Below are 144,179 nucleotides of genomic sequence, written 5' to 3'. Positions count from 1 at the left end.
CATCTTCTGGGTTTCTCATGCATGTTTTCGATGTAGGAAGATGCCCTTGAACCTGGAGATTTGGGACCCATGGGATGGGAACCACGCAGTATTACTTTAAAGGGTCTGCGTTTCCTCACCCAACCTCACCAAACCTCTCAGCCCCAAGAGTGTCCACCCCTATGTCTCCATCAGCTGTGGGTCTAGATATGGTCAATTCAGGTGGCATCACAGCCCCTGAACGAATTTTGTAAGAATTTCTCTCTCTTTCACTGTGTTTGTTTCACGGGTTTTTAAAAGTAATTGATTTTTATAATGGGGTTTAGCTGCTTTTCACTGCTGTGTTTCTGCCGCTTTACACCCACTTGACTCACTTACAGAGAGATATCAAAACATAGGTTTTAACCTTCTTACTAGTCAGTTATATTCTTGGGCGGTGAATAGGGGGTGTTGAGTCCAATTCACTGATCAAGGAGTAGGTCTTGGCTATTACGTATTGGGTTTATGGAACGGTATCTGACCTAATTTGAAACCCTTGTTTTATGCATCACCCCACCTCACCTTTCCAGTTAAGCAGCCATAGTGTGTTTTCTAAACGTGGGACTCTGTTCCGTTTTGTAATTCAGTTCAAGGGTAGTGGTTTTTACATTCCCTCTATAAGTGATATCTTATGATAAGTGTCTTTTTCTGTTTGACTTATTTCACTTAGAATCGTCGTACCTAAATCCACTCATCATGCTGCTACTAGCCTTATGACGTTGATTTCATGGCTGAGTGATATTCCATTGTACATAAGGACCACAACTTCTTTATCCATTTTTCTCTTTCCTGGGATATTTAAGGTGTAACGAAGTGGAGGTTCTTGTCAACAGAGCAGCCCTAAACTTTGGGGTGCCTGTGTCTTGCTGATTTTTAGTTTTCCCAATTTATACGCCCATGAGTGGAAGTGCCCTGTGCTCTCTAAGCTGAGTTTTTTAGATGTTTCAGGACACACCGTACACTTCTCCAGAGTGGCTGTTGGCAATTTACATCCCTCCCATCAGCGTAGCCAGGCTCCTGTTTCTCCATGGCCTGTCCTGCATTTCTGGTTTTGACACTTTATTCAGCATGGCCCTTTTGACCGATGGGAAGCGAGACTTCTTTGTAGCGCTGATTTGCCTTTCCAGGTTGCTTGGTTGGCCAAAAAGGGCGTATGCGTTTTTTCCTGAATATATTCAGGAAAAAACGCATACGCCCTTTTTGGCCAAGGGCATCATTGTCGAGGTTTTGCCGCTTTTCCTGTGCTTTAAAGGCGATTCGAATCTCCCTCCTGAAATCTGTTTCCTGCAATTCTGCCTTGCTTTCCAATCCTCTTCGTTGCCTTCCCTCAATATATTTGTGGACGAGAGTTATCATTTATAAGTCTGCAGGTTTGTGAATTGCAGTGCCCCTGAGCTCCATTTTTCAACTCGCTTTCTTGGGAGCTGGCCGCAAAAGCGCAGGATTGTTTCAAGCCCTATTCTGGTCCCGGGCGGCAGGCTGAGCCTGTGGTTAATTCTTCTTCCTGATGGGGAAGTAGAGTGACCTGTGCCTGTCCCAACACCTAGAGCTAGTCTCTCATTGGTTCCCACTCTTCCCGTTCATCCTCAGGACAAATTGCAACCTGTACGGAACAGGAGGTTAAAGGTGCTGATTCTCCAAGGAGGGAGATTGCTACTAAAGCGGCTGGAATGGCGAACCCGAGCACAAGGAGATGAGAAATGAGGTGCGTTTTGGAAACCTTTTCCGATCACACGGTGTACCATCTTCTGGGTTTCTCATGCATGTTTTCGATGTACGAAGATGCCCTTGAACCTGGAGATTTGGGACCCATGGGGTGGATATCACGCAGTATTACTTTAAAGGGTCTGCGTTTCCTCACCCAACCTCACCAAACCTCTCAGGCCCAAGAGTGTCCACCCTTATGTCTCCATCAGCTGTGGGTCTAGATATGGTCAATCCAGGTGGCATCACAGCCCCTGAACGAATTTTGTAAGAATTTCTCTCTCTTTCACTGTCTTTGTTTCACGGGTTTTAAAAAGTAATTGATTTTTATAATGGGGTTTAGCTGCTTTTCACTGCTGTGTTTCTGCCGCTTTACACCCACTTGACTCACTTACAGAGAGATATCAAAACATAGGTTTTAAGATTCTTACTAGTCAGATATATTCTTGGGCGGTGAATAGGGGGTGTTGAGTCCAATTCACTGATCAAGGAGTAGGTCTTGTCTATTACATATTGGGTTTATGGAACAGTATCTGACCTAATTTGAAACCCTTGTTTTATGCATCACCCCACCTCACCTTTCCCGTTAAGCAGCCATAGTGTGTTTTCTAAACGTGGGACTCTGTTCTGTTTTGTAATTCAGTTCAAGGGTAGCGGTTTTTACATTCCTTCTATAAGTGATATCTTATGATAAGTGTCTTTTTCTGTGTGACTTATTTCACTTAGAATCGTCGTACCTAAATCCACTCATCATGCTGCTACTAGCCTTATGACGTTGATTTCATGGCTGAGTGATATTCCATTGTACATAAGGACCACAACTTCTTTATCCATTTTTCTCTTTCCTGGGATATTTAAGGTGTAACGAAGTGGAGGTTCTTGTCAACAGAGCAGCCCTAAACTTTGGGGTGCCTGTGTCTTGCTGATTTTTAGTTTTCCCAATTATTACGCCCATGAGTGGAAGTGCCCTGTGCTCTCTAAGCTGAGTTTTTTAGATGTTTCAGGACACACCGTACACTTCTCCAGAGTGGCTGTTGGCAATTTACATCCCTCCCATCAGCGTAGCCAGGCTCCCGTTTCTCCATGGCCTGTCCTGCATTTCTGGTTTTGACACTTTATTCGGCATGGCCCTTTTGACCGATGGGAAGCGAGACTTCTTTGTAGCGCTGATTTGCTTTTCCAGGTTGCTTGGTTGGCCAAAAAGGGCGTATGCGTTTTTTCCTGAATATATTCAGGAAAAAACGCATACGCCCTTTTTGGCCAAGGGCATCATTGTCGAGGTTTTGCCGCTTTTCCTGTGCTTTAAAGGCGATTCGAATCTCCCTCCTGAAATCTGTTTCCTGCAATTCTGCCTTGCTTTCCAATCCTCTTCGTTGCCTTCCCTCAATATATTTGTGGACGAGAGATATCATTTATAAGTCTGCAGGTTTGTGAATTGCAGTGCCCCTGAGCTCCATTTTTCAACTCGCTTTCTTGGGAGCTGGCCGCAAAAGCGCAGGATTGCTTCAGGCCCTATTCTGGTCCCGGGCGGCAGGCTGAGCCTCTGGTTAATTCTTCTTCCTGATGGGGAAGTAGAGTGACCTGTGCCTGTCCCAACACCTAGAGCTAGTCTCTCATTGGTTCCCACTCTTCCCGTTTATCCTCAGGACAAATTGCAACCTGTACGGAACAGGAGGTTAAAGGTGCTGATTCTCCAAGGAGGGAGATTGCTACTAAAGCGGCTGGAATGGCGAACCCGAGCACAAGGAGATGAGAAATGAGGTGCGTTTTGGAAACCTTTTCCGATCACACGGTGTACCATCTTCTGGGTTTCTCATGCATGTTTTCGATGTAGGAAGATGCCCTTGAACCTGGAGATTTGGGACCCATGGGATGGATATCACGCAGTATTACTTTAAAGGGTCTGCGTTTCCTCACCCAACCTCACCAAACCTCTCAGGCCCAAGAGTGTCCACCCTTATGTCTCCATCAGCTGTGGGTCTAGATATGGTCAATCCAGGTGGCATCACAGCCCCTGAACGAATTTTGTAAGAATTTCTCTCTCTTTCACTGTCTTTGTTTCACGGGTTTTTAAAAGTAATTGATTTTTATAATGGGGTTTAGCTGCTTTTCACTGCTGTGTTTCTGCCGCTTTACACCCACTTGACTCACTTACAGAGAGATATCAAAACATAGGTTTTAAGATTCTTACTAGTCAGATATATTCTTGGGCGGTGAATAGGGGGTGTTGAGTCCAATTCACTGATCAAGGAGTAGGTCTTGTCTATTACATATTGGGTTTATGGAACAGTATCTGACCTAATTTGAAACCCTTGTTTTATGCATCACCCCACCTCACCTTTCCCGTTAAGCAGCCATAGTGTGTTTTCTAAACGTGGGACTCTGTTCTGTTTTGTAATTCAGTTCAAGGGTAGCGGTTTTTACATTCCTTCTATAAGTGATATCTTATGATAAGTGTCTTTTTCTGTGTGACTTATTTCACTTAGAATCGTCGTACCTAAATCCACTCATCATGCTGCTACTAGCCTTATGACGTTGATTTCATGGCTGAGTGATATTCCATTGTACATAAGGACCACAACTTCTTTATCCATTTTTCTCTTTCCTGGGATATTTAAGGTGTAACGAAGTGGAGGTTCTTGTCAACAGAGCAGCCCTAAACTTTGGGGTGCCTGTGTCTTGCTGATTTTTAGTTTTCCCAATTATTACGCCCATGAGTGGAAGTGCCCTGTGCTCTCTAAGCTGAGTTTTTTAGATGTTTCAGGACACACCGTACACTTCTCCAGAGTGGCTGTTGGCAATTTACATCCCTCCCATCAGCGTAGCCAGGCTCCCGTTTCTCCATGGCCTGTCCTGCATTTCTGGTTTTGACACTTTATTCGGCATGGCCCTTTTGACCGATGGGAAGCGAGACTTCTTTGTAGCGCTGATTTGCTTTTCCAGGTTGCTTGGTTGGCCAAAAAGGGCGTATGCGTTTTTTCCTGAATATATTCAGGAAAAAACGCATACGCCCTTTTTGGCCAAGGGCATCATTGTCGAGGTTTTGCCGCTTTTCCTGTGCTTTAAAGGCGATTCGAATCTCCCTCCTGAAATCTGTTTCCTGCAATTCTGCCTTGCTTTCCAATCCTCTTCGTTGCCTTCCCTCAATATATTTGTGGACGAGAGATATCATTTATAAGTCTGCAGGTTTGTGAATTGCAGTGCCCCTGAGCTCCATTTTTCAACTCGCTTTCTTGGGAGCTGGCCGCAAAAGCGCAGGATTGCTTCAGGCCCTATTCTGGTCCCGGGCGGCAGGCTGAGCCTCTGGTTAATTCTTCTTCCTGATGGGGAAGTAGAGTGACCTGTGCCTGTCCCAACACCTAGAGCTAGTCTCTCATTGGTTCCCACTCTTCCCGTTTATCCTCAGGACAAATTGCAACCTGTACGGAACAGGAGGTTAAAGGTGCTGATTCTCCAAGGAGGGAGATTGCTACTAAAGCGGCTGGAATGGCGAACCCGAGCACAAGGAGATGAGAAATGAGGTGCGTTTTGGAAACCTTTTCCGATCACACGGTGTACCATCTTCTGGGTTTCTCATGCATGTTTTCGATGTACGAAGATGCCCTTGAACCTGGAGATTTGGGACCCATGGGATGGATATCACGCAGTATTACTTTAAAGGGTCTGCGTTTCCTCACCCAACCTCACCAAACCTCTCAGGCCCAAGAGTGTCCACCCTTATGTCTCCATCAGCTGTGGGTCTAGATATGGTCAATCCAGGTGGCATCACAGCCCCTGAACGAATTTTGTAAGAATTTCTCTCTCTTTCACTGTCTTTGTTTCACGGGTTTTTAAAAGTAATTGATTTTTATAATGGGGTTTAGCTGCTTTTCACTGCTGTGTTTCTGCCGCTTTACACCCACTTGACTCACTTACAGAGAGATATCAAAACATAGGTTTTAAGATTCTTACTAGTCAGATATATTCTTGGGCGGTGAATAGGGGGTGTTGAGTCCAATTCACTGATCAAGGAGTAGGTCTTGTCTATTACATATTGGGTTTATGGAACAGTATCTGACCTAATTTGAAACCCTTGTTTTATGCATCACCCCACCTCACCTTTCCCGTTAAGCAGCCATAGTGTGTTTTCTAAACGTGGGACTCTGTTCTGTTTTGTAATTCAGTTCAAGGGTAGCGGTTTTTACATTCCTTCTATAAGTGATATCTTATGATAAGTGTCTTTTTCTGTGTGACTTATTTCACTTAGAATCGTCGTACCTAAATCCACTCATCATGCTGCTACTAGCCTTATGACGTTGATTTCATGGCTGAGTGATATTCCATTGTACATAAGGACCACAACTTCTTTATCCATTTTTCTCTTTCCTGGGATATTTAAGGTGTAACGAAGTGGAGGTTCTTGTCAACAGAGCAGCCCTAAACTTTGGGGTGCCTGTGTCTTGCTGATTTTTAGTTTTCCCAATTATTACGCCCATGAGTGGAAGTGCCCTGTGCTCTCTAAGCTGAGTTTTTTAGATGTTTCAGGACACACCGTACACTTCTCCAGAGTGGCTGTTGGCAATTTACATCCCTCCCATCAGCGTAGCCAGGCTCCCGTTTCTCCATGGCCTGTCCTGCATTTCTGGTTTTGACACTTTATTCGGCATGGCCCTTTTGACCGATGGGAAGCGAGACTTCTTTGTAGCGCTGATTTGCTTTTCCAGGTTGCTTGGTTGGCCAAAAAGGGCGTATGCGTTTTTTCCTGAATATATTCAGGAAAAAACGCATACGCCCTTTTTGGCCAAGGGCATCATTGTCGAGGTTTTGCCGCTTTTCCTGTGCTTTAAAGGCGATTCGAATCTCCCTCCTGAAATCTGTTTCCTGCAATTCTGCCTTGCTTTCCAATCCTCTTCGTTGCCTTCCCTCAATATATTTGTGGACGAGAGATATCATTTATAAGTCTGCAGGTTTGTGAATTGCAGTGCCCCTGAGCTCCATTTTTCAACTCGCTTTCTTGGGAGCTGGCCGCAAAAGCGCAGGATTGCTTCAGGCCCTATTCTGGTCCCGGGCGGCAGGCTGAGCCTCTGGTTAATTCTTCTTCCTGATGGGGAAGTAGAGTGACCTGTGCCTGTCCCAACACCTAGAGCTAGTCTCTCATTGGTTCCCACTCTTCCCGTTTATCCTCAGGACAAATTGCAACCTGTACGGAACAGGAGGTTAAAGGTGCTGATTCTCCAAGGAGGGAGATTGCTACTAAAGCGGCTGGAATGGCGAACCCGAGCACAAGGAGATGAGAAATGAGGTGCGTTTTGGAAACCTTTTCCGATCACACGGTGTACCATCTTCTGGGTTTCTCATGCATGTTTTCGATGTACGAAGATGCCCTTGAACCTGGAGATTTGGGACCCATGGGATGGATATCACGCAGTATTACTTTAAAGGGTCTGCGTTTCCTCACCCAACCTCACCAAACCTCTCAGGCCCAAGAGTGTCCACCCTTATGTCTCCATCAGCTGTGGGTCTAGATATGGTCAATCCAGGTGGCATCACAGCCCCTGAACGAATTTTGTAAGAATTTCTCTCTCTTTCACTGTCTTTGTTTCACGGGTTTTTAAAAGTAATTGATTTTTATAATGGGGTTTAGCTGCTTTTCACTGCTGTGTTTCTGCCGCTTTACACCCACTTGACTCACTTACAGAGAGATATCAAAACATAGGTTTTAAGATTCTTACTAGTCAGATATATTCTTGGGCGGTGAATAGGGGGTGTTGAGTCCAATTCACTGATCAAGGAGTAGGTCTTGTCTATTACATATTGGGTTTATGGAACAGTATCTGACCTAATTTGAAACCCTTGTTTTATGCATCACCCCACCTCACCTTTCCCGTTAAGCAGCCATAGTGTGTTTTCTAAACGTGGGACTCTGTTCTGTTTTGTAATTCAGTTCAAGGGTAGCGGTTTTTACATTCCTTCTATAAGTGATATCTTATGATAAGTGTCTTTTTCTGTGTGACTTATTTCACTTAGAATCGTCGTACCTAAATCCACTCATCATGCTGCTACTAGCCTTATGACGTTGATTTCATGGCTGAGTGATATTCCATTGTACATAAGGACCACAACTTCTTTATCCATTTTTCTCTTTCCTGGGATATTTAAGGTGTAACGAAGTGGAGGTTCTTGTCAACAGAGCAGCCCTAAACTTTGGGGTGCCTGTGTCTTGCTGATTTTTAGTTTTCCCAATTATTACGCCCATGAGTGGAAGTGCCCTGTGCTCTCTAAGCTGAGTTTTTTAGATGTTTCAGGACACACCGTACACTTCTCCAGAGTGGCTGTTGGCAATTTACATCCCTCCCATCAGCGTAGCCAGGCTCCCGTTTCTCCATGGCCTGTCCTGCATTTCTGGTTTTGACACTTTATTCGGCATGGCCCTTTTGACCGATGGGAAGCGAGACTTCTTTGTAGCGCTGATTTGCTTTTCCAGGTTGCTTGGTTGGCCAAAAAGGGCGTATGCGTTTTTTCCTGAATATATTCAGGAAAAAACGCATACGCCCTTTTTGGCCAAGGGCATCATTGTCGAGGTTTTGCCGCTTTTCCTGTGCTTTAAAGGCGATTCGAATCTCCCTCCTGAAATCTGTTTCCTGCAATTCTGCCTTGCTTTCCAATCCTCTTCGTTGCCTTCCCTCAATATATTTGTGGACGAGAGATATCATTTATAAGTCTGCAGGTTTGTGAATTGCAGTGCCCCTGAGCTCCATTTTTCAACTCGCTTTCTTGGGAGCTGGCCGCAAAAGCGCAGGATTGCTTCAGGCCCTATTCTGGTCCCGGGCGGCAGGCTGAGCCTCTGGTTAATTCTTCTTCCTGATGGGGAAGTAGAGTGACCTGTGCCTGTCCCAACACCTAGAGCTAGTCTCTCATTGGTTCCCACTCTTCCCGTTTATCCTCAGGACAAATTGCAACCTGTACGGAACAGGAGGTTAAAGGTGCTGATTCTCCAAGGAGGGAGATTGCTACTAAAGCGGCTGGAATGGCGAACCCGAGCACAAGGAGATGAGAAATGAGGTGCGTTTTGGAAACCTTTTCCGATCACACGGTGTACCATCTTCTGGGTTTCTCATGCATGTTTTCGATGTACGAAGATGCCCTTGAACCTGGAGATTTGGGACCCATGGGATGGATATCACGCAGTATTACTTTAAAGGGTCTGCGTTTCCTCACCCAACCTCACCAAACCTCTCAGGCCCAAGAGTGTCCACCCTTATGTCTCCATCAGCTGTGGGTCTAGATATGGTCAATCCAGGTGGCATCACAGCCCCTGAACGAATTTTGTAAGAATTTCTCTCTCTTTCACTGTCTTTGTTTCACGGGTTTTTAAAAGTAATTGATTTTTATAATGGGGTTTAGCTGCTTTTCACTGCTGTGTTTCTGCCGCTTTACACCCACTTGACTCACTTACAGAGAGATATCAAAACATAGGTTTTAAGATTCTTACTAGTCAGATATATTCTTGGGCGGTGAATAGGGGGTGTTGAGTCCAATTCACTGATCAAGGAGTAGGTCTTGTCTATTACATATTGGGTTTATGGAACAGTATCTGACCTAATTTGAAACCCTTGTTTTATGCATCACCCCACCTCACCTTTCCCGTTAAGCAGCCATAGTGTGTTTTCTAAACGTGGGACTCTGTTCTGTTTTGTAATTCAGTTCAAGGGTAGCGGTTTTTACATTCCTTCTATAAGTGATATCTTATGATAAGTGTCTTTTTCTGTGTGACTTATTTCACTTAGAATCGTCGTACCTAAATCCACTCATCATGCTGCTACTAGCCTTATGACGTTGATTTCATGGCTGAGTGATATTCCATTGTACATAAGGACCACAACTTCTTTATCCATTTTTCTCTTTCCTGGGATATTTAAGGTGTAACGAAGTGGAGGTTCTTGTCAACAGAGCAGCCCTAAACTTTGGGGTGCCTGTGTCTTGCTGATTTTTAGTTTTCCCAATTATTACGCCCATGAGTGGAAGTGCCCTGTGCTCTCTAAGCTGAGTTTTTTAGATGTTTCAGGACACACCGTACACTTCTCCAGAGTGGCTGTTGGCAATTTACATCCCTCCCATCAGCGTAGCCAGGCTCCCGTTTCTCCATGGCCTGTCCTGCATTTCTGGTTTTGACACTTTATTCGGCATGGCCCTTTTGACCGATGGGAAGCGAGACTTCTTTGTAGCGCTGATTTGCTTTTCCAGGTTGCTTGGTTGGCCAAAAAGGGCGTATGCGTTTTTTCCTGAATATATTCAGGAAAAAACGCATACGCCCTTTTTGGCCAAGGGCATCATTGTCGAGGTTTTGCCGCTTTTCCTGTGCTTTAAAGGCGATTCGAATCTCCCTCCTGAAATCTGTTTCCTGCAATTCTGCCTTGCTTTCCAATCCTCTTCGTTGCCTTCCCTCAATATATTTGTGGACGAGAGATATCATTTATAAGTCTGCAGGTTTGTGAATTGCAGTGCCCCTGAGCTCCATTTTTCAACTCGCTTTCTTGGGAGCTGGCCGCAAAAGCGCAGGATTGCTTCAGGCCCTATTCTGGTCCCGGGCGGCAGGCTGAGCCTCTGGTTAATTCTTCTTCCTGATGGGGAAGTAGAGTGACCTGTGCCTGTCCCAACACCTAGAGCTAGTCTCTCATTGGTTCCCACTCTTCCCGTTTATCCTCAGGACAAATTGCAACCTGTACGGAACAGGAGGTTAAAGGTGCTGATTCTCCAAGGAGGGAGATTGCTACTAAAGCGGCTGGAATGGCGAACCCGAGCACAAGGAGATGAGAAATGAGGTGCGTTTTGGAAACCTTTTCCGATCACACGGTGTACCATCTTCTGGGTTTCTCATGCATGTTTTCGATGTACGAAGATGCCCTTGAACCTGGAGATTTGGGACCCATGGGATGGATATCACGCAGTATTACTTTAAAGGGTCTGCGTTTCCTCACCCAACCTCACCAAACCTCTCAGGCCCAAGAGTGTCCACCCTTATGTCTCCATCAGCTGTGGGTCTAGATATGGTCAATCCAGGTGGCATCACAGCCCCTGAACGAATTTTGTAAGAATTTCTCTCTCTTTCACTGTCTTTGTTTCACGGGTTTTTAAAAGTAATTGATTTTTATAATGGGGTTTAGCTGCTTTTCACTGCTGTGTTTCTGCCGCTTTACACCCACTTGACTCACTTACAGAGAGATATCAAAACATAGGTTTTAAGATTCTTACTAGTCAGATATATTCTTGGGCGGTGAATAGGGGGTGTTGAGTCCAATTCACTGATCAAGGAGTAGGTCTTGTCTATTACATATTGGGTTTATGGAACAGTATCTGACCTAATTTGAAACCCTTGTTTTATGCATCACCCCACCTCACCTTTCCCGTTAAGCAGCCATAGTGTGTTTTCTAAACGTGGGACTCTGTTCTGTTTTGTAATTCAGTTCAAGGGTAGCGGTTTTTACATTCCTTCTATAAGTGATATCTTATGATAAGTGTCTTTTTCTGTGTGACTTATTTCACTTAGAATCGTCGTACCTAAATCCACTCATCATGCTGCTACTAGCCTTATGACGTTGATTTCATGGCTGAGTGATATTCCATTGTACATAAGGACCACAACTTCTTTATCCATTTTTCTCTTTCCTGGGATATTTAAGGTGTAACGAAGTGGAGGTTCTTGTCAACAGAGCAGCCCTAAACTTTGGGGTGCCTGTGTCTTGCTGATTTTTAGTTTTCCCAATTATTACGCCCATGAGTGGAAGTGCCCTGTGCTCTCTAAGCTGAGTTTTTTAGATGTTTCAGGACACACCGTACACTTCTCCAGAGTGGCTGTTGGCAATTTACATCCCTCCCATCAGCGTAGCCAGGCTCCCGTTTCTCCATGGCCTGTCCTGCATTTCTGGTTTTGACACTTTATTCGGCATGGCCCTTTTGACCGATGGGAAGCGAGACTTCTTTGTAGCGCTGATTTGCTTTTCCAGGTTGCTTGGTTGGCCAAAAAGGGCGTATGCGTTTTTTCCTGAATATATTCAGGAAAAAACGCATACGCCCTTTTTGGCCAAGGGCATCATTGTCGAGGTTTTGCCGCTTTTCCTGTGCTTTAAAGGCGATTCGAATCTCCCTCCTGAAATCTGTTTCCTGCAATTCTGCCTTGCTTTCCAATCCTCTTCGTTGCCTTCCCTCAATATATTTGTGGACGAGAGATATCATTTATAAGTCTGCAGGTTTGTGAATTGCAGTGCCCCTGAGCTCCATTTTTCAACTCGCTTTCTTGGGAGCTGGCCGCAAAAGCGCAGGATTGCTTCAGGCCCTATTCTGGTCCCGGGCGGCAGGCTGAGCCTGTGGTTAATTCTTCTTCCTGATGGGGAAGTAGAGTGACCTGTGCCTGTCCCAACACCTAGAGCTAGTCTCTCATTGGTTCCCACTCTTCCCGTTCATCCTCAGGACAAATTGCAACCTGTACGGAACAGGAGGTTAAAGGTGCTGATTCTCCAAGGAGGGAGATTGCTACTAAAGCGGCTGGAATGGCGAACCCGAGCATAAGGAGATGAGAAATGAGGTGCGTTTTGGAAACCTTTCCCGATCACACGGTGTACCATCTTCTGGGTTTCTCATGCATGTTTTCGATGTAGGAAGATGCCCTTGAACCTGGAGATTTGGGACCCATGGGATGGGAACCACGCAGTATTACTTTAAAGGGTCTGCGTTTCCTCACCCAACCTCACCAAACCTCTCAGGCCCAAGAGTGTCCACCCTTATGTCTCCATCAGCTGTGGGTCTAGATGTGGTCAATCCAGGTGGCATCACAGCCCGTGAACGAATTTTGTAAGAATTTCTCTCTCTTTCACTGTCTTTGTTTCACGGGATTTTAAAAGTAATTGATTTTTATAATGGGGTTTAGCTGCTTTTCACTGCTGTGTTTCTGCCGCTTTACACCCACTTGACTCACTTCCAGAGAGATATCAAAACATAGGTTTTAAGCTTCTTACTAGTCAGATATATTCTTGGGCGGTGAATAGGGGGTGTTGAGTCCAATTCACTGATCAAGGAGTAGGTCTTGGCTATTACATATTGGGTTTATGGAACGGTATCTGACCTAATTTGAAACCCTTGTTTTATGCATCACCACACCTCACCTTTCCCGTTAAGCAGCCATAGTGTGTTTTCTAAACGTGGGACTCTGTTCTGTTTTGTAATTCAGTTCAAGGGTAGCGGTTTTTACATTCCCTCTATAAGTGATATCTTATGATAAGTGTCTTTTTCTGTGTGACTTATTTCACTTAGAATCGTCGTACCTAAATCCACTCATCATGCTGCTACTAGCCTTATGACGTTGATTTCATGGCTGAGTGATATTCCATTGTACATAAGGACCACAACTTCTTTATCCATTTTCCTCTTTCCTGGGATATTTAAGGTGTAACGAAGTGGAGGTTCTTGTCAACAGAGCAGCCCTAAACTTTGGGGTGCCTGTGTCTTGCTGATTTTTAGTTTTCCCAATTTATACGCCCATGAGTGGAAGTGCCCTGTGCTCTCTAAGCTGAGTTTTTTAGATGTTTCAGGACACACCGTACACTTCTCCAGAGTGGCTGTTGGCAATTTACATCCCTCCCATCAGCGTAGCCAGGCTCCCGTTTCTCCATGGCCTGTCCTGCATTTCTGGTTTTGACACTTTATTCAGCATGGCCCTTTTGACCGATGGGAAGCGAGACTTCTTTGTAGCGCTGATTTGCCTTTCCAGGTTGCTTGGTTGGCCAAAAAGGGCGTATGCGTTTTTTCCTGAATATATTCAGGAAAAAACGCATACGCCCTTTTTGGCCAAGGGCATCATTGTCGAGGTTTTGCCGCTTTTCCTGTGCTTTAAAGGCGATTCGAATCTCCCTCCTGAAATCTGTTTCCTGCAATTCTGCCTTGCTTTCCAATCCTCTTCGTTGCCTTCCCTCAATATATTTGTGGACGAGAGTTATCATTTATAAGTCTGCAGGTTTGTGAATTGCAGTGCCCCTGAGCTCCATTTTTCAACTCGCTTTCTTGGGAGCTGGCCGCAAAAGGGCAGGATTGCTTCAGGCCCTATTCTGGTCCCGGGCGGCAGGCTGAGCCTGTGGTTAATTCTTCTTCCTGATGGGGAAGTAGAGTGACCTGTGCCTGTCCCAACACCTAGAGCTAGTCTCTCATTGGTTCCCACTCTTCCCGTTCATCCTCAGGACAAATTGCAACCTGTACGGAACAGGAGGTTAAAAGTGCTGATTCTCCAAGGAGGGAGATTGCTACTAAAGCGGCTGGAATGGCGAACCCGAGCATAAGGAGATGAGAAATGAGGTGCGTTTTGGAAACCTTTCCCGATCACACGGTGTACCATCTTCTGGGTTTCTCATGCATGTTTTCGATGTAGGAAGATGCCCTTGAACCTGGAGATTTGGGACCCTTGGGATGGGAACCACGCAGTATTACTTTAAAGGGTCTGCGTTTCCTCACCCAACCTCACCAAACCTCTCAGGCCCAAGAGTGTCCACCCTTATGTCTCCATCAGCTGTGGGTCTAGATATGGTCAATCCAGGTGGCATCACAGCCCCTGAACGAATTTTGTAAGAATTTCTCTCTCTTTCACTGTCTTTGTTTCACGGGTTTTTAAAAGTAATTGATTTTTATAATGGGGTTTAGCTGCTTTTCACTGCTGTGTTTCTGCCGCTTTACACCCACTTGACTCACTTCCAGAGAGATATCAAAACATAGGTTTTAAGCTTCTTACTAGTCAGATATATTCTTGGGCGGTGAATAGGGGGTGTTGAGTCCAATTCACTGATCAAGGAGTAGGTCTTGGCTATTACATATTGGGTTTATGGAACGGTATCTGACCTAATTTGAAACCCTTGTTTTATGCATCACCACACCTCACCTTTCCCGTTAAGCAGCCATAGTGTGTTTTCTAAACGTGGGACTCTGTTCTGTTTTGTAATTCAGTTCAAGGGTAGCGGTTTTTACATTCCCTCTATAAGTGATATCTTATGATAAGTGTCTTTTTCTGTGTGACTTATTTCACTTAGAATCGTCGTACCTAAATCCACTCATCATGCTGCTACTAGCCTTATGACGTTGATTTCATGGCTGAGTGATATTCCATTGTACATAAGGACCACAACTTCTTTATCCATTTTCCTCTTTCCTGGGATATTTAAGGTGTAACGAAGTGGAGGTTCTTGTCAACAGAGCAGCCCTAAACTTTGGGGTGCCTGTGTCTTGCTGATTTTTAGTTTTCCCAATTTATACGCCCATGAGTGGAAGTGCCCTGTGCTCTCTAAGCTGAGTTTTTTAGATGTTTCAGGACACACCGTACACTTCTCCAGAGTGGCTGTTGGCAATTTACATCCCTCCCATCAGCGTAGCCAGGCTCCCGTTTCTCCATGGCCTGTCCTGCATTTCTGGTTTTGACACTTTATTCAGCATGGCCCTTTTGACCGATGGGAAGCGAGACTTCTTTGTAGCGCTGATTTGCCTTTCCAGGTTGCTTGGTTGGCCAAAAAGGGCGTATGCGTTTTTTCCTGAATATATTCAGGAAAAAACGCATACGCCCTTTTTGGCCAAGGGCATCATTGTCGAGGTTTTGCCGCTTTTCCTGTGCTTTAAAGGCGATTCGAATCTCCCTCCTGAAATCTGTTTCCTGCAATTCTGCCTTGCTTTCCAATCCTCTTCGTTGCCTTCCCTCAATATATTTGTGGACGAGAGTTATCATTTATAAGTCTGCAGGTTTGTGAATTGCAGTGCCCCTGAGCTCCATTTTTCAACTCGCTTTCTTGGGAGCTGGCCGCAAAAGGGCAGGATTGCTTCAGGCCCTATTCTGGTCCCGGGCGGCAGGCTGAGCCTGTGGTTAATTCTTCTTCCTGATGGGGAAGTAGAGTGACCTGTGCCTGTCCCAACACCTAGAGCTAGTCTCTCATTGGTTCCCACTCTTCCCGTTCATCCTCAGGACAAATTGCAACCTGTACGGAACAGGAGGTTAAAAGTGCTGATTCTCCAAGGAGGGAGATTGCTACTAAAGCGGCTGGAATGGCGAACCCGAGCATAAGGAGATGAGAAATGAGGTGCGTTTTGGAAACCTTTCCCGATCACACGGTGTACCATCTTCTGGGTTTCTCATGCATGTTTTCGATGTAGGAAGATGCCCTTGAACCTGGAGATTTGGGACCCTTGGGATGGGAACCACGCAGTATTACTTTAAAGGGTCTGCGTTTCCTCACCCAACCTCACCAAACCTCTCAGGCCCAAGAGTGTCCACCCTTATGTCTCCATCAGCTGTGGGTCTAGATATGGTCAATCCAGGTGGCATCACAGCCCCTGAACGAATTTTGTAAGAATTTCTCTCTCTTTCACTGTCTTTGTTTCACGGGTTTTTAAAAGTAATTGATTTTTATAATGGGGTTTAGCTGCTTTTCACTGCTGTGTTTCTGCCGCTTTACACCCACTTGACTCACTTCCAGAGAGATATCAAAACATAGGTTTTAAGCTTCTTACTAGTCAGATATATTCTTGGGCGGTGAATAGGGGGTGTTGAGTCCAATTCACTGATCAAGGAGTAGGTCTTGGCTATTACATATTGGGTTTATGGAACGGTATCTGACCTAATTTGAAACCCTTGTTTTATGCATCACCACACCTCACCTTTCCCGTTAAGCAGCCATAGTGTGTTTTCTAAACGTGGGACTCTGTTCTGTTTTGTAATTCAGTTCAAGGGTAGCGGTTTTTACATTCCCTCTATAAGTGATATCTTATGATAAGTGTCTTTTTCTGTGTGACTTATTTCACTTAGAATCGTCGTACCTAAATCCACTCATCATGCTGCTACTAGCCTTATGACGTTGATTTCATGGCTGAGTGATATTCCATTGTACATAAGGACCACAACTTCTTTATCCATTTTCCTCTTTCCTGGGATATTTAAGGTGTAACGAAGTGGAGGTTCTTGTCAACAGAGCAGCCCTAAACTTTGGGGTGCCTGTGTCTTGCTGATTTTTAGTTTTCCCAATTTATACGCCCATGAGTGGAAGTGCCCTGTGCTCTCTAAGCTGAGTTTTTTAGATGTTTCAGGACACACCGTACACTTCTCCAGAGTGGCTGTTGGCAATTTACATCCCTCCCATCAGCGTAGCCAGGCTCCCGTTTCTCCATGGCCTGTCCTGCATTTCTGGTTTTGACACTTTATTCAGCATGGCCCTTTTGACCGATGGGAAGCGAGACTTCTTTGTAGCGCTGATTTGCCTTTCCAGGTTGCTTGGTTGGCCAAAAAGGGCGTATGCGTTTTTTCCTGAATATATTCAGGAAAAAACGCATACGCCCTTTTTGGCCAAGGGCATCATTGTCGAGGTTTTGCCGCTTTTCCTGTGCTTTAAAGGCGATTCGAATCTCCCTCCTGAAATCTGTTTCCTGCAATTCTGCCTTGCTTTCCAATCCTCTTCGTTGCCTTCCCTCAATATATTTGTGGACGAGAGTTATCATTTATAAGTCTGCAGGTTTGTGAATTGCAGTGCCCCTGAGCTCCATTTTTCAACTCGCTTTCTTGGGAGCTGGCCGCAAAAGCGCAGGATTGCTTAATTCCCTATTCTGGTCCCGGGCGGCAGGCTGAGCCTGTGGTTAATTCTTCTTCCTGATGGGGAAGTAGAGTGACCTGTGCCTGTCCCAACCCCTAGAGCTAGTCTCTCATTGGTTCCCACTCTTCCCGTTCATCCTCAGGACAAATTGCAACCTGTACGGAACAGGAGGTTAAAGGTGCTGATTCTCCAAGGAGGGAGATTGCTACTAAAGCGGCTGGAATGGCGAACCCGAGCATAAGGAGATGAGAAATGAGGTGCGTTTTGGAAACCTTTCCCGATCACACGGTGTACCATCTTCTGGGTTTCTCATGCATGTTTTCGATGTAGGAAGATGCCCTTGAACCTGGAGATTTGGGACCCATGGGATGGGAACCACGCAGTATTACTTTAAAGGGTCTTCGTTTCCTCACCCAACCTCACCAAACCTCTCAGCCCCAAGAGTGTCCACCCTTATGTCTCCATCAGCTGTGGGTCTAGATATGGTCAATCCAGGTGGCATCACAGCCCCTGAACGAATTTTGTAAGAATTTCTCTCTCTTTCACTGTCTTTGTTTCACGGGTTTTTAAAAGTAATTGATTTTTATAATGGGGTTTAGCTGCTTTTCACTGCTGTGTTTCTGCCGCTTTACACCCACTTGACTCACTTCCAGAGAGATATCAAAACATAGGTTTTAAGATTCTTACTAGTCAGATATATTCTTGGGAGGTGAATAAAGGGTGTTGAGTCCAATTCACTGATCAAGGAGTAGGTCTTGTCTATTACATATTGGGTTTATGGAACGGTATCTGACCTAATTTGAAACCCTTGTTTTATGCATCACCCCACCTCACCTTTCCCGTTAAGCAGCCATAGTGTGTTTTCTAAACGTGGGACTCTGGTCTGTTTTGTAATTCAGTTCAAGGGTAGCGGTTTATACATTCCCTCTATAAGTGATATCTTATGATAAGTGTCTTTTTCTGTGTGACTTATTTCACTTAGAATCGTCGTACCTAAATCCACTCATCATGCTGCTACTAGCCTTATGACGTTGATTTCATGGCTGAGTGATATTCCATTGTACATAAGGACCACAACTTCTTTATCCATTTTTCTCTTTCCTGGGATATTTAAGGTGTAACGAAGTGGAGGTTCTTGTCAACAGAGCAGCCCTAAACTTTGGGGTGCCTGTGTCTTGCTGATTTTTAGTTTTCCCAATTTATACGCCCATGAGTGGAAGTGCCCTGTGCTCTCTAAGCTGAGTTTTTTAGATGTTTCAGGACACACCGTACACTTCTCCAGAGTGGCTGTTGGCAATTTACATCCCTCCCATCAGCGTAGCCAGGCTCCCGTTTCTCCATGGCCTGTCCTGCATTTCTGGTTTTGACACTTTATTCAGCATGGCCCTTTTGACCGATGGGAAGCGAGAGTTCTTTGTAGCGCTGATTTGCCTTTCCAGGTTGCTTGGTTGGCCAAAAAGGGCGTATGCGTTTTTTCCTGAATATATTCAGGAAAAAACGCATACGCCCTTTTTGGCCAAGGGCATCATTGTCGAGGTTTTGCCGCTTTTCCTGTGCTTTAAAGGCGATTCGAATCTCCCTCCTGAAATCTGTTTCCTGCAATTCTGCCTTGCTTTCCAATCCTCTTCGTTGCCTTCCCTCAATATATTTGTGGACGAGAGTTATCATTTATAAGTCTGCAGGTTTGTGAATTGCAGTGCCCCTGAGCTCCATTTTTCAACTCGCTTTCTTGGGAGCTGGCCGCAAAAGGGCAGGATTGCTTCAGGCCCTATTCTGGTCCCGGGCGGCAGGCTGAGCCTGTGGTTAATTCTTCTTCCTGATGGGGAAGTAGAGTGACCTGTGCCTGTCCCAACACCTAGAGCTAGTCTCTCATTGGTTCCCACTCTTCCCGTTCATCCTCAGGACAAATTGCAACCTGTACGGAACAGGAGGTTAAAAGTGCTGATTCTCCAAGGAGGGAGATTGCTACTAAAGCGGCTGGAATGGCGAACCCGAGCATAAGGAGATGAGAAATGAGGTGCGTTTTGGAAACCTTTCCCGATCACACGGTGTACCATCTTCTGGGTTTCTCATGCATGTTTTCGATGTAGGAAGATGCCCTTGAACCTGGAGATTTGGGACCCTTGGGATGGGAACCACGCAGTATTACTTTAAAGGGTCTGCGTTTCCTCACCCAACCTCACCAAACCTCTCAGGCCCAAGAGTGTCCACCCTTATGTCTCCATCAGCTGTGGGTCTAGATATGGTCAATCCAGGTGGCATCACAGCCCCTGAACGAATTTTGTAAGAATTTCTCTCTCTTTCACTGTCTTTGTTTCACGGGTTTTTAAAAGTAATTGATTTTTATAATGGGGTTTAGCTGCTTTTCACTGCTGTGTTTCTGCCGCTTTACACCCACTTGACTCACTTCCAGAGAGATATCAAAACATAGGTTTTAAGCTTCTTACTAGTCAGATATATTCTTGGGCGGTGAATAGGGGGTGTTGAGTCCAATTCACTGATCAAGGAGTAGGTCTTGGCTATTACATATTGGGTTTATGGAACGGTATCTGACCTAATTTGAAACCCTTGTTTTATGCATCACCACACCTCACCTTTCCCGTTAAGCAGCCATAGTGTGTTTTCTAAACGTGGGACTCTGTTCTGTTTTGTAATTCAGTTCAAGGGTAGCGGTTTTTACATTCCCTCTATAAGTGATATCTTATGATAAGTGTCTTTTTCTGTGTGACTTATTTCACTTAGAATCGTCGTACCTAAATCCACTCATCATGCTGCTACTAGCCTTATGACGTTGATTTCATGGCTGAGTGATATTCCATTGTACATAAGGACCACAACTTCTTTATCCATTTTCCTCTTTCCTGGGATATTTAAGGTGTAACGAAGTGGAGGTTCTTGTCAACAGAGCAGCCCGAAACTTTGGGGTGCCTGTGTCTTGCTGATTTTTAGTTTTCCCAATTTATACGCCCATGAGTGGAAGTGCCCTGTGCTCTCTAAGCTGAGTTTTTTAGATGTTTCAGGACACACCGTACACTTCTCCAGAGTGGCTGTTGGCAATTTACATCCCTCCCATCAGCGTAGCCAGGCTCCCGTTTCTCCATGGCCTGTCCTGCATTTCTGGTTTTGACACTTTATTCAGCATGGCCCTTTTGACCGATGGGAAGCGAGACTTCTTTGTAGCGCTGATTTGCCTTTCCAGGTTGCTTGGTTGGCCAAAAAGGGCGTATGCGTTTTTTCCTGAATATATTCAGGAAAAAACGCATACGCCCTTTTTGGCCAAGGGCATCATTGTCGAGGTTTTGCCGCTTTTCCTGTGCTTTAAAGGCGATTCGAATCTCCCTCCTGAAATCTGTTTCCTGCAATTCTGCCTTGCTTTCCAATCCTCTTCGTTGCCTTCCCTCAATATATTTGTGGACGAGAGTTATCATTTATAAGTCTGCAGGTTTGTGAATTGCAGTGCCCCTGAGCTCCATTTTTCAACTCGCTTTCTTGGGAGCTGGCCGCAAAAGGGCAGGATTGCTTCAGGCCCTATTCTGGTCCCGGGCGGCAGGCTGAGCCTGTGGTTAATTCTTCTTCCTGATGGGGAAGTAGAGTGACCTGTGCCTGTCCCAACACCTAGAGCTAGTCTCTCATTGGTTCCCACTCTTCCCGTTCATCCTCAGGACAAATTGCAACCTGTACGGAACAGGAGGTTAAAAGTGCTGATTCTCCAAGGAGGGAGATTGCTACTAAAGCGGCTGGAATGGCGAACCCGAGCATAAGGAGATGAGAAATGAGGTGCGTTTTGGAAACCTTTCCCGATCACACGGTGTACCATCTTCTGGGTTTCTCATGCATGTTTTCGATGTAGGAAGATGCCCTTGAACCTGGAGATTTGGGACCCTTGGGATGGGAACCACGCAGTATTACTTTAAAGGGTCTGCGTTTCCTCACCCAACCTCACCAAACCTCTCAGGCCCAAGAGTGTCCACCCTTATGTCTCCATCAGCTGTGGGTCTAGATATGGTCAATCCAGGTGGCATCACAGCCCCTGAACGAATTTTGTAAGAATTTCTCTCTCTTTCACTGTCTTTGTTTCACGGGTTTTTAAAAGTAATTGATTTTTATAATGGGGTTTAGCTGCTTTTCACTGCTGTGTTTCTGCCGCTTTACACCCACTTGACTCACTTACAGAGAGATATCAAAACATAGGTTTTAAGCTTCTTACTAGTCAGATATATTCTTGGGCGGTGAATAGGGGGTGTTGAGTCCAATTCACTGATCAAGGAGTAGGTCTTGGCTATTACATATTGGGTTTATGGAACGGTATCTGACCTAATTTGAAACCCTTGTTTTATGCATCACCACACCTCACCTTTCCCGTTAAGCAGCCATAGTGTGTTTTCTAAACGTGGGACTCTGTTCTGTTTTGTAATTCAGTTCAAGGGTAGCGGTTTTTACATTCCCTCTATAAGTGATATCTTATGATAAGTGTCTTTTTCTGTGTGACTTATTTCACTTAGAATCGTCGTACCTAAATCCACTCATCATGCTGCTACTAGCCTTATGACGTTGATTTCATGGCTGAGTGATATTCCATTGTACATAAGGACCACAACTTCTTTATCCATTTTCCTCTTTCCTGGGATATTTAAGGTGTAACGAAGTGGAGGTTCTTGTCAACAGAGCAGCCCGAAACTTTGGGGTGCCTGTGTCTTGCTGATTTTTAGTTTTCCCAATTTATACGCCCATGAGTGGAAGTGCCCTGTGCTCTCTAAGCTGAGTTTTTTAGATGTTTCAGGACACACCGTACACTTCTCCAGAGTGGCTGTTGGCAATTTACATCCCTCCCATCAGCGTAGCCAGGCTCCCGTTTCTCCATGGCCTGTCCTGCATTTCTGGTTTTGACACTTTATTCAGCATGGCCCTTTTGACCGATGGGAAGCGAGACTTCTTTGTAGCGCTGATTTGCCTTTCCAGGTTGCTTGGTTGGCCAAAAAGGGCGTATGCGTTTTTTCCTGAATATATTCAGGAAAAAACGCATACGCCCTTTTTGGCCAAGGGCATCATTGTCGAGGTTTTGCCGCTTTTCCTGTGCTTTAAAGGCGATTCGAATCTCCCTCCTGAAATCTGTTTCCTGCAATTCTGCCTTGCTTTCCAATCCTCTTCGTTGCCTTCCCTCAATATATTTGTGGACGAGAGTTATCATTTATAAGTCTGCAGGTTTGTGAATTGCAGTGCCCCTGAGCTCCATTTTTCAACTCGCTTTCTTGGGAGCTGGCCGCAAAAGGGCAGGATTGCTTCAGGCCCTATTCTGGTCCCGGGCGGCAGGCTGAGCCTGTGGTTAATTCTTCTTCCTGATGGGGAAGTAGAGTGACCTGTGCCTGTCCCAACACCTAGAGCTAGTCTCTCATTGGTTCCCACTCTTCCCGTTCATCCTCAGGACAAATTGCAACCTGTACGGAACAGGAGGTTAAAAGTGCTGATTCTCCAAGGAGGGAGATTGCTACTAAAGCGGCTGGAATGGCGAACCCGAGCATAAGGAGATGAGAAATGAGGTGCGTTTTGGAAACCTTTCCCGATCACACGGTGTACCATCTTCTGGGTTTCTCATGCATGTTTTCGATGTAGGAAGATGCCCTTGAACCTGGAGATTTGGGACCCTTGGGATGGGAACCACGCAGTATTACTTTAAAGGGTCTGCGTTTCCTCACCCAACCTCACCAAACCTCTCAGCCCCAAGAGTGTCCACCCTTATGTCTCCATCAGCTGTGGGTCTAGATATGGTCAATCCAGGTGGCATCACAGCCCCTGAACGAATTTTGTAAGAATTTCTCTCTCTTTCACTGTCTTTGTTTCACGGGTTTTTAAAAGTAATTGATTTTTATAATGGGGTTTAGCTGCTTTTCACTGCTGTGTTTCTGCCGCTTTACACCCACTTGACTCACTTACAGAGAGATATCAAAACATAGGTTTTAAGCTTCTTACTAGTCAGATATATTCTTGGGCGGTGAATAGGGGGTGTTGAGTCCAATTCACTGATCAAGGAGTAGGTCTTGGCTATTACATATTGGGTTTATGGAACGGTATCTGACCTAATTTGAAACCCTTGTTTTATGCATCACCCCACCTCACCTTTCCCGTTAAGCAGCCATAGTGTGTTTTCTAAACGTGGGACTCTGTTCTGTTTTGTAATTCAGTTCAAGGGTAGCGGTTTTTACATTCCCTCTATAAGTGATATCTTATGATAAGTGTCTTTTTCTGTGTGACTTATTTCACTTAGAATCGTCGTACCTAAATCCACTCATCATGCTGCTACTAGCCTTATGACGTTGATTTCATGGCTGAGTGATATTCCATTGTACATAAGGACCACAACTTCTTTATCCATTTTTCTCTTTCCTGGGATATTTAAGGTGTAACGAAGTGGAGGTTCTTGTCAACAGAGCAGCCCTAAACTTTGGGGTGCCTGTGTCTTGCTGATTTTTAGTTTTCCCAATTTATACGCCCATGAGTGGAAGTGCCCTGTGCTCTCTAAGCTGAGTTTTTTAGATGTTTCAGGACACACCGTACACTTCTCCAGAGTGGCTGTTGGCAATTTACATCCCTCCCATCAGCGTAGCCAGGCTCCCGTTTCTCCATGGCCTGTCCTGCATTTCTGGTTTTGACACTTTATTCAGCATGGCCCTTTTGACCGATGGGAAGCGAGACTTCTTTGTAGCGCTGATTTGCCTTTCCAGGTTGCTTGGTTGGCCAAAAAGGGCGTATGCGTTTTTTCCTGAATATATTCAGGAAAAAACGCATACGCCCTTTTTGGCCAAGGGCATCATTGTCGAGGTTTTGCCGCTTTTCCTGTGCTTTAAAGGCGATTCGAATCTCCCTCCTGAAATCTGTTTCCTGCAATTCTGCCTTGCTTTCCAATCCTCTTCGTTGCCTTCCCTCAATATATTTGTGGACGAGAGTTATCATTTATAAGTCTGCAGGTTTGTGAATTGCAGTGCCCCTGAGCTCCATTTTTCAACTCGCTTTCTTGGGAGCTGGCCGCAAAAGCGCAGGATTGCTTCAGGCCCTATTCTGTTCCCGGGCGGCAGGCTGAGCCTGTGGTTAATTCTTCTTCCTGATGGGGAAGTAGAGTGACCTGTGCCTGTCCCAACACCTAGAGCTAGTCTCTCATTGGTTCCCACTCTTCCCGTTCATCCTCAGGACAAATTGCAACCTGTACGGAACAGGAGGTTAAAAGTGCTGATTCTCCAAGGAGGGAGATTGCTACTAAAGCGGCTGGAATGGCGAACCCGAGCATAAGGAGATGAGAAATGAGGTGCGTTTTGGAAACCTTTCCCGATCACACGGTGTACCATCTTCTGGGTTTCTCATGCATGTTTTCGATGTAGGAAGATGCCCTTGAACCTGGAGATTTGGGACCCTTGGGATGGGAACCACGCAGTATTACTTTAAAGGGTCTGCGTTTCCTCACCCAACCTCACCAAACCTCTCAGGCCCAAGAGTGTCCACCCTTATGTCTCCATCAGCTGTGGGTCTAGATATGGTCAATCCAGGTGGCATCACAGCCCCTGAACGAATTTTGTAAGAATTTCTCTCTCTTTCACTGTCTTTGTTTCACGGGTTTTTAAAAGTAATTGATTTTTATAATGGGGTTTAGCTGCTTTTCACTGCTGTGTTTCTGCCGCTTTACACCCACTTGACTCACTTACAGAGAGATATCAAAACATAGGTTTTAAGCTTCTTACTAGTCAGATATATTCTTGGGCGGTGAATAGGGGGTGTTGAGTCCAATTCACTGATCAAGGAGTAGGTCTTGGCTATTACATATTGGGTTTATGGAACGGTATCTGACCTAATTTGAAACCCTTGTTTTATGCATCACCCCACCTCACCTTTCCCGTTAAGCAGCCATAGTGTGTTTTCTAAACGTGGGACTCTGTTCTGTTTTGTAATTCAGTTCAAGGGTAGCGGTTTTTACATTCCCTCTATAAGTGATATCTTATGATAAGTGTCTTTTTCTGTGTGACTTATTTCACTTAGAATCGTCGTACCTAAATCCACTCATCATGCTGCTACTAGCCTTATGACGTTGATTTCATGGCTGAGTGATATTCCATTGTACATAAGGACCACAACTTCTTTATCCATTTTTCTCTTTCCTGGGATATTTAAGGTGTAACGAAGTGGAGGTTCTTGTCAACAGAGCAGCCCTAAACTTTGGGGTGCCTGTGTCTTGCTGATTTTTAGTTTTCCCAATTTATACGCCCATGAGTGGAAGTGCCCTGTGCTCTCTAAGCTGAGTTTTTTAGATGTTTCAGGACACACCGTACACTTCTCCAGAGTGGCTGTTGGCAATTTACATCCCTCCCATCAGCGTAGCCAGGCTCCCGTTTCTCCATGGCCTGTCCTGCATTTCTGGTTTTGACACTTTATTCAGCATGGCCCTTTTGACCGATGGGAAGCGAGACTTCTTTGTAGCGCTGATTTGCCTTTCCAGGTTGCTTGGTTGGCCAAAAAGGGCGTATGCGTTTTTTCCTGAATATATTCAGGAAAAAACGCATACGCCCTTTTTGGCCAAGGGCATCATTGTCGAGGTTTTGCCGCTTTTCCTGTGCTTTAAAGGCGATTCGAATCTCCCTCCTGAAATCTGTTTCCTGCAATTCTGCCTTGCTTTCCAATCCTCTTCGTTGCCTTCCCTCAATATATTTGTGGACGAGAGTTATCATTTATAAGTCTGCAGGTTTGTGAATTGCAGTGCCCCTGAGCTCCATTTTTCAACTCGCTTTCTTGGGAGCTGGCCGCAAAAGCGCAGGATTGCTTCAGGCCCTATTCTGGTCCCGGGCGGCAGGCTGAGCCTGTGGTTAATTCTTCTTCCTGATGGGGAAGTAGAGTGACCTGTGCCTGTCCCAACACCTAGAGCTAGTCTCTCATTGGTTCCCTCTCTTCCCGTTCATCCTCAGGACAAATTGCAACCTGTACGGAACAGGAGGTTAAAAGTGCTGATTCTCCAAGGAGGGAGATTGCTACTAAAGCGGCTGGAATGGCGAACCCGAGCATAAGGAGATGAGAAATGAGGTGCGTTTTGGAAACCGTTCCCGATCACACGGTGTACCATCTTCTGGGTTTCTCATGCATGTTTTCGATGTAGGAAGATGCCCTTGAACCTGGAGATTTGGGACCCTTGGGATGGGAACCACGCAGTATTACTTTAAAGGGTCTGCGTTTCCTCACCCAACCTCACCAAACCTCTCAGCCCCAAGAGTGTCCACCCTTATGTCTCCATCAGCTGTGGGTCTAGATATGGTCAATCCAGGTGGCATCACAGCCCCTGAACGAATTTTGTAAGAATTTCTCTCTCTTTCACTGTCTTTGTTTCACGGGTTTTTAAAAGTAATTGATTTTTATAATGGGGTTTAGCTGCTTTTCACTGCTGTGTTTCTGCCGCTTTACACCCACTTGACTCACTTACAGAGAGATATCAAAACATAGGTTTTAAGCTTCTTACTAGTCAGATATATTCTTGGGCGGTGAATAGGGGGTGTTGAGTCCAATTCACTGATCAAGGAGTAGGTCTTGGCTATTACATATTGGGTTTATGGAACGGTATCTGACCTAATTTGAAACCCTTGTTTTATGCATCACCCCACCTCACCTTTCCCGTTAAGCAGCCATAGTGTGTTTTCTAAACGTGGGACTCTGTTCTGTTTTGTAATTCAGTTCAAGGGTAGCGGTTTTTACATTCCCTCTATAAGTGATATCTTATGATAAGTGTCTTTTTCTGTGTGACTTATTTCACTTAGAATCGTCGTACCTAAATCCACTCATCATGCTGCTACTAGCCTTATGACGTTGATTTCATGGCTGAGTGATATTCCATTGTACATAAGGACCACAACTTCTTTATCCATTTTCCTCTTTCCTGGGATATTTAAGGTGTAACGAAGTGGAGGTTCTTGTCAACAGAGCAGCCCTAAACTTTGGGGTGCCTGTGTCTTGCTGATTTTTAGTTTTCCCAATTTATACGCCCATGAGTGGAAGTGCCCTGTGCTCTCTAAGCTGAGTTTTTTAGATGTTTCAGGACACACCGTACACTTCTCCAGAGTGGCTGTTGGCAATTTACATCCCTCCCATCAGCGTAGCCAGGCTCCCGTTTCTCCATGGCCTGTCCTGCATTTCTGGTTTTGACACTTTATTCAGCATGGCCCTTTTGACCGATGGGAAGCAAGACTTCTTTGTAGCGCTGATTTGCCTTTCCAGGTTGCTTGGTTGGCCAAAAAGGGCGTATGCGTTTTTTCCTGAATATATTCAGGAAAAAACGCATACGCCCTTTTTGGCCAAGGGCATCATTGTCGAGGTTTTGCCGCTTTTCCTGTGCTTTAAAGGCGATTCGAATCTCCCTCCTGAAATCTGTTTCCTGCAAATCTGCCTTGCTTTCCAATCCTCTTCGTTGCCTTCCCTCAATATATTTGTGGACGAGAGTTATCATTTATAAGTCTGCAGGTTTGTGAATTGCAGTGCCCCTGAGCTCCATTTTTCAACTCGCTTTCTTGGGAGCTGGCCGCAAAAGCGCAGGATTGCTTCAGGCCCTATTCTGGTCCCGGGCGGCAGGCTGAGCCTGTGGTTAATTCTTCTTCCTGATGGGGAAGTAGAGTGACCTGTGCCTGTCCCAACACCTAGAGCTAGTCTCTCATTGGTTCCCTCTCTTCCCGTTCATCCTCAGGACAAATTGCAACCTGTACGGAACAGGAGGTTAAAAGTGCTGATTCTCCAAGGAGGGAGATTGCTACTAAAGCGGCTGGAATGGCGAACCCGAGCATAAGGAGATGAGAAATGAGGTGCGTTTTGGAAACCGTTCCCGATCACACGGTGTACCATCTTCTGGGTTTCTCATGCATGTTTTCGATGTAGGAAGATGCCCTTGAACCTGGAGATTTGGGACCCATGGGATGGGAACCACGCAGTATTACTTTAAAGGGTCTGCGTTTCCTCACCCAACCTCACCAAACCTCTCAGCCCCAAGAGTGTCCACCCTTATGTCTCCATCAGCTGTGGGTCTAGATATGGTCAATCCAGGTGGCATCACAGCCCCTGAACGAATTTTGTAAGAATTTCTCTCTCTTTCACTGTCTTTGTTTCACGGGTTTTTAAAAGTAATTGATTTTTATAATGGGGTTTAGCTGCTTTTCACTGCTGTGTTTCTGCCGCTTTACACCCACTTGACTCACTTACAGAGAGATATCAAAACATAGGTTTTAAGCTTCTTACTAGTCAGATATATTCTTGGGCGGTGAATAGGGGGTGTTGAGTCCAATTCACTGATCAAGGAGTAGGTCTTGGCTATTACATATTGGGTTTATGGAACGGTATCTGACCTAATTTGAAACCCTTGTTTTATGCATCACCCCACCTCACCTTTCCCGTTAAGCAGCCATAGTGTGTTTTCTAAACGTGGGACTCTGTTCTGTTTTGTAATTCAGTTCAAGGGTAGCGGTTTTTACATTCCCTCTATAAGTGATATCTTATGATAAGTGTCTTTTTCTGTGTGACTTATTTCACTTAGAATCGTCGTACCTAAATCCACTCATCATGCTGCTACTAGCCTTATGACGTTGATTTCATGGCTGAGTGATATTCCATTGTACATAAGGACCACAACTTCTTTATCCATTTTTCTCTTTCCTGGGATATTTAAGGTGTAACGAAGTGGAGGTTCTTGTCAACAGAGCAGCCCTAAACTTTGGGGTGCCTGTGTCTTGCTGATTTTTAGTTTTCCCAATTTATACGCCCATGAGTGGAAGTGCCCTGTGCTCTCTAAGCTGAGTTTTTTAGATGTTTCAGGACACACCGTACACTTCTCCAGAGTGGCTGTTGGCAATTTACATCCCTCCCATCAGCGTAGCCAGGCTCCCGTTTCTCCATGGCCTGTCCTGCATTTCTGGTTTTGACACTTTATTCAGCATGGCCCTTTTGACCGATGGGAAGCGAGACTTCTTTGTAGCGCTGATTTGCCTTTCCAGGTTGCTTGGTTGGCCAAAAAGGGCGTATGCGTTTTTTCCTGAATATATTCAGGAAAAAACGCATACGCCCTTTTTGGCCAAGGGCATCATTGTCGAGGTTTTGCCGCTTTTCCTGTGCTTTAAAGGCGATTCGAATCTCCCTCCTGAAATCTGTTTCCTGCAAATCTGCCTTGCTTTCCAATCCTCTTCGTTGCCTTCCCTCAATATATTTGTGGACGAGAGTTATCATTTATAAGTCTGCAGGTTTGTGAATTGCAGTGCCCCTGAGCTCCATTTTTCAACTCGCTTTCTTGGGAGCTGGCCGCAAAAGGGCAGGATTGCTTCAGGCCCTATTCTGGTCCCGGGCGGCAGGCTGAGCCTGTGGTTAATTCTTCTTCCTGATGGGGAAGTAGAGTGACCTGTGCCTGTCCCAACACCTAGAGCTAGTCTCTCATTGGTTCCCACTCTTCCCGTTCATCCTCAGGACAAATTGCAACCTGTACGGAACAGGAGGTTAAAGGTGCTGATTCTCCAAGGAGGGAGATTGCTACTAAAGCGGCTGGAATGGCGAACCCGAGCATAAGGAGATGAGAAATGAGGTGCGTTTTGGAAACCTTTCCCGATCACACGGTGTACCATCTTCTGGGTTTCTCATGCATGTTTTCGATGTAGGAAGATGCCCTTGAACCTGGAGATTTGGGACCCATGGGATGGGAACCACGCAGTATTACTTTAAAGGGTCTGCGTTTCCTCACCCAACCTCACCAAACCTCTCAGCCCCAAGAGTGTCCACCCTTATGTCTCCATCAGCTGTGGGTCTAGATATGGTCAATCCAGGTGGCATCACAGCCCCTGAACGAATTTTGTAAGAATTTCTCTCTCTTTCACTGTCTTTGTTTCACGGGTTTTTAAAAGTAATTGATTTTTATAATGGGGTTTAGCTGCTTTTCACTGCTGTGTTTCTGCCGCTTTACACCCACTTGACTCACTTACAGAGAGATATCAAAACATAGGTTTTAAGCTTCTTACTAGTCAGATATATTCTTGGGCGGTGAATAGGGGGTGTTGAGTCCAATTCACTGATCAAGGAGTAGGTCTTGGCTATTACATATTGGGTTTATGGAACGGTATCTGACCTAATTTGAAACCCTTGTTTTATGCATCACCCCACCTCACCTTTCCCGTTAAGCAGCCATAGTGTGTTTTCTAAACGTGGGACTCTGTTCTGTTTTGTAATTCAGTTCAAGGGTAGCGGTTTTTACATTCCCTCTATAAGTGATATCTTATGATAAGTGTCTTTTTCTGTGTGACTTATTTCACTTAGAATCGTCGTACCTAAATCCACTCATCATGCTGCTACTAGCCTTATGACGTTGATTTCATGGCTGAGTGATATTCCATTGTACATAAGGACCACAACTTCTTTATCCATTTTTCTCTTTCCTGGGATATTTAAGGTGTAACGAAGTGGAGGTTCTTGTCAACAGAGCAGCCCTAAACTTTGGGGTGCCTGTGTCTTGCTGATTTTTAGTTTTCCCAATTTATACGCCCATGAGTGGAAGTGCCCTGTGCTCTCTAAGCTGAGTTTTTTAGATGTTTCAGGACACACCGTACACTTCTCCAGAGTGGCTGTTGGCAATTTACATCCCTCCCATCAGCGTAGCCAGGCTCCCGTTTCTCCATGGCCTGTCCTGCATTTCTGGTTTTGACACTTTATTCAGCATGGCCCTTTTGACCGATGGGAAGCGAGACTTCTTTGTAGCGCTGATTTGCCTTTCCAGGTTGCTTGGTTGGCCAAAAAGGGCGTATGCGTTTTTTCCTGAATATATTCAGGAAAAAACGCATACGCCCTTTTTGGCCAAGGGCATCATTGTCGAGGTTTTGCCGCTTTTCCTGTGCTTTAAAGGCGATTCGAATCTCCCTCCTGAAATCTGTTTCCTGCAATTCTGCCTTGCTTTCCAATCCTCTTCGTTGCCTTCCCTCAATATATTTGTGGACGAGAGTTATCATTTATAAGTCTGCAGGTTTGTGAATTGCAGTGCCCCTGAGCTCCATTTTTCAACTCGCTTTCTTGGGAGCTGGCCGCAAAAGCGCAGGATTGCTTCAGGCCCTATTCTGGTCCCGGGCGGCAGGCTGAGCCTGTGGTTAATTCTTCTTCCTGATGGGGAAGTAGAGTGACCTGTGCCTGTCCCAACACCTAGAGCTAGTCTCTCATTGGTTCCCACTCTTCCCGTTCATCCTCAGGACAAATTGCAACCTGTACGGAACAGGAGGTTAAAAGTGCTGATTCTCCAAGGAGGGAGATTGCTACTAAAGCGGCTGGAATGGCGAACCCGAGCATAAGGAGATGAGAAAAGAGGTGCGTTTTGGAAACCGTTCCCGATCACACGGTGTACCATCTTCTGGGTTTCTCATGCATGTTTTCGATGTAGGAAGATGCCCTTGAACCTGGAGATTTGGGACCCTTGGGATGGGAACCACGCAGTATTACTTTAAAGGGTCTGCGTTTCCTCACCCAACCTCACCAAACCTCTCAGCCCCAAGAGTGTCCACCCTTATGTCTCCATCAGCTGTGGGTCTAGATATGGTCAATCCAGGTGGCATCACAGCCCCTGAACGAATTTTGTAAGAATTTCTCTCTCTTTCACTGTCTTTGTTTCACGGGTTTTTAAAAGTAATTGATTTTTATAATGGGGTTTAGCTGCTTTTCACTGCTGTGTTTCTGCCGCTTTACACCCACTTGACTCACTTACAGAGAGATATCAAAACATAGGTTTTAAGCTTCTTACTAGTCAGATATATTCTTGGGCGGTGAATAGGGGGTGTTGAGTCCAATTCACTGATCAAGGAGTAGGTCTTGGCTATTACATATTGGGTTTATGGAACGGTATCTGACCTAATTTGAAACCCTTGTTTTATGCATCACCCCACCTCACCTTTCCCGTTAAGCAGCCATAGTGTGTTTTCTAAACGTGGGACTCTGTTCTGTTTTGTAATTCAGTTCAAGGGTAGCGGTTTTTACATTCCCTCTATAAGTGATATCTTATGATAAGTGTCTTTTTCTGTGTGACTTATTTCACTTAGAATCGTCGTACCTAAATCCACTCATCATGCTGCTACTAGCCTTATGACGTTGATTTCATGGCTGAGTGATATTCCATTGTACATAAGGACCACAACTTCTTTATCCATTTTCCTCTTTCCTGGGATATTTAAGGTGTAACGAAGTGGAGGTTCTTGTCAACAGAGCAGCCCTAAACTTTGGGATGCCTGTGTCTTGCTGATTTTTAGTTTTCCCAATTTATACGCCCATGAGTGGAAGTGCCCTGTGCTCTCTAAGCTGAGTTTTTTAGATGTTTCAGGACACACCGTACACTTCTCCAGAGTGGCTGTTGGCAATTTACATCCCTCCCATCAGCGTAGCCAGGCTCCCGTTTCTCCATGGCCTGTCCTGCATTTCTGGTTTTGACACTTTATTCAGCATGGCCCTTTTGACCGATGGGAAGCGAGACTTCTTTGTAGCGCTGATTTGCCTTTCCAGGTTGCTTGGTTGGCCAAAAAGGGCGTATGCGTTTTTTCCTGAATATATTCAGGAAAAAACGCATACGCCCTTTTTGGCCAAGGGCATCATTGTCGAGGTTTTGCCGCTTTTCCTGTGCTTTAAAGGCGATTCGAATCTCCCTCCTGAAATCTGTTTCCTGCAAATCTGCCTTGCTTTCCAATCCTCTTCGTTGCCTTCCCTCAATATATTTGTGGACGAGAGTTATCATTTATAAGTCTGCAGGTTTGTGAATTGCAGTGCCCCTGAGCTCCATTTTTCAACTCGCTTTCTTGGGAGCTGGCCGCAAAAGCGCAGGATTGCTTCAGGCCCTATTCTGGTCCCGGGCGGCAGGCTGAGCCTGTGGTTAATTCTTCTTCCTGATGGGGAAGTAGAGTGACCTGTGCCTGTCCCAACACCTAGAGCTAGTCTCTCATTGGTTCCCTCTCTTCCCGTTCATCCTCAGGACAAATTGCAACCTGTACGGAACAGGAGGTTAAAAGTGCTGATTCTCCAAGGAGGGAGATTGCTACTAAAGCGGCTGGAATGGCGAACCCGAGCATAAGGAGATGAGAAATGAGGTGCGTTTTGGAAACCGTTCCCGATCACACGGTGTACCATCTTCTGGGTTTCTCATGCATGTTTTCGATGTAGGAAGATGCCCTTGAACCTGGAGATTTGGGACCCATGGGATGGGAACCACGCAGTATTACTTTAAAGGGTCTGCGTTTCCTCACCCAACCTCACCAAACCTCTCAGCCCCAAGAGTGTCCACCCTTATGTCTCCATCAGCTGTGGGTCTAGATATGGTCAATCCAGGTGGCATCACAGCCCCTGAACGAATTTTGTAAGAATTTCTCTCTCTTTCACTGTCTTTGTTTCACGGGTTTTTAAAAGTAATTGATTTTTATAATGGGGTTTAGCTGCTTTTCACTGCTGTGTTTCTGCCGCTTTACACCCACTTGACTCACTTACAGAGAGATATCAAAACATAGGTTTTAAGCTTCTTACTAGTCAGATATATTCTTGGGCGGTGAATAGGGGGTGTTGAGTCCAGTTCACTGATCAAGGAGTAGGTCTTGGCTATTACATATTGGGTTTATGGAACGGTATCTGACCTAATTTGAAACCCTTGTTTTATGCATCACCCCACCTCACCTTTCCCGTTAAGCAGCCATAGTGTGTTTTCTAAACGTGGGACTCTGTTCTGTTTTGTAATTCAGTTCAAGGGTAGCGGTTTTTACATTCCCTCTATAAGTGATATCTTATGATAAGTGTCTTTTTCTGTGTGACTTATTTCACTTAGAATCGTCGTACCTAAATCCACTCATCATGCTGCTACTAGCCTTATGACGTTGATTTCATGGCTGAGTGATATTCCATTGTACATAAGGACCACAACTTCTTTATCCATTTTTCTCTTTCCTGGGATATTTAAGGTGTAACGAAGTGGAGGTTCTTGTCAACAGAGCAGCCCTAAACTTTGGGGTGCCTGTGTCTTGCTGATTTTTAGTTTTCCCAATTTATACGCCCATGAGTGGAAGTGCCCTGTGCTCTCTAAGCTGAGTTTTTTAGATGTTTCAGGACACACCGTACACTTCTCCAGAGTGGCTGTTGGCAATTTACATCCCTCCCATCAGCGTAGCCAGGCTCCCGTTTCTCCATGGCCTGTCCTGCATTTCTGGTTTTGACACTTTATTCAGCATGGCCCTTTTGACCGATGGGAAGCGAGACTTCTTTGTAGCGCTGATTTGCCTTTCCAGGTTGCTTGGTTGGCCAAAAAGGGCGTATGCGTTTTTTCCTGAATATATTCAGGAAAAAACGCATACGCCCTTTTTGGCCAAGGGCATCATTGTCGAGGTTTTGCCGCTTTTCCTGTGCTTTAAAGGCGATTCGAATCTCCCTCCTGAAATCTGTTTCCTGCAATTCTGCCTTGCTTTCCAATCCTCTTCGTTGCCTTCCCTCAATATATTTGTGGACGAGAGTTATCATTTATAAGTCTGCAGGTTTGTGAATTGCAGTGCCCCTGAGCTCCATTTTTCAACTCGCTTTCTTGGGAGCTGGCCGCAAAAGCGCAGGATTGCTTCAGGCCCTATTCTGGTCCCGGGCGGCAGGCTGAGCCTGTGGTTAATTCTTCTTCCTGATGGGGAAGTAGAGTGACCTGTGCCTGTCCCAACACCTAGAGCTAGTCTCTCATTGGTTCCCACTCTTCCCGTTCATCCTCAGGACAAATTGCAACCTGTACGGAACAGGAGGTTAAAAGTGCTGATTCTCCAAGGAGGGAGATTGCTACTAAAGCGGCTGGAATGGCGAACCCGAGCATAAGGAGATGAGAAAAGAGGTGCGTTTTGGAAACCGTTCCCGATCACACGGTGTACCATCTTCTGGGTTTCTCATGCATGTTTTCGATGTAGGAAGATGCCCTTGAACCTGGAGATTTGGGACCCTTGGGATGGGAACCACGCAGTATTACTTTAAAGGGTCTGCGTTTCCTCACCCAACCTCACCAAACCTCTCAGCCCCAAGAGTGTCCACCCTTATGTCTCCATCAGCTGTGGGTCTAGATATGGTCAATCCAGGTGGCATCACAGCCCCTGAACGAATTTTGTAAGAATTTCTCTCTCTTTCACTGTCTTTGTTTCACGGGTTTTTAAAAGTAATTGATTTTTATAATGGGGTTTAGCTGCTTTTCACTGCTGTGTTTCTGCCGCTTTACACCCACTTGACTCACTTACAGAGAGATATCAAAACATAGGTTTTAAGCTTCTTACTAGTCAGATATATTCTTGGGCGGTGAATAGGGGGTGTTGAGTCCAATTCACTGATCAAGGAGTAGGTCTTGGCTATTACATATTGGGTTTATGGAACGGTATCTGACCTAATTTGAAACCCTTGTTTTATGCATCACCCCACCTCACCTTTCCCGTTAAGCAGCCATAGTGTGTTTTCTAAACGTGGGACTCTGTTCTGTTTTGTAATTCAGTTCAAGGGTAGCGGTTTTTACATTCCCTCTATAAGTGATATCTTATGATAAGTGTCTTTTTCTGTGTGACTTATTTCACTTAGAATCGTCGTACCTAAATCCACTCATCATGCTGCTACTAGCCTTATGACGTTGATTTCATGGCTGAGTGATATTCCATTGTACATAAGGACCACAACTTCTTTATCCATTTTCCTCTTTCCTGGGATATTTAAGGTGTAACGAAGTGGAGGTTCTTGTCAACAGAGCAGCCCTAAACTTTGGGATGCCTGTGTCTTGCTGATTTTTAGTTTTCCCAATTTATACGCCCATGAGTGGAAGTGCCCTGTGCTCTCTAAGCTGAGTTTTTTAGATGTTTCAGGACACACCGTACACTTCTCCAGAGTGGCTGTTGGCAATTTACATCCCTCCCATCAGCGTAGCCAGGCTCCCGTTTCTCCATGGCCTGTCCTGCATTTCTGGTTTTGACACTTTATTCAGCATGGCTCTTTTGACCGATGGGAAGCGAGACTTCTTTGTAGCGCTGATTTGCCTTTCCAGGTTGCTTGGTTGGCCAAAAAGGGCGTATGCGTTTTTTCCTGAATATATTCAGGAAAAAACGCATACGCCCTTTTTGGCCAAGGGCATCATTGTCGAGGTTTTGCCGCTTTTCCTGTGCTTTAAAGGCGATTCGAATCTCCCTCCTGAAATCTGTTTCCTGCAATTCTGCCTTGCTTTCCAATCCTCTTCGTTGCCTTCCCTCAATATATTTGTGGACGAGAGTTATCATTTATAAGTCTGCAGGTTTGTGAATTGCAGTGCCCCTGAGCTCCATTTTTCAACTCGCTTTCTTGGGAGCTGGCCGCAAAAGCGCAGGATTGCTTCAGGCCCTATTCTGGTCCCGGGCGGCAGGCTGAGCCTGTGGTTAATTCTTCTTCCTGATGGGGAAGTAGAGTGACCTGTGCCTGTCCCAACACCTAGAGCTAGTCTCTCATTGGTTCCCACTCTTCCCGTTCATCCTCAGGACAAATTGCAACCTGTACGGAACAGGAGGTTAAAGGTGCTGATTCTCCAAGGAGGGAGATTGCTACTAAAGCGGCTGGAATGGCGAACCCGAGCATAAGGAGATGAGAAATGAGGTGCGTTTTGGAAACCGTTCCCGATCACACGGTGTACCATCTTCTGGGTTTCTCATGCATGTTTTCGATGTAGGAAGATGCCCTTGAACCTGGAGATTTGGGACCCTTGGGATGGGAACCACGCAGTATTACTTTAAAGGGTCTGCGTTTCCTCACCCAACCTCACCAAACCTCTCAGCCCCAAGAGTGTCCACCCTTATGTCTCCATCAGCTGTGGGTCTAGATATGGTCAATCCAGGTGGCATCACAGCCCCTGAACGAATTTTGTAAGAATTTCTCTCTCTTTCACTGTCTTTGTTTCACGGGTTTTTAAAAGTAATTGATTTTTATAATGGGGTTTAGCTGCTTTTCACTGCTGTGTTTCTGCCGCTTTACACCCACTTGACTCACTTACAGAGAGATATCAAAACATAGGTTTTAAGCTTCTTACTAGTCAGATATATTCTTGGGCGGTGAATAGGGGGTGTTGAGTCCAATTCACTGATCAAGGAGTAGGTCTTGGCTATTACATATTGGGTTTATGGAACGGTATCTGACCTAATTTGAAACCCTTGTTTTATGCATCACCCCACCTCACCTTTCCCGTTAAGCAGCCATAGTGTGTTTTCTAAACGTGGGACTCTGTTCTGTTCTGTAATTCAGTTCAAGGGTAGCGGTTTTTACATTCCCTCTATAAGTGATATCTTATGATAAGTGTCTTTTTCTGTGTGACCTATTTCACTTAGAATCGTCGTACCTAAATCCACTCATCATGCTTCTACTAGCCTTATGACGTTGATTTCATGGCTGAGTGATATTCCATTGTACATAAGGACCACAACTTCTTTATCCATTTTCCTCTTTCCTGGGATATTTAAGGTGTAACAAAGTGGAGGTTCTTGTCAACAGAGCAGCCCTAAACTTTGGGGTGCCTGTGTCTTGCTGATTTTTAGTTTTCCCAATTTATACGCCCATGAGTGGAAGTGCCCTGTGCTCTCTAAGCTGAGTTTTTTAGATGTTTCAGGACACACCGTACACTTCTCCAGAGTGGCTGTTGGCAATTTACATCCCTCCCATCAGCGTAGCCAGGCTCCCGTTTCTCCATGGCCTGTCCTGCATTTCTGGTTTTGACACTTTATTCAGCATGGCCCTTTTGACCGATGGGAAGCGAGACTTCTTTGTAGCGCTGATTTGCCTTTCCAGGTTGCTTGGTTGGCCAAAAAGGGCGTATGCGTTTTTTCCTGAATATATTCAGGAAAAAACGCATACGCCCTTTTTGGCCAAGGGCATCATTGTCGAGGTTTTGCCGCTTTTCCTGTGCTTTAAAGGCGATTCGAATCTCCCTCCTGAAATCTGTTTCCTGCAATTCTGCCTTGCTTTCCAATCCTCTTCGTTGCCTTTCCTCAATATATTTGTGGACGAGAGTTATCATTTATAAGTCTGCAGGTTTGTGAATTGCAGTGCCCCTGAGCTCCATTTTTCAACTCGCTTTCTTGGGAGCTGGCCGCAAAAGCGCAGGATTGCTTCAGGCCCTATTCTGGTCCCGGGCGGCAGGCTGAGCCTGTGGTTAATTCTTCTTCCTGATGGGGAAGTAGAGTGACCTGTGCCTGTCCCAACACCTAGAGCTAGTCTCTCATTGGTTCCCACTCTTCCCGTTCATCCTCAGGACAAATTGCAACCTGTACGGAACAGGAGGTTAAAGGTGCTGATTCTCCAAGGAGGGAGATTGCTACTAAAGCGGCTGGAATGGCGAACCCGAGCATAAGGAGATGAGAAATGAGGTGCGTTTTGGAAACCTTTCCCGATCACACGGTGTACCATCTTCTGGGTTTCTCATGCATGTTTTCGATGTAGGAAGATGCCCTTGAACCTGGAGATTTGGGACCCATGGGATGGGAACCACGCAGTATTACTTTAAAGGGTCTGCGTTTCCTCACCCAACCTCACCAAACCTCTCAGCCCCAAGAGTGTCCACCCTTATGTCTCCATCAGCTGTGGGTCTAGATATGGTCAATCCAGGTGGCATCACAGCCCCTGAACGAATTTTGTAAGAATTTCTCTCTCTTTCACTGTCTTTGTTTCACGGGTTTTTAAAAGTAATTGATTTTTATAATGGGGTTTAGCTGCTTTTCACTGCTGTGTTTCTGCCGCTTTACACCCACTTGACTCACTTACAGAGAGATATCAAAACATAGGTTTTAAGCTTCTTACTAGTCAGATATATTCTTGGGCGGTGAATAGGGGGTGTTGAGTCCAATTCACTGATCAAGGAGTAGGTCTTGGCTATTACATATTGGGTTTATGGAACGGTATCTGACCTAATTTGAAACCCTTGTTTTATGCATCACCCCACCTCACCTTTCCCGTTAAGCAGCCATAGTGTGTTTTCTAAACGTAGAACTCTGTTCTGTTCTGTAATTCAGTTCAAGGGTAGCGGTTTTTACATTCCCTCTATAAGTGATATCTTATGATAAGTGTCTTTTTCTGTGTGACTTATTTCACTTAGAATCGTCGTACCTAAATCCACTCATCATGCTGCTACTAGCCTTATGACGTTGATTTCATGGCTGAGTGATATTCCATTGTACATAAGGACCACAACTTCTTTATCCATTTTCCTCTTTCCTGGGATATTTAAGGTGTAACGAAGTGGAGGTTCTTGTCAACAGAGCAGCCGTAAACTTTGGGGTGCCTGTGTCTTGCTGATTTTTAGTTTTCCCAATTTATACGCCCATGAGTGGAAGTGCCCTGTGCTCTCTAAGCTGAGTTTTTTAGATGTTTCAGGACACACCGTACACTTCTCCAGAGTGGCTGTTGGCAATTTACATCCCTCCCATCAGCGTAGCCAGGCTCCCGTTTCTCCATGGCCTGTCCTGCATTTCTGGTTTTGACACTTTATTCAGCATGGCCCTTTTGACCGATGGGAAGCGAGACTTCTTTGTAGCGCTGATTTGCCTTTCCAGGTTGCTTGGTTGGCCAAAAAGGGCGTATGCGTTTTTTCCTGAATATATTCAGGAAAAAACGCATACGCCCTTTTTGGCCAAGGGCATCATTGTCGAGGTTTTGCCGCTTTTCCTGTGCTTTAAAGGCGATTCGAATCTCCCTCCTGAAATCTGTTTCCTGCAATTCTGCCTTGCTTTCCAATCCTCTTCGTTGCCTTCCCTCAATATATTTGTGGACGAGAGTTATCATTTATAAGTCTGCAGGTTTGTGAATTGCAGTGCCCCTGAGCTCCATTTTTCAACTCGCTTTCTTGGGAGCTGGCCGCAAAAGCGCAGGATTGCTTCAGGCCCTATTCTGGTCCCGGGCGGCAGGCTGAGCCTGTGGTTAATTCTTCTTCCTGATGGGGAAGTAGAGTGACCTGTGCCTGTCCCAACACCTAGAGCTAGTCTCTCATTGGTTCCCACTCTTCCCGTTCATCCTCAGGACAAATTGCAACCTGTACGGAACAGGAGGTTAAAGGTGCTGATTCTCCAAGGAGGGAGATTGCTACTAAAGCGGCTGGAATGGCGAACCCGAGCATAAGGAGATGAGAAATGAGGTGCGTTTTGGAAACCGTTCCCGATCACACGGTGTACCATCTTCTGGGTTTCTCATGCATGTTTTCGATGTAGGAAGATGCCCTTGAACCTGGAGATTTGGGACCCTTGGGATGGGAACCACGCAGTATTACTTTAAAGGGTCTGCGTTTCCTCACCCAACCTCACCAAACCTCTCAGCCCCAAGAGTGTCCACCCTTATGTCTCCATCAGCTGTGGGTCTAGATATGGTCAATCCAGGTGGCATCACAGCCCCTGAACGAATTTTGTAAGAATTTCTCTCTCTTTCACTGTCTTTGTTTCACGGGTTTTTAAAAGTAATTGATTTTTATAATGGGGTTTAGCTGCTTTTCACTGCTGTGTTTCTGCCGCTTTACACCCACTTGACTCACTTACAGAGAGATATCAAAACATAGGTTTTAAGCTTCTTACTAGTCAGATATATTCTTGGGCGGTGAATAGGGGGTGTTGAGTCCAATTCACTGATCAAGGAGTAGGTCTTGGCTATTACATATAGGGTTTATGGAACGGTATCTGACCTAATTTGAAACCCTTGTTTTATGCATCACCCCACCTCACCTTTCCCGTTAAGCAGCCATAGTGTGTTTTCTAAACGTGGGACTCTGTTCTGTTTTGTAATTCAGTTCAAGGGTAGCGGTTTTTACATTCCCTCTATAAGTGATATCTTATGATAAGTGTCTTTTTCTGTGTGACCTATTTCACTTAGAATCGTCGTACCTAAATCCACTCATCATGCTTCTACTAGCCTTATGACGTTGATTTCATGGCTGAGTGATATTCCATTGTACATAAGGACCACAACTTCTTTATCCATTTTCCTCTTTCCTGGGATATTTAAGGTGTAACAAAGTGGAGGTTCTTGTCAACAGAGCAGCCCTAAACTTTGGGGTGCCTGTGTCTTGCTGATTTTTAGTTTTCCCAATTTATACGCCCATGAGTGGAAGTGCCCTGTGCTCTCTAAGCTGAGTTTTTTAGATGTTTCAGGACACACCGTACACTTCTCCAGAGTGGCTGTTGGCAATTTACATCCCTCCCATCAGCGTAGCCAGGCTCCCGTTTCTCCATGGCCTGTCCTGCATTTCTGGTTTTGACACTTTATTCAGCATGGCCCTTTTGACCGATGGGAAGCGAGACTTCTTTGTAGCGCTGATTTGCCTTTCCAGGTTGCTTGGTTGGCCAAAAAGGGCGTATGCGTTTTTTCCTGAATATATTCAGGAAAAAACGCATACGCCCTTTTTGGCCAAGGGCATCATTGTCGAGGTTTTGCCGCTTTTCCTGTGCTTTAAAGGCGATTCGAATCTCCCTCCTGAAATCTGTTTCCTGCAATTCTGCCTTGCTTTCCAATCCTCTTCGTTGCCTTTCCTCAATATATTTGTGGACGAGAGTTATCATTTATAAGTCTGCAGGTTTGTGAATTGCAGTGCCCCTGAGCTCCATTTTTCAACTCGCTTTCTTGGGAGCTGGCCGCAAAAGCGCAGGATTGCTTCAGGCCCTATTCTGGTCCCGGGCGGCAGGCTGAGCCTGTGGTTAATTCTTCTTCCTGATGGGGAAGTAGAGTGACCTGTGCCTGTCCCAACACCTAGAGCTAGTCTCTCATTGGTTCCCACTCTTCCCGTTCATCCTCAGGACAAATTGCAACCTGTACGGAACAGGAGGTTAAAGGTGCTGATTCTCCAAGGAGGGAGATTGCTACTAAAGCGGCTGGAATGGCGAACCCGAGCATAAGGAGATGAGAAATGAGGTGCGTTTTGGAAACCTTTCCCGATCACACGGTGTACCATCTTCTGGGTTTCTCATGCATGTTTTCGATGTAGGAAGATGCCCTTGAACCTGGAGATTTGGGACCCATGGGATGGGAACCACGCAGTATTACTTTAAAGGGTCTGCGTTTCCTCACCCAACCTCACCAAACCTCTCAGCCCCAAGAGTGTCCACCCTTATGTCTCCATCAGCTGTGGGTCTAGATATGGTCAATCCAGGTGGCATCACAGCCCCTGAACGAATTTTGTAAGAATTTCTCTCTCTTTCACTGTCTTTGTTTCACGGGTTTTTAAAAGTAATTGATTTTTATAATGGGGTTTAGCTGCTTTTCACTGCTGTGTTTCTGCCGCTTTACACCCACTTGACTCACTTACAGAGAGATATCAAAACATAGGTTTTAAGCTTCTTACTAGTCAGATATATTCTTGGGCGGTGAATAAAGGGTGTTGAGTCCAATTCACTGATCAAGGAGTAGGTCTTGTCTATTACATATTGGGTTTATGGAACGGTATCTGACCTAATTTGAAACCCTTGTTTTATGCATCACCCCACCTCACCTTTCCCGTTAAGCAGCCATAGTGTGTTTTCTAAACGTGGGACTCTGTTCTGTTTTGTAATTCAGTTCAAGGGTAGCGGTTTTTACATTCCCTCTATAAGTGATATCTTATGATAAGTGTCTTTTTCTGTGTGACTTATTTCACTTAGAATCGTCGTACCTAAATCCACTCATCATGCTGCTACTAGCCTTATGATGTTGATTTCATGGCTGAGTGATATTCCATTGTACATAAGGACCACAACTTCTTTATCCATTTTCCTCTTTCCTGGGATATTTAAGGTGTAACGAAGTGGAGGTTCTTGTCAACAGAGCAGCCCTAAACTTTGGGGTGCCTGTGTCTTGCTGATTTTTAGTTTTCCCAATTTATACGCCCATGAGTGGAAGTGTCCTGTGCTCTCTAAGCTGAGTTTTTTAGATGTTTCAGGACACACCGTACACTTCTCCAGAGTGGCTGTTGGCAATTTACATCCCTCCCATCAGCGTAGCCAGGCTCCCGTTTCTCCATGGCCTGTCCTGCATTTCTGGTTTTGACACTTTATTCAGCATGGCCCTTTTGACCGATGGGAAGCGAGACTTCTTTGTAGCGCTGATTTGCCTTTCCAGGTTGCTTGGTTGGCCAAAAAGGGCGTATGCGTTTTTTCCTGAATATATTCAGGAAAAAACGCATACGCCCTTTTTGGCCAAGGGCATCATTGTCGAGGTTTTGCCGCTTTTCCTGTGCTTTAAAGGCGATTCGAATCTCCCTCCTGAAATCTGTTTCCTGCAATTCTGCCTTGCTTTCCAATCCTCTTCGTTGCCTTCCCTCAATATATTTGTGGACGAGAGTTATCATTTATAAGTCTGCAGGTTTGTGAATTGCAGTGCCCCTGAGCTCCATTTTTCAACTCGCTTTCTTGGGAGCTGGCCGCAAAAGCGCAGGATTGCTTCAGGCCCTATTCTGGTCCCGGGCGGCAGGCTGAGCCTGTGGTTAATTCTTCTTCCTGATGGGGAAGTAGAGTGACCTGTGCCTGTCCCAACACCTAGAGCTAGTCTCTCATTGGTTCCCACTCTTCCCGTTCATCCTCAGGACAAATTGCAACCTGTACGGAACAGGAGGTTAAAAGTGCTGATTCTCCAAGGAGGGAGATTGCTACTAAAGCGGCTGGAATGGCGAACCCGAGCATAAGGAGATGAGAAATGAGGTGCGTTTTGGAAACCGTTCCCGATCACACGGTGTACCATCTTCTGGGTTTCTCATGCATGTTTTCGATGTAGGAAGATGCCCTTGAACCTGGAGATTTGGGACCCTTGGGATGGGAACCACGCAGTATTACTTTAAAGGGTCTGCGTTTCCTCACCCAACCTCACCAAACCTCTCAGCCCCAAGAGTGTCCACCCTTATGTCTCCATCAGCTGTGGGTCTAGATATGGTCAATCCAGGTGGCATCACAGCCCCTGAACGAATTTTGTAAGAATTTCTCTCTCTTTCACTGTCTTTGTTTCACGGGTTTTTAAAAGTAATTGATTTTTATAATGGGGTTTAGCTGCTTTTCACTGCTGTGTTTCTGCCGCTTTACACCCACTTGACTCACTTACAGAGAGATATCAAAACATAGGTTTTAAGCTTCTTACTAGTCAGATATATTCTTGGGCGGTGAATAGGGGGTGTTGAGTCCAATTCACTGATCAAGGAGTAGGTCTTGTCTATTACATATTGGGTTTATGGAACGGTATCTGACCTAATTTGAAACCCTTGTTTTATGCATCACCCCACCTCACCTTTCCCGTTAAGCAGCCATAGTGTGTTTTCTAAACGTGGGACTCTGTTCTGTTTTGTAATTCAGTTCAAGGGTAGCGGTTTTTACATTCCCTCTATAAGTGATATCTTATGATAAGTGTCTTTTTCTGTGTGACTTATTTCACTTAGAATCGTCGTACCTAAATCCACTCATCATGCTGCTACTAGCCTTATGACGTTGATTTCATGGCTGAGTGATATTCCATTGTACATAAGGACCACAACTTCTTTATCCATTTTCCTCTTTCCTGGGATATTTAAGGTGTAACGAAGTGGAGGTTCTTGTCAACAGAGCAGCCGTAAACTTTGGGGTGCCTGTGTCTTGCTGATTTTTAGTTTTCCCAATTTATACGCCCATGAGTGGAAGTGCCCTGTGCTCTCTAAGCTGAGTTTTTTAGATGTTTCAGGACACACCGTACACTTCTCCAGAGTGGCTGTTGGCAATTTACATCCCTCCCATCAGCGTAGCCAGGCTCCCGTTTCTCCATGGCCTGTCCTGCATTTCTGGTTTTGACACTTTATTCAGCATGGCCCTTTTGACCGATGGGAAGCGAGACTTCTTTGTAGCGCTGATTTGCCTTTCCAGGTTGCTTGGTTGGCCAAAAAGGGCGTATGCGTTTTTTCCTGAATATATTCAGGGAAAAACGCATACGCCCTTTTTGGCCAAGGGCATCATTGTCGAGGTTTTGCCGCTTTTCCTGTGCTTTAAAGGCGATTCGAATCTCCCTCCTGAAATCTGTTTCCTGCAATTCTGCCTTGCTTTCCAATCCTCTTCGTTGCCTTCCCTCAATATATTTGTGGACGAGAGTTATCATTTATAAGTCTGCAGGTTTGTGAATTGCAGTGCCCCTGAGCTCCATTTTTCAACTCGCTTTCTTGGGAGCTGGCCGCAAAAGCGCAGGATTGCTTCAGGCCCTATTCTGGTCCCGGGCGGCAGGCTGAGCCTGTGGTTAATTCTTCTTCCTGATGGGGAAGTAGAGTGGCCTGTGCCTGTCCCAACACCTAGAGCTAGTCTCTCATTGGTTCCCACTCTTCCCGTTCATCCTCAGGACAAATTGCAACCTGTACGGAACAGGAGGTTAAAAGTGCTGATTCTCCAAGGAGGGAGATTGCTACTAAAGCGGCTGGAATGGCGAACCCGAGCATAAGGAGATGAGAAATGAGGTGCGTTTTGGAAACCGTTCCCGATCACACGGTGTACCATCTTCTGGGTTTCTCATGCATGTTTTCGATGTAGGAAGATGCCCTTGAACCTGGAGATTTGGGACCCTTGGGATGGGAACCACGCAGTATTACTTTAAAGGGTCTGCGTTTCCTCACCCAACCTCACCAAACCTCTCAGCCCCAAGAGTGTCCACCCTTATGTCTCCATCAGCTGTGGGTCTAGATATGGTCAATCCAGGTGGCATCACAGCCCCTGAACGAATTTTGTAAGAATTTCTCTCTCTTTCACTGTCTTTGTTTCACGGGTTTTTAAAAGTAATTGATTTTTATAATGGGGTTTAGCTGCTTTTCACTGCTGTGTTTCTGCCGCTTTACACCCACTTGACTCACTTACAGAGAGATATCAAAACATAGGTTTTAAGCTTCTTACTAGTCAGATATATTCTTGGGCGGTGAATAGGGGGTGTTGAGTCCAATTCACTGATCAAGGAGTAGGTCTTGGCTATTACATATTGGGTTTATGGAACGGTATCTGAGCTAATTTGAAACCCTTGTTTTATGCATCACCCCACCTCACCTTTCCCGTGAAGCAGCCATAGTGTGTTTTCTAAACGTGGGACTCTGTTCTGTTTTGTAATTCAGTTCAAGGGTAGCGGTTTTTACATTCCCTCTATAAGTGATATCTTATGATAAGTGTCTTTTTCTGTGTGACCTATTTCACTTAGAATCGTCGTACCTAAATCCACTCATCATGCTTCTACTAGCCTTATGACGTTGATTTCATGGCTGAGTGATATTCCATTGTACATAAGGACCACAACTTCTTTATCCATTTTCCTCTTTCCTGGGATATTTAAGGTGTAACAAAGTGGAGGTTCTTGTCAACAGAGCAGCCGTAAACTTTGGGGTGCCTGTGTCTTGCTGATTTTTAGTTTTCCCAATTTATACGCCCATGAGTGGAAGTGCCCTGTGCTCTCTAAGCTGAGTTTTTTAGATGTTTCAGGACACACCGTACACTTCTCCAGAGTGGCTGTTGGCAATTTACATCCCTCCCATCAGCGTAGCCAGGCTCCCGTTTCTCCATGGCCTGTCCTGCATTTCTGGTTTTGACACTTTATTCAGCATGGCCCTTTTGACCGATGGGAAGCGAGACTTCTTTGTAGCGCTGATTTGCCTTTCCAGGTTGCTTGGTTGGCCAAAAAGGGCGTATGCGTTTTTTCCTGAATATATTCAGGAAAAAACGCATACGCCCTTTTTGGCCAAGGGCATCATTGTCGAGGTTTTGCCGCTTTTCCTGTGCTTTAAAGGCGATTCGAATCTCCCTCCTGAAATCTGTTTCCTGCAATTCTGCCTTGCTTTCCAATCCTCTTCGTTGCCTTCCCTCAATATATTTGTGGACGAGAGTTATCATTTATAAGTCTGCAGGTTTGTGAATTGCAGTGCCCCTGAGCTCCATTTTTCAACTCGCTTTCTTGGGAGCTGGCCGCAAAAGCGCAGGATTGCTTCAGGCCCTATTCTGGTCCCGGGCGGCAGGCTGAGCCTGTGGTTAATTCTTCTTCCTGATGGGGAAGTAGAGTGACCTGTGCCTGTCCCAACACCTAGAGCTAGTCTCTCATTGGTTCCCACTCTTCCCGTTCATCCTCAGGACAAATTGCAACCTGTACGGAACAGGAGGTTAAAGGTGCTGATTCTCCAAGGAGGGAGATTGCTACTAAAGCGGCTGGAATGGCGAACCCGAGCATAAGGAGATGAGAAATGAGGTGCGTTTTGGAAACCTTTCCCGATCACACGGTGTACCATCTTCTGGGTTTCTCATGCATGTTTTCGATGTAGGAAGATGCCCTTGAACCTGGAGATTTGGGACCCATGGGATGGGAACCACGCAGTATTACTTTAAAGGGTCTGCGTTTCCTCACCCAACCTCACCAAACCTCTCAGCCCCAAGAGTGTCCACCCTTATGTCTCCATCAGCTGTGGGTCTAGATATGGTCAATCCAGGTGGCATCACAGCCCCTGAACGAATTTTGTAAGAATTTCTCTCTCTTTCACTGTCTTTGTTTCACGGGTTTTTAAAAGTAATTGATTTTTATAATGGGGTTTAGCTGCTTTTCACTGCTGTGTTTCTGCCGCTTTACACCCACTTGACTCACTTACAGAGAGATATCAAAACATAGGTTTTAAGCTTCTTACTAGTCAGATATATTCTTGGGCGGTGAATAAAGGGTGTTGAGTCCAATTCACTGATCAAGGAGTAGGTCTTGTCTATTACATATTGGGTTTATGGAACGGTATCTGACCTAATTTGAAACCCTTGTTTTATGCATCACCCCACCTCACCTTTCCCGTTAAGCAGCCATAGTGTGTTTTCTAAACTTGGGACTCTGTTCTGTTTTGTAATTCAGTTCAAGGGTAGCGGTTTTTACATTCCCTCTATAAGTGATATCTTATGATAAGTGTCTTTTTCTGTGTGACTTATTTCACTTAGAATCGTCGTACCTAAATCCACTCATCATGCTGCTACTAGCCTTATGACGTTGATTTCATGGCTGAGTGATATTCCATTGTACATAAGGACCACAACTTCTTTATCCATTTTCCTCTTTCCTGGGATATTTAAGGTGTAACGAAGTGGAGGTTCTTGTCAACAGAGCAGCCGTAAACTTTGGGGTGCCTGTGTCTTGCTGATTTTTAGTTTTCCCAATTTATACGCCCATGAGTGGAAGTGCCCTGTGCTCTCTAAGCTGAGTTTTTTAGATGTTTCAGGACACACCGTACACTTCTCCAGAGTGGCTGTTGGCAATTTACATCCCTCCCATCAGCGTAGCCAGGCTCCCGTTTCTCCATGGCCTGTCCTGCATTTCTGGTTTTGACACTTTATTCAGCATGGCCCTTTTGACCGATGGGAAGCGAGACTTCTTTGTAGCGCTGATTTGCCTTTCCAGGTTGCTTGGTTGGCCAAAAAGGGCGTATGCGTTTTTTCCTGAATATATTCAGGAAAAAACGCATACGCCCTTTTTGGCCAAGGGCATCATTGTCGAGGTTTTGCCGCTTTTCCTGTGCTTTAAAGGCGATTCGAATCTCCCTCCTGAAATCTGTTTCCTGCAATTCTGCCTTGCTTTCCAATCCTCTTCGTTGCCTTCCCTCAATATATTTGTGGACGAGAGTTATCATTTATAAGTCTGCAGGTTTGTGAATTGCAGTGCCCCTGAGCTCCATTTTTCAACTCGCTTTCTTGGGAGCTGGCCGCAAAAGCGCAGGATTGCTTCAGGCCCTATTCTGGTCCCGGGCGGCAGGCTGAGCCTGTGGTTAATTCTTCTTCCTGATGGGGAAGTAGAGTGACCTGTGCCTGTCCCAACACCTAGAGCTAGTCTCTCATTGGTTCCCACTCTTCCCGTTCATCCTCAGGACAAATTGCAACCTGTACGGAACAGGAGGTTAAAAGTGCTGATTCTCCAAGGAGGGAGATTGCTACTAAAGCGGCTGGAATGGCGAACCCGAGCATAAGGAGATGAGAAATGAGGTGCGTTTTGGAAACCGTTCCCGATCACACGGTGTACCATCTTCTGGGTTTCTCATGCATGTTTTCGATGTAGGAAGATGCCCTTGAACCTGGAGATTTGGGACCCTTGGGATGGGAACCACGCAGTATTACTTTAAAGGGTCTGCGTTTCCTCACCCAACCTCACCAAACCTCTCAGCCCCAAGAGTGTCCACCCTTATGTCTCCATCAGCTGTGGGTCTAGATATGGTCAATCCAGGTGGCATCACAGCCCCTGAACGAATTTTGTAAGAATTTCTCTCTCTTTCACTGTCTTTGTTTCACGGGTTTTTAAAAGTAATTGATTTTTATAATGGGGTTTAGCTGCTTTTCACTGCTGTGTTTCTGCCGCTTTACACCCACTTGACTCACTTACAGAGAGATATCAAAACATAGGTTTTAAGATTCTTACTAGTCAGATATATTCTTGGGCGGTGAATAGGGGGTGTTGAGTCCAATTCACTGATCAAGGAGTAGGTCTTGGCTATTACATATTGGGTTTATGGAACGGTATCTGACCTAATTTGAAACCCTTGTTTTATGCATCACCCCACCTCACCTTTCCCGTTAAGCAGCCATAGTGTGTTTTCTAAACGTGGGACTCTGTTCTGTTTTGTAATTCAGTTCAAGGGTAGCGGTTTTTACATTCCCTCTATAAGTGATATCTTATGATAAGTGTCTTTTTCTGTGTGACTTATTTCACTTAGAATCGTCGTACCTAAATCCACTCATCATGCTGCTACTAGCCTTATGACGTTGATTTCATGGCTGAGTGATATTCCATTGTACATAAGGACCACAACTTCTTTATCCATTTTCCTCTTTCCTGGGATATTTAAGGTGTAACGAAGTGGAGGTTCTTGTCAACAGAGCAGCCGTAAACTTTGGGGTGCCTGTGTCTTGCTGATTTTTAGTTTTCCCAATTTATACGCCCATGAGTGGAAGTGCCCTGTGCTCTCTAAGCTGAGTTTTTTAGATGTTTCAGGACACACCGTACACTTCTCCAGAGTGGCTGTTGGCAATTTACATCCCTCCCATCAGCGTAGCCAGGCTCCCGTTTCTCCATGGCCTGTCCTGCATTTCTGGTTTTGACACTTTATTCAGCATGGCCCTTTTGACCGATGGGAAGCGAGACTTCTTTGTAGCGCTGATTTGCCTTTCCAGGTTGCTTGGTTGGCCAAAAAGGGCGTATGCGTTTTTTCCTGAATATATTCAGGGAAAAACGCATACGCCCTTTTTGGCCAAGGGCATCATTGTCGAGGTTTTGCCGCTTTTCCTGTGCTTTAAAGGCGATTCGAATCTCCCTCCTGAAATCTGTTTCCTGCAATTCTGCCTTGCTTTCCAATCCTCTTCGTTGCCTTCCCTCAATATATTTGTGGACGAGAGTTATCATTTATAAGTCTGCAGGTTTGTGAATTGCAGTGCCCCTGAGCTCCATTTTTCAACTCGCTTTCTTGGGAGCTGGCCGCAAAAGCGCAGGATTGCTTCAGGCCCTATTCTGGTCCCGGGCGGCAGGCTGAGCCTGTGGTTAATTCTTCTTCCTGATGGGGAAGTAGAGTGGCCTGTGCCTGTCCCAACACCTAGAGCTAGTCTCTCATTGGTTCCCACTCTTCCCGTTCACCCTCAGGACAAATTGCAACCTGTACGGAACAGGAGGTTAAAAGTGCTGATTCTCCAAGGAGGGAGATTGCTACTAAAGCGGCTGGAATGGCGAACCCGAGCATAAGGAGATGAGAAATGAGGTGCGTTTTGGAAACCGTTCCCGATCACACGGTGTACCATCTTCTGGGTTTCTCATGCATGTTTTCGATGTAGGAAGATGCCCTTGAACCTGGAGATTTGGGACCCTTGGGATGGGAACCACGCAGTATTACTTTAAAGGGTCTGCGTTTCCTCACCCAACCTCACCAAACCTCTCAGCCCCAAGAGTGTCCACCCTTATGTCTCCATCAGCTGTGGGTCTAGATATGGTCAATCCAGGTGGCATCACAGCCCCTGAACGAATTTTGTAAGAATTTCTCTCTCTTTCACTGTCTTTGTTTCACGGGTTTTTAAAAGTAATTGATTTTTATAATGGGGTTTAGCTGCTTTTCACTGCTGTGTTTCTGCCGCTTTACACCCACTTGACTCACTTACAGAGAGATATCAAAACATAGGTTTTAAGCTTCTTACTAGTCAGATATATTCTTGGGCGGTGAATAGGGGGTGTTGAGTCCAATTCACTGATCAAGGAGTAGGTCTTGGCTATTACATATTGGGTTTATGGAACGGTATCTGACCTAATTTGAAACCCTTGTTTTATGCATCACCCCACCTCACCTTTCCCGTTAAGCAGCCATAGTGTGTTTTCTAAACGTGGGACTCTGTTCTGTTTTGTAATTCAGTTCAAGGGTAGCGGTTTTTACATTCCCTCTATAAGTGATATCTTATGATAAGTGTCTTTTTCTGTGTGACTTATTTCACTTAGAATCGTCGTACCTAAATCCACTCATCATGCTGCTACTAGCCTTATGACGTTGATTTCATGGCTGAGTGATATTCCATTGTACATAAGGACCACAACTTCTTTATCCATTTTCCTCTTTCCTGGGATATTTAAGGTGTAACGAAGTGGAGGTTCTTGTCAACAGAGCAGCCGTAAACTTTGGGGTGCCTGTGTCTTGCTGATTTTTAGTTTTCCCAATTTATACGCCCATGAGTGGAAGTGCCCTGTGCTCTCTAAGCTGAGTTTTTTAGATGTTTCAGGACACACCGTACACTTCTCCAGAGTGGCTGTTGGCAATTTACATCCCTCCCATCAGCGTAGCCAGGCTCCCGTTTCTCCATGGCCTGTCCTGCATTTCTGGTTTTGACACTTTATTCAGCATGGCCCTTTTGACCGATGGGAAGCGAGACTTCTTTGTAGCGCTGATTTGCCTTTCCAGGTTGCTTGGTTGGCCAAAAAGGGCGTATGCGTTTTTTCCTGAATATATTCAGGAAAAAACGCATACGCCCTTTTTGGCCAAGGGCATCATTGTCGAGGTTTTGCCGCTTTTCCTGTGCTTTAAAGGCGATTCGAATCTCCCTCCTGAAATCTGTTTCCTGCAATTCTGCCTTGCTTTCCAATCCTCTTCGTTGCCTTCCCTCAATATATTTGTGGACGAGAGTTATCATTTATAAGTCTGCAGGTTTGTGAATTGCAGTGCCCCTGAGCTCCATTTTTCAACTCGCTTTCTTGGGAGCTGGCCGCAAAAGCGCAGGATTGCTTCAGGCCCTATTCTGGTCCCGGGCGGCAGGCTGAGCCTGTGGTTAATTCTTCTTCCTGATGGGGAAGTAGAGTGACCTGTGCCTGTCCCAACACCTAGAGCTAGTCTCTCATTGGTTCCCACTCTTCCCGTTCATCCTCAGGACAAATTGCAACCTGTACGGAACAGGAGGTTAAAAGTGCTGATTCTCCAAGGAGGGAGATTGCTACTAAAGCGGCTGGAATGGCGAACCCGAGCATAAGGAGATGAGAAATGAGGCGCGTTTTGGAAACCGTTCCCGATCACACGGTGTACCATCTTCTGGGTTTCTCATGCATGTTTTCGATGTAGGAAGATGCCCTTGAACCTGGAGATTTGGGACCCTTGGGATGGGAACCACGCAGTATTACTTTAAAGGGTCTGCGTTTCCTCACCCAACCTCACCAAACCTCTCAGCCCCAAGAGTGTCCACCCTTATGTCTCCATCAGCTGTGGGTCTAGATATGGTCAATCCAGGTGGCATCACAGCCCCTGAACGAATTTTGTAAGAATTTCTCTCTCTTTCACTGTCTTTGTTTCACGGGTTTTTAAAAGTAATTGATTTTTATAATGGGGTTTAGCTGCTTTTCACTGCTGTGTTTCTGCCGCTTTACACCCACTTGACTCACTTACAGAGAGATATCAAAACATAGGTTTTAAGCTTCTTACTAGTCAGATATATTCTTGGGCGGTGAATAGGGGGTGTTGAGTCCAATTCACTGATCAAGGAGTAGGTCTTGGCTATTACATATTGGGTTTATGGAACGGTATCTGACCTAATTTGAAACCCTTGTTTTATGCATCACCCCACCTCACCTTTCCCGTTAAGCAGCCATAGTGTGTTTTCTAAACGTGGGACTCTGTTCTGTTTTGTAATTCAGTTCAAGGGTAGCGGTTTTTACATTCCTTCTATAAGTGATATCTTATGATAAGTGTCTTTTTCTGTGTGACTTATTTCACTTAGAATCGTCGTACCTAAATCCACTCATCATGCTGCTACTAGCCTTATGACGTTGATTTCATGGCTGAGTGATATTCCATTGTACATAAGGACCACAACTTCTTTATCCATTTTCCTCTTTCCTGGGATATTTAAGGTGTAACGAAGTGGAGGTTCTTGTCAACAGAGCAGCCGTAAACTTTGGGGTGCCTGTGTCTTGCTGATTTTTAGTTTTCCCAATTTATACGCCCATGAGTGGAAGTGCCCTGTGCTCTCTAAGCTGAGTTTTTTAGATGTTTCAGGACACACCGTACACTTCTCCAGAGTGGCTGTTGGCAATTTACATCCCTCCCATCAGCGTAGCCAGGCTCCCGTTTCTCCATGGCCTGTCCTGCATTTCTGGTTTTGACACTTTATTCAGCATGGCCCTTTTGACCGATGGGAAGCGAGACTTCTTTGTAGCGCTGATTTGCCTTTCCAGGTTGCTTGGTTGGCCAAAAAGGGCGTATGCGTTTTTTCCTGAATATATTCAGGAAAAAACGCATACGCCCTTTTTGGCCAAGGGCATCATTGTCGAGGTTTTGCCGCTTTTCCTGTGCTTTAAAGGCGATTCGAATCTCCCTCCTGAAATCTGTTTCCTGCAATTCTGCCTTGCTTTCCAATCCTCTTCGTTGCCTTCCCTCAATATATTTGTGGACGAGAGTTATCATTTATAAGTCTGCAGGTTTGTGAATTGCAGTGCCCCTGAGCTCCATTTTTCAACTCGCTTTCTTGGGACCTGGCCGCAAAAGCGCAGGATTGCTTCAGGCCCTATTCTGGTCCCGGGCGGCAGGCTGAGCCTGTGGTTAATTCTTCTTCCTGATGGGGAAGTAGAGTGGCCTGTGCCTGTCCCAACACCTAGAGCTAGTCTCTCATTGGTTCCCATTCTTCCCGTTCATCCTCAGGACAAATTGCAACCTGTACGGAACAGGAGGTTAAAAGTGCTGATTCTCCAAGGAGGGAGATTGCTACTAAAGCGGCTGGAATGGCGAACCCGAGCATAAGGAGATGAGAAATGAGGTGCGTTTTGGAAACCGTTCCCGATCACACGGTGTACCATCTTCTGGGTTTCTCATGCATGTTTTCGATGTAGGAAGATGCCCTTGAACCTGGAGATTTGGGACCCTTGGGATGGGAACCACGCAGTATTACTTTAAAGGGTCTGCGTTTCCTCACCCAACCTCACCAAACCTCTCAGCCCCAAGAGTGTCCACCCTTATGTCTCCATCAGCTGTGGGTCTAGATATGGTCAATCCAGGTGGCATCACAGCCCCTGAACGAATTTTGTAAGAATTTCTCTCTCTTTCACTGTCTTTGTTTCACGGGTTTTTAAAAGTAATTGATTTTTATAATGGGGTTTAGCTGCTTTTCACTGCTGTGTTTCTGCCGCTTTACACCCACTTGACTCACTTACAGAGAGATATCAAAACATAGGTTTTAAGCTTCTTACTAGTCAGATATATTCTTGGGCGGTGAATAGGGGGTGTTGAGTCCAATTCACTGATCAAGGAGTAGGTCTTGGCTATTACATATTGGGTTTATGGAACGGTATCTGACCTAATTTGAAACCCTTGTTTTATGCATCACCCCACCTCACCTTTCCCGTTAAGCAGCCATAGTGTGTTTTCTAAACGTGGGACTCTGTTCTGTTTTGTAATTCAGTTCAAGGGTAGCGGTTTTTACATTCCCTCTATAAGTGATATCTTATGATAAGTGTCTTTTTCTGTGTGACTTATTTCACTTAGAATCGTCGTACCTAAATCCACTCATCATGCTGCTACTAGCCTTATGACGTTGATTTCATGGCTGAGTGATATTCCATTGTACCTAAGGACCACAACTTCTTTATCCATTTTCCTCTTTCCTGGGATATTTAAGGTGTAACGAAGTGGAGGTTCTTGTCAACAGAGCAGCCGTAAACTTTGGGGTGCCTGTGTCTTGCTGATTTTTAGTTTTCCCAATTTATACGCCCATGAGTGGAAGTGCCCTGTGCTCTCTAAGCTGAGTTTTTTAGATGTTTCAGGACACACCGTACACTTCTCCAGAGTGGCTGTTGGCAATTTACATCCCTCCCATCAGCGTAGCCAGGCTCCCGTTTCTCCATGGCCTGTCCTGCATTTCTGGTTTTGACACTTTATTCAGCATGGCCCTTTTGACCGATGGGAAGCGAGACTTCTTTGTAGCGCTGATTTGCCTTTCCAGGTTGCTTGGTTGGCCAAAAAGGGCGTATGCGTTTTTTCCTGAATATATTCAGGAAAAAACGCATACGCCCTTTTTGGCCAAGGGCATCATTGTCGAGGTTTTGCCGCTTTTCCTGTGCTTTAAAGGCGATTCGAATCTCCCTCCTGAAATCTGTTTCCTGCAATTCTGCCTTGCTTTCCAATCCTCTTCGTTGCCTTCCCTCAATATATTTGTGGACGAGAGTTATCATTTATAAGTCTGCAGGTTTGTGAATTGCAGTGCCCCTGAGCTCCATTTTTCAACTCGCTTTCTTGGGAGCTGGCCGCAAAAGCGCAGGATTGCTTCAGGCCCTATTCTGGTCCCGGGCGGCAGGCTGAGCCTGTGGTTAATTCTTCTTCCTGATGGGGAAGTAGAGTGGCCTGTGCCTGTCCCAACACCTAGAGCTAGTCTCTCATTGGTTCCCACTCTTCCCGTTCATCCTCAGGACAAATTGCAACCTGTACGGAACAGGAGGTTAAAAGTGCTGATTCTCCAAGGAGGGAGATTGCTACTAAAGCGGCTGGAATGGCGAACCCGAGCATAAGGAGATGAGAAATGAGGTGCGTTTTGGAAACCGTTCCCGATCACACGGTGTACCATCTTCTGGGTTTCTCATGCATGTTTTCGATGTAGGAAGATGCCCTTGAACCTGGAGATTTGGGACCCTTGGGATGGGAACCACGCAGTATTACTTTAAAGGGTCTGCGTTTCCTCACCCAACCTCACCAAACCTCTCAGCCCCAAGAGTGTCCACCCTTATGTCTCCATCAGCTGTGGGTCTAGATATGGTCAATCCAGGTGGCATCACAGCCCCTGAACGAATTTTGTAAGAATTTCTCTCTCTTTCACTGTCTTTGTTTCACGGGTTTTTAAAAGTAATTGATTTTTATAATGGGGTTTAGCTGCTTTTCACTGCTGTGTTTCTGCCGCTTTACACCCACTTGACTCACTTACAGAGAGATATCAAAACATAGGTTTTAAGCTTCTTACTAGTCAGATATATTCTTGGGCGGTGAATAGGGGGTGTTGAGTCCAATTCACTGATCAAGGAGTAGGTCTTGGCTATTACATATTGGGTTTATGGAACGGTATCTGACCTAATTTGAAACCCTTGTTTTATGCATCACCCCACCTCACCTTTCCCGTTAAGCAGCCATAGTGTGTTTTCTAAACGTGGGACTCTGTTCTGTTTTGTAATTCAGTTCAAGGGTAGCGGTTTTTACATTCCCTCTATAAGTGATATCTTATGATAAGTGTCTTTTTCTGTGTGACTTATTTCACTTAGAATCGTCGTACCTAAATCCACTCATCATGCTGCTACTAGCCTTATGACGTTGATTTCATGGCTGAGTGATATTCCATTGTACATAAGGACCACAACTTCTTTATCCATTTTCCTCTTTCCTGGGATATTTAAGGTGTAACGAAGTGGAGGTTCTTGTCAACAGAGCAGCCGTAAACTTTGGGGTGCCTGTGTCTTGCTGATTTTTAGTTTTCCCAATTTATACGCCCATGAGTGGAAGTGCCCTGTGCTCTCTAAGCTGAGTTTTTTAGATGTTTCAGGACACACCGTACACTTCTCCAGAGTGGCTGTTGGCAATTTACATCCCTCCCATCAGCGTAGCCAGGCTCCCGTTTCTCCATGGCCTGTCCTGCATTTCTGGTTTTGACACTTTATTCAGCATGGCCCTTTTGACCGATGGGAAGCGAGACTTCTTTGTAGCGCTGATTTGCCTTTCCAGGTTGCTTGGTTGGCCAAAAAGGGCGTATGCGTTTTTTCCTGAATATATTCAGGAAAAAACGCATACGCCCTTTTTGGCCAAGGGCATCATTGTCGAGGTTTTGCCGCTTTTCCTGTGCTTTAAAGGCGATTCGAATCTCCCTCCTGAAATCTGTTTCCTGCAATTCTGCCTTGCTTTCCAATCCTCTTCGTTGCCTTCCCTCAATATATTTGTGGACGAGAGTTATCATTTATAAGTCTGCAGGTTTGTGAATTGCAGTGCCCCTGAGCTCCATTTTTCAACTCGCTTTCTTGGGAGCTGGCCGCAAAAGCGCAGGATTGCTTCAGGCCCTATTCTGGTCCCGGGCGGCAGGCTGAGCCTGTGGTTAATTCTTCTTCCTGATGGGGAAGTAGAGTGACCTGTGCCTGTCCCAACACCTAGAGCTAGTCTCTCATTGGTTCCCACTCTTCCCGTTCATCCTCAGGACAAATTGCAACCTGTACGGAACAGGAGGTTAAAGGTGCTGATTCTCCAAGGAGGGAGATTGCTACTAAAGCGGCTGGAATGGCGAACCCGAGCATAAGGAGATGAGAAATGAGGTGCGTTTTGGAAACCTTTCCCGATCACACGGTGTACCATCTTCTGGGTTTCTCATGCATGTTTTCGATGTAGGAAGATGCCCTTGAACCTGGAGATTTGGGACCCATGGGATGGGAACCACGCAGTATTACTTTAAAGGGTCTGCGTTTCCTCACCCAACCTCACCAAACCTCTCAGCCCCAAGAGTGTCCACCCTTATGTCTCCATCAGCTGTGGGTCTAGATATGGTCAATCCAGGTGGCATCACAGCCCCTGAACGAATTTTGTAAGAATTTCTCTCTCTTTCACTGTCTTTGTTTCACGGGTTTTTAAAAGTAATTGATTTTTATAATGGGGTTTAGCTGCTTTTCACTGCTGTGTTTCTGCCGCTTTACACCCACTTGACTCACTTACAGAGAGATATCAAAACATAGGTTTTAAGCTTCTTACTAGTCAGATATATTCTTGGGCGGTGAACAAAGGGTGTTGAGTCCAATTCACTGATCAAGGAGTAGGTCTTGTCTATTACATATTGGGTTTATGGAACGGTATCTGACCTAATTTGAAACCCTTGTTTTATGCATCACCCCACCTCACCTTTCCCGTTAAGCAGCCATAGTGTGTTTTCTAAACGTGGGACTCTGTTCTGTTTTGTAATTCAGTTCAAGGGTAGCGGTTTTTACATTCCCTCTATAAGTGATATCTTATGATAAGTGTCTTTTTCTGTGTGACTTATTTCACTTAGAATCGTCGTACCTAAATCCACTCATCATGCTGCTACTAGCCTTATGATGTTGATTTCATGGCTGAGTGATATTCCATTGTACATAAGGACCACAACTTCTTTATCCATTTTCCTCTTTCCTGGGATATTTAAGGTGTAACGAAGTGGAGGTTCTTGTCAACAGAGCAGCCCTAAACTTTGGGGTGCCTGTGTCTTGCTGATTTTTAGTTTTCCCAATTTATACGCCCATGAGTGGAAGTGCCCTGTGCTCTCTAAGCTGAGTTTTTTAGATGTTTCAGGACACACCGTACACTTCTCCAGAGTGGCTGTTGGCAATTTACATCCCTCCCATCAGCGTAGCCAGGCTCCCGTTTCTCCATGGCCTGTCCTGCATTTCTGGTTTTGACACTTTATTCAGCATGGCCCTTTTGACCGATGGGAAGCGAGACTTCTTTGTAGCGCTGATTTGCCTTTCCAGGTTGCTTGGTTGGCCAAAAAGGGCGTATGCGTTTTTTCCTGAATATATTCAGGAAAAAACGCATACGCCCTTTTTGGCCAAGGGCATCATTGTCGAGGTTTTGCCGCTTTTCCTGTGCTTTAAAGGCGATTCGAATCTCCCTCCTGAAATCTGTTTCCTGCAATTCTGCCTTGCTTTCCAATCCTCTTCGTTGCCTTCCCTCAATATATTTGTGGACGAGAGTTATCATTTATAAGTCTGCAGGTTTGTGAATTGCAGTGCCCCTGAGCTCCATTTTTCAACTCGCTTTCTTGGGGGCTGGCCGCAAAAGCGCAGGATTGCTTCAGGCCCTATTCTGGTCCCGGGCGGCAGGCTGAGCCTGTGGTTAATTCTTCTTCCTGATGGGGAAGTAGAGTGACCTGTGCCTGTCCCAACACCTAGAGCTAGTCTCTCATTGGTTCCCACTCTTCCCGTTCATCCTCAGGACAAATTGCAACCTGTACGGAACAGGAGGTTAAAAGTGCTGATTCTCCAAGGAGGGAGATTGCTACTAAAGCGGCTGGAATGGCGAACCCGAGCATAAGGAGATGAGAAATGAGGTGCGTTTTGGAAACCGTTCCCGATCACACGGTGTACCATCTTCTGGGTTTCTCATGCATGTTTTCGATGTAGGAAGATGCCCTTGAACCTGGAGATTTGGGACCCTTGGGATGGGAACCACGCAGTATTACTTTAAAGGGTCTGCGTTTCCTCACCCAACCTCACCAAACCTCTCAGCCCCAAGAGTGTCCACCCTTATGTCTCCATCAGCTGTGGGTCTAGATATGGTCAATCCAGGTGGCATCACAGCCCCTGAACGAATTTTGTAAGAATTTCTCTCTCTTTCACTGTCTTTGTTTCACGGGTTTTTAAAAGTAATTGATTTTTATAATGGGGTTTAGCTGCTTTTCACTGCTGTGTTTCTGCCGCTTTACACCCACTTGACTCACTTACAGAGAGATATCAAAACATAGGTTTTAAGCTTCTTACTAGTCAGATATATTCTTGGGCGGTGAATAAAGGGTGTTGAGTCCAATTCACTGATCAAGGAGTAGGTCTTGGCTATTACATATTGGGTTTATGGAACGGTATCTGACCTAATTTGAAACCCTTGTTTTATGCATCACCCCACCTCACCTTTCCCGTTAAGCAGCCATAGTGTGTTTTCTAAACGTGGGACTCTGTTCTGTTCTGTAATTCAGTTCAAGGGTAGCGGTTTTTACATTCCCTCTATAAGTGATATCTTATGATAAGTGTCTTTTTCTGTGTGACTTATTTCACTTAGAATCGTCGTACCTAAATCCACTCATCATGCTGCTACTAGCCTTATGATGTTGATTTCATGGCTGAGTGATATTCCATTGTACATAAGGACCACAACTTCTTTATCCATTTTCCTCTTTCCTGGGATATTTAAGGTGTAACGAAGTGGAGGTTCTTGTCAACAGAGCAGCCCTAAACTTTGGGGTGCCTGTGTCTTGCTGATTTTTAGTTTTCCCAATTTATACGCCCATGAGTGGAAGTGCCCTGTGCTCTCTAAGCTGAGTTTTTTAGATGTTTCAGGACACACCGTACACTTCTCCAGAGTGGCTGTTGGCAATTTACATCCCTCCCATCAGCGTAGCCAGGCTCCCGTTTCTCCATGGCCTGTCCTGCATTTCTGGTTTTGACACTTTATTCAGCATGGCCCTTTTGACCGATGGGAAGCGAGACTTCTTTGTAGCGCTGATTTGCCTTTCCAGGTTGCTTGGTTGGCCAAAAAGGGCGTATGCGTTTTTTCCTGAATATATTCAGGAAAAAACGCATACGCCCTTTTTGGCCAAGGGCATCATTGTCGAGGTTTTGCCGCTTTTCCTGTGCTTTAAAGGCGATTCGAATCTCCCTCCTGAAATCTGTTTCCTGCAATTCTGCCTTGCTTTCCAATCCTCTTCGTTGCCTTCCCTCAATATATTTGTGGACGAGAGTTATCATTTATAAGTCTGCAGGTTTGTGAATTGCAGTGCCCCTGAGCTCCATTTTTCAACTCGCTTTCTTGGGAGCTGGCCGCAAAAGCGCAGGATTGCTTCAGGCCCTATTCTGGTCCCGGGCGGCAGGCTGAGCCTGTGGTTAATTCTTCTTCCTGATGGGGAAGTAGAGTGACCTGTGCCTGTCCCAACACCTAGAGCTAGTCTCTCATTGGTTCCCACTCTTCCCGTTCATCCTCAGGACAAATTGCAACCTGTACGGAACAGGAGGTTAAAGGTGCTGATTCTCCAAGGAGGGAGATTGCTACTAAAGCGGCTGGAATGGCGAACCCGAGCATAAGGAGATGAGAAATGAGGTGCGTTTTGGAAACCGTTCCCGATCACACGGTGTACCATCTTCTGGGTTTCTCATGCATGTTTTCGATGTAGGAAGATGCCCTTGAACCTGGAGATTTGGGACCCTTGGGATGGGAACCACGCAGTATTACTTTAAAGGGTCTGCGTTTCCTCACCCAACCTCACCAAACCTCTCAGCCCCAAGAGTGTCCACCCTTATGTCTCCATCAGCTGTGGGTCTAGATATGGTCAATCCAGGTGGCATCACAGCCCCTGAACGAATTTTGTAAGAATTTCTCTCTCTTTCACTGTCTTTGTTTCACGGGTTTTTAAAAGTAATTGATTTTTATAATGGGGTTTAGCTGCTTTTCACTGCTGTGTTTCTGCCGCTTTACACCCACTTGACTCACTTACAGAGAGATATCAAAACATAGGTTTTAAGCTTCTTACTAGTCAGATATATTCTTGGGCGGTGAATAGGGGGTGTTGAGTCCAATTCACTGATCAAGGAGTAGGTCTTGGCTATTACATATTGGGTTTATGGAACGGTATCTGACCTAATTTGAAACCCTTGTTTTATGCATCACCCCACCTCACCTTTCCCGTTAAGCAGCCATAGTGTGTTTTCTAAACGTGGGACTCTGTTCTGTTTTGTAATTCAGTTCAAGGGTAGCGGTTTTTACATTCCCTCTATAAGTGATATCTTATGATAAGTGTCTTTTTCTGTGTGACCTATTTCACTTAGAATCGTCGTACCTAAATCCACTCATCATGCTGCTACTAGCCTTATGACGTTGATTTCATGGCTGAGTGATATTCCATTGTACATAAGGACCACAACTTCTTTATCCATTTTCCTCTTTCCTGGGATATTTAAGGTGTAACGAAGTGGAGGTTCTTGTCAACAGAGCAGCCCTAAACTTTGGGGTGCCTGTGTCTTGCTGATTTTTAGTTTTCCCAATTTATACGCCCATGAGTGGAAGTGCCCTGTGCTCTCTAAGCTGAGTTTTTTAGATGTTTCAGGACACACCGTACACTTCTCCAGAGTGGCTGTTGGCAATTTACATCCCGCCCATCAGCGTAGCCAGGCTCCCGTTTCTCCATGGCCTGTCCTGCATTTCTGGTTTTGACACTTTATTCAGCATGGCCCTTTTGACCGATGGGAAGCGAGACTTCTTTGTAGCGCTGATTTGCCTTTCCAGGTTGCTTGGTTGGCCAAAAAGGGCGTATGCGTTTTTTCCTGAATATATTCAGGAAAAAACGCATACGCCCTTTTTGGCCAAGGGCATCATTGTCGAGGTTTTGCCGCTTTTCCTGTGCTTTAAAGGCGATTCGAATCTCCCTCCTGAAATCTGTTTCCTGCAATTCTGCCTTGCTTTCCAATCCTCTTCGTTGCCTTCCCTCAATATATTTGTGGACGAGAGTTATCATTTATAAGTCTGCAGGTTTGTGAATTGCAGTGCCCCTGAGCTCCATTTTTCAACTCGCTTTCTTGGGAGCTGGCCGCAAAAGCGCAGGATTGCTTCAGGCCCTATTCTGGTCCCGGGCGGCAGGCTGAGCCTGTGGTTAATTCTTCTTCCTGATGGGGAAGTAGAGTGACCTGTGCCTGTCCCAACACCTAGAGCTAGTCTCTCATTGGTTCCCACTCTTCCCGTTCATCCTCAGGACAAATTGCAACCTGTACGGAACAGGAGGTTAAAGGTGCTGATTCTCCAAGGAGGGAGATTGCTACTAAAGCGGCTGGAATGGCGAACCCGAGCATAAGGAGATGAGAAATGAGGTGCGTTTTGGAAACCGTTCCCGATCACACGGTGTACCATCTTCTGGGTTTCTCATGCATGTTTTCGATGTAGGAAGATGCCCTTGAACCTGGAGATTTGGGACCCTTGGGATGGGAACCACGCAGTATTACTTTAAAGGGTCTGCGTTTCCTCACCCAACCTCACCAAACCTCTCAGCCCCAAGAGTGTCCACCGTTATGTCTCCATCAGCTGTGGGTCTAGATATGGTCAATCCAGGTGGCATCACAGCCCCTGAACGAATTTTGTAAGAATTTCTCTCTCTTTCACTGTCTTTGTTTCACGGGTTTTTAAAAGTAATTGATTTTTATAATGGGGTTTAGCTGCTTTTCACTGCTGTGTTTCTGCCGCTTTACACCCACTTGACTCACTTACAGAGAGATATCAAAACATAGGTTTTAAGCTTCTTACTAGTCAGATATATTCTTGGGCGGTGAATAGGGGGTGTTGAGTCCAATTCACTGATCAAGGAGTAGGTCTTGGCTATTTCATATTGGGTTTATGGAACGGTATCTGACCTAATTTGAAACCCTTGTTTTATGCATCACCCCACCTCACCTTTCCCGTTAAGCAGCCATAGTGTGTTTTCTAAACGTGGGACTCTGTTCTGTTCTGTAATTCAGTTCAAGGGTAGCGGTTTTTACATTCCCTCTATAAGTGATATCTTATGATAAGTGTCTTTTTCTGTGTGACTTATTTCACTTAGAATCGTCGTACCTAAGTCCACTCATCATGCTGCTACTAGCCTTATGACGTTGATTTCATGGCTGAGTGATATTCCATTGTACATAAGGACCACAACTTCTTTATCCATTTTCCTCTTTCCTGGGATATTTAAGGTGTAACGAAGTGGAGGTTCTTGTCAACAGAGCAGCCCTAAACTTTGGGGTGCCTGTGTCTTGCTGATTTTTAGTTTTCCCAATTTATACGCCCATGAGTGGAAGTGCCCTGTGCTCTCTAAGCTGAGTTTTTTAGATGTTTCAGGACACACCGTACACTTCTCCAGAGTGGCTGTTGGCAATTTACATCCCTCCCATCAGCGTAGCCAGGCTCCCGTTTCTCCATGGCCTGTCCTGCATTTCTGGTTTTGACACTTTATTCAGCATGGCCCTTTTGACCGATGGGAAGCGCGACTTCTTTGTAGCGCTGATTTGCCTTTCCAGGTTGCTTGGTTGGCCAAAAAGGGCGTATGCGTTTTTTCCTGAATATATTCAGGAAAAAACGCATACGCCCTTTTTGGCCAAGGGCATCATTGTCGAGGTTTTGCCGCTTTTCCTGTGCTTTAAAGGCGATTCGAATCTCCCTCCTGAAATCTGTTTCCTGCAATTCTGCCTTGCTTTCCAATCCTCTTCGTTGCCTTCCCTCAATATATTTGTGGACGAGAGTTATCATTTATAAGTCTGCAGGTTTGTGAATTGCAGTGCCCCTGAGCTCCATTTTTCAACTCGCTTTCTTGGGGGCTGGCCGCAAAAGCGCAGGATTGCTTCAGGCCCTATTCTGGTCCCGGGCGGCAGGCTGAGCCTGTGGTTAATTCTTCTTCCTGATGGGGAAGTAGAGTGACCTGTGCCTGTCCCAACACCTAGAGCTAGTCTCTCATTGGTTCCCACTCTTCCCGTTCATCCTCAGGACAAATTGCAACCTGTACGGAACAGGAGGTTAAAAGTGCTGATTCTCCAAGGAGGGAGATTGCTACTAAAGCGGCTGGAATGGCGAACCCGAGCATAAGGAGATGAGAAATGAGGTGCGTTTTGGAAACCGTTCCCGATCACACGGTGTACCATCTTCTGGGTTTCTCATGCATGTTTTCGATGTAGGAAGATGCCCTTGAACCTGGAGATTTGGGACCCTTGGGATGGGAACCACGCAGTATTACTTTAAAGGGTCTGCGTTTCCTCACCCAACCTCACCAAACCTCTCAGCCCCAAGAGTGTCCACCGTTATGTCTCCATCAGCTGTGGGTCTAGATATGGTCAATCCAGGTGGCATCACAGCCCCTGAACGAATTTTGTAAGAATTTCTCTCTCTTTCACTGTCTTTGTTTCACGGGTTTTTAAAAGTAATTGATTTTTATAATGGGGTTTAGCTGCTTTTCACTGCTGTGTTTCTGCCGCTTTACACCCACTTGACTCACTTACAGAGAGATATCAAAACATAGGTTTTAAGCTTCTTACTAGTCAGATATATTCTTGGGCGGTGAATAGGGGGTGTTGAGTCCAATTCACTGATCAAGGAGTAGGTCTTGGCTATTACATATTGGGTTTATGGAACGGTATCTGACCTAATTTGAAACCCTTGTTTTATGCATCACCCCACCTCACCTTTCCCGTTAAGCAGCCATAGTGTGTTTTCTAAACGTGGGACTCTGTTCTGTTCTGTAATTCAGTTCAAGGGTAGCGGTTTTTACATTCCCTCTATAAGTGATATCTTATGATAAGTGTCTTTTTCTGTGTGACTTATTTCACTTAGAATCGTCGTACCTAAATCCACTCATCATGCTGCTACTAGCCTTATGACGTTGATTTCATGGCTGAGTGATATTCCATTGTACATAAGGACCACAACTTCTTTATCCATTTTCCTCTTTCCTGGGATATTTAAGGTGTAACGAAGTGGAGGTTCTTGTCAACAGAGCAGCCCTAAACTTTGGGGTGCCTGTGTCTTGCTGATTTTTAGTTTTCCCAATTTATACGCCCATGAGTGGAAGTGCCCTGTGCTCTCTAAGCTGAGTTTTTTAGATGTTTCAGGACACACCGTACACTTCTCCAGAGTGGCTGTTGGCAATTTACATCCCTCCCATCAGCGTAGCCAGGCTCCCGTTTCTCCATGGCCTGTCCTGCATTTCTGGTTTTGACACTTTATTCAGCATGGCCCTTTTGACCGATGGGAAGCGAGACTTCTTTGTAGCGCTGATTTGCCTTTCCAGGTTGCTTGGTTGCCCAAAAAGGGCGTATGCGTTTTTTCCTGAATATATTCAGGAAAAAACGCATACGCCCTTTTTGGCCAAGGGCATCATTGTCGAGGTTTTGCCGCTTTTCCTGTGCTTTAAAGGCGATTCGAATCTCCCTCCTGAAATCTGTTTCCTGCAATTCTGCCTTGCTTTCCAATCCTCTTCGTTGCCTTCCCTCAATATATTTGTGGACGAGAGTTATCATTTATAAGTCTGCAGGTTTGTGAATTGCAGTGCCCCTGAGCTCCATTTTTCAACTCGCTTTCTTGGGGGCTGGCCGCAAAAGCGCAGGATTGCTTCAGGCCCTATTCTGGTCCCGGGCGGCAGGCTGAGCCTGTGGTTAATTCTTCTTCCTGATGGGGAAGTAGAGTGACCTGTGCCTGTCCCAACACCTAGAGCTAGTCTCTCATTGGTTCCCACTCTTCCCGTTCATCCTCAGGACAAATTGCAACCTGTACGGAACAGGAGGTTAAAAGTGCTGATTCTCCAAGGAGGGAGATTGCTACTAAAGCGGCTGGAATGGCGAACCCGAGCATAAGGAGATGAGAAATGAGGTGCGTTTTGGAAACCGTTCCCGATCACACGGTGTACCATCTTCTGGGTTTCTCATGCATGTTTTCGATGTAGGAAGATGCCCTTGAACCTGGAGATTTGGGACCCTTGGGATGGGAACCACGCAGTATTACTTTAAAGGGTCTGCGTTTCCTCACCCAACCTCACCAAACCTCTCAGCCCCAAGAGTGTCCACCCTTATGTCTCCATCAGCTGTGGGTCTAGATATGGTCAATCCAGGTGGCATCACAGCCCCTGAACGAATTTTGTAAGAATTTCTCTCTCTTTCACTGTCTTTGTTTCACGGGTTTTTAAAAGTAATTGATTTTTATAATGGGGTTTAGCTGCTTTTCACTGCTGTGTTTCTGCCGCTTTACACCCACTTGACTCACTTACAGAGAGATATCAAAACATAGGTTTTAAGCTTCTTACTAGTCAGATATATTCTTGGGCGGTGAATAAAGGGTGTTGAGTCCAATTCACTGATCAAGGAGTAGGTCTTGTCTATTACATATTGGGTTTATGGAACGGTATCTGACCTAATTTGAAACCCTTGTTTTATGCATCACCCCACCTCACCTTTCCCGTTAAGCAGCCATAGTGTGTTTTCTAAACGTGGGACTCTGTTCTGTTCTGTAATTCAGTTCAAGGGTAGCGGTTTTTACATTCCCTCTATAAGTGATATCTTATGATAAGTGTCTTTTTCTGTGTGACTTATTTCACTTAGAATCGTCGTACCTAAATCCACTCATCATGCTGCTACTAGCCTTATGATGTTGATTTCATGGCTGAGTGATATTCCATTGTACATAAGGACCACAACTTCTTTATCCATTTTCCTCTTTCCTGGGATATTTAAGGTGTAACGAAGTGGAGGTTCTTGTCAACAGAGCAGCCCTAAACTTTGGGGTGCCTGTGTCTTGCTGATTTTTAGTTTTCCCAATTTATACGCCCATGAGTGGAAGTGCCCTGTGCTCTCTAAGCTGAGTTTTTTAGATGTTTCAGGACACACCGTACACTTCTCCAGAGTGGCTGTTGGCAATTTACATCCCTCCCATCAGCGTAGCCAGGCTCCCGTTTCTCCATGGCCTGTCCTGCATTTCTGGTTTTGACACTTTATTCAGCATGGCCCTTTTGACCGATGGGAAGCGAGACTTCTTTGTAGCGCTGATTTGCCTTTCCAGGTTGCTTGGTTGGCCAAAAAGGGCGTATGCGTTTTTTCCTGAATATATTCAGGAAAAAACGCATACGCCCTTTTTGGCCAAGGGCATCATTGTCGAGGTTTTGCCGCTTTTCCTGTGCTTTAAAGGCGATTCGAATCTCCCTCCTGAAATCTGTTTCCTGCAATTCTGCCTTGCTTTCCAATCCTCTTCGTTGCCTTCCCTCAATATATTTGTGGACGAGAGTTATCATTTATAAGTCTGCAGGTTTGTGAATTGCAGTGCCCCTGAGCTCCATTTTTCAACTCGCTTTCTTGGGAGCTGGCCGCAAAAGCGCAGGATTGCTTCAGGCCCTATTCTGGTCCCGGGCGGCAGGCTGAGCCTGTGGTTAATTCTTCTTCCTGATGGGGAAGTAGAGTGACCTGTGCCTGTCCCAACACCTAGAGCTAGTCTCTCATTGGTTCCCACTCTTCCCGTTCATCCTCAGGACAAATTGCAACCTGTACGGAACAGGAGGTTAAAGGTGCTGATTCTCCAAGGAGGGAGATTGCTACTAAAGCGGCTGGAATGGCGAACCCGAGCATAAGGAGATGAGAAATGAGGTGCGTTTTGGAAACCGTTCCCGATCACACGGTGTACCATCTTCTGGGTTTCTCATGCATGTTTTCGATGTAGGAAGATGCCCTTGAACCTGGAGATTTGGGACCCTTGGGATGGGAACCACGCAGTATTACTTTAAAGGGTCTGCGTTTCCTCACCCAACCTCACCAAACCTCTCAGCCCCAAGAGTGTCCACCCTTATGTCTCCATCAGCTGTGGGTCTAGATATGGTCAATCCAGGTGGCATCACAGCCCCTGAACGAATTTTGTAAGAATTTCTCTCTCTTTCACTGTCTTTGTTTCACGGGTTTTTAAAAGTAATTGATTTTTATAATGGGGTTTAGCTGCTTTTCACTGCTGTGTTTCTGCCGCTTTACACCCACTTGACTCACTTACAGAGAGATATCAAAACATAGGTTTTAAGCTTCTTACTAGTCAGATATATTCTTGGGCGGTGAATAGGGGGTGTTGAGTCCAATTCACTGATCAAGGAGTAGGTCTTGGCTATTACATATTGGGTTTATGGAACGGTATCTGACCTAATTTGAAACCCTTGTTTTATGCAACACCCCACCTCACCTTTCCCGTTAAGCAGCCATAGTGTGTTTTCTAAACGTGGGACTCTGTTCTGTTTTGTAATTCAGTTCAAGGGTAGCGGTTTTTACATTCCCTCTATAAGTGATATCTTATGATAAGTGTCTTTTTCTGTGTGACTTATTTCACTTAGAATCGTCGTACCTAAATCCACTCATCATGCTGCTACTAGCCTTATGACGTTGATTTCATGGCTGAGTGATATTCCATTGTACATAAGGACCACAACTTCTTTATCCATTTTCCTCTTTCCTGGGATATTTAAGGTGTAACGAAGTGGAGGTTCTTGTCAACAGAGCAGCCGTAAACTTTGGGGTGCCTGTGTCTTGCTGATTTTTAGTTTTCCCAATTTATACGCCCATGAGTGGAAGTGCCCTGTGCTCTCTAAGCTGAGTTTTTTAGATGTTTCAGGACACACCGTACACTTCTCCAGAGTGGCTGTTGGCAATTTACATCCCTCCCATCAGCGTAGCCAGGCTCCCGTTTCTCCATGGCCTGTCCTGCATTTCTGGTTTTGACACTTTATTCAGCATGGCCCTTTTGACCGATGGGAAGCGAGACTTCTTTGTAGCGCTGATTTGCCTTTCCAGGTTGCTTGGTTGGCCAAAAAGGGCGTATGCGTTTTTTCCTGAATATATTCAGGGAAAAACGCATACGCCCTTTTTGGCCAAGGGCATCATTGTCGAGGTTTTGCCGCTTTTCCTGTGCTTTAAAGGCGATTCGAATCTCCCTCCTGAAATCTGTTTCCTGCAATTCTGCCTTGCTTTCCAATCCTCTTCGTTGCCTTCCCTCAATATATTTGTGGACGAGAGTTATCATTTATAAGTCTGCAGGTTTGTGAATTGCAGTGCCCCTGAGCTCCATTTTTCAACTCGCTTTCTTGGGAGCTGGCCGCAAAAGCGCAGGATTGCTTCAGGCCCTATTCTGGTCCCGGGCGGCAGGCTGAGCCTGTGGTTAATTCTTCTTCCTGATGGGGAAGTAGAGTGGCCTGTGCCTGTCCCAACACCTAGAGCTAGTCTCTCATTGGTTCCCACTCTTCCCGTTCATCCTCAGGACAAATTGCAACCTGTACGGAACAGGAGGTTAAAAGTGCTGATTCTCCATGGAGGGAGATTGCTACTAAAGCGGCTGGAATGGCGAACCCGAGCATAAGGAGATGAGAAATGAGGTGCGTTTTGGAAACCGTTCCCGATCACACGGTGTACCATCTTCTGGGTTTCTCATGCATGTTTTCGATGTAGGAAGATGCCCTTGAACCTGGAGATTTGGGACCCTTGGGATGGGAACCACGCAGTATTACTTTAAAGGGTCTGCGTTTCCTCACCCAACCTCACCAAACCTCTCAGCCCCAAGAGTGTCCACCGTTATGTCTCCATCAGCTGTGGGTCTAGATATGGTCAATCCAGGTGGCATCACAGCCCCTGAACGAATTTTGTAAGAATTTCTCTCTCTTTCACTGTCTTTGTTTCACGGGTTTTTAAAAGTAATTGATTTTTATAATGGGGTTTAGCTGCTTTTCACTGCTGTGTTTCTGCCGCTTTACACCCACTTGACTCACTTACAGAGAGATATCAAAACATAGGTTTTAAGCTTCTTACTAGTCAGATATATTCTTGGGCGGTGAATAGGGGGTGTTGAGTCCAATTCACTGATCAAGGAGTAGGTCTTGGCTATTACATATTGGGTTTATGGAACGGTATCTGACCTAATTTGAAACCCTTGTTTTATGCATCACCCCACCTCACCTTTCCCGTTAAGCAGCCATAGTGTGTTTTCTAAACGTGGGACTCTGTTCTGTTCTGTAATTCAGTTCAAGGGTAGCGGTTTTTACATTCCCTCTATAAGTGATATCTTATGATAAGTGTCTTTTTCTGTGTGACTTATTTCACTTAGAATCGTCGTACCTAAATCCACTCATCATGCTGCTACTAGCCTTATGACGTTGATTTCATGGCTGAGTGATATTCCATTGTACATAAGGACCACAACTTCTTTATCCATTTTCCTCTTTCCTGGGATATTTAAGGTGTAACGAAGTGGAGGTTCTTGTCAACAGAGCAGCCCTAAACTTTGGGGTGCCTGTGTCTTGCTGATTTTTAGTTTTCCCAATTTATACGCCCATGAGTGGAAGTGCCCTGTGCTCTCTAAGCTGAGTTTTTTAGATGTTTCAGGACACACCGTACACTTCTCCAGAGTGGCTGTTGGCAATTTACATCCCTCCCATCAGCGTAGCCAGGCTCCCGTTTCTCCATGGCCTGTCCTGCATTTCTGGTTTTGACACTTTATTCAGCATGGCCCTTTTGACCGATGGGAAGCGAGACTTCTTTGTAGCGCTGATTTGCCTTTCCAGGTTGCTTGGTTGGCCAAAAAGGGCGTATGCGTTTTTTCCTGAATATATTCAGGAAAAAACGCATACGCCCTTTTTGGCCAAGGGCATCATTGTCGAGGTTTTGCCGCTTTTCCTGTGCTTTAAAGGCGATTCGAATCTCCCTCCTGAAATCTGTTTCCTGCAATTCTGCCTTGCTTTCCAATCCTCTTCGTTGCCTTCCCTCAATATATTTGTGGACGAGAGTTATCATTTATAAGTCTGCAGGTTTGTGAATTGCAGTGCCCCTGAGCTCCATTTTTCAACTCGCTTTCTTGGGGGCTGGCCGCAAAAGCGCAGGATTGCTTCAGGCCCTATTCTGGTCCCGGGCGGCAGGCTGAGCCTGTGGTTAATTCTTCTTCCTGATGGGGAAGTAGAGTGACCTGTGCCTGTCCCAACACCTAGAGCTAGTCTCTCATTGGTTCCCACTCTTCCCGTTCATCCTCAGGACAAATTGCAACCTGTACGGAACAGGAGGTTAAAAGTGCTGATTCTCCAAGGAGGGAGATTGCTACTAAAGCGGCTGGAATGGCGAACCCGAGCATAAGGAGATGAGAAATGAGGTGCGTTTTGGAAACCGTTCCCGATCACACGGTGTACCATCTTCTGGGTTTCTCATGCATGTTTTCGATGTAGGAAGATGCCCTTGAACCTGGAGATTTGGGACCCTTGGGATGGGAACCACGCAGTATTACTTTAAAGGGTCTGCGTTTCCTCACCCAACCTCACCAAACCTCTCAGCCCCAAGAGTGTCCACCCTTATGTCTCCATCAGCTGTGGGTCTAGATATGGTCAATCCAGGTGGCATCACAGCCCCTGAACGAATTTTGTAAGAATTTCTCTCTCTTTCACTGTCTTTGTTTCACGGGTTTTTAAAAGTAATTGATTTTTATAATGGGGTTTAGCTGCTTTTCACTGCTGTGTTTCTGCCGCTTTACACCCACTTGACTCACTTACAGAGAGATATCAAAACATAGGTTTTAAGCTTCTTACTAGTCAGATATATTCTTGGGCGGTGAATAAAGGGTGTTGAGTCCAATTCACTGATCAAGGAGTAGGTCTTGTCTATTACATATTGGGTTTATGGAACGGTATCTGACCTAATTTGAAACCCTTGTTTTATGCATCACCCCACCTCACCTTTCCCGTTAAGCAGCCATAGTGTGTTTTCTAAACGTGGGACTCTGTTCTGTTCTGTAATTCAGTTCAAGGGTAGCGGTTTTTACATTCCCTCTATAAGTGATATCTTATGATAAGTGTCTTTTTCTGTGTGACTTATTTCACTTAGAATCGTCGTACCTAAATCCACTCATCATGCTGCTACTAGCCTTATGATGTTGATTTCATGGCTGAGTGATATTCCATTGTACCTAAGGACCACAACTTCTTTATCCATTTTCCTCTTTCCTGGGATATTTAAGGTGTAACGAAGTGGAGGTTCTTGTCAACAGAGCAGCCCTAAACTTTGGGGTGCCTGTGTCTTGCTGATTTTTAGTTTTCCCAATTTATACGCCCATGAGTGGAAGTGCCCTGTGCTCTCTAAGCTGAGTTTTTTAGATGTTTCAGGACACACCGTACACTTCTCCAGAGTGGCTGTTGGCAATTTACATCCCTCCCATCAGCGTAGCCAGGCTCCCGTTTCTCCATGGCCTGTCCTGCATTTCTGGTTTTGACACTTTATTCAGCATGGCCCTTTTGACCGATGGGAAGCGAGACTTCTTTGTAGCGCTGATTTGCCTTTCCAGGTTGCTTGGTTGGCCAAAAAGGGCGTATGCGTTTTTTCCTGAATATATTCAGGAAAAAACGCATACGCCCTTTTTGGCCAAGGGCATCATTGTCGAGGTTTTGCCGCTTTTCCTGTGCTTTAAAGGCGATTCGAATCTCCCTCCTGAAATCTGTTTCCTGCAATTCTGCCTTGCTTTCCAATCCTCTTCGTTGCCTTCCCTCAATATATTTGTGGACGAGAGTTATCATTTATAAGTCTGCAGGTTTGTGAATTGCAGTGCCCCTGAGCTCCATTTTTCAACTCGCTTTCTTGGGAGCTGGCCGCAAAAGCGCAGGATTGCTTCAGGCCCTATTCTGGTCCCGGGCGGCAGGCTGAGCCTGTGGTTAATTCTTCTTCCTGATGGGGAAGTAGAGTGGCCTGTGCCTGTCCCAACACCTAGAGCTAGTCTCTCATTGGTTCCCACTCTTCCCGTTCATCCTCAGGACAAATTGCAACCTGTACGGAACAGGAGGTTAAAAGTGCTGATTCTCCAAGGAGGGAGATTGCTACTAAAGCGGCTGGAATGGCGAACCCGAGCATAAGGAGATGAGAAATGAGGTGCGTTTTGGAAACCGTTCCCGATCACACGGTGTACCATCTTCTGGGTTTCTCATGCATGTTTTCGATGTAGGAAGATGCCCTTGAACCTGGAGATTTGGGACCCTTGGGATGGGAACCACGCAGTATTACTTTAAAGGGTCTGCGTTTCCTCACCCAACCTCACCAAACCTCTCAGCCCCAAGAGTGTCCACCCTTATGTCTCCATCAGCTGTGGGTCTAGATATGGTCAATCCAGGTGGCATCACAGCCCCTGAACGAATTTTGTAAGAATTTCTCTCTCTTTCACTGTCTTTGTTTCACGGGTTTTTAAAAGTAATTGATTTTTATAATGGGGTTTAGCTGCTTTTCACTGCTGTGTTTCTGCCGCTTTACACCCACTTGACTCACTTACAGAGAGATATCAAAACATAGGTTTTAAGCTTCTTACTAGTCAGATATATTCTTGGGCGGTGAATAGGGGGTGTTGAGTCCAATTCACTGATCAAGGAGTAGGTCTTGGCTATTACATATTGGGTTTATGGAACGGTATCTGACCTAATTTGAAACCCTTGTTTTATGCAACACCCCACCTCACCTTTCCCGTTAAGCAGCCATAGTGTGTTTTCTAAACGTGGGACTCTGTTCTGTTTTGTAATTCAGTTCAAGGGTAGCGGTTTTTACATTCCCTCTATAAGTGATATCTTATGATAAGTGTCTTTTTCTGTGTGACTTATTTCACTTAGAATCGTCGTACCTAAATCCACTCATCATGCTGCTACTAGCCTTATGACGTTGATTTCATGGCTGAGTGATATTCCATTGTACATAAGGACCACAACTTCTTTATCCATTTTCCTCTTTCCTGGGATATTTAAGGTGTAACGAAGTGGAGGTTCTTGTCAACAGAGCAGCCCTAAACTTTGGGGTGCCTGTGTCTTGCTGATTTTTAGTTTTCCCAATTTATACGCCCATGAGTGGAAGTGCCCTGTGCTCTCTAAGCTGAGTTTTTTAGATGTTTCAGGACACACCGTACACTTCTCCAGAGTGGCTGTTGGCAATTTACATCCCTCCCATCAGCGTAGCCAGGCTCCCGTTTCTCCATGGCCTGTCCTGCATTTCTGGTTTTGACACTTTATTCAGCATGGCCCTTTTGACCGATGGGAAGCGAGACTTCTTTGTAGCGCTGATTTGCCTTTCCAGGTTGCTTGGTTGGCCAAAAAGGGCGTATGCGTTTTTTCCTGAATATATTCAGGAAAAAACGCATACGCCCTTTTTGGCCAAGGGCATCATTGTCGAGGTTTTGCCGCTTTTCCTGTGCTTTAAAGGCGATTCGAATCTCCCTCCTGAAATCTGTTTCCTGCAATTCTGCCTTGCTTTCCAATCCTCTTCGTTGCCTTCCCTCAATATATTTGTGGACGAGAGTTATCATTTATAAGTCTGCAGGTTTGTGAATTGCAGTGCCCCTGAGCTCCATTTTTCAACTCGCTTTCTTGGGAGCTGGCCGCAAAAGCGCAGGATTGCTTCAGGCCCTATTCTGGTCCCGGGCGGCAGGCTGAGCCTGTGGTTAATTCTTCTTCCTGATGGGGAAGTAGAGTGGCCTGTGCCTGTCCCAACACCTAGAGCTAGTCTCTCATTGGTTCCCACTCTTCCCGTTCATCCTCAGGACAAATTGCAACCTGTACGGAACAGGAGGTTAAAAGTGCTGATTCTCCAAGGAGGGAGATTGCTACTAAAGCGGCTGGAATGGCGAACCCGAGCATAAGGAGATGAGAAATGAGGTGCGTTTTGGAAACCGTTCCCGATCACACGGTGTACCATCTTCTGGGTTTCTCATGCATGTTTTCGATGTAGGAAGATGCCCTTGAACCTGGAGATTTGGGACCCTTGGGATGGGAACCACGCAGTATTACTTTAAAGGGTCTGCGTTTCCTCACCCAACCTCACCAAACCTCTCAGCCCCAAGAGTGTCCACCCTTATGTCTCCATCAGCTGTGGGTCTAGATATGGTCAATCCAGGTGGCATCACAGCCCCTGAACGAATTTTGTAAGAATTTCTCTCTCTTTCACTGTCTTTGTTTCACGGGTTTTTAAAAGTAATTGATTTTTATAATGGGGTTTAGCTGCTTTTCAATGCTGTGTTTCTGCCGCTTTACACCCACTTGACTCACTTACAGAGAGATATCAAAACATAGGTTTTAAGCTTCTTACTAGTCAGATATATTCTTGGGCGGTGAATAGGGGGTGTTGAGTCCAATTCACTGATCAAGGAGTAGGTCTTGGCTATTACATATTGGGTTTATGGAACGGTATCTGACCTAATTTGAAACCCTTGTTTTATGCATCACCCCACCTCACCTTTCCCGTTAAGCAGCCATAGTGTGTTTTCTAAACGTGGGACTCTGTTCTGTTCTGTAATTCAGTTCAAGGGTAGCGGTTTTTACATTCCCTCTATAAGTGATATCTTATGATAAGTGTCTTTTTCTGTGTGACTTATTTCACTTAGAATCGTCGTACCTAAATCCACTCATCATGCTGCTACTAGCCTTATGACGTTGATTTCATGGCTGAGTGATATTCCATTGTACATAAGGACCACAACTTCTTTATCCATTTTCCTCTTTCCTGGGATATTTAAGGTGTAACGAAGTGGAGGTTCTTGTCAACAGAGCAGCCCTAAACTTTGGGGTGCCTGTGTCTTGCTGATTTTTAGTTTTCCCAATTTATACGCCCATGAGTGGAAGTGCCCTGTGCTCTCTAAGCTGAGTTTTTTAGATGTTTCAGGACACACCGTACACTTCTCCAGAGTGGCTGTTGGCAATTTACATCCCTCCCATCAGCGTAGCCAGGCTCCCGTTTCTCCATGGCCTGTCCTGCATTTCTGGTTTTGACACTTTATTCAGCATGGCCCTTTTGACCGATGGGAAGCGAGACTTCTTTGTAGCGCTGATTTGCCTTTCCAGGTTGCTTGGTTGGCCAAAAAGGGCGTATGCGTTTTTTCCTGAATATATTCAGGAAAAAACGCATACGCCCTTTTTGGCCAAGGGCATCATTGTCGAGGTTTTGCCGCTTTTCCTGTGCTTTAAAGGCGATTCGAATCTCCCTCCTGAAATCTGTTTCCTGCAATTCTGCCTTGCTTTCCAATCCTCTTCGTTGCCTTCCCTCAATATATTTGTGGACGAGAGTTATCATTTATAAGTCTGCAGGTTTGTGAATTGCAGTGCCCCTGAGCTCCATTTTTCAACTCGCTTTCTTGGGAGCTGGCCGCAAAAGCGCAGGATTGCTTCAGGCCCTATTCTGGTCCCGGGCGGCAGGCTGAGCCTGTGGTTAATTCTTCTTCCTGATGGGGAAGTAGAGTGACCTGTGCCTGTCCCAACACCTAGAGCTAGTCTCTCATTGGTTCCCACTCTTCCCGTTCATCCTCAGGACAAATTGCAACCTGTACGGAACAGGAGGTTAAAGGTGCTGATTCTCCAAGGAGGGAGATTGCTACTAAAGCGGCTGGAATGGCGAACCCGAGCATAAGGAGATGAGAAATGAGGTGCGTTTTGGAAACCGTTCCCGATCACACGGTGTACCATCTTCTGGGTTTCTCATGCATGTTTTCGATGTAGGAAGATGCCCTTGAACCTGGAGATTTGGGACCCTTGGGATGGGAACCACGCAGTATTACTTTAAAGGGTCTGCGTTTCCTCACCCAACCTCACCAAACCTCTCAGACCCAAGAGTGTCCACCCTTATGTCTCCATCAGCTGTGGGTCTAGATATGGTCAATCCAGGTGGCATCACAGCCCCTGAACGAATTTTGTAAGAATTTCTCTCTCTTTCACTGTCTTTGTTTCACGGGTTTTTAAAAGTAATTGATTTTTATAATGGGGTTTAGCTGCTTTTCACTGCTGTGTTTCTGCCGCTTTACACCCACTTGACTCACTTACAGAGAGATATCAAAACATAGGTTTTAAGCTTCTTACTAGTCAGATATATTCTTGGGCGGTGAATAGGGGGTGTTGAGTCCAATTCACTGATCAAGGAGTAGGTCTTGGCTATTACATATTGGGTTTATGGAACGGTATCTGACCTAATTTGAAACCCTTGTTTTATGCATCACCCCACCTCACCTTTCCCGTTAAGCAGCCATAGTGTGTTTTCTAAACGTGGGACTCTGTTCTGTTTTGTAATTCAGTTCAAGGGTAGCGGTTTTTACATTCCCTCTATAAGTGATATCTTATGATAAGTGTCTTTTTCTGTGTGACCTATTTCACTTAGAATCGTCGTACCTAAATCCACTCATCATGCTGCTACTAGCCTTATGACGTTGATTTCATGGCTGAGTGATATTCCATTGTACATAAGGACCACAACTTCTTTATCCATTTTCCTCTTTCCTGGGATATTTAAGGTGTAACGAAGTGGAGGTTCTTGTCAACAGAGCAGCCCTAAACTTTGGGGTGCCTGTGTCTTGCTGATTTTTAGTTTTCCCAATTTATACGCCCATGAGTGGAAGTGCCCTGTGCTCTCTAAGCTGAGTTTTTTAGATGTTTCAGGACACACCGTACACTTCTCCAGAGTGGCTGTTGGCAATTTACATCCCTCCCATCAGCGTAGCCAGGCTCCCGTTTCTCCATGGCCTGTCCTGCATTTCTGGTTTTGACACTTTATTCAGCATGGCCCTTTTGACCGATGGGAAGCGAGACTTCTTTGTAGCGCTGATTTGCCTTTCCAGGTTGCTTGGTTGGCCAAAAAGGGCGTATGCGTTTTTTCCTGAATATATTCAGGAAAAAACGCATACGCCCTTTTTGGCCAAGGGCATCATTGTCGAGGTTTTGCCGCTTTTCCTGTGCTTTAAAGGCGATTCGAATCTCCCTCCTGAAATCTGTTTCCTGCAATTCTGCCTTGCTTTCCAATCCTCTTCGTTGCCTTCCCTCAATATATTTGTGGACGAGAGTTATCATTTATAAGTCTGCAGGTTTGTGAATTGCAGTGCCCCTGAGCTCCATTTTTCAACTCGCTTTCTTGGGGGCTGGCCGCAAAAGCGCAGGATTGCTTCAGGCCCTATTCTGGTCCCGGGCGGCAGGCTGAGCCTGTGGTTAATTCTTCTTCCTGATGGGGAAGTAGAGTGACCTGTGCCTGTCCCAACACCTAGAGCTAGTCTCTCATTGGTTCCCACTCTTCCCGTTCATCCTCAGGACAAATTGCAACCTGTACGGAACAGGAGGTTAAAGGTGCTGATTCTCCAAGGAGGGAGATTGCTACTAAAGCGGCTGGAATGGCGAACCCGAGCATAAGGAGATGAGAAATGAGGTGCGTTTTGGAAACCGTTCCCGATCACACGGTGTACCATCTTCTGGGTTTCTCATGCATGTTTTCGATGTAGGAAGATGCCCTTGAACCTGGAGATTTGGGACCCTTGGGATGGGAACCACGCAGTATTACTTTAAAGGGTCTGCGTTTCCTCACCCAACCTCACCAAACCTCTCAGCCCCAAGAGTGTCCACCCTTATGTCTCCATCAGCTGTGGGTCTAGATATGGTCAATCCAGGTGGCATCACAGCCCCTGAACGAATTTTGTAAGAATTTCTCTCTCTTTCACTGTCTTTGTTTCACGGGTTTTTAAAAGTAATTGATTTTTATAATGGGGTTTAGCTGCTTTTCAATGCTGTGTTTCTGCCGCTTTACACCCACTTGACTCACTTACAGAGAGATATCAAAACATAGGTTTTAAGCTTCTTACTAGTCAGATATATTCTTGGGCGGTGAATAGGGGGTGTTGAGTCCAATTCACTGATCAAGGAGTAGGTCTTGGCTATTACATATTGGGTTTATGGAACGGTATCTGACCTAATTTGAAACCCTTGTTTTATGCATCACCCCACCTCACCTTTCCCGTTAAGCAGCCATAGTGTGTTTTCTAAACGTGGGACTCTGTTCTGTTTTGTAATTCAGTTCAAGGGTAGCGGTTTTTACATTCCCTCTATAAGTGATATCTTATGATAAGTGTCTTTTTCTGTGTGACCTATTTCACTTAGAATCGTCGTACCTAAATCCACTCATCATGCTGCTACTAGCCTTATGATGTTGATTTCATGGCTGAGTGATATTCCATTGTACATAAGGACCACAACTTCTTTATCCATTTTCCTCTTTCCTGGGATATTTAAGGTGTAACGAAGTGGAGGTTCTTGTCAACAGAGCAGCCCTAAACTTTGGGGTGCCTGTGTCTTGCTGATTTTTAGTTTTCCCAATTTATACGCCCATGAGTGGAAGTGCCCTGTGCTCTCTAAGCTGAGTTTTTTAGATGTTTCAGGACACACCGTACACTTCTCCAGAGTGGCTGTTGGCAATTTACATCCCTCCCATCAGCGTAGCCAGGCTCCCGTTTCTCCATGGCCTGTCCTGCATTTCTGGTTTTGACACTTTATTCAGCATGGCCCTTTTGACCGATGGGAAGCGAGACTTCTTTGTAGCGCTGATTTGCCTTTCCAGGTTGCTTGGTTGGCCAAAAAGGGCGTATGCGTTTTTTCCTGAATATATTCAGGAAAAAACGCATACGCCCTTTTTGGCCAAGGGCATCATTGTCGAGGTTTTGCCGCTTTTCCTGTGCTTTAAAGGCGATTCGAATCTCCCTCCTGAAATCTGTTTCCTGCAATTCTGCCTTGCTTTCCAATCCTCTTCGTTGCCTTCCCTCAATATATTTGTGGACGAGAGTTATCATTTATAAGTCTGCAGGTTTGTGAATTGCAGTGCCCCTGAGCTCCATTTTTCAACTCGCTTTCTTGGGGGCTGGCCGCAAAAGCGCAGGATTGCTTCAGGCCCTATTCTGGTCCCGGGCGGCAGGCTGAGCCTGTGGTTAATTCTTCTTCCTGATGGGGAAGTAGAGTGACCTGTGCCTGTCCCAACACCTAGAGCTAGTCTCTCATTGGTTCCCACTCTTCCCGTTCATCCTCAGGACAAATTGCAACCTGTACGGAACAGGAGGTTAAAGGTGCTGATTCTCCAAGGAGGGAGATTGCTACTAAAGCGGCTGGAATGGCGAACCCGAGCATAAGGAGATGAGAAATGAGGTGCGTTTTGGAAACCGTTCCCGATCACACGGTGTACCATCTTCTGGGTTTCTCATGCATGTTTTCGATGTAGGAAGATGCCCTTGAACCTGGAGATTTGGGACCCTTGGGATGGGAACCACGCAGTATTACTTTAAAGGGTCTGCGTTTCCTCACCCAACCTCACCAAACCTCTCAGCCCCAAGAGTGTCCACCCTTATGTCTCCATCAGCTGTGGGTCTAGATATGGTCAATCCAGGTGGCATCACAGCCCCTGAACGAATTTTGTAAGAATTTCTCTCTCTTTCACTGTCTTTGTTTCACGGGTTTTTAAAAGTAATTGATTTTTATAATGGGGTTTAGCTGCTTTTCAATGCTGTGTTTCTGCCGCTTTACACCCACTTGACTCACTTACAGAGAGATATCAAAACATAGGTTTTAAGCTTCTTACTAGTCAGATATATTCTTGGGCGGTGAATAGGGGGTGTTGAGTCCAATTCACTGATCAAGGAGTAGGTCTTGGCTATTACATATTGGGTTTATGGAACGGTATCTGACCTAATTTGAAACCCTTGTTTTATGCATCACCCCACCTCACCTTTCCCGTTAAGCAGCCATAGTGTGTTTTCTAAACGTGGGACTCTGTTCTGTTTTGTAATTCAGTTCAAGGGTAGCGGTTTTTACATCCCCTCTATAAGTGATATCTTATGATAAGTGTCTTTTTCTGTGTGACTTATTTCACTTAGAATCGTCGTACCTAAATCCACTCATCATGCTGCTACTAGCCTTATGACGTTGATTTCATGGCTGAGTGATATTCCATTGTACATAAGGACCACAACTTCTTTATCCATTTTCCTCTTTCCTGGGATATTTAAGGTGTAACGAAGTGGAGGTTCTTGTCAACAGAGCAGCCCTAAACTTTGGGGTGCCTGTGTCTTGCTGATTTTTAGTTTTCCCAATTTATACGCCCATGAGTGGAAGTGCCCTGTGCTCTCTAAGCTGAGTTTTTTAGATGTTTCAGGACACACCGTACACTTCTCCAGAGTGGCTGTTGGCAATTTACATCCCTCCCATCAGCGTAGCCAGGCTCCCGTTTCTCCATGGCCTGTCCTGCATTTCTGGTTTTGACACTTTATTCAGCATGGCCCTTTTGACCGATGGGAAGCGAGACTTCTTTGTAGCGCTGATTTGCCTTTCCAGGTTGCTTGGTTGGCCAAAAAGGGCGTATGCGTTTTTTCCTGAATATATTCAGGAAAAAACGCATACGCCCTTTTTGGCCAAGGGCATCATTGTCGAGGTTTTGCCGCTTTTCCTGTGCTTTAAAGGCGATTCGAATCTCCCTCCTGAAATCTGTTTCCTGCAATTCTGCCTTGCTTTCCAATCCTCTTCGTTGCCTTCCCTCAATATATTTGTGGACGAGAGTTATCATTTATAAGTCTGCAGGTTTGTGAATTGCAGTGCCCCTGAGCTCCATTTTTCAACTCGCTTTCTTGGGACCTGGCCGCAAAAGCGCAGGATTGCTTCAGGCCCTATTCTGGTCCCGGGCGGCAGGCTGAGCCTGTGGTTAATTCTTCTTCCTGATGGGGAAGTAGAGTGACCTGTGCCTGTCCCAACACCTAGAGCTAGTCTCTCATTGGTTCCCACTCTTCCCGTTCATCCTCAGGACAAATTGCAACCTGTACGGAACAGGAGGTTAAAAGTGCTGATTCTCCAAGGAGGGAGATTGCTACTAAAGCGGCTGGAATGGCGAACCCGAGCATAAGGAGATGAGAAATGAGGTGCGTTTTGGAAACCGTTCCCGATCACACGGTGTACCATCTTCTGGGTTTCTCATGCATGTTTTCGATGTAGGAAGATGCCCTTGAACCTGGAGATTTGGGACCCTTGGGATGGGAACCACGCAGTATTACTTTAAAGGGTCTGCGTTTCCTCACCCAACCTCACCAAACCTCTCAGCCCCAAGAGTGTCCACCCTTATGTCTCCATCAGCTGTGGGTCTAGATATGGTCAATCCAGGTGGCATCACAGCCCCTGAACGAATTTTGTAAGAATTTCTCTCTCTTTCACTGTCTTTGTTTCACGGGTTTTTAAAAGTAATTGATTTTTATAATGGGGTTTAGCTGCTTTTCAATGCTGTGTTTCTGCCGCTTTACACCCACTTGACTCACTTACAGAGAGATATCAAAACATAGGTTTTAAGCTTCTTACTAGTCAGATATATTCTTGGGCGGTGAATAGGGGGTGTTGAGTCCAATTCACTGATCAAGGAGTAGGTCTTGTCTATTACATATTGGGTTTATGGAACGGTATCTGACCTAATTTGAAACCCTTGTTTTATGCATCACCCCACCTCACCTTTCCCGTTAAGCAGCCATAGTGTGTTTTCTAAACGTGGGACTCTGTTCTGTTTTGTAATTCAGTTCAAGGGTAGCGGTTTTTACATTCCCTCTATAAGTGATATCTTATGATAAGTGTCTTTTTCTGTGTGACTTATTTCACTTAGAATCGTCGTACCTAAATCCACTCATCATGCTGCTACTAGCCTTATGACGTTGATTTCATGGCTGAGTGATATTCCATTGTACCTAAGGACCACAACTTCTTTATCCATTTTCCTCTTTCCTGGGATATTTAAGGTGTAACGAAGTGGAGGTTCTTGTCAACAGAGCAGCCGTAAACTTTGGGGTGCCTGTGTCTTGCTGATTTTTAGTTTTCCCAATTTATACGCCCATGAGTGGAAGTGCCCTGTGCTCTCTAAGCTGAGTTTTTTAGATGTTTCAGGACACACCGTACACTTCTCCAGAGTGGCTGTTGGCAATTTACATCCCTCCCATCAGCGTAGCCAGGCTCCCGTTTCTCCATGGCCTGTCCTGCATTTCTGGTTTTGACACTTTATTCAGCATGGCCCTTTTGACCGATGGGAAGCGAGACTTCTTTGTAGCGCTGATTTGCCTTTCCAGGTTGCTTGGTTGGCCAAAAAGGGCGTATGCGTTTTTTCCTGAATATATTCAGGAAAAAACGCATACGCCCTTTTTGGCCAAGGGCATCATTGTCGAGGTTTTGCCGCTTTTCCTGTGCTTTAAAGGCGATTCGAATCTCCCTCCTGAAATCTGTTTCCTGCAATTCTGCCTTGCTTTCCAATCCTCTTCGTTGCCTTCCCTCAATATATTTGTGGACGAGAGTTATCATTTATAAGTCTGCAGGTTTGTGAATTGCAGTGCCCCTGAGCTCCATTTTTCAACTCGCTTTCTTGGGAGCTGGCCGCAAAAGCGCAGGATTGCTTCAGGCCCTATTCTGGTCCCGGGCGGCAGGCTGAGCCTGTGGTTAATTCTTCTTCCTGATGGGGAAGTAGAGTGGCCTGTGCCTGTCCCAACACCTAGAGCTAGTCTCTCATTGGTTCCCACTCTTCCCGTTCATCCTCAGGACAAATTGCAACCTGTACGGAACAGGAGGTTAAAAGTGCTGATTCTCCAAGGAGGGAGATTGCTACTAAAGCGGCTGGAATGGCGAACCCGAGCATAAGGAGATGAGAAATGAGGTGCGTTTTGGAAACCGTTCCCGATCACACGGTGTACCATCTTCTGGGTTTCTCATGCATGTTTTCGATGTAGGAAGATGCCCTTGAACCTGGAGATTTGGGACCCTTGGGATGGGAACCACGCAGTATTACTTTAAAGGGTCTGCGTTTCCTCACCCAACCTCACCAAACCTCTCAGCCCCAAGAGTGTCCACCCTTATGTCTCCATCAGCTGTGGGTCTAGATATGGTCAATCCAGGTGGCATCACAGCCCCTGAACGAATTTTGTAAGAATTTCTCTCTCTTTCACTGTCTTTGTTTCACGGGTTTTTAAAAGTAATTGATTTTTATAATGGGGTTTAGCTGCTTTTCACTGCTGTGTTTCTGCCGCTTTACACCCACTTGACTCACTTACAGAGAGATATCAAAACATAGGTTTTAAGCTTCTTACTAGTCAGATATATTCTTGGGCGGTGAATAGGGGGTGTTGAGTCCAATTCACTGATCAAGGAGTAGGTCTTAGCTATTACATATTGGGTTTATGGAACGGTATCTGACCTAATTTGAAACCCTTGTTTTATGCATCACCCCACCTCACCTTTCCCGTTAAGCAGCCATAGTGTGTTTTCTAAACGTGGGACTCTGTTCTGTTTTGTAATTCAGTTCAAGGGTAGCGGTTTTTACATTCCCTCTATAAGTGATATCTTATGATAAGTGTCTTTTTCTGTGTGACTTATTTCACTTAGAATCGTCGTACCTAAATCCACTCATCATGCTGCTACTAGCCTTATGACGTTGATTTCATGGCTGAGTGATATTCCATTGTACATAAGGACCACAACTTCTTTATCCATTTTCCTCTTTCCTGGGATATTTAAGGTGTAACGAAGTGGAGGTTCTTGTCAACAGAGCAGCCCTAAACTTTGGGGTGCCTGTGTCTTGCTGATTTTTAGTTTTCCCAATTTATACGCCCATGAGTGGAAGTGCCCTGTGCTCTCTAAGCTGAGTTTTTTAGATGTTTCAGGACACACCGTACACTTCTCCAGAGTGGCTGTTGGCAATTTACATCCCTCCCATCAGCGTAGCCAGGCTCCCGTTTCTCCATGGCCTGTCCTGCATTTCTGGTTTTGACACTTTATTCAGCATGGCCCTTTTGACCGATGGGAAGCGAGACTTCTTTGTAGCGCTGATTTGCCTTTCCAGGTTGCTTGGTTGGCCAAAAAGGGCGTATGCGTTTTTTCCTGAATATATTCAGGAAAAAACGCATACGCCCTTTTTGGCCAAGGGCATCATTGTCGAGGTTTTGCCGCTTTTCCTGTGCTTTAAAGGCGATTCGAATCTCCCTCCTGAAATCTGTTTCCTGCAATTCTGCCTTGCTTTCCAATCCTCTTCGTTGCCTTCCCTCAATATATTTGTGGACGAGAGTTATCATTTATAAGTCTGCAGGTTTGTGAATTGCAGTGCCCCTGAGCTCCATTTTTCAACTCGCTTTCTTGGGAGCTGGCCGCAAAAGCGCAGGATTGCTTCAGGCCCTATTCTGGTCCCGGGCGGCAGGCTGAGCCTGTGGTTAATTCTTCTTCCTGATGGGGAAGTAGAGTGACCTGTGCCTGTCCCAACACCTAGAGCTAGTCTCTCATTGGTTCCCACTCTTCCCGTTCATCCTCAGGACAAATTGCAACCTGTACGGAACAGGAGGTTAAAGGTGCTGATTCTCCAAGGAGGGAGATTGCTACTAAAGCGGCTGGAATGGCGAACCCGAGCATAAGGAGATGAGAAATGAGGTGCGTTTTGGAAACCTTTCCCGATCACACGGTGTACCATCTTCTGGGTTTCTCATGCATGTTTTCGATGTAGGAAGATGCCCTTGAACCTGGAGATTTGGGACCCATGGGATGGGAACCACGCAGTATTACTTTAAAGGGTCTGCGTTTCCTCACCCAACCTCACCAAACCTCTCAGCCCCAAGAGTGTCCACCCTTATGTCTCCATCAGCTGTGGGTCTAGATATGGTCAATCCAGGTGGCATCACAGCCCCTGAACGAATTTTGTAAGAATTTCTCTCTCTTTCACTGTCTTTGTTTCACGGGTTTTTAAAAGTAATTGATTTTTATAATGGGGTTTAGCTGCTTTTCACTGCTGTGTTTCTGCCGCTTTACACACACTTGACTCACTTACAGAGAGATAACAAAACATAGGTTTTAAGCTTCTTACTAGTCAGATATATTCTTGGGCGGTGAATAAAGGGTGTTGAGTCCAATTCACTGATCAAGGAGTAGGTCTTGTCTATTACATATTGGGTTTATGGAACGGTATCTGACCTAATTTGAAACCCTTGTTTTATGCATCACCCCACCTCACCTTTCCCGTTAAGCAGCCATAGTGTGTTTTCTAAACGTGGGACTCTGTTCTGTTTTGTAATTCAGTTCAAGGGTAGCGGTTTTTACATTCCCTCTATAAGTGATATCTTATGATAAGTGTCTTTTTCTGTGTGACTTATTTCACTTAGAATCGTCGTACCTAAATCCACTCATCATGCTGCTACTAGCCTTATGATGTTGATTTCATGGCTGAGTGATATTCCATTGTACATAAGGACCACAACTTCTTTATCCATTTTCCTCTTTCCTGGGATATTTAAGGTGTAACGAAGTGGAGGTTCTTGTCAACAGAGCAGCCGTAAACTTTGGGGTGCCTGTGTCTTGCTGATTTTTAGTTTTCCCAATTTATACGCCCATGAGTGGAAGTGCCCTGTGCTCTCTAAGCTGAGTTTTTTTAGATGTTTCAGGACACACCGTACACTTCTCCAGAGTGGCTGTTGGCAATTTACATCCCTCCCATCAGCGTAGCCAGGCTCCCGTTTCTCCATGGCCTGTCCTGCATTTCTGGTTTTGACACTTTATTCAGCATGGCCCTTTTGACCGATGGGAAGCGAGACTTCTTTGTAGCGCTGATTTGCCTTTCCAGGTTGCTTGGTTGGCCAAAAAGGGCGTATGCGTTTTTTCCTGAATATATTCAGGAAAAAACGCATACGCCCTTTTTGGCCAAGGGCATCATTGTCGAGGTTTTGCCGCTTTTCCTGTGCTTTAAAGGCGATTCGAATCTCCCTCCTGAAATCTGTTTCCTGCAATTCTGCCTTGCTTTCCAATCCTCTTCGTTGCCTTCCCTCAATATATTTGTGGACGAGAGTTATCATTTCTAAGTCTGCAGGTTTGTGAATTGCAGTGCCCCTGAGCTCCATTTTTCAACTCGCTTTCTTGGGAGCTGGCCGCAAAAGCGCAGGATTGCTTCAGGCCCTATTCTGGTCCCGGGCGGCAGGCTGAACCTGTGGCTAATTCTTCTTCCTGATGGGGAAGTAGAGTGACCTGTGCCTGTCCCAACACCTAGAGCTAGTCTCTCATTGGTTCCCACTCTTCCCGTTCATCCTCAGGACAAATTGCAACCTGTACGGAACAGGAGGTTAAAGGTGCTGATTCTCCAAGGAGGGAGATTGCTAATAAAGCGGCTGGAATGGCGAACCCGAGCATAAGGAGATGAGAAATGAGGTGCGTTTTGGAAACCTTTCCCGATCACACGGTGTACCATCTTCTGGGTTTCTCATGCATGTTTTCGATGTAGGAAGATGCCCTTGAACCTGGAGATTTGGGACCCATGGGATGGGAACCACGCAGTATTACTTTAAAGGGTCTGCGTTTCCTCACCCAACCTCACCAAACCTCTCAGCCCCAAGAGTGTCCACCCTTATGTCTCCATCAGCTGTGGGTCTAGATATGGTCAATCCAGGTGGCATCACAGCCCCTGAACGAATTTTGTAAGAATTTCCCTCTCTTTCACTGTCTTTGTTTCACGGGTTTTTAAAAGTAATTGATTTTTATAATGGGGTTTAGCTGCTTTTCACTGCTGTGTTTCTGCCGCTTTACACCCACTTGACTCACTTACAGAGAGATATCAAAACATAGGTTTTAAGCTTCTTACTAGTCAGATATATTCTTGGGCGGTGAATAGGGGGTGTTGAGTCCAATTCACTGATCATGGAGTAGGTCTTGTCTATTACATATTGGGTTTATGGATCGGTATCTGACCTAATTTGAAACCCTTGTTTTATGCATCACCCCACCTCACCTTTCCCCTTAAGCAGCCATAGTGTGTTTTCTAAACGTGGGACTCTGTTCTGTTTTGTAATTCAGTTCAAGGGTAGCGGTTTTTACATTCCCTCTATAAGTGATATCTTACGATAAGTGTCTTTTTCTGTGTGACTTATTTCACTTAGAATCGTCGTACCTAAATCCACTCATCATGCTGCTACTAGCCTTATGACGTTGATTTCATGGCTGAGTGATATTCCATTGTACATACGGACCACAACTTCTTTATCCATTTTTCTCTTTCCTGGGATATTTAAGGTGTAACGAAGTGGAGGTTCTTGTCAACAGAGCAGCCCTAAACTTTGGGGTGCCTGTGTCTTGCTGATTTTTAGTTTTCCCAATTTATACGCCCATGAGTGGAAGTGCCCTGTGCTCTCTAAGGTGAGTTTTTTAGATGTTTCAGGACACACCGTACACTTCTCCAGAGTGGCTGTTGGCAATTTACATCCCTCCCATCAGCGTAGCCAGGCTCCCGTTTCTCCATGGCCTGTCCTGCATTTCTGGTTTTGACACTTTATTCAGCATGGCCCTTTTGACCGATGGGAAGCGAGACTTCTTTGTAGCGCTGATTTGCCTTTCCAGGTTGCTTGGTTGGCCAAAAAGGGCGTATGCGTTTTTTCCTGAATATATTCAGGAAAAAACGCATACGCCCTTTTTGGCCAAGGGCATCATTGTCGAGGTTTTGCCGCTTTTCCTGTGCTTTAAAGGCGATTCGAATCTCCCTCCTGAAATCTGTTTCCTGCAATTCTGCCTTGCTTTCCAATCCTCTTCGTTGCCTTCCCTCAATATATTTGTGGACGAGAGTTATCATTTATAAGTCTGCAGGTTTGTGAATTGCAGTGCCCCTGAGCTCCATTTTTCAACTCGCTTTCTTGGGAGCTGGCCGCAAAAGCGCAGGATTGCTTCAGGCCCTATTCTGGTCCCGGGCGGCAGGCTGAGCCTGTGGTTAATTCTTCTTCCTGATGGGGAAGTAGAGTGACCTGTGCCTGTCCCAACACCTAGAGCTAGTCTCTCATTGGTTCCCACTCTTCCCGTTCATCCTCAGGACAAATTGCAGCCTGTACGGAACAGGAGGTTAAAGGTGCTGATTCTCCAAGGAGGGAGATTGCTACTAAAGCGGCTGGAATGGCGAACCCGAGCATAAGGAGATGAGAAATGAGGTGCGTTTTGGAAACCTTTCCCGATCACACGGTGTACCATCTTCTGGGTTTCTCATGCATGTTTTCGATGTAGGAAGATGCCCTTGAACCTGGAGATTTGGGACCCATGGGATGGATATCACGCAGTATTTCTTTAAAGGGTCTGCGTTTCCTCACCCAACCTCACCAAACCTCTCAGCCCCAAGAGTGTCCACCCGTATGTCTCCATCAGCTGTGGGTCTAGATATGGTCAATCCAGGTGGCATCACAGCCCCTGAACGAATTTTGTAAGAATTTCTCTCTCTTTCACTGTCTTTGTTTCACGGGTTTTTAAAAGTAATTGATTTTTATAATGGGGTTTAGCTGCTTTTCACTGCTGTGTTTCTGCCGCTTTACACCCACTTGACTCACTTACAGAGAGTTATCAAAACATAGGTTTTAAGATTGTTACTAGTCAGATATATTCTTGGGCGTTGAATAGGGGGTGTTGAGTCCAATTCACTGATCAAGGAGTAGGTCTTGTCTATTACATATTGGGTTTATGGAACGGTATCTGACCTAATTTGAAACCCTTGTTTTATGCATCACCCCACCTCACCTTTCCCGTTAAGCAGCCATAGTGTGTTTTCTAAACGTGGGACTCTGTTCTGTTTTGTAATTCAGTTCAAGGGTAGCGGTTTTTACATTCCCTCTATAAGTGATATCTTATGATAAGTGTCTTTTTCTGTGTGACTTATTTCACTTAGAATCGTCGTACCTAAATCCACTCATCATGCTGCTACTAGCCTTATGACGTTGATTTCATGGCTGAGTGATATTCCATTGTACATAAGGACCACAACTTCTTTATCCATTTTTCTCTTTCCTGGGATATTTAAGGTGTAACGAAGTGGAGGTTCTTGTCAACAGAGCAGCCGTAAACTTTGGGGTGCCTGTGTCTTGCTGATTTTTAGTTTTCCCAATTTATACGCCCATGAGTGGAAGTGCCCTGTGCTCTCTAAGGTGAGTTTTTTAGATGTTTCAGGACACACCGTACACTTCTCCAGAGTGGCTGTTGGCAATTTACATCCCTCCCATCAGCGTAGCCAGGCTCCCGTTTCTCCATGGCCTGTCCTGCATTTCTGGTTTTGACACTTTATTCAGCATGGCCCTTTTGACCGATGGGAAGCGAGACTTCTTTGTAGCGCTGATTTGCCTTTCCAGGTTGCTTGGTTGGCCAAAAAGGGCGTATGCGTTTTTTCCTGAATATATTCAGGAAAAAACGCATACGCCCTTTTTGGCCAAGGGCATCATTGTCGAGGTTTTGCCGCTTTTCCTGTGCTTTAAAGGCGATTCGAATCTCTTTCCTGAAATCTGTTTCCTGCAATTCTGCCTTGCTTTCCAATCCTCTTCGTTGCCTTCCCTCAATATATTTGTGGACGAGAGTTATCATTTATAAGTCTGCAGGTTTGTGAATTGCAGTGCCCCTGAGCTCCATTTTTCAACTCGCTTTCTTGGGAGCTGGCCGCAAAAGCGCAGGATTGCTTCAGGCCCTATTCTGGTCCCGGGCGGCAGGCTGAGCCTGTGGTTAATTCTTCTTCCTGATGGGGAAGTAGAGTGACCTGTGCCTGTCCCAACACCTAGAGCTAGTCTCTCATTGGTTCCCACTCTTCCCGTTCATCCTCAGGACAAATTGCAACCTGTACGGAACAGGAGGTTAAAGGTGCTGATTCTCCAAGGAGGGAGATTGCTACTAAAGCGGCTGGAATGGCGAACCGGAGCATAAGGAGATGAGAAATGAGGTGCGTTTTGGAAACCTTTCCCGATCACACGGTGTACCATCTTCTGGGTTTCTCATGCATGTTTTCGATGTAGGAAGATGCCCTTGAACCTGGAGATTTGGGACCCATGGGATGGATATCACGCAGTATTTCTTTAAAGGGTCTGCGTTTGATCACCCAACCTCACCAAACCTCTCAGCCCCAAGAGTGTCCACCCGTATGTCTCATTCAGCTGTGGGTCTAGATATGGTCAATCCAGGTGGCATCACAGCCCCTGAACGAATTTTGTAAGAATTTCTCTCTCTTTCACTGTCTTTGTTTCACGGGTTTTTAAAAGTAATTGATTTTTATAATGGGGTTTAGCTGCTTTTCACTGCTGTGTTTCTGCCGCTTTACACCCACTTGACTCACTTACAGAGAGATATCAAAACATAGGTTTTAAGCTTCTTACTAGTCAGATATATTCTTGGGCGGTGAATAGGGGGTGTTGAGTCCAATTCACTGATCAAGGAGTAGGTCTTGTCTATTACATATTGGGTTTATGGAACGTTATCTGACCTAATTTGAAACCCTTGTTTTATGCATCACCCCACCTCACCTTTCCCGTTAAGCAGCCATAGTGTGTTTTCTAAACGTGGGACTCTGTTCTGTTTTGTAATTCAGTTCAAGGGTAGCGGTTTATACATTCCCTCTATAAGTGATATCTTATGATAAGTGTCTTTTTCTGTGTGACTTATTTCACTTAGAATCGTCGTACCTAAATCCACTCATCATGCTGCTACTAGCCTTATGACGTTGATTTCATGGCTGAGTGATATTCCATTGTACCTAAGGACCACAACTTCTTTATCCATTTTCCTCTTTCCTGGGATATTTAAGGTGTAACGAAGTGGAGGTTCTTGTCAACAGAGCAGCCGTAAACTTTGGGGTGCCTGTGTCTTGCTGATTTTTAGTTTTCCCAATTTATACGCCCATGAGTGGAAGTGCCCTGTGCTCTCTAAGCTGAGTTTTTTAGATGTTTCAGGACACACCGTACACTTCTCCAGAGTGGCTGTTGGCAATTTACATCCCTCCCATCAGCGTAGCCAGGCTCCCGTTTCTCCATGGCCTGTCCTGCATTTCTGGTTTTGACACTTTATTCAGCATGGCCCTTTTGACCGATGGGAAGCGAGACTTCTTTGTAGCGCTGATTTGCCTTTCCAGGTTGCTTGGTTGGCCAAAAAGGGCGTATGCGTTTTTTCCTGAATATATTCAGGAAAAAACGCATACGCCCTTTTTGGCCAAGGGCATCATTGTCGAGGTTTTGCCGCTTTTCCTGTGCTTTAAAGGCGATTCGAATCTCCCTCCTGAAATCTGTTTCCTTCAATTCTGCCTTGCTTTCCAATCCTCTTCGTTGCCTTCCCTCAATATATTTGTGGACGAGAGTTATCATTTATAAGTCTGCAGGTTTGTGAATTGCAGTGCCCCTGAGCTCCATTTTTCAACTCGCTTTCTTGGGAGCTGGCCGCAAAAGCGCAGGATTGCTTCAGGCCCTATTCTGGTCCCGGGCGGCAGGCTGAGCCTGTGGTTAATTCTTCTTCCTGATGGGGAAGTAGAGTGGCCTGTGCCTGTCCCAACACCTAGAGCTAGTCTCTCATTGGTTCCCACTCTTCCCGTTCATCCTCAGGACAAATTGCAACCTGTACGGAACAGGAGGTTAAAAGTGCTGATTCTCCAAGGAGGGAGATTGCTACTAAAGCGGCTGGAATGGCGAACCCGAGCATAAGGAGATGAGAAATGAGGTGCGTTTTGGAAACCTTTCCCGATCACACGGTGTACCATCTTCTGGGTTTCTCATGCATGTTTTCGATGTAGGAAGATGCCCTTGAACCTGGAGATTTGGGACCCATGGGATGGGAACCACGCAGTATTACTTTAAAGGGTCTGCGTTTCCTCACCCAACCTCACCAAACCTCTCAGCCCCAAGAGTGTCCACCCTTATGTCTCCATCAGCTGTGGGTCTAGATATGGTCAATCCAGGTGGCATCACAGCCCCTGAACGAATTTTGTAAGAATTTCCCTCTCTTTCACTGTCTTTGTTTCACGGGTTTTTAAAAGTAATTGATTTTTATAATGGGGTTTAGCTGCTTTTCACTGCTGTGTTTCTGCCGCTTTACACCCACTTGACTCACTTACAGAGAGATATCAAAACATAGGTTTTAAGCTTCTTACTAGTCAGATATATTCTTGGGCGGTGAATAGGGGGTGTTGAGTCCAATTCACTGATCATGGAGTAGGTCTTGTCTATTACATATTGGGTTTATGGATCGGTATCTGACCTAATTTGAAACCCTTGTTTTATGCATCACCCCACCTCACCTTTCCCCTTAAGCAGCCATAGTGTGTTTTCTAAACGTGGGACTCTGTTCTGTTTTGTAATTCAGTTCAAGGGTAGCGGTTTTTACATTCCCTCTATAAGTGATATCTTACGATAAGTGTCTTTTTCTGTGTGACTTATTTCACTTAGAATCGTCGTACCTAAATCCACTCATCATGCTGCTACTAGCCTTATGACGTTGATTTCATGGCTGAGTGATATTCCATTGTACATACGGACCACAACTTCTTTATCCATTTTTCTCTTTCCTGGGATATTTAAGGTGTAACGAAGTGGAGGTTCTTGTCAACAGAGCAGCCCTAAACTTTGGGGTGCCTGTGTCTTGCTGATTTTTAGTTTTCCCAATTTATACGCCCATGAGTGGAAGTGCCCTGTGCTCTCTAAGGTGAGTTTTTTAGATGTTTCAGGACACACCGTACACTTCTCCAGAGTGGCTGTTGGCAATTTACATCCCTCCCATCAGCGTAGCCAGGCTCCCGTTTCTCCATGGCCTGTCCTGCATTTCTGGTTTTGACACTTTATTCAGCATGGCCCTTTTGACCGATGGGAAGCGAGACTTCTTTGTAGCGCTGATTTGCCTTTCCAGGTTGCTTGGTTGGCCAAAAAGGGCGTATGCGTTTTTTCCTGAATATATTCAGGAAAAAACGCATACGCCCTTTTTGGCCAAGGGCATCATTGTCGAGGTTTTGCCGCTTTTCCTGTGCTTTAAAGGCGATTCGAATCTCCCTCCTGAAATCTGTTTCCTGCAATTCTGCCTTGCTTTCCAATCCTCTTCGTTGCCTTCCCTCAATATATTTGTGGACGAGAGTTATCATTTATAAGTCTGCAGGTTTGTGAATTGCAGTGCCCCTGAGCTCCATTTTTCAACTCGCTTTCTTGGGAGCTGGCCGCAAAAGCGCAGGATTGCTTCAGGCCCTATTCTGGTCCCGGGCGGCAGGCTGAGCCTGTGGTTAATTCTTCTTCCTGATGGGGAAGTAGAGTGACCTGTGCCTGTCCCAACACCTAGAGCTAGTCTCTCATTGGTTCCCACTCTTCCCGTTCATCCTCAGGACAAATTGCAGCCTGTACGGAACAGGAGGTTAAAGGTGCTGATTCTCCAAGGAGGGAGATTGCTACTAAAGCGGCTGGAATGGCGAACCCGAGCATAAGGAGATGAGAAATGAGGTGCGTTTTGGAAACCTTTCCCGATCACACGGTGTACCATCTTCTGGGTTTCTCATGCATGTTTTCGATGTAGGAAGATGCCCTTGAACCTGGAGATTTGGGACCCATGGGATGGATATCACGCAGTATTTCTTTAAAGGGTCTGCGTTTCCTCACCCAACCTCACCAAACCTCTCAGCCCCAAGAGTGTCCACCCATATGTCTCCATCAGCTGTGGGTCTAGATATGGTCAATCCAGGTGGCATCACAGCCCCTGAACGAATTTTGTAAGAATTTCTCTCTCTTTCACTGTCTTTGTTTCACGGGTTTTTAAAAGTAATTGATTTTTATAATGGGGTTTAGCTGCTTTTCACTGCTGTGTTTCTGCCGCTTTACACCCACTTGACTCACTTACAGAGAGTTATCAAAACATAGGTTTTAAGATTGTTACTAGTCAGATATATTCTTGGGCGTTGAATAGGGGGTGTTGAGTCCAATTCACTGATCAAGGAGTAGGTCTTGTCTATTACATATTGGGTTTATGGAACGGTATCTGACCTAATTTGAAACCCTTGTTTTATGCATCACCCCACCTCACCTTTCCCGTTAAGCAGCCATAGTGTGTTTTCTAAACGTGGGACTCTGTTCTGTTTTGTAATTCAGTTCAAGGGTAGCGGTTTTTACATTCCCTCTATAAGTGATATCTTATGATAAGTGTCTTTTTCTGTGTGACTTATTTCACTTAGAATCGTCGTACCTAAATCCACTCATCATGCTGCTACTAGCCTTATGACGTTGATTTCATGGCTGAGTGATATTCCATTGTACATAAGGACCACAACTTCTTTATCCATTTTTCTCTTTCCTGGGATATTTAAGGTGTAACGAAGTGGAGGTTCTTGTCAACAGAGCAGCCGTAAACTTTGGGGTGCCTGTGTCTTGCTGATTTTTAGTTTTCCCAATTTATACGCCCATGAGTGGAAGTGCCCTGTGCTCTCTAAGGTGAGTTTTTTAGATGTTTCAGGACACACCGTACACTTCTCCAGAGTGGCTGTTGGCAATTTACATCCCTCCCATCAGCGTAGCCAGGCTCCCGTTTCTCCATGGCCTGTCCTGCATTTCTGGTTTTGACACTTTATTCAGCATGGCCCTTTTGACCGATGGGAAGCGAGACTTCTTTGTAGCGCTGATTTGCCTTTCCAGGTTGCTTGGTTGGCCAAAAAGGGCGTATGCGTTTTTTCCTGAATATATTCAGGAAAAAACGCATACGCCCTTTTTGGCCAAGGGCATCATTGTCGAGGTTTTGCCGCTTTTCCTGTGCTTTAAAGGCGATTCGAATCTCTTTCCTGAAATCTGTTTCCTGCAATTCTGCCTTGCTTTCCAATCCTCTTCGTTGCCTTCCCTCAATATATTTGTGGACGAGAGTTATCATTTATAAGTCTGCAGGTTTGTGAATTGCAGTGCCCCTGAGCTCCATTTTTCAACTCGCTTTCTTGGGAGCTGGCCGCAAAAGCGCAGGATTGCTTCAGGCCCTATTCTGGTCCCGGGCGGCAGGCTGAGCCTGTGGTTAATTCTTCTTCCTGATGGGGAAGTAGAGTGACCTGTGCCTGTCCCAACACCTAGAGCTAGTCTCTCATTGGTTCCCACTCTTCCCGTTCATCCTCAGGACAAATTGCAACCTGTACGGAACAGGAGGTTAAAGGTGCTGATTCTCCAAGGAGGGAGATTGCTACTAAAGCGGCTGGAATGGCGAACCGGAGCATAAGGAGATGAGAAATGAGGTGCGTTTTGGAAACCTTTCCCGATCACACGGTGTACCATCTTCTGGGTTTCTCATGCATGTTTTCGATGTAGGAAGATGCCCTTGAACCTGGAGATTTGGGACCCATGGGATGGATATCACGCAGTATTTCTTTAAAGGGTCTGCGTTTGATCACCCAACCTCACCAAACCTCTCAGCCCCAAGAGTGTCCACCCGTATGTCTCATTCAGCTGTGGGTCTAGATATGGTCAATCCAGGTGGCATCACAGCCCCTGAACGAATTTTGTAAGAATTTCTCTCTCTTTCACTGTCTTTGTTTCACGGGTTTTTAAAAGTAATTGATTTTTATAATGGGGTTTAGCTGCTTTTCACTGCTGTGTTTCTGCCGCTTTACACCCACTTGACTCACTTACAGAGAGATATCAAAACATAGGTTTTAAGCTTCTTACTAGTCAGATATATTCTTGGGCGGTGAATAGGGGGTGTTGAGTCCAATTCACTGATCAAGGAGTAGGTCTTGTCTATTACATATTGGGTTTATGGAACGTTATCTGACCTAATTTGAAACCCTTGTTTTATGCATCACCCCACCTCACCTTTCCCGTTAAGCAGCCATAGTGTGTTTTCTAAACGTGGGACTCTGTTCTGTTTTGTAATTCAGTTCAAGGGTAGCGGTTTATACATTCCCTCTATAAGTGATATCTTATGATAAGTGTCTTTTTCTGTGTGACTTATTTCACTTAGAATCGTCGTACCTAAATCCACTCATCATGCTGCTACTAGCCTTATGACGTTGATTTCATGGCTGAGTGATATTCCATTGTACCTAAGGACCACAACTTCTTTATCCATTTTCCTCTTTCCTGGGATATTTAAGGTGTAACGAAGTGGAGGTTCTTGTCAACAGAGCAGCCGTAAACTTTGGGGTGCCTGTGTCTTGCTGATTTTTAGTTTTCCCAATTTATACGCCCATGAGTGGAAGTGCCCTGTGCTCTCTAAGCTGAGTTTTTTAGATGTTTCAGGACACACCGTACACTTCTCCAGAGTGGCTGTTGGCAATTTACATCCCTCCCATCAGCGTAGCCAGGCTCCCGTTTCTCCATGGCCTGTCCTGCATTTCTGGTTTTGACACTTTATTCAGCATGGCCCTTTTGACCGATGGGAAGCGAGACTTCTTTGTAGCGCTGATTTGCCTTTCCAGGTTGCTTGGTTGGCCAAAAAGGGCGTATGCGTTTTTTCCTGAATATATTCAGGAAAAAACGCATACGCCCTTTTTGGCCAAGGGCATCATTGTCGAGGTTTTGCCGCTTTTCCTGTGCTTTAAAGGCGATTCGAATCTCCCTCCTGAAATCTGTTTCCTTCAATTCTGCCTTGCTTTCCAATCCTCTTCGTTGCCTTCCCTCAATATATTTGTGGACGAGAGTTATCATTTATAAGTCTGCAGGTTTGTGAATTGCAGTGCCCCTGAGCTCCATTTTTCAACTCGCTTTCTTGGGAGCTGGCCGCAAAAGCGCAGGATTGCTTCAGGCCCTATTCTGGTCCCGGGCGGCAGGCTGAGCCTGTGGTTAATTCTTCTTCCTGATGGGGAAGTAGAGTGGCCTGTGCCTGTCCCAACACCTAGAGCTAGTCTCTCATTGGTTCCCACTCTTCCCGTTCATCCTCAGGACAAATTGCAACCTGTACGGAACAGGAGGTTAAAAGTGCTGATTCTCCAAGGAGGGAGATTGCTACTAAAGCGGCTGGAATGGCGAACCCGAGCATAAGGAGATGAGAAATGAGGTGCGTTTTGGAAACCTTTCCCGATCACACGGTGTACCATCTTCTGGGTTTCTCATGCATGTTTTCGATGTAGGAAGATGCCCTTGAACCTGGAGATTTGGGACCCTTGGGATGGATATCACGCAGTATTACTTTAAAGGGTCTGCGTTTCCTCACCCAACCTCACCAAACCTCTCAGCCCCAAGAGTGTCCACCCTTATGTCTCCATCAGCTGTGGGTCTAGATATGGTCAATCCAGGTGGCATCACAGCCCCTGAACGAATTTTGTAAGAATTTCTCTCTCTTTCACTGTCTTTGTTTCACGGGTTTTTAAAAGTAATTGATTTTTATAATGGGGTTTAGCTGCTTTTCACTGCTGTGTTTCTGCCGCTTTACACCCACTTGACTCACTTACAGAGAGATATCAAAACATAGGTTTTAAGCTTCTTACTAGTCAGATATATTCTTGGGCGGTGAATAGGGGGTGTTGAGTCCAATTCACTGATCAAGGAGTAGGTCTTAGCTATTACATATTGGGTTTATGGAACGGTATCTGACCTAATTTGAAACCCTTGTTTTATGCATCACCCCACCTCACCTTTCCCGTTAAGCAGCCATAGTGTGTTTTCTAAACGTGGGACTCTGGTCTGTTTTGTAATTCAGTTCAAGGGTAGCGGTTTTTACATTCCCTCTATAAGTGATATCTTATGATAAGTGTCTTTTTCTGTGTGACTTATTTCACTTAGAATCGTCGTACCTAAATCCACTCATCATGCTGCTACTAGCCTTATGACGTTGATTTCATGGCTGAGTGATATTCCATTGTACATAAGGACCACAACTTCTTGATCCATTTTCCTCTTTCCTGGGATATTTAAGGTGTAACGAAGTGGAGGTTCTTGTCAACAGAGCAGCCCTAAACTTTGGGGTGCCTGTGTCTTGCTGATTTTTAGTTTTCCCAATTTATACGCCCATGAGTGGAAGTGCCCTGTGCTCTCTAAGCTGAGTTTTTTAGATGTTTCAGGACACACCGTGCACTTCTCCAGAGTGGCTGTTGGCAATTTACATCCCTCCCATCAGCGTAGCCAGGCTCCCGTTTCTCCATGGCCTGTCCTGCATTTCTGGTTTTGACACTTTATTCAGCATGGCCCTTTTGACCGATGGGAAGCGAGACTTCTTTGTAGCGCTGATTTGCCTTTCCAGGTTGCTTGGTTGGCCAAAAAGGGCGTATGCGTTTTTTCCTGAATATATTCAGGAAAAAACGCATACGCCCTTTTTGGCCAAGGGCATCATTGTCGAGGTTTTGCCGCTTTTCCTGTGCTTTAAAGGCGATTCGAATCTCCCTCCTGAAATCTGTTTCCTGCAATTCTGCCTTGCTTTCCAATCCTCTTCGTTGCCTTCCCTCAATATATTTGTGGACGAGAGTTATCATTTATAAGTCTGCAGGTTTGTGAATTGCAGTGCCCCTGAGCTCCATTTTTCAACTCGCTTTCTTGGGAGCTGGCCGCAAAAGCGCAGGATTGCTTCAGGCCCTATTCTGGTCCCGGGCGGCAGGCTGAGCCTGTGGTTAATTCTTCTTCCTGATGGGGAAGTAGAGTGGCCTGTGCCTGTCCCAACACCTAGAGCTAGTCTCTCATTGGTTCCCACTCTTCCCGTTCATCCTCAGGACAAATTGCAACCTGTACGGAACAGGAGGTTAAAAGTGCTGATTCTCCAAGGAGGGAGATTGCTACTAAAGCGGCTGGAATGGCGAACCCGAGCATAAGGAGATGAGAAATGAGGTGCGTTTTGGAAACCGTTCCCGATCACACGGTGTACCATCTTCTGGGTTTCTCATGCATGTTTTCGATGTAGGAAGATGCCCTTGAACCTGGAGATTTGGGACCCTTGGGATGGGAACCACGCAGTATTACTTTAAAGGGTCTGCGTTTCCTCACCCAACCTCACCAAACCTCTCAGCCCCAAGAGTGTCCACCCTTATGTCTCCATCAGCTGTGGGTCTAGATATGGTCAATCCAGGTGGCATCACAGCCCCTGAACGAATTTTGTAAGAATTTCTCTCTCTTTCACTGTCTTTGTTTCACGGGTTTTTAAAAGTAATTGATTTTTATAATGGGGTTTAGCTGCTTTTCACTGCTGTGTTTCTGCCGCTTTACACCCACTTGACTCACTTACAGAGAGATATCAAAACATAGGTTTTAAGCTTCTTACTAGTCAGATATATTCTTGGGCGGTGAATAGGGGGTGTTGAGTCCAATTCACTGATCAAGGAGTAGGTCTTGGCTATTACATATTGGGTTTATGGAACGGTATCTGACCTAATTTGAAACCCTTGTTTTATGCATCACCCCACCTCACCTTTCCCGTTAAGCAGCCATAGTGTGTTTTCTAAACGTGGGACTCTGTTCTGTTTTGTAATTCAGTTCAAGGGTAGCGGTTTTTACATTCCCTCTATAAGTGATATCTTATGATAAGTGTCTTTTTCTGTGTGACTTATTTCACTTAGAATCGTCGTACCTAAATCCACTCATCATGCTGCTACTAGCCTTATGACGTTGATTTCATGGCTGAGTGATATTCCATTGTACATAAGGACCACAACTTCTTTATCCATTTTCCTCTTTCCTGGGATATTTAAGGTGTAACGAAGTGGAGGTTCTTGTCAACAGAGCAGCCGTAAACTTTGGGGTGCCTGTGTCTTGCTGATTTTTAGTTTTCCCAATTTATACGCCCATGAGTGGAAGTGCCCTGTGCTCTCTAAGCTGAGTTTTTTAGATGTTTCAGGACACACCGTACACTTCTCCAGAGTGGCTGTTGGCAATTTACATCCCTCCCATCAGCGTAGCCAGGCTCCCGTTTCTCCATGGCCTGTCCTGCATTTCTGGTTTTGACACTTTATTCAGCATGGCCCTTTTGACCGATGGGAAGCGAGACTTCTTTGTAGCGCTGATTTGCCTTTCCAGGTTGCTTGGTTGGCCAAAAAGGGCGTATGCGTTTTTTCCTGAATATATTCAGGAAAAAACGCATACGCCCTTTTTGGCCAAGGGCATCATTGTCGAGGTTTTGCCGCTTTTCCTGTGCTTTAAAGGCGATTCGAATCTCCCTCCTGAAATCTGTTTCCTGCAATTCTGCCTTGCTTTCCAATCCTCTTCGTTGCCTTCCCTCAATATATTTGTGGACGAGAGTTATCATTTATAAGTCTGCAGGTTTGTGAATTGCAGTGCCCCTGAGCTCCATTTTTCAACTCGCTTTCTTGGGAGCTGGCCGCAAAAGCGCAGGATTGCTTCAGGCCCTATTCTGGTCCCGGGCGGCAGGCTGAGCCTGTGGTTAATTCTTCTTCCTGATGGGGAAGTAGAGTGACCTGTGCCTGTCCCAACACCTAGAGCTAGTCTCTCATTGGTTCCCACTCTTCCCGTTCATCCTCAGGACAAATTGCAACCTGTACGGAACAGGAGGTTAAAAGTGCTGATTCTCCAAGGAGGGAGATTGCTACTAAAGCGGCTGGAATGGCGAACCCGAGCATAAGGAGATGAGAAATGAGGTGCGTTTTGGAAACCGTTCCCGATCACACGGTGTACCATCTTCTGGGTTTCTCATGCATGTTTTCGATGTAGGAAGATGCCCTTGAACCTGGAGATTTGGGACCCTTGGGATGGGAACCACGCAGTATTACTTTAAAGGGTCTGCGTTTCCTCACCCAACCTCACCAAACCTCTCAGCCCCAAGAGTGTCCACCCTTATGTCTCCATCAGCTGTGGGTCTAGATATGGTCAATCCAGGTGGCATCACAGCCCCTGAACGAATTTTGTAAGAATTTCTCTCTCTTTCACTGTCTTTGTTTCACGGGTTTTTAAAAGTAATTGATTTTTATAATGGGGTTTAGCTGCTTTTCACTGCTGTGTTTCTGCCGCTTTACACCCACTTGACTCACTTACAGAGAGATATCAAAACATAGGTTTTAAGCTTCTTACTAGTCAGATATATTCTTGGGCGGTGAATAGGGGGTGTTGAGTCCAATTCACTGATCAAGGAGTAGGTCTTGGCTATTACATATTGGGTTTATGGAACGGTATCTGACCTAATTTGAAACCCTTGTTTTATGCAACACCCCACCTCACCTTTCCCGTTAAGCAGCCATAGTGTGTTTTCTAAACGTGGGACTCTGTTCTGTTTTGTAATTCAGTTCAAGGGTAGCGGTTTTTACATTCCCTCTATAAGTGATATCTTATGATAAGTGTCTTTTTCTGTGTGACTTATTTCACTTAGAATCGTCGTACCTAAATCCACTCATCATGCTGCTACTAGCCTTATGACGTTGATTTCATGGCTGAGTGATATTCCATTGTACATAAGGACCACAACTTCTTTATCCATTTTCCTCTTTCCTGGGATATTTAAGGTGTAACGAAGTGGAGGTTCTTGTCAACAGAGCAGCCGTAAACTTTGGGGTGCCTGTGTCTTGCTGATTTTTAGTTTTCCCAATTTATACGCCCATGAGTGGAAGTGCCCTGTGCTCTCTAAGCTGAGTTTTTTAGATGTTTCAGGACACACCGTACACTTCTCCAGAGTGGCTGTTGGCAATTTACATCCCTCCCATCAGCGTAGCCAGGCTCCCGTTTCTCCATGGCCTGTCCTGCATTTCTGGTTTTGACACTTTATTCAGCATGGCCCTTTTGACCGATGGGAAGCGAGACTTCTTTGTAGCGCTGATTTGCCTTTCCAGGTTGCTTGGTTGGCCAAAAAGGGCGTATGCGTTTTTTCCTGAATATATTCAGGGAAAAACGCATACGCCCTTTTTGGCCAAGGGCATCATTGTCGAGGTTTTGCCGCTTTTCCTGTGCTTTAAAGGCGATTCGAATCTCCCTCCTGAAATCTGTTTCCTGCAATTCTGCCTTGCTTTCCAATCCTCTTCGTTGCCTTCCCTCAATATATTTGTGGACGAGAGTTATCATTTATAAGTCTGCAGGTTTGTGAATTGCAGTGCCCCTGAGCTCCATTTTTCAACTCGCTTTCTTGGGAGCTGGCCGCAAAAGCGCAGGATTGCTTCAGGCCCTATTCTGGTCCCGGGCGGCAGGCTGAGCCTGTGGTTAATTCTTCTTCCTGATGGGGAAGTAGAGTGGCCTGTGCCTGTCCCAACACCTAGAGCTAGTCTCTCATTGGTTCCCACTCTTCCCGTTCATCCTCAGGACAAATTGCAACCTGTACGGAACAGGAGGTTAAAAGTGCTGATTCTCCATGGAGGGAGATTGCTACTAAAGCGGCTGGAATGGCGAACCCGAGCATAAGGAGATGAGAAATGAGGTGCGTTTTGGAAACCGTTCCCGATCACACGGTGTACCATCTTCTGGGTTTCTCATGCATGTTTTCGATGTAGGAAGATGCCCTTGAACCTGGAGATTTGGGACCCTTGGGATGGGAACCACGCAGTATTACTTTAAAGGGTCTGCGTTTCCTCACCCAACCTCACCAAACCTCTCAGCCCCAAGAGTGTCCACCCTTATGTCTCCATCAGCTGTGGGTCTAGATATGTTCAATCCAGGTGGCATCACAGCCCCTGAACGAATTTTGTAAGAATTTCTCTCTCTTTCACTGTCTTTGTTTCACGGGTTTTTAAAAGTAATTGATTTTTATAATGGGGTTTAGCTGCTTTTCACTGCTGTGTTTCTGCCGCTTTACACCCACTTGACTCACTTACAGAGAGATATCAAAACATAGGTTTTAAGCTTCTTACTAGTCAGATATATTCTTGGGCGGTGAATAGGGGGTGTTGAGTCCAATTCACTGATCAAGGAGTAGGTCTTGGCTATTACATATTGGGTTTATGGAACGGTATCTGACCTAATTTGAAACCCTTGTTTTATGCATCACCCCACCTCACCTTTCCCGTTAAGCAGCCATAGTGTGTTTTCTAAACGTGGGACTCTGTTCTGTTTTGTAATTCAGTTCAAGGGTAGCGGTTTTTACATTCCCTCTATAAGTGATATCTTATGATAAGTGTCTTTTTCTGTGTGACTTATTTCACTTAGAATCGTCGTACCTAAATCCACTCATCATGCTGCTACTAGCCTTATGACGTTGATTTCATGGCTGAGTGATATTCCATTGTACATAAGGACCACAACTTCTTTATCCATTTTCCTCTTTCCTGGGATATTTAAGGTGTAACGAAGTGGAGGTTCTTGTCAACAGAGCAGCCGTAAACTTTGGGGTGCCTGTGTCTTGCTGATTTTTAGTTTTCCCAATTTATACGCCCATGAGTGGAAGTGCCCTGTGCTCTCTAAGCTGAGTTTTTTAGATGTTTCAGGACACACCGTACACTTCTCCAGAGTGGCTGTTGGCAATTTACATCCCTCCCATCAGCGTAGCCAGGCTCCCGTTTCTCCATGGCCTGTCCTGCATTTCTGGTTTTGACACTTTATTCAGCATGGCCCTTTTGACCGATGGGAAGCGAGACTTCTTTGTAGCGCTGATTTGCCTTTCCAGGTTGCTTGGTTGGCCAAAAAGGGCGTATGCGTTTTTTCCTGAATATATTCAGGAAAAAACGCATACGCCCTTTTTGGCCAAGGGCATCATTGTCGAGGTTTTGCCGCTTTTCCTGTGCTTTAAAGGCGATTCGAATCTCCCTCCTGAAATCTGTTTCCTGCAATTCTGCCTTGCTTTCCAATCCTCTTCGTTGCCTTCCCTCAATATATTTGTGGACGAGAGTTATCATTTATAAGTCTGCAGGTTTGTGAATTGCAGTGCCCCTGAGCTCCATTTTTCAACTCGCTTTCTTGGGAGCTGGCCGCAAAAGCGCAGGATTGCTTCAGGCCCTATTCTGGTCCCGGGCGGCAGGCTGAGCCTGTGGTTAATTCTTCTTCCTGATGGGGAAGTAGAGTGACCTGTGCCTGTCCCAACACCTAGAGCTAGTCTCTCATTGGTTCCCACTCTTCCCGTTCATCCTCAGGACAAATTGCAACCTGTACGGAACAGGAGGTTAAAAGTGCTGATTCTCCAAGGAGGGAGATTGCTACTAAAGCGGCTGGAATGGCGAACCCGAGCATAAGGAGATGAGAAATGAGGCGCGTTTTGGAAACCGTTCCCGATCACACGGTGTACCATCTTCTGGGTTTCTCATGCATGTTTTCGATGTAGGAAGATGCCCTTGAACCTGGAGATTTGGGACCCTTGGGATGGGAACCACGCAGTATTACTTTAAAGGGTCTGCGTTTCCTCACCCAACCTCACCAAACCTCTCAGCCCCAAGAGTGTCCACCCTTATGTCTCCATCAGCTGTGGGTCTAGATATGGTCAATCCAGGTGGCATCACAGCCCCTGAACGAATTTTGTAAGAATTTCTCTCTCTTTCACTGTCTTTGTTTCACGGGTTTTTAAAAGTAATTGATTTTTATAATGGGGTTTAGCTGCTTTTCACTGCTGTGTTTCTGCCGCTTTACACCCACTTGACTCACTTACAGAGAGATATCAAAACATAGGTTTTAAGCTTCTTACTAGTCAGATATATTCTTGGGCGGTGAATAGGGGGTGTTGAGTCCAATTCACTGATCAAGGAGTAGGTCTTGGCTATTACATATTGGGTTTATGGAACGGTATCTGACCTAATTTGAAACCCTTGTTTTATGCATCACCCCACCTCACCTTTCCCGTTAAGCAGCCATAGTGTGTTTTCTAAACGTGGGACTCTGTTCTGTTTTGTAATTCAGTTCAAGGGTAGCGGTTTTTACATTCCTTCTATAAGTGATATCTTATGATAAGTGTCTTTTTCTGTGTGACTTATTTCACTTAGAATCGTCGTACCTAAATCCACTCATCATGCTGCTACTAGCCTTATGACGTTGATTTCATGGCTGAGTGATATTCCATTGTACATAAGGACCACAACTTCTTTATCCATTTTCCTCTTTCCTGGGATATTTAAGGTGTAACGAAGTGGAGGTTCTTGTCAACAGAGCAGCCGTAAACTTTGGGGTGCCTGTGTCTTGCTGATTTTTAGTTTTCCCAATTTATACGCCCATGAGTGGAAGTGCCCTGTGCTCTCTAAGCTGAGTTTTTTAGATGTTTCAGGACACACCGTACACTTCTCCAGAGTGGCTGTTGGCAATTTACATCCCTCCCATCAGCGTAGCCAGGCTCCCGTTTCTCCATGGCCTGTCCTGCATTTCTGGTTTTGACACTTTATTCAGCATGGCCCTTTTGACCGATGGGAAGCGAGACTTCTTTGTAGCGCTGATTTGCCTTTCCAGGTTGCTTGGTTGGCCAAAAAGGGCGTATGCGTTTTTTCCTGAATATATTCAGGAAAAAACGCATACGCCCTTTTTGGCCAAGGGCATCATTGTCGAGGTTTTGCCGCTTTTCCTGTGCTTTAAAGGCGATTCGAATCTCCCTCCTGAAATCTGTTTCCTGCAATTCTGCCTTGCTTTCCAATCCTCTTCGTTGCCTTCCCTCAATATATTTGTGGACGAGAGTTATCATTTATAAGTCTGCAGGTTTGTGAATTGCAGTGCCCCTGAGCTCCATTTTTCAACTCGCTTTCTTGGGACCTGGCCGCAAAAGCGCAGGATTGCTTCAGGCCCTATTCTGGTCCCGGGCGGCAGGCTGAGCCTGTGGTTAATTCTTCTTCCTGATGGGGAAGTAGAGTGGCCTGTGCCTGTCCCAACACCTAGAGCTAGTCTCTCATTGGTTCCCATTCTTCCCGTTCATCCTCAGGACAAATTGCAACCTGTACGGAACAGGAGGTTAAAAGTGCTGATTCTCCAAGGAGGGAGATTGCTACTAAAGCGGCTGGAATGGCGAACCCGAGCATAAGGAGATGAGAAATGAGGTGCGTTTTGGAAACCGTTCCCGATCACACGGTGTACCATCTTCTGGGTTTCTCATGCATGTTTTCGATGTAGGAAGATGCCCTTGAACCTGGAGATTTGGGACCCTTGGGATGGGAACCACGCAGTATTACTTTAAAGGGTCTGCGTTTCCTCACCCAACCTCACCAAACCTCTCAGCCCCAAGAGTGTCCACCCTTATGTCTCCATCAGCTGTGGGTCTAGATATGGTCAATCCAGGTGGCATCACAGCCCCTGAACGAATTTTGTAAGAATTTCTCTCTCTTTCACTGTCTTTGTTTCACGGGTTTTTAAAAGTAATTGATTTTTATAATGGGGTTTAGCTGCTTTTCACTGCTGTGTTTCTGCCGCTTTACACCCACTTGACTCACTTACAGAGAGATATCAAAACATAGGTTTTAAGCTTCTTACTAGTCAGATATATTCTTGGGCGGTGAATAGGGGGTGTTGAGTCCAATTCACTGATCAAGGAGTAGGTCTTGGCTATTACATATTGGGTTTATGGAACGGTATCTGACCTAATTTGAAACCCTTGTTTTATGCATCACCCCACCTCACCTTTCCCGTTAAGCAGCCATAGTGTGTTTTCTAAACGTGGGACTCTGTTCTGTTTTGTAATTCAGTTCAAGGGTAGCGGTTTTTACATTCCCTCTATAAGTGATATCTTATGATAAGTGTCTTTTTCTGTGTGACTTATTTCACTTAGAATCGTCGTACCTAAATCCACTCATCATGCTGCTACTAGCCTTATGACGTTGATTTCATGGCTGAGTGATATTCCATTGTACCTAAGGACCACAACTTCTTTATCCATTTTCCTCTTTCCTGGGATATTTAAGGTGTAACGAAGTGGAGGTTCTTGTCAACAGAGCAGCCGTAAACTTTGGGGTGCCTGTGTCTTGCTGATTTTTAGTTTTCCCAATTTATACGCCCATGAGTGGAAGTGCCCTGTGCTCTCTAAGCTGAGTTTTTTAGATGTTTCAGGACACACCGTACACTTCTCCAGAGTGGCTGTTGGCAATTTACATCCCTCCCATCAGCGTAGCCAGGCTCCCGTTTCTCCATGGCCTGTCCTGCATTTCTGGTTTTGACACTTTATTCAGCATGGCCCTTTTGACCGATGGGAAGCGAGACTTCTTTGTAGCGCTGATTTGCCTTTCCAGGTTGCTTGGTTGGCCAAAAAGGGCGTATGCGTTTTTTCCTGAATATATTCAGGAAAAAACGCATACGCCCTTTTTGGCCAAGGGCATCATTGTCGAGGTTTTGCCGCTTTTCCTGTGCTTTAAAGGCGATTCGAATCTCCCTCCTGAAATCTGTTTCCTGCAATTCTGCCTTGCTTTCCAATCCTCTTCGTTGCCTTCCCTCAATATATTTGTGGACGAGAGTTATCATTTATAAGTCTGCAGGTTTGTGAATTGCAGTGCCCCTGAGCTCCATTTTTCAACTCGCTTTCTTGGGAGCTGGCCGCAAAAGCGCAGGATTGCTTCAGGCCCTATTCTGGTCCCGGGCGGCAGGCTGAGCCTGTGGTTAATTCTTCTTCCTGATGGGGAAGTAGAGTGGCCTGTGCCTGTCCCAACACCTAGAGCTAGTCTCTCATTGGTTCCCACTCTTCCCGTTCATCCTCAGGACAAATTGCAACCTGTACGGAACAGGAGGTTAAAAGTGCTGATTCTCCAAGGAGGGAGATTGCTACTAAAGCGGCTGGAATGGCGAACCCGAGCATAAGGAGATGAGAAATGAGGTGCGTTTTGGAAACCGTTCCCGATCACACGGTGTACCATCTTCTGGGTTTCTCATGCATGTTTTCGATGTAGGAAGATGCCCTTGAACCTGGAGATTTGGGACCCTTGGGATGGGAACCACGCAGTATTACTTTAAAGGGTCTGCGTTTCCTCACCCAACCTCACCAAACCTCTCAGCCCCAAGAGTGTCCACCCTTATGTCTCCATCAGCTGTGGGTCTAGATATGGTCAATCCAGGTGGCATCACAGCCCCTGAACGAATTTTGTAAGAATTTCTCTCTCTTTCACTGTCTTTGTTTCACGGGTTTTTAAAAGTAATTGATTTTTATAATGGGGTTTAGCTGCTTTTCACTGCTGTGTTTCTGCCGCTTTACACCCACTTGACTCACTTACAGAGAGATATCAAAACATAGGTTTTAAGCTTCTTACTAGTCAGATATATTCTTGGGCGGTGAATAGGGGGTGTTGAGTCCAATTCACTGATCAAGGAGTAGGTCTTAGCTATTACATATTGGGTTTATGGAACGGTATCTGACCTAATTTGAAACCCTTGTTTTATGCATCACCCCACCTCACCTTTCCCGTTAAGCAGCCATAGTGTGTTTTCTAAACGTGGGACTCTGTTCTGTTTTGTAATTCAGTTCAAGGGTAGCGGTTTTTACATTCCCTCTATAAGTGATATCTTATGATAAGTGTCTTTTTCTGTGTGACTTATTTCACTTAGAATCGTCGTACCTAAATCCACTCATCATGCTGCTACTAGCCTTATGACGTTGATTTCATGGCTGAGTGATATTCCATTGTACATAAGGACCACAACTTCTTTATCCATTTTCCTCTTTCCTGGGATATTTAAGGTGTAACGAAGTGGAGGTTCTTGTCAACAGAGCAGCCCTAAACTTTGGGGTGCCTGTGTCTTGCTGATTTTTAGTTTTCCCAATTTATACGCCCATGAGTGGAAGTGCCCTGTGCTCTCTAAGCTGAGTTTTTTAGATGTTTCAGGACACACCGTACACTTCTCCAGAGTGGCTGTTGGCAATTTACATCCCTCCCATCAGCGTAGCCAGGCTCCCGTTTCTCCATGGCCTGTCCTGCATTTCTGGTTTTGACACTTTATTCAGCATGGCCCTTTTGACCGATGGGAAGCGAGACTTCTTTGTAGCGCTGATTTGCCTTTCCAGGTTGCTTGGTTGGCCAAAAAGGGCGTATGCGTTTTTTCCTGAATATATTCAGGAAAAAACGCATACGCCCTTTTTGGCCAAGGGCATCATTGTCGAGGTTTTGCCGCTTTTCCTGTGCTTTAAAGGCGATTCGAATCTCCCTCCTGAAATCTGTTTCCTGCAATTCTGCCTTGCTTTCCAATCCTCTTCGTTGCCTTCCCTCAATATATTTGTGGACGAGAGTTATCATTTATAAGTCTGCAGGTTTGTGAATTGCAGTGCCCCTGAGCTCCATTTTTCAACTCGCTTTCTTGGGAGCTGGCCGCAAAAGCGCAGGATTGCTTCAGGCCCTATTCTGGTCCCGGGCGGCAGGCTGAGCCTGTGGTTAATTCTTCTTCCTGATGGGGAAGTAGAGTGGCCTGTGCCTGTCCCAACACCTAGAGCTAGTCTCTCATTGGTTCCCACTCTTCCCGTTCATCCTCAGGACAAATTGCAACCTGTACGGAACAGGAGGTTAAAAGTGCTGATTCTCCAAGGAGGGAGATTGCTACTAAAGCGGCTGGAATGGCGAACCCGAGCATAAGGAGATGAGAAATGAGGTGCGTTTTGGAAACCGTTCCCGATCACACGGTGTACCATCTTCTGGGTTTCTCATGCATGTTTTCGATGTAGGAAGATGCCCTTGAACCTGGAGATTTGGGACCCTTGGGATGGGAACCACGCAGTATTACTTTAAAGGGTCTGCGTTTCCTCACCCAACCTCACCAAACCTCTCAGCCCCAAGAGTGTCCACCCTTATGTCTCCATCAGCTGTGGGTCTAGATATGGTCAATCCAGGTGGCATCACAGCCCCTGAACGAATTTTGTAAGAATTTCTCTCTCTTTCACTGTCTTTGTTTCACGGGTTTTTAAAAGTAATTGATTTTTATAATGGGGTTTAGCTGCTTTTCACTGCTGTGTTTCTGCCGCTTTACACCCACTTGACTCACTTACAGAGAGATATCAAAACATAGGTTTTAAGCTTCTTACTAGTCAGATATATTCTTGGGCGGTGAATAGGGGGTGTTGAGTCCAATTCACTGATCAAGGAGTAGGTCTTGGCTATTACATATTGGGTTTATGGAACGGTATCTGACCTAATTTGAAACCCTTGTTTTATGCATCACCCCACCTCACCTTTCCCGTTAAGCAGCCATAGTGTGTTTTCTAAACGTGGGACTCTGTTCTGTTTTGTAATTCAGTTCAAGGGTAGCGGTTTTTACATTCCCTCTATAAGTGATATCTTATGATAAGTGTCTTTTTCTGTGTGACTTATTTCACTTAGAATCGTCGTACCTAAATCCACTCATCATGCTGCTACTAGCCTTATGACGTTGATTTCATGGCTGAGTGATATTCCATTGTACATAAGGACCACAACTTCTTTATCCATTTTCCTCTTTCCTGGGATATTTAAGGTGTAACGAAGTGGAGGTTCTTGTCAACAGAGCAGCCGTAAACTTTGGGGTGCCTGTGTCTTGCTGATTTTTAGTTTTCCCAATTTATACGCCCATGAGTGGAAGTGCCCTGTGCTCTCTAAGCTGAGTTTTTTAGATGTTTCAGGACACACCGTACACTTCTCCAGAGTGGCTGTTGGCAATTTACATCCCTCCCATCAGCGTAGCCAGGCTCCCGTTTCTCCATGGCCTGTCCTGCATTTCTGGTTTTGACACTTTATTCAGCATGGCCCTTTTGACCGATGGGAAGCGAGACTTCTTTGTAGCGCTGATTTGCCTTTCCAGGTTGCTTGGTTGGCCAAAAAGGGCGTATGCGTTTTTTCCTGAATATATTCAGGAAAAAACGCATACGCCCTTTTTGGCCAAGGGCATCATTGTCGAGGTTTTGCCGCTTTTCCTGTGCTTTAAAGGCGATTCGAATCTCCCTCCTGAAATCTGTTTCCTGCAATTCTGCCTTGCTTTCCAATCCTCTTCGTTGCCTTCCCTCAATATATTTGTGGACGAGAGTTATCATTTATAAGTCTGCAGGTTTGTGAATTGCAGTGCCCCTGAGCTCCATTTTTCAACTCGCTTTCTTGGGAGCTGGCCGCAAAAGCGCAGGATTGCTTCAGGCCCTATTCTGGTCCCGGGCGGCAGGCTGAGCCTGTGGTTAATTCTTCTTCCTGATGGGGAAGTAGAGTGACCTGTGCCTGTCCCAACACCTAGAGCTAGTCTCTCATTGGTTCCCACTCTTCCCGTTCATCCTCAGGACAAATTGCAACCTGTACGGAACAGGAGGTTAAAAGTGCTGATTCTCCAAGGAGGGAGATTGCTACTAAAGCGGCTGGAATGGCGAACCCGAGCATAAGGAGATGAGAAATGAGGTGCGTTTTGGAAACCGTTCCCGATCACACGGTGTACCATCTTCTGGGTTTCTCATGCATGTTTTCGATGTAGGAAGATGCCCTTGAACCTGGAGATTTGGGACCCTTGGGATGGGAACCACGCAGTATTACTTTAAAGGGTCTGCGTTTCCTCACCCAACCTCACCAAACCTCTCAGCCCCAAGAGTGTCCACCCTTATGTCTCCATCAGCTGTGGGTCTAGATATGGTCAATCCAGGTGGCATCACAGCCCCTGAACGAATTTTGTAAGAATTTCTCTCTCTTTCACTGTCTTTGTTTCACGGGTTTTTAAAAGTAATTGATTTTTATAATGGGGTTTAGCTGCTTTTCACTGCTGTGTTTCTGCCGCTTTACACCCACTTGACTCACTTACAGAGAGATATCAAAACATAGGTTTTAAGCTTCTTACTAGTCAGATATATTCTTGGGCGGTGAATAGGGGGTGTTGAGTCCAATTCACTGATCAAGGAGTAGGTCTTGGCTATTACATATTGGGTTTATGGAACGGTATCTGACCTAATTTGAAACCCTTGTTTTATGCAACACCCCACCTCACCTTTCCCGTTAAGCAGCCATAGTGTGTTTTCTAAACGTGGGACTCTGTTCTGTTTTGTAATTCAGTTCAAGGGTAGCGGTTTTTACATTCCCTCTATAAGTGATATCTTATGATAAGTGTCTTTTTCTGTGTGACTTATTTCACTTAGAATCGTCGTACCTAAATCCACTCATCATGCTGCTACTAGCCTTATGACGTTGATTTCATGGCTGAGTGATATTCCATTGTACATAAGGACCACAACTTCTTTATCCATTTTCCTCTTTCCTGGGATATTTAAGGTGTAACGAAGTGGAGGTTCTTGTCAACAGAGCAGCCGTAAACTTTGGGGTGCCTGTGTCTTGCTGATTTTTAGTTTTCCCAATTTATACGCCCATGAGTGGAAGTGCCCTGTGCTCTCTAAGCTGAGTTTTTTAGATGTTTCAGGACACACCGTACACTTCTCCAGAGTGGCTGTTGGCAATTTACATCCCTCCCATCAGCGTAGCCAGGCTCCCGTTTCTCCATGGCCTGTCCTGCATTTCTGGTTTTGACACTTTATTCAGCATGGCCCTTTTGACCGATGGGAAGCGAGACTTCTTTGTAGCGCTGATTTGCCTTTCCAGGTTGCTTGGTTGGCCAAAAAGGGCGTATGCGTTTTTTCCTGAATATATTCAGGGAAAAACGCATACGCCCTTTTTGGCCAAGGGCATCATTGTCGAGGTTTTGCCGCTTTTCCTGTGCTTTAAAGGCGATTCGAATCTCCCTCCTGAAATCTGTTTCCTGCAATTCTGCCTTGCTTTCCAATCCTCTTCGTTGCCTTCCCTCAATATATTTGTGGACGAGAGTTATCATTTATAAGTCTGCAGGTTTGTGAATTGCAGTGCCCCTGAGCTCCATTTTTCAACTCGCTTTCTTGGGAGCTGGCCGCAAAAGCGCAGGATTGCTTCAGGCCCTATTCTGGTCCCGGGCGGCAGGCTGAGCCTGTGGTTAATTCTTCTTCCTGATGGGGAAGTAGAGTGGCCTGTGCCTGTCCCAACACCTAGAGCTAGTCTCTCATTGGTTCCCACTCTTCCCGTTCATCCTCAGGACAAATTGCAACCTGTACGGAACAGGAGGTTAAAAGTGCTGATTCTCCATGGAGGGAGATTGCTACTAAAGCGGCTGGAATGGCGAACCCGAGCATAAGGAGATGAGAAATGAGGTGCGTTTTGGAAACCGTTCCCGATCACACGGTGTACCATCTTCTGGGTTTCTCATGCATGTTTTCGATGTAGGAAGATGCCCTTGAACCTGGAGATTTGGGACCCTTGGGATGGGAACCACGCAGTATTACTTTAAAGGGTCTGCGTTTCCTCACCCAACCTCACCAAACCTCTCAGCCCCAAGAGTGTCCACCCTTATGTCTCCATCAGCTGTGGGTCTAGATATGGTCAATCCAGGTGGCATCACAGCCCCTGAACGAATTTTGTAAGAATTTCTCTCTCTTTCACTGTCTTTGTTTCACGGGTTTTTAAAAGTAATTGATTTTTATAATGGGGTTTAGCTGCTTTTCACTGCTGTGTTTCTGCCGCTTTACACCCACTTGACTCACTTACAGAGAGATATCAAAACATAGGTTTTAAGCTTCTTACTAGTCAGATATATTCTTGGGCGGTGAATAGGGGGTGTTGAGTCCAATTCACTGATCAAGGAGTAGGTCTTGGCTATTACATATTGGGTTTATGGAACGGTATCTGACCTAATTTGAAACCCTTGTTTTATGCATCACCCCACCTCACCTTTCCCGTTAAGCAGCCATAGTGTGTTTTCTAAACGTGGGACTCTGTTCTGTTTTGTAATTCAGTTCAAGGGTAGCGGTTTTTACATTCCCTCTATAAGTGATATCTTATGATAAGTGTCTTTTTCTGTGTGACTTATTTCACTTAGAATCGTCGTACCTAAATCCACTCATCATGCTGCTACTAGCCTTATGACGTTGATTTCATGGCTGAGTGATATTCCATTGTACATAAGGACCACAACTTCTTTATCCATTTTCCTCTTTCCTGGGATATTTAAGGTGTAACGAAGTGGAGGTTCTTGTCAACAGAGCAGCCGTAAACTTTGGGGTGCCTGTGTCTTGCTGATTTTTAGTTTTCCCAATTTATACGCCCATGAGTGGAAGTGCCCTGTGCTCTCTAAGCTGAGTTTTTTAGATGTTTCAGGACACACCGTACACTTCTCCAGAGTGGCTGTTGGCAATTTACATCCCTCCCATCAGCGTAGCCAGGCTCCCGTTTCTCCATGGCCTGTCCTGCATTTCTGGTTTTGACACTTTATTCAGCATGGCCCTTTTGACCGATGGGAAGCGAGACTTCTTTGTAGCGCTGATTTGCCTTTCCAGGTTGCTTGGTTGGCCAAAAAGGGCGTATGCGTTTTTTCCTGAATATATTCAGGAAAAAACGCATACGCCCTTTTTGGCCAAGGGCATCATTGTCGAGGTTTTGCCGCTTTTCCTGTGCTTTAAAGGCGATTCGAATCTCCCTCCTGAAATCTGTTTCCTGCAATTCTGCCTTGCTTTCCAATCCTCTTCGTTGCCTTCCCTCAATATATTTGTGGACGAGAGTTATCATTTATAAGTCTGCAGGTTTGTGAATTGCAGTGCCCCTGAGCTCCATTTTTCAACTCGCTTTCTTGGGAGCTGGCCGCAAAAGCGCAGGATTGCTTCAGGCCCTATTCTGGTCCCGGGCGGCAGGCTGAGCCTGTGGTTAATTCTTCTTCCTGATGGGGAAGTAGAGTGACCTGTGCCTGTCCCAACACCTAGAGCTAGTCTCTCATTGGTTCCCACTCTTCCCGTTCATCCTCAGGACAAATTGCAACCTGTACGGAACAGGAGGTTAAAAGTGCTGATTCTCCAAGGAGGGAGATTGCTACTAAAGCGGCTGGAATGGCGAACCCGAGCATAAGGAGATGAGAAATGAGGCGCGTTTTGGAAACCGTTCCCGATCACACGGTGTACCATCTTCTGGGTTTCTCATGCATGTTTTCGATGTAGGAAGATGCCCTTGAACCTGGAGATTTGGGACCCATGGGATGGGAACCACGCAGTATTACTTTAAAGGGTCTGCGTTTCCTCACCCAACCTCACCAAACCTCTCAGCCCCAAGAGTGTCCACCCGTATGTCTCCATTAGCTGTGGGTCTAGATATGGTCAATCCAGGTGGCATCACAGCCCCTGAACGAATTTTGTAAGAATTTCTCTTTCTTTCACTGTCTTTGTTTCACGGGTTTTTAAAAGTAATTGATTTTTATAATGGGGTTTAGCTGCTTTTCACTGCTGTGTTTCTGCCACTTTACACCCACTTGACTCACTTACAGAGAGATATCAAAACATAGGTTTTAAGATTGTTACTAGTCAGATATATTCTTGGGCGTTGAATAGGGGGTGTTGAGTCCAATTCACTGATCAAGGAGTAGGTCTTGTCTATTACATATTGGGTTTATGGAACGGTATCTGACCTAATTTGAAACCCTTGTTTTATGCATCACCACACCTCACCTTTCCCGTTAAGCAGCCATAGTGTGTTTTCTAAACGTGGGACTCTGTTCTGTTTTGTAATTCAGTTCAAGGGTAGCGGTTTTTACATTCCCTCTATAAGTGATATCTTATGATAAGTGTCTTTTTCTGTGTGACTTATTTCACTTAGAATCGTCGTACCTAAATCCACTCATCATGCTGCTACTAGCCTTATGACGTTGATTTCATGGCTGAGTGATATTCCATTGTACATAAGGACCACAACTTCTTTATCCATTTTTCTCTTTCCTGGGATATTTAAGGTGTAACGAAGTGGAGGTTCTTGTCAACAGAGCAGCCGTAAACTTTGGGGTGCCTGTGTCTTGCTGATTTTTAGTTTTCCCAGTTTATACGCCCATGAGTGGAAGTGCCCTGTGCTCTCTAAGCTGAGTTTTTTAGATGTTTCAGGACACACCGTACACTTCTCCAGAGTGGCTGTTGGCAATTTACATCCCTCCCATCAGCGTAGCCAGGCTCCCGTTTCTCCATGGCCTGTCCTGCATTTCTGGTTTTGACACTTTATTCAGCATGGCCCTTTTGACCGATGGGAAGCGAGACTTCTTTGTAGCGCTGATTTGCCTTTCCAGGTTGCTTGGTTGGCCAAAAAGGGCGTATGCGTTTTTTCCTGAATATATTCAGGAAAAAACGCATACGCCCTTTTTGGCCAAGGGCATCATTGTCGAGGTTTTGCCGCTTTTCCTGTGCTTTAATGGCGATTCGAATCTCTTTCCTGAAATCTGTTTCCTGCAATTCTGCCTTGCTTTCCAATCCTCTTCGTTGCCTTCCCTCAATATATTTGTGGACGAGAGTTATCATTTATAAGTCTGCAGGTTTGTGAATTGCAGTGCCCCTGAGCTCCATTTTTCAACTCGCTTTCTTGGGAGCTGGCCGCAAAAGCGCAGGATTGCTTCAGGCCCTATTCTGGTCCCGGGCGGCAGGCTGAGCCTGTGGTTAATTCTTCTTCCTGATGGGGAAGTAGAGTGACCTGTGCCTGTCCCAACACCTAGAGCTAGTCTCTCATTGGTTCCCACTCTTCCCGTTCATCCTCAGGACAAATTGCAACCTGTACGGAACAGGAGGTTAAAGGTGCTGATTCTCCAAGGAGGGAGATTGCTACTAAAGCGGCTGGAATGGCGAACCCGAGCATAAGGAGATGAGAAATGAGGTGCGTTTTGGAAACCTTTCCCGATCACACGGTGTACCATCTTCTGGGTTTCTCATGCATGTTTTCGATGTAGGAAGATGCCCTTGAACCTGGAGATTTGGGACCCATGGGATGGATATCACGCACTATTTCTTTAAAGGGTCTGCGTTTCCTCACCCAACCTCACCAAACCTCTCAGCCCCAAGAGTGTCCACCCGTATGTCTCATTCAGCTGTGGGTCTAGATATGGTCAATCCAGGTGGCATCACAGCCCCTGAACGAATTTTGTAAGAATTTCTCTCTCTTTCACTGTCTTTGTTTCACGGGTTTTTAAAAGTAATTGATTTTTATAATGGGGTTTAGCTGCTTTTCACTGCTGTGTTTCTGCCGCTTTACACCCACTTGACTCACTTACAGAGAGATATCAAAACATAGGTTTTAAGATTCTTACTAGTCAGATATATTCTTGGGCGGTGAATAGGGGGTGTTGAGTCCAATTCACTGATCAAGGAGTAGGTCTTGTCTATTACATATTGGGTTTATGGAACGGTATCTGACCTAATTTGAAACCCTTGTTTTATGCATCACCCCACCTCACCTTTCCCGTTAAGCAGCCATAGTGTGTTTTCTAAACGTGGGACTCTGTTCTGTTTTGTAATTCAGTTCAAGGGTAGCGGTTTTTACATTCCCTCTATAAGTGATATCTTATGATAAGTGTCTTTTTCTGTGTGACTTATTTCACTTAGAATCGTCGTACCTAAATCCACTCATCATGCTGCTACTAGCCTTATGACGTTGATTTCATGGCTGAGTGATATTCCATTGTACATAAGGACCACAACTTCTTTATGCATTTTTCTCTTTCCTGGGATATTTAAGGTGTAACGAAGTGGAGGTTCTTGTCAACAGAGCAGCCCTAAACTTTGGGGTGCCTGTGTCTTGCTGATTTTTAGTTTTCCCAATTTATACGCCCATGAGTGGAAGTGCCCTGTGCTCTCTAAGCTGAGTTTTTTAGATGTTTCAGGACACACCGTACACTTCTCCAGAGTGGCTGTTGGCAATTTACATCCCTCCCATCAGCGTAGCCAGGCTCCCGTTTCTCCATGGCCTGTCCTGCATTTCTGGTTTTGACACTTTATTCAGCATGGCCCTTTTGACCGATGGGAAGCGAGACTTCTTTGTAGCGCTGATTTGCCTTTCCAGGTTGCTTGGTTGGCCAAAAAGGGCGTATGCGTTTTTTCCTGAATATATTCAGGAAAAAACGCATACGCCCTTTTTGGCCAAGGGCATCATTGTCGAGGTTTTGCCGCTTTTCCTGTGCTTTAAAGGCGATTCGAATCTCCCTCCTGAAATCTGTTTCCTGCAATTTTGCTTTGCTTTCCAATCCTCTTCGTTGCCTTCCCTCAATATATTTGTGGACGAGAGTTATCATTTATAAGTCTGCAGGTTTGTGAATTGCAGTGCCCCTGAGCTCCATTTTTCAACTCGCTTTCTTGGGAGCTGGCCGCAAAAGCGCAGGATTGCTTCAGGCCCTATTCTGGTCCCGGGCGGCAGGCTGAGCCTGTGGTTAATTCTTCTTCCTGATGGGGAAGTAGAGTGACCTGTGCCTGTCCCAACACCTAGAGCTAGACTCTCATTGGTTCCCACTCTTCCCGTTCATCCTCAGGACAAATTGCAACCTGTACGGAACAGGAGGTTAAAGGTGCTGATTCTCCAAGGAGGGAGATTGCTACTAAAGCGGCTGGAATGGCGAACCCGAGCATAAGGAGATGAGAAATGAGGTGCGTTTTGGAAACCTTTCCCGATCAAACGGTGTACCATCTTCTGGGTTTCTCATGCATGTTTTCGATGTAGGAAGATGCCCTTGAACCTGGAGATTTGGGACCCATGGGATGGGAACCACGCAGTATTACTTTAAAGGGTCTGCGTTTCCTCACCCAACCTCACCAAACCTCTCAGCCCCAAGAGTGTCCACCCGTATGTCTCCATTAGCTGTGGGTCTAGATATGGTCAATCCAGGTGGCATCACAGCCCCTGAACGAATTTTGTAAGAATTTCTCTTTCTTTCACTGTCTTTGTTTCACGGGTTTTTAAAAGTAATTGATTTTTATAATGGGGTTTAGCTGCTTTTCACTGCTGTGTTTCTGCCACTTTACACCCACTTGACTCACTTACAGAGAGATATCAAAACATAGGTTTTAAGATTGTTACTAGTCAGATATATTCTTGGGCGTTGAATAGGGGGTGTTGAGTCCAATTCACTGATCAAGGAGTAGGTCTTGTCTATTACATATTGGGTTTATGGAACGGTATCTGACCTAATTTGAAACCCTTGTTTTATGCATCACCACACCTCACCTTTCCCGTTAAGCAGCCATAGTGTGTTTTCTAAACGTGGGACTCTGTTCTGTTTTGTAATTCAGTTCAAGGGTAGCGGTTTTTACATTCCCTCTATAAGTGATATCTTATGATAAGTGTCTTTTTCTGTGTGACTTATTTCACTTAGAATCGTCGTACCTAAATCCACTCATCATGCTGCTACTAGCCTTATGACGTTGATTTCATGGCTGAGTGATATTCCATTGTACATAAGGACCACAACTTCTTTATCCATTTTTCTCTTTCCTGGGATATTTAAGGTGTAACGAAGTGGAGGTTCTTGTCAACAGAGCAGCCGTAAACTTTGGGGTGCCTGTGTCTTGCTGATTTTTAGTTTTCCCAGTTTATACGCCCATGAGTGGAAGTGCCCTGTGCTCTCTAAGCTGAGTTTTTTAGATGTTTCAGGACACACCGTACACTTCTCCAGAGTGGCTGTTGGCAATTTACATCCCTCCCATCAGCGTAGCCAGGCTCCCGTTTCTCCATGGCCTGTCCTGCATTTCTGGTTTTGACACTTTATTCAGCATGGCCCTTTTGACCGATGGGAAGCGAGACTTCTTTGTAGCGCTGATTTGCCTTTCCAGGTTGCTTGGTTGGCCAAAAAGGGCGTATGCGTTTTTTCCTGAATATATTCAGGAAAAAACGCATACGCCCTTTTTGGCCAAGGGCATCATTGTCGAGGTTTTGCCGCTTTTCCTGTGCTTTAATGGCGATTCGAATCTCTTTCCTGAAATCTGTTTCCTGCAATTCTGCCTTGCTTTCCAATCCTCTTCGTTGCCTTCCCTCAATATATTTGTGGACGAGAGTTATCATTTATAAGTCTGCAGGTTTGTGAATTGCAGTGCCCCTGAGCTCCATTTTTCAACTCGCTTTCTTGGGAGCTGGCCGCAAAAGCGCAGGATTGCTTCAGGCCCTATTCTGGTCCCGGGCGGCAGGCTGAGCCTGTGGTTAATTCTTCTTCCTGATGGGGAAGTAGAGTGACCTGTGCCTGTCCCAACACCTAGAGCTAGTCTCTCATTGGTTCCCACTCTTCCCGTTCATCCTCAGGACAAATTGCAACCTGTACGGAACAGGAGGTTAAAGGTGCTGATTCTCCAAGGAGGGAGATTGCTACTAAAGCGGCTGGAATGGCGAACCCGAGCATAAGGAGATGAGAAATGAGGTGCGTTTTGGAAACCTTTCCCGATCACACGGTGTACCATCTTCTGGGTTTCTCATGCATGTTTTCGATGTAGGAAGATGCCCTTGAACCTGGAGATTTGGGACCCATGGGATGGATATCACGCACTATTTCTTTAAAGGGTCTGCGTTTCCTCACCCAACCTCACCAAACCTCTCAGCCCCAAGAGTGTCCACCCGTATGTCTCATTCAGCTGTGGGTCTAGATATGGTCAATCCAGGTGGCATCACAGCCCCTGAACGAATTTTGTAAGAATTTCTCTCTCTTTCACTGTCTTTGTTTCACGGGTTTTTAAAAGTAATTGATTTTTATAATGGGGTTTAGCTGCTTTTCACTGCTGTGTTTCTGCCGCTTTACACCCACTTGACTCACTTACAGAGAGATATCAAAACATAGGTTTTAAGATTCTTACTAGTCAGATATATTCTTGGGCGGTGAATAGGGGGTGTTGAGTCCAATTCACTGATCAAGGAGTAGGTCTTGTCTATTACATATTGGGTTTATGGAACGGTATCTGACCTAATTTGAAACCCTTGTTTTATGCATCACCCCACCTCACCTTTCCCGTAAGCAGCCATAGTGTGTTTTCTAAACGTGGGCCTCTGTTCTGTTTTGTAATTCAGTTCAAGGGTAGCGGTTTATACATTCCCTCTATAAGTGATATCTTATGATAAGTGTCTTTTTCTGTGTGACTTATTTCACTTAGAATCGTCGTACCTAAATCCACTCATCATGCTGCTACTAGCCTTATGACGTTGATTTCATGGCTGAGTGATATTCCATTGTACATAAGGACCACAACTTCTTTATCCATTTTTCTCTTTCCTGGGATATTTAAGGTGTAACGAAGTGGAGGTTCTTGTCAACAGAGCAGCCCTAAACTTTGGGGTGCCTGTGTCTTGCTGATTTTTAGTTTTCCCAATTTATACGTCCATGAGTGGAAGTGCCCTGTGCTCTCTAAGCTGAGTTTTTTAGATGTTTCAGGACACACCGTACACTTCTCCAGAGTGGCTGTTGGCAATTTACATCCCTCCCATCAGCGTAGCCAGGCTCCCGTTTCTCCATGGCCTGTCCTGCATTTCTGGTTTTGACACTTTATTCAGCATGGCCCTTTTGACCGATGGGAAGCGAGACTTCTTTGTAGCGCTGATTTGCCTTTCCAGGTTGCTTGGTTGGCCAAAAAGGGCGTATGCGTTTTTTCCTGAATATATTCAGGAAAAAACGCATACGCCCTTTTTGGCCAAGGGCATCATTGTCGAGGTTTTGCCGCTTTTCCTGTGCTTTAAAGGCGATTCGAATCTCCCTCCTGAAATCTGTTTCCTTCAATTCTGCCTTGCTTTCCAATCCTCTTCGTTGCCTTCCCTCAATATATTTGTGGACGAGAGTTATCATTTATAAGTCTGCAGGTTTGTGAATTGCAGTGCCCCTGAGCTCCATTTTTCAACTCGCTTTCTTGGGAGCTGGCCGCAAAAGCGCAGGATTGCTTCAGGCCCTATTCTGGTCCCGGGCGGCAGGCTGAGCCTGTGGTTAATTCTTCTTCCTGATGGGGAAGTAGAGTGACCTGTGCCTGTCCCAACACCTAGAGCTAGTCTCTCATTGGTTCCCACTCTTCCCGTTCATCCTCAGGACAAATTGCAGCCTGTGCGGAACAGGAGGTTAAAGGTGCTGATTCTCCAAGGAGGGAGATTGCTACTAAAGCGGCTGGAATGGCGAACCCGAGCATAAGGAGATGAGAAATGAGGTGCGTTTTGGAAACCTTTCCCGATCACACGGTGTACCATCTTCTGGGTTTCTCATGCATGTTTTCGATGTAGGAAGATGCCCTTGAACCTGGAGATTTGGGACCCATGGGATGGATATCACGCAGTATTTCTTTAAAGGGTCTGCGTTTCCTCACCCAACCTCACCAAACCTCTCAGCCCCAAGAGTGTCCACCCGTATGTCTCCATCAGCTGTGGGTCTAGATATGGTCAATCCAGGTGGCATCACAGCCCCTGAACGAATTTTGTAAGAATTTCTCTCTCTTTCACTGTCTTTGTTTCACGGGTTTTTAAAAGTAATTGATTTTTATAATGGGGTTTAGCTGCTTTTCACTGCTGTGTTTCTGCCGCTTTACACCCACTTGACTCACTTACAGAGAGATATCAAAACATAGGTTTTAAGATTCTTACTAGTCAGATATATTCTTGGGCGGTGAATAGGGGGTGTTGAGTCCAATTCACTGATCAAGGAGTAGGTCTTGTCTATTACATATTGGGTTTATGGAACGGTATCTGACCTAATTTGAAACCCTTGTTTTATGCATCACCCCACCTCACCTTTCCCGTTAAGCAGCCATAGTGTGTTTTCTAAACGTGGGACTCTGGTCTGTTTTGTAATTCAGTTCAAGGGTAGCGGTTTTTACATTCCCTCTATAAGTGATATCTTATGATAAGTGTCTTTTTCTGTGTGACTTATTTCACTTAGAATCGTCGTACCTAAATCCACTCATCATGCTGCTACTAGCCTTATGACGTTGATTTCATGGCTGAGTGATATTCCATTGTACATAAGGACCACAACTTCTTGATCCATTTTTCTCTTTCCTGGGATATTTAAGGTGTAACGAAGTGGAGGTTCTTGTCAACAGAGCAGCCCTAAACTTTGGGGTGCCTGTGTCTTGCTGATTTTTAGTTTTCCCAATTTATACGCCCATGAGTGGAAGTGCCCTGTGCTCTCTAAGCTGAGTTTTTTAGATGTTTCAGGACACACCGTGCACTTCTCCAGAGTGGCTGTTGGCAATTTACATCCCTCCCATCAGCGTAGCCAGGCTCCCGTTTCTCCATGGCCTGTCCTGCATTTCTGGTTTTGACACTTTATTCAGCATGGCCCTTTTGATCGATGGGAAGCGAGACTTCTTTGTAGCGCTGATTTGCCTTTCCAGGTTGCTTGGTTGGCCAAAAAGGGCGTATGCGTTTTTTCCTGAATATATTCAGGAAAAAAACGCATACGCCCTTTTTGGCCAAGGGCATCATTGTCGAGGTTTTGCCGCTTTTCCTGTGCTTTAAAGGCGATTCGAATCTCCCTCCTGAAATCTGTTTCCTGCAATTCTGCCTTGCTTTCCAATCCTCTTCGTTGCCTTCCCTCAATATATTTGTTGACGAGAGTTATCATTTATAAGTCTGCAGGTTTGTGAATTGCAGTGCCCCTGAGCTCCATTTTTCAACTCGCTTTCTTGGGAGCTGGCCGCAAAAGCGCAGGATTGCTTCAGGCCCTATTCTGGTCCCGGGCGGCAGGCTGAGCCTGTGGTTAATTCTTCTTCCTGATGGGGAAGTAGAGTGACCTGTGCCTGTCCCAACACCTAGAGCTAGTCTCTCATTGGTTCTCACTCTTCCCGTTCATCCTCAGGACAAATTGCAGCCTGTGCGGAACAGGAGGTTAAAGGTGCTGATTCTCCAAGGAGGGAGATTGCTACTAAAGCGGCTGGAATGGCGAACCCGAGCATAAGGAGATGAGAAATGAGGTGCGTTTTGGAAACCTTTCCCGATCACACGGTGTACCATCTTCTGGGTTTCTCATGCATGTTTTCGATGTAGGAAGATGCCCTTGAACCTGGAGATTTGGGACCCATGGGATGGATATCAGGCAGTATTTCTTTAAAGGGTCTGCGTTTCCTCACCCAACCTCACCAAACCTCTCAGCCCCAAGAGTGTCCACCCGTAAGTCTCAATCAGCTGTGGGTCTAGATATGGTCAATCCAGGTGGCATCACAGCCCCTGAACGAATTTTGTAAGAATTTCTCTCTCTTTCACTCTCTTTGTTTCACGGGTTTTTAAAAGTAATTGATTTTTATAATGGGGTTTAGCTGCTTTTCACTGCTGTGTTTCTGCCGCTTTACACCCACTTGACTCACTTACAGAGAGATATCAAAACATAGGTTTTAAGATTCTTACTAGTCAGATATATTCTTGGGCGGTGAATAGGGGGTGTTGAGTCCAATTCACTGATCAAGGAGTAGGTCTTGTCTATTACATATTGGGTTTATGGAACGGTATCTGACCTAATTTGAAACCCTTGTTTTATGCATCACCCCACCTCACCTTTCCCGTGAAGCAGCCATAGTGTGTTTTCTAAACGTGGGACTCTGTTCTGTTTTGTAATTCAGTTCAAGGGTAGCGGTTTTTACATTCCCTCTATAAGTGATATCTTATGATAAGTGTCTTTTTCTGTGTGACTTATTTCACTTAGAATCGTCGTACCTAAATCCACTCATCATGCTGCTACTAGCCTTATGACGTTGATTTCATGGCTGAGTGATATTCCATTGTACATAAGGACCACAACTTCTTTATGCATTTTTCTCTTTCCTGGGATATTTAAGGTGTAACGAAGTGGAGGTTCTTGTCAACAGAGCAGCCCTAAACTTTGGGGTGCCTGTGTCTTGCTGATTTTTAGTTTTCCCAATTTATACGCCCATGAGTGGAAGTGCCCTGTGCTCTCTAAGCTGAGTTTTTTAGATGTTTCAGGACACACCGTACACTTCTCCAGAGTGGCTGTTGGCAATTTACATCCCTCCCATCAGCGTAGCCAGGCTCCCGTTTCTCCATGGCCTGTCCTGCATTTCTGGTTTTGACACTTTATTCAGCATGGCCCTTTTGACCGATGGGAAGCGAGACTTCTTTGTAGCGCTGATTTGCCTTTCCAGGTTGCTTGGTTGGCCAAAAAGGGCGTATGCGTTTTTTCCTGAATATATTCAGGAAAAAACGCATACGCCCTTTTTGGCCAAGGGCATCATTGTCGAGGTTTTGCCGCTTTTCCTGTGCTTTAAAGGCGATTCGAATCTCCCTCCTGAAATCTGTTTCCTGCAATTTTGCTTTGCTTTCCAATCCTCTTCGTTGCCTTCCCTCAATATATTTGTGGACGAGAGTTATCATTTATAAGTCTGCAGGTTTGTGAATTGCAGTGCCCCTGAGCTCCATTTTTCAACTCGCTTTCTTGGGAGCTGGCCGCAAAAGCGCAGGATTGCTTCAGGCCCTATTCTGGTCCCGGGCGGCAGGCTGAGCCTGTGGTTAATTCTTCTTCCTGATGGGGAAGTAGAGTGACCTGTGCCTGTCCCAACACCTAGAGCTAGACTCTCATTGGTTCCCACTCTTCCCGTTCATCCTCAGGACAAATTGCAACCTGTACGGAACAGGAGGTTAAAGGTGCTGATTCTCCAAGGAGGGAGATTGCTACTAAAGCGGCTGGAATGGCGAACCCGAGCATAAGGAGATGAGAAATGAGGTGCGTTTTGGAAACCTTTCCCGATCAAACGGTGTACCATCTTCTGGGTTTCTCATGCATGTTTTCGATGTAGGAAGATGCCCTTGAACCTGGAGATTTGGGACCCATGGGATGGGAACCACGCAGTATTACTTTAAAGGGTCTGCGTTTCCTCACCCAACCTCACCAAACCTCTCAGCCCCAAGAGTGTCCACCCGTATGTCTCCATTAGCTGTGGGTCTAGATATGGTCAATCCAGGTGGCATCACAGCCCCTGAACGAATTTTGTAAGAATTTCTCTTTCTTTCACTGTCTTTGTTTCACGGGTTTTTAAAAGTAATTGATTTTTATAATGGGGTTTAGCTGCTTTTCACTGCTGTGTTTCTGCCACTTTACACCCACTTGACTCACTTACAGAGAGATATCAAAACATAGGTTTTAAGATTGTTACTAGTCAGATATATTCTTGGGCGTTGAATAGGGGGTGTTGAGTCCAATTCACTGATCAAGGAGTAGGTCTTGTCTATTACATATTGGGTTTATGGAACGGTATCTGACCTAATTTGAAACCCTTGTTTTATGCATCACCACACCTCACCTTTCCCGTTAAGCAGCCATAGTGTGTTTTCTAAACGTGGGACTCTGTTCTGTTTTGTAATTCAGTTCAAGGGTAGCGGTTTTTACATTCCCTCTATAAGTGATATCTTATGATAAGTGTCTTTTTCTGTGTGACTTATTTCACTTAGAATCGTCGTACCTAAATCCACTCATCATGCTGCTACTAGCCTTATGACGTTGATTTCATGGCTGAGTGATATTCCATTGTACATAAGGACCACAACTTCTTTATCCATTTTTCTCTTTCCTGGGATATTTAAGGTGTAACGAAGTGGAGGTTCTTGTCAACAGAGCAGCCGTAAACTTTGGGGTGCCTGTGTCTTGCTGATTTTTAGTTTTCCCAGTTTATACGCCCATGAGTGGAAGTGCCCTGTGCTCTCTAAGCTGAGTTTTTTAGATGTTTCAGGACACACCGTACACTTCTCCAGAGTGGCTGTTGGCAATTTACATCCCTCCCATCAGCGTAGCCAGGCTCCCGTTTCTCCATGGCCTGTCCTGCATTTCTGGTTTTGACACTTTATTCAGCATGGCCCTTTTGACCGATGGGAAGCGAGACTTCTTTGTAGCGCTGATTTGCCTTTCCAGGTTGCTTGGTTGGCCAAAAAGGGCGTATGCGTTTTTTCCTGAATATATTCAGGAAAAAACGCATACGCCCTTTTTGGCCAAGGGCATCATTGTCGAGGTTTTGCCGCTTTTCCTGTGCTTTAATGGCGATTCGAATCTCTTTCCTGAAATCTGTTTCCTGCAATTCTGCCTTGCTTTCCAATCCTCTTCGTTGCCTTCCCTCAATATATTTGTGGACGAGAGTTATCATTTATAAGTCTGCAGGTTTGTGAATTGCAGTGCCCCTGAGCTCCATTTTTCAACTCGCTTTCTTGGGAGCTGGCCGCAAAAGCGCAGGATTGCTTCAGGCCCTATTCTGGTCCCGGGCGGCAGGCTGAGCCTGTGGTTAATTCTTCTTCCTGATGGGGAAGTAGAGTGACCTGTGCCTGTCCCAACACCTAGAGCTAGTCTCTCATTGGTTCCCACTCTTCCCGTTCATCCTCAGGACAAATTGCAACCTGTACGGAACAGGAGGTTAAAGGTGCTGATTCTCCAAGGAGGGAGATTGCTACTAAAGCGGCTGGAATGGCGAACCCGAGCATAAGGAGATGAGAAATGAGGTGCGTTTTGGAAACCTTTCCCGATCACACGGTGTACCATCTTCTGGGTTTCTCATGCATGTTTTCGATGTAGGAAGATGCCCTTGAACCTGGAGATTTGGGACCCATGGGATGGATATCACGCACTATTTCTTTAAAGGGTCTGCGTTTCCTCACCCAACCTCACCAAACCTCTCAGCCCCAAGAGTGTCCACCCGTATGTCTCATTCAGCTGTGGGTCTAGATATGGTCAATCCAGGTGGCATCACAGCCCCTGAACGAATTTTGTAAGAATTTCTCTCTCTTTCACTGTCTTTGTTTCACGGGTTTTTAAAAGTAATTGATTTTTATAATGGGGTTTAGCTGCTTTTCACTGCTGTGTTTCTGCCGCTTTACACCCACTTGACTCACTTACAGAGAGATATCAAAACATAGGTTTTAAGATTCTTACTAGTCAGATATATTCTTGGGCGGTGAATAGGGGGTGTTGAGTCCAATTCACTGATCAAGGAGTAGGTCTTGTCTATTACATATTGGGTTTATGGAACGGTATCTGACCTAATTTGAAACCCTTGTTTTATGCATCACCCCACCTCACCTTTCCCGTTAAGCAGCCATAGTGTGTTTTCTAAACGTGGGACTCTGTTCTGTTTTGTAATTCAGTTCAAGGGTAGCGGTTTTTACATTCCCTCTATAAGTGATATCTTATGATAAGTGTCTTTTTCTGTGTGACTTATTTCACTTAGAATCGTCGTACCTAAATCCACTCATCATGCTGCTACTAGCCTTATGACGTTGATTTCATGGCTGAGTGATATTCCATTGTACATAAGGACCACAACTTCTTTATGCATTTTTCTCTTTCCTGGGATATTTAAGGTGTAACGAAGTGGAGGTTCTTGTCAACAGAGCAGCCCTAAACTTTGGGGTGCCTGTGTCTTGCTGATTTTTAGTTTTCCCAATTTATACGCCCATGAGTGGAAGTGCCCTGTGCTCTCTAAGCTGAGTTTTTTAGATGTTTCAGGACACACCGTACACTTCTCCAGAGTGGCTGTTGGCAATTTACATCCCTCCCATCAGCGTAGCCAGGCTCCCGTTTCTCCATGGCCTGTCCTGCATTTCTGGTTTTGACACTTTATTCAGCATGGCCCTTTTGACCGATGGGAAGCGAGACTTCTTTGTAGCGCTGATTTGCCTTTCCAGGTTGCTTGGTTGGCCAAAAAGGGCGTATGCGTTTTTTCCTGAATATATTCAGGAAAAAACGCATACGCCCTTTTTGGCCAAGGGCATCATTGTCGAGGTTTTGCCGCTTTTCCTGTGCTTTAATGGCGATTCGAATCTCCCTCCTGAAATCTGTTTCCTGCAATTCTGCCTTGCTTTCCAATCCTCTTCGTTGCCTTCCCTCAATATATTTGTTGACGAGAGTTATCATTTATAAGTCTGCAGGTTTGTGAATTGCAGTGCCCCTGAGCTCCATTTTTCAACTCGCTTTCTTGGGAGCTGGCCGCAAAAGCGCAGGATTGCTTCAGGCCCTATTCTGGTCCCGGGCGGCAGGCTGAGCCTGTGGTTAATTCTTCTTCCTGATGGGGAAGTAGAGTGACCTGTGCCTGTCCCAACACCTAGAGCTAGTCTCTCATTGGTTCTCACTCTTCCCGTTCATCCTCAGGACAAATTGCAGCCTGTGCGGAACAGGAGGTTAAAGGTGCTGATTCTCCAAGGAGGGAGATTGCTACTAAAGCGGCTGGAATGGCGAACCCGAGCATAAGGAGATGAGAAATGAGGTGCGTTTTGGAAACCTTTCCCGATCACACGGTGTACCATCTTCTGGGTTTCTCATGCATGTTTTCGATGTAGGAAGATGCCCTTGAACCTGGAGATTTGGGACCCATGGGATGGATATCACGCAGTATTTCTTTAAAGGGTCTGCGTTTCCTCACCCAACCTCACCAAACCTCTCAGCCCCAAGAGTGTCCACCCGTAAGTCTCAATCAGCTGTGGGTCTAGATATGGTCAATCCAGGTGGCATCACAGCCCCTGAACGAATTTTGTAAGAATTTCTCTCTCTTTCACTGTCTTTGTTTCACGGGTTTTTAAAAGTAATTGATTTTTATAATGGGGTTTAGCTGCTTTTCACTGCTGTGTTTCTGCCGCTTTACACCCACTTGACTCACTTACAGAGAGATATCAAAACATAGGTTTTAAGATTCTTACTAGTCAGATATATTCTTGGGCGGTGAATAGGGGGTGTTGAGTCCAATTCACTGATCAAGGAGTAGGTCTTGTCTATTACATATTGGGTTTATGGAACGGTATCTGACCTAATTTGAAACCCTTGTTTTATGCATCACCCCACCTCACCTTTCCCGTTAAGCAGCCATAGTGTGTTTTCTAAACGTGGGACTCTGTTCTGTTTTGTAATTCAGTTCAAGGGTAGCGGTTTTTACATTCCCTCTATAAGTGATATCTTATGATAAGTGTCTTTTTCTGTGTGACTTATTTCACTTAGAATCGTCGTACCTAAATCCACTCATCATGCTGCTACTAGCCTTATGACGTTGATTTCATGGCTGAGTGATATTCCATTGTACATAAGGACCACAACTTCTTTATGCATTTTTCTCTTTCCTGGGATATTTAAGGTGTAACGAAGTGGAGGTTCTTGTCAACAGAGCAGCCCTAAACTTTGGGGTGCCTGTGTCTTGCTGATTTTTAGTTTTCCCAATTTATACGCCCATGAGTGGAAGTGCCCTGTGCTCTCTAAGCTGAGTTTTTTAGATGTTTCAGGACACACCGTACACTTCTCCAGAGTGGCTGTTGGCAATTTACATCCCTCCCATCAGCGTAGCCAGGCTCCCGTTTCTCCATGGCCTGTCCTGCATTTCTGGTTTTGACACTTTATTCAGCATGGCCCTTTTGACCGATGGGAAGCGAGACTTCTTTGTAGCGCTGATTTGCCTTTCCAGGTTGCTTGGTTGGCCAAAAAGGGCGTATGCGTTTTTTCCTGAATATATTCAGGAAAAAACGCATACGCCCTTTTTGGCCAAGGGCATCATTGTCGAGGTTTTGCCGCTTTTCCTGTGCTTTAAAGGCGATTCGAATCTCCCTCCTGAAATCTGTTTCCTGCAATTCTGCCTTGCTTTCCAATCCTCTTCGTTGCCTTCCCTCAATATATTTGTGGACGAGAGTTATCATTTATAAGTCTGCAGGTTTGTGAATTGCAGTGCCCCTGAGCTCCATTTTTCAACTCGCTTTCTTGGGAGCTGGCCGCAAAAGCGCAGGATTGCTTCAGGCCCTATGCTGGTCCCGGGCGGCAGGCTGAGCCTGTGGTTAAATCTTCTTCCTGATGGGGAAGTAGAGTGACCTGTGCCTGTCCCAACACCTAGAGCTAGTCTCTCATTGGTTCCCACTCTTCCCGTTCATCCTCAGGACAAATTGCAACCTGTACGGAACAGGAGGTTAAAGGTGCTGATTCTCCAAGGAGGGAGATTGCTACTAAAGCGGCTGGAATGGCGAACCCGAGCATAAGGAGATGAGAAATGAGGTGCGTTTTGGAAACCTTTCCCGATCACACGGTGTACCATCTTCTGGGTTTCTCATGCATGTTTTCGATGTAGGAAGATGCCCTTGAACCTGGAGATTTGGGACCCATGGGATGGGAACCACGCAGTATTACTTTAAAGGGTCTGCGTTTCCTCACCCAACCTCACCAAACCTCTCAGCCCCAAGAGTGTCCACCCTTATGTCTCCATCAGCTGTGGGTCTAGATATGGTCAATCCAGGTGGCATCACAGCCCCTGAACGAATTTTGTAAGAATTTCTCTCTCTTTCACTGTCTTTGTTTCACGGGTTTTTAAAAGTAATTGATTTTTATAATGGGGTTTAGCTGCTTTTCACTGCTGTGTTTCTGCCGCTTTACACCCACTTGACTCACTTACAGAGAGATATCAAAACATAGGTTTTAAGATTCTTACTAGTCAGATATATTCTTGGGCGGTGAATAGGGGGTGTTGAGTCCAATTCACTGATCAAGGAGTAGGTCTTGGCTATTACATATTGGGTTTATGGAACGGTATCTGACCTAATTTGAAACCCTTGTTTTATGCATCACCCCACCTCACCTTTCCCGTTAAGCAGCCATAGTGTGTTTTCTAAACGTGGGACTCTGTTCTGTTTTGTAATTCAGTTCAAGGGTAGCGGTTTTTACATTCCCTCTATAAGTGATATCTTATGATAAGTGTCTTTTTCTGTGTGACTTATTTCACTTAGAATCGTCGTACCTAAATCCACTCATCATGCTGCTACTAGCCTTATGACGTTGATTTCATGGCTGAGTGATATTCCATTGTACATAAGGACCACAACTTCTTTATCCATTTTTCTCTTTCCTGGGATATTTAAGGTGTAACGAAGTGGAGGTTCTTGTCAACAGAGCAGCCGTAAACTTTGGGGTGCCTGTGTCTTGCTGATTTTTAGTTTTCCCAATTTATACGCCCATGAGTGGAAGTGCCCTGTGCTCTCTAAGCTGAGTTTTTTTAGATGTTTCAGGACACACCGTACACTTCTCCAGAGTGGCTGTTGGCAATTTACATCCCTCCCATCAGCGTAGCCAGGCTCCCGTTTCTCCATGGCCTGTCCTGCATTTCTGGTTTTGACACTTTATTCAGCATGGCCCTTTTGACCGATGGGAAGCGAGACTTCTTTGTAGCGCTGATTTGCCTTTCCAGGTTGCTTGGTTGGCCAAAAAGGGCGTATGCGTTTTTTCCTGAATATATTCAGGAAAAAACGCATACGCCCTTTTTGGCCAAGGGCATCATTGTCGAGGTTTTGCCGCTTTTCCTGTGCTTTAAAGGCGATTCGAATCTCCCTCCTGAAATCTGTTTCCTGCAATTCTGCCTTGCTTTCCAATCCTCTTCGTTGCCTTCCCTCAATATATTTGTGGACGAGAGTTATCATTTCTAAGTCTGCAGGTTTGTGAATTGCAGTGCCCCTGAGCTCCATTTTTCAACTCGCTTTCTTGGGAGCTGGCCGCAAAAGCGCAGGATTGCTTCAGGCCCTATTCTGGTCCCGGGCGGCAGGCTGAACCTGTGGCTAATTCTTCTTCCTGATGGGGAAGTAGAGTGACCTGTGCCTGTCCCAACACCTAGAGCTAGTCTCTCATTGGTTCCCACTCTTCCCGTTCATCCTCAGGACAAATTGCAACCTGTACGGAACAGGAGGTTAAAGGTGCTGATTCTCCAAGGAGGGAGATTGCTAGTAAAGCGGCTGGAATGGCGAACCCGAGCATAAGGAGATGAGAAATGAGGTGCGTTTTGGAAACCTTTCCCGATCACACGGTGTACCATCTTCTGGGTTTCTCATGCATGTTTTCGATGTAGGAAGATGCCCTTGAACCTGGAGATTTGGGACCCATGGGATGGGAACCACGCAGTATTACTTTAAAGGGTCTGCGTTTCCTCACCCAACCTCACCAAACCTCTCAGCCCCAAGAGTGTCCACCCTTATGTCTCCATCAGCTGTGGGTCTAGATATGGTCAATCCAGGTGGCATCACAGCCCCTGAACGAATTTTGTAAGAATTTCCCTCTCTTTCACTGTCTTTGTTTCACGGGTTTTTAAAAGTAATTGATTTTTATAATGGGGTTTAGCTGCTTTTCACTGCTGTGTTTCTGCCGCTTTACACCCACTTGACTCACTTACAGAGAGATATCAAAACATAGGTTTTAAGCTTCTTACTAGTCAGATATATTCTTGGGCGGTGAATAGGGGGTGTTGAGTCCAATTCACTGATCATGGAGTAGGTCTTGTCTATTACATATTGGGTTTATGGATCGGTATCTGACCTAATTTGAAACCCTTGTTTTATGCATCACCCCACCTCACCTTTCCCCTTAAGCAGCCATAGTGTGTTTTCTAAACGTGGGACTCTGTTCTGTTTTGTAATTCAGTTCAAGGGTAGCGGTTTTTACATTCCCTCTATAAGTGATATCTTACGATAAGTGTCTTTTTCTGTGTGACTTATTTCACTTAGAATCGTCGTACCTAAATCCACTCATCATGCTGCTACTAGCCTTATGACGTTGATTTCATGGCTGAGTGATATTCCATTGTACATACGGACCACAACTTCTTTATCCATTTTTCTCTTTCCTGGGATATTTAAGGTGTAACGAAGTGGAGGTTCTTGTCAACAGAGCAGCCCTAAACTTTGGGGTGCCTGTGTCTTGCTGATTTTTAGTTTTCCCAATTTATACGCCCATGAGTGGAAGTGCCCTGTGCTCTCTAAGCTGAGTTTTTTAGATGTTTCAGGACACACCGTACACTTCTCCAGAGTGGCTGTTGGCAATTTACATCCCTCCCATCAGCGTAGCCAGGCTCCCGTTTCTCCATGGCCTGTCCTGCATTTCTGGTTTTGACACTTTATTCAGCATGGCCCTTTTGACCGATGGGAAGCGAGACTTCTTTGTAGCGCTGATTTGCCTTTCCAGGTTGCTTGGTTGGCCAAAAAGGGCGTATGCGTTTTTTCCTGAATATATTCAGGAAAAAACGCATACGCCCTTTTTGGCCAAGGGCATCATTGTCGAGGTTTTGCCGCTTTTCCTGTGCTTTAAAGGCGATTCGAATCTCCCTCCTGAAATCTGTTTCCTGCAATTCTGCCTTGCTTTCCAATCCTCTTCGTTGCCTTCCCTCAATATATTTGTGGACGAGAGTTATCATTTATAAGTCTGCAGGTTTGTGAATTGCAGTGCCCCTGAGCTCCATTTTTCAACTCGCTTTCTTGGGAGCTGGCCGCAAAAGCGCAGGATTGCTTCAGGCCCTATTCTGGTCCCGGGCGGCAGGCTGAGCCTGTGGTTAATTCTTCTTCCTGATGGGGAAGTAGAGTGACCTGTGCCTGTCCCAACACCTAGAGCTAGTCTCTCATTGGTTCCCACTCTTCCCGTTCATCCTCAGGACAAATTGCAGCCTGTACGGAACAGGAGGTTAAAGGTGCTGATTCTCCAAGGAGGGAGATTGCTACTAAAGCGGCTGGAATGGCGAACCCGAGCATAAGGAGATGAGAAATGAGGTGCGTTTTGGAAACCTTTCCCGATCACACGGTGTACCATCTTCTGGGTTTCTCATGCATGTTTTCGATGTAGGAAGATGCCCTTGAACCTGGAGATTTGGGACCCATGGGATGGATATCACGCAGTATTTCTTTAAAGGGTCTGCGTTTCCTCACCCAACCTCACCAAACCTCTCAGCCCCAAGAGTGTCCACCCGTATGTCTCCATCAGCTGTGGGTCTAGATATGGTCAATCCAGGTGGCATCACAGCCCCTGAACGAATTTTGTAAGAATTTCTCTCTCTTTCACTCTCTTTGTTTCACGGGTTTTTAAAAGTAATTGATTTTTATAATGGGGTTTAGCTGCTTTTCACTGCTGTGTTTCTGCCGCTTTACACCCACTTGACTCACTTACAGAGAGTTATCAAAACATAGGTTTTAAGATTGTTACTAGTCAGATATATTCTTGGGCGTTGAATAGGGGGTGTTGAGTCCAATTCACTGATCAAGGAGTAGGTCTTGTCTATTACATATTGGGTTTATGGAACGGTATCTGACCTAATTTGAAACCCTTGTTTTATGCATCACCCCACCTCACCTTTCCCGTTAAGCAGCCATAGTGTGTTTTCTAAACGTGGGACTCTGTTCTGTTTTGTAATTCAGTTCAAGGGTAGCGGTTTTTACATTCCCTCTATAAGTGATATCTTATGATAAGTGTCTTTTTCTGTGTGACTTATTTCACTTAGAATCGTCGTACCTAAATCCACTCATCATGCTGCTACTAGCCTTATGACGTTGATTTCATGGCTGAGTGATATTCCATTGTACATAAGGACCACAACTTCTTTATCCATTTTTCTCTTTCCTGGGATATTTAAGGTGTAACGAAGTGGAGGTTCTTGTCAACAGAGCAGCCGTAAACTTTGGGGTGCCTGTGTCTTGCTGATTTTTAGTTTTCCCAATTTATACGCCCATGAGTGGAAGTGCCCTGTGCTCTCTAAGCTGAGTTTTTTAGATGTTTCAGGACACACCGTACACTTCTCCAGAGTGGCTGTTGGCAATTTACATCCCTCCCATCAGCGTAGCCAGGCTCCCGTTTCTCCATGGCCTGTCCTGCATTTCTGGTTTTGACACTTTATTCAGCATGGCCCTTTTGACCGATGGGAAGCGAGAGTTCTTTGTAGCGCTGATTTGCCTTTCCAGGTTGCTTGGTTGGCCAAAAAGGGCGTATGCGTTTTTTCCTGAATATATTCAGGAAATAACGCATACGCCCTTTTTGGCCAAGGGCATCATTGTCGAGGTTTTGCCGCTTTTCCTGTGCTTTAAAGGCGATTCGAATCTCTTTCCTGAAATCTGTTTCCTGCAATTCTGCCTTGCTTTCCAATCCTCTTCGTTGCCTTCCCTCAATATATTTGTGGACGAGAGTTATCATTTATAAGTCTGCAGGTTTGTGAATTGCAGTGCCCCTGAGCTCCATTTTTCAACTCGCTTTCTTGGGAGCTGGCCGCAAAAGCGCAGGATTGCTTCAGGCCCTATTCTGGTCCCGGGCGGCAGGCTGAGCCTGTGGTTAATTCTTCTTCCTGATGGGGAAGTAGAGTGACCTGTGCCTGTCCCAACACCTAGAGCTAGTCTCTCATTGGTTCCCACTCTTCCCGTTCATCCTCAGGACAAATTGCAACCTGTACGGAACAGGAGGTTAAAGGTGCTGATTCTCCAAGGAGGGAGATTGCTACTAAAGCGGCTGGAATGGCGAACCGGAGCATAAGGAGATGAGAAATGAGGTGCGTTTTGGAAACCTTTCCCGATCACACGGTGTACCATCTTCTGGGTTTCTCATGCATGTTTTCGATGTAGGAAGATGCCCTTGAACCTGGAGATTTGGGACCCATGGGATGGATATCACGCAGTATTTCTTTAAAGGGTCTGCGTTTCCTCACCCAACCTCACCAAACCTCTCAGCCCCAAGAGTGTCCACCCGTATGTCTCATTCAGCTGTGGGTCTAGATATGGTCAATCCAGGTGGCATCACAGCCCCTGAACGAATTTTGTAAGAATTTCTCTCTCTTTCACTGTCTTTGTTTCACGGGTTTTTAAAAGTAATTGATTTTTATAATGGGGTTTAGCTGCTTTTCACTGCTGTGTTTCTGCCGCTTTACACCCACTTGACTCACTTACAGAGAGATATCAAAACATAGGTTTTAAGATTCTTACTAGTCAGATATATTCTTGGGCGGTGAATAGGGGGTGTTGAGTCCAATTCACTGATCAAGGAGTAGGTCTTGTCTATTACATATTGGGTTTATGGAACGTTATCTGACCTAATTTGAAACCCTTGTTTTATGCATCACCCCACCTCACCTTTCCCGTTAAGCAGCCATAGTGTGTTTTCTAAACGTGGGACTCTGTTCTGTTTTGTAATTCAGTTCAAGGGTAGCGGTTTATACATTCCCTCTATAAGTGATATCTTATGATAAGTGTCTTTTTCTGTGTGACTTATTTCACTTAGAATCGTCGTACCTAAATCCACTCATCATGCTGCTACTAGCCTTATGACGTTGATTTCATGGCTGAGTGATATTCCATTGTACATAAGGACCACAACTTCTTGATCCATTTTTCTCTTTCCTGGGATATTTAAGGTGTAACGAAGTGGAGGTTCTTGTCAACAGAGCAGCCCTAAACTTTGGGGTGCCTGTGTCTTGCTGATTTTTAGTTTTCCCAATTTATACGCCCATGAGTGGAAGTGCCCTGTGCTCTCTAAGCTGAGTTTTTTAGATGTTTCAGGACACACCGTGCACTTCTCCAGAGTGGCTGTTGGCAATTTACATCCCTCCCATCAGCGTAGCCAGGCTCCCGTTTCTCCATGGCCTGTCCTGCATTTCTGGTTTTGACACTTTATTCAGCATGGCCCTTTTGATCGATGGGAAGCGAGACTTCTTTGTAGCGCTGATTTGCCTTTCCAGGTTGCTTGGTTGGCCAAAAAGGGCGTATGCGTTTTTTCCTGAATATATTCAGGAAAAAAACGCATACGCCCTTTTTGGCCAAGGGCATCATTGTCGAGGTTTTGCCGCTTTTCCTGTGCTTTAAAGGCGATTCGAATCTCCCTCCTGAAATCTGTTTCCTGCAATTCTGCCTTGCTTTCCAATCCTCTTCGTTGCCTTCCCTCAATATATTTGTTGACGAGAGTTATCATTTATAAGTCTGCAGGTTTGTGAATTGCAGTGCCCCTGAGCTCCATTTTTCAACTCGCTTTCTTGGGAGCTGGCCGCAAAAGCGCAGGATTGCTTCAGGCCCTATTCTGGTCCCGGGCGGCAGGCTGAGCCTGTGGTTAATTCTTCTTCCTGATGGGGAAGTAGAGTGACCTGTGCCTGTCCCAACACCTAGAGCTAGTCTCTCATTGGTTCTCACTCTTCCCGTTCATCCTCAGGACAAATTGCAGCCTGTGCGGAACAGGAGGTTAAAGGTGCTGATTCTCCAAGGAGGGAGATTGCTACTAAAGCGGCTGGAATGGCGAACCCGAGCATAAGGAGATGAGAAATGAGGTGCGTTTTGGAAACCTTTCCCGATCACACGGTGTACCATCTTCTGGGTTTCTCATGCATGTTTTCGATGTAGGAAGATGCCCTTGAACCTGGAGATTTGGGACCCATGGGATGGATATCACGCAGTATTTCTTTAAAGGGTCTGCGTTTCCTCACCCAACCTCACCAAACCTCTCAGCCCCAAGAGTGTCCACCCGTAAGTCTCAATCAGCTGTGGGTCTAGATATGGTCAATCCAGGTGGCATCACAGCCCCTGAACGAATTTTGTAAGAATTTCTCTCTCTTTCACTCTCTTTGTTTCACGGGTTTTTAAAAGTAATTGATTTTTATAATGGGGTTTAGCTGCTTTTCACTGCTGTGTTTCTGCCGCTTTACACCCACTTGACTCACTTACAGAGAGATATCAAAACATAGGTTTTAAGATTCTTACTAGTCAGATATATTCTTGGGCGGTGAATAGGGGGTGTTGAGTCCAATTCACTGATCAAGGAGTAGGTCTTGTCTATTACATATTGGGTTTATGGAACGGTATCTGACCTAATTTGAAACCCTTGTTTTATGCATCACCCCACCTCACCTTTCCCGTTAAGCAGCCATAGTGTGTTTTCTAAACGTGGGACTCTGTTCTGTTTTGTAATTCAGTTCAAGGGTAGCGGTTTTTACATTCCCTCTATAAGTGATATCTTATGATAAGTGTCTTTTTCTGTGTGACTTATTTCACTTAGAATCGTCGTACCTAAATCCACTCATCATGCTGCTACTAGCCTTATGACGTTGATTTCATGGCTGAGTGATATTCCATTGTACATAAGGACCACAACTTCTTTATGCATTTTTCTCTTTCCTGGGATATTTAAGGTGTAACGAAGTGGAGGTTCTTGTCAACAGAGCAGCCCTAAACTTTGGGGTGCCTGTGTCTTGCTGATTTTTAGTTTTCCCAATTTATACGCCCATGAGTGGAAGTGCCCTGTGCTCTCTAAGCTGAGTTTTTTAGATGTTTCAGGACACACCGTACACTTCTCCAGAGTGGCTGTTGGCAATTTACATCCCTCCCATCAGCGTAGCCAGGCTCCCGTTTCTCCATGGCCTGTCCTGCATTTCTGGTTTTGACACTTTATTCAGCATGGCCCTTTTGACCGATGGGAAGCGAGACTTCTTTGTAGCGCTGATTTGCCTTTCCAGGTTGCTTTGTTGGCCAAAAAGGGCGTATGCGTTTTTTCCTGAATATATTCAGGAAAAAACGCATACGCCCTTTTTGGCCAAGGGCATCATTGTCGAGGTTTTGCCGCTTTTCCTGTGCTTTAAAGGCGATTCGAATCTCCCTCCTGAAATCTGTTTCCTGCAATTTTGCTTTGCTTTCCAATCCTCTTCGTTGCCTTCCCTCAATATATTTGTGGACGAGAGTTATCATTTATAAGTCTGCAGGTTTGTGAATTGCAGTGCCCCTGAGCTCCATTTTTCAACTCGCTTTCTTGGGAGCTGGCCGCAAAAGCGCAGGATTGCTTCAGGCCCTATTCTGGTCCCGGGCGGCAGGCTGAGCCTGTGGTTAATTCTTCTTCCTGATGGGGAAGTAGAGTGACCTGTGCCTGTCCCAACACCTAGAGCTAGACTCTCATTGGTTCCCACTCTTCCCGTTCATCCTCAGGACAAATTGCAACCTGTACGGAACAGGAGGTTAAAGGTGCTGATTCTCCAAGGAGGGAGATTGCTACTAAAGCGGCTGGAATGGCGAACCCGAGCATAAGGAGATGAGAAATGAGGTGCGTTTTGGAAACCTTTCCCGATCAAACGGTGTACCATCTTCTGGGTTTCTCATGCATGTTTTCGATGTAGGAAGATGCCCTTGAACCTGGAGATTTGGGACCCATGGGATGGGAACCACGCAGTATTACTTTAAAGGGTCTGCGTTTCCTCACCCAACCTCACCAAACCTCTCAGCCCCAAGAGTGTCCACCCGTATGTCTCCATTAGCTGTGGGTCTAGATATGGTCAATCCAGGTGGCATCACAGCCCCTGAACGAATTTTGTAAGAATTTCTCTTTCTTTCACTGTCTTTGTTTCACGGGTTTTTAAAAGTAATTGATTTTTATAATGGGGTTTAGCTGCTTTTCACTGCTGTGTTTCTGCCACTTTACACCCACTTGACTCACTTACAGAGAGATATCAAAACATAGGTTTTAAGATTGTTACTAGTCAGATATATTCTTGGGCGTTGAATAGGGGGTGTTGAGTCCAATTCACTGATCAAGGAGTAGGTCTTGTCTATTACATATTGGGTTTATGGAACGGTATCTGACCTAATTTGAAACCCTTGTTTTATGCATCACCACACCTCACCTTTCCCGTTAAGCAGCCATAGTGTGTTTTCTAAACGTGGGACTCTGTTCTGTTTTGTAATTCAGTTCAAGGGTAGCGGTTTTTACATTCCCTCTATAAGTGATATCTTATGATAAGTGTCTTTTTCTGTGTGACTTATTTCACTTAGAATCGTCGTACCTAAATCCACTCATCATGCTCCTACTAGCCTTATGACGTTGATTTCATGGCTGAGTGATATTCCATTGTACATAAGGACCACAACTTCTTTATCCATTTTTCTCTTTCCTGGGATATTTAAGGTGTAACGAAGTGGAGGTTCTTGTCAACAGAGCAGCCGTAAACTTTGGGGTGCCTGTGTCTTGCTGATTTTTAGTTTTCCCAGTTTATACGCCCATGAGTGGAAGTGCCCTGTGCTCTCTAAGCTGAGTTTTTTAGATGTTTCAGGACACACCGTACACTTCTCCAGAGTGGCTGTTGGCAATTTACATCCCTCCCATCAGCGTAGCCAGGCTCCCGTTTCTCCATGGCCTGTCCTGCATTTCTGGTTTTGACACTTTATTCAGCATGGCCCTTTTGACCGATGGGAAGCGAGACTTCTTTGTAGCGCTGATTTGCCTTTCCAGGTTGCTTGGTTGGCCAAAAAGGGCGTATGCGTTTTTTCCTGAATATATTCAGGAAAAAACGCATACGCCCTTTTTGGCCAAGGGCATCATTGTCGAGGTTTTGCCGCTTTTCCTGTGCTTTAATGGCGATTCGAATCTCTTTCCTGAAATCTGTTTCCTGCAATTCTGCCTTGCTTTCCAATCCTCTTCGTTGCCTTCCCTCAATATATTTGTGGACGAGAGTTATCATTTATAAGTCTGCAGGTTTGTGAATTGCAGTGCCCCTGAGCTCCATTTTTCAACTCGCTTTCTTGGGAGCTGGCCGCAAAAGCGCAGGATTGCTTCAGGCCCTATTCTGGTCCCGGGCGGCAGGCTGAGCCTGTGGTTAATTCTTCTTCCTGATGGGGAAGTAGAGTGACCTGTGCCTGTCCCAACACCTAGAGCTAGTCTCTCATTGGTTCCCACTCTTCCCGTTCATCCTCAGGACAAATTGCAACCTGTACGGAACAGGAGGTTAAAGGTGCTGATTCTCCAAGGAGGGAGATTGCTACTAAAGCGGCTGGAATGGCGAACCCGAGCATAAGGAGATGAGAAATGAGGTGCGTTTTGGAAACCTTTCCCGATCACACGGTGTACCATCTTCTGGGTTTCTCATGCATGTTTTCGATGTAGGAAGATGCCCTTGAACCTGGAGATTTGGGACCCATGGGATGGATATCACGCACTATTTCTTTAAAGGGTCTGCGTTTCCTCACCCAACCTCACCAAACCTCTCAGCCCCAAGAGTGTCCACCCGTATGTCTCATTCAGCTGTGGGTCTAGATATGGTCAATCCAGGTGGCATCACAGCCCCTGAACGAATTTTGTAAGAATTTCTCTCTCTTTCACTGTCTTTGTTTCACGGGTTTTTAAAAGTAATTGATTTTTATAATGGGGTTTAGCTGCTTTTCACTGCTGTGTTTCTGCCGCTTTACACCCACTTGACTCACTTACAGAGAGATATCAAAACATAGGTTTTAAGATTCTTACTAGTCAGATATATTCTTGGGCGGTGAATAGGGGGTGTTGAGTCCAATTCACTGATCAAGGAGTAGGTCTTGTCTATTACATATTGGGTTTATGGAACGGTATCTGACCTAATTTGAAACCCTTGTTTTATGCATCACCCCACCTCACCTTTCCCGTTAAGCAGCCATAGTGTGTTTTCTAAACGTGGGACTCTGTTCTGTTTTGTAATTCAGTTCAAGGGTAGCGGTTTATACATTCCCTCTATAAGTGATATCTTATGATAAGTGTCTTTTTCTGTGTGACTTATTTCACTTAGAATCGTCGTACCTAAATCCACTCATCATGCTGCTACTAGCCTTATGACGTTGATTTCATGGCTGAGTGATATTCCATTGTACATAAGGACCACAACTTCTTTATCCATTTTTCTCTTTCCTGGGATATTTAAGGTGTAACGAAGTGGAGGTTCTTGTCAACAGAGCAGCCGTAAACTTTGGGGTGCCTGTGTCTTGCTGATTTTTAGTTTTCCCAATTTATACGCCCATGAGTGGAAGTGCCCTGTGCTCTCTAAGCTGAGTTTTTTAGATGTTTCAGGACACACCGTACACTTCTCCAGAGTGGCTGTTGGCAATTTACATCCCTCCCATCAGCGTAGCCAGGCTCCCGTTTCTCCATGGCCTGTCCTGCATTTCTGGTTTTGACACTTTATTCAGCATGGCCCTTTTGACCGATGGGAAGCGAGACTTCTTTGTAGCGCTGATTTGCCTTTCCAGGTTGCTTGGTTGGCCAAAAAGGGCGTATGCGTTTTTTCCTGAATATATTCAGGAAAAAACGCATACGCCCTTTTTGGCCAAGGGCATCATTGTCGAGGTTTTGCCGCTTTTCCTGTGCTTTAAAGGCGATTCGAATCTCCCTCCTGAAATCTGTTTCCTGCAATTCTGCCTTGCTTTCCAATCCTCTTCGTTGCCTTCCCTCAATATATTTGTGGACGAGAGTTATCATTTATAAGTCTGCAGGTTTGTGAATTGCAGTGCCCCTGAGCTCCATTTTTCAACTCGCTTTCTTGGGAGCTGGCCGCAAAAGCGCAGGATTGCTTCAGGCCCTATGCTGGTCCCGGGCGGCAGGCTGAGCCTGTGGTTAAACCTTCTTCCTGATGGGGAAGTAGAGTGACCTGTGCCTGTCCCAACACCTAGAGCTAGTCTCTCATTGGTTCCCACTCTTCCCGTTCATCCTCAGGACAAATT

This window comes from Balaenoptera physalus, assembly GCF_965194825.1.
Source record: "Balaenoptera physalus genome assembly, chromosome: 9".
Taxonomy (NCBI): Eukaryota; Metazoa; Chordata; class Mammalia; order Artiodactyla; family Balaenopteridae; genus Balaenoptera; species Balaenoptera physalus.
Note: the sequence above shows the minus strand (reverse complement) of the source record.